This window comes from Schistocerca americana, chromosome 8, assembly GCF_021461395.2.
Source record: "Schistocerca americana isolate TAMUIC-IGC-003095 chromosome 8, iqSchAmer2.1, whole genome shotgun sequence".
Classification (NCBI taxonomy): Eukaryota; Metazoa; Arthropoda; class Insecta; order Orthoptera; family Acrididae; genus Schistocerca; species Schistocerca americana.
Window position 1 is genome coordinate 120,840,028 of NC_060126.1, and position 144,179 is coordinate 120,984,206.

General features: G+C 43.1%; 1 protein-coding gene across 1 annotated transcript; it reads left to right on the forward strand.

Moving 5' to 3' along the window:
• The first annotated feature begins 1,682 nt into the window (after positions 1-1,682).
• On the forward strand, positions 1,683-111,672 carry LOC124625813 (glucose dehydrogenase [FAD, quinone]). Its single transcript, XM_047149275.1, has 6 exons — positions 1,683-1,865; positions 5,770-6,000; positions 50,313-50,555; positions 88,397-88,666; positions 95,280-95,642; positions 109,043-111,672. Exons 1-6 carry the CDS (start codon positions 1,683-1,685, stop codon positions 109,610-109,612), a joined length of 1,860 nt encoding a protein of 619 aa, XP_047005231.1. The 3' UTR covers positions 109,613-111,672.
• The last annotated feature ends 32,507 nt before the right edge of the window (positions 111,673-144,179 follow it).

Here is a 144,179-nt window from a genome sequence, read left to right on the forward strand (position 1 = left end):
ACTAGACGGCGAGTACCGTGGTCCGATCCCGTCAGCATTGTTACTTTGTGCCAGGAAGACCCCTCAAAAAGGGAAGTGTCCAGGCGCCTCGGAGTAATCCAAAGCGATGTTGTCCGGACATGGAAGAAATACAGAAAGAAACTGTCGATGACATGCCTCGCCCAGGCCGCCCAAGGGCTACAAGTGTCCAGCCGTCTCGGAGTGATCCAAAACGAAGTTGTTCGGATACGGGGGAAATACAGAAAGACAGAAATTGTCGATGACATGCCTCGCTCAGGCCGCTGAAGGGCTACTACCGCAGTGGATAACCACTACCTACGAATTATGTCTCGGAGGAACCCCGACAGCAATGCCACCATGTTGAATAATGCTTTTCGTGCAGCCACAGGACGTCGTGTTACGAATCAAACTGTGAGAAATAGGCTGCATGATGCGCAACTTCACTCCCGAAGTCCATGGCGAGGTCCATCTTTGCAAACACGACATCATGCAGCGCGCTACAGATGGGCCCAAAACATTCCGAATGGACTGCTTAGGATTGGCATCACGTTCTCTTCACCGATGAATGTCGCATATGCCATCAGCCAGACACTCTGCCCAGCGAGTGCAGCAACGTGGAGGTTCCGTGAGGTTTTGGGGTGGCATTATGTCATGGAAGACGCCGTAACGGCTGTACGATACGTGAATGCCGTCCTCCGACCGATAGTGCAACCATATCGGCAGCATAATGGAGAAGCATTCGTCTTCATGGACGACAATTCGCGCCCCCATCGTGCACATCTTATGAATGAGTTCTTTCAGGATAACGACATCGCTCGATTAGAGTAGCCAGCATTTTCTCCAGACATGAACCCTATCGAACATGCATGGGATAGATTTAAAAGGGCTGTTTATGGACGACGTGACCCACCAACCATTCCGAGGGATCTACGCCGAATCGCCGTTGAGAAGTGGGACAATCTGGACCAACAGTGCCTTGATGAACTTGTGGATGGTATGTCACGAAGCATATAGGCATGCATCAATGCAAGAGGTTCAAATGGCTCTGAACACTATGGGACTTATCATCTGAGGTCATCAGTCCCCTAGAACTTAGAACCTAAGGACATCACACACATCCATGCCCGAGACAGGATTCCAACCTGCGACCATAGCGGTCGCGCGGTTCCAGACTGAAGTGCCTAGAACCGCTCGGCCACACCGGCCGACTCAATGCAAGAGGACTTGCTACTGTGTGTTAAGGTACCGGTGTGTACAGAAATCTGGACCAACACCTCTGAACGTCTCGCTGTATGATGGTACAACATGCAATATGTAGTTTTCATGAGCAATAAAAAGGGCGGAAATGGTGTTTGTGTTGATCTCTATTCCGGAACTCTCGGAACCGAGGAGATGCCAAATTTTTTTTTTAATTGTTGTAGTTTATGCCATAACGTCACAACTGTCATCACTTAAATAATGGCCACGTCTCATGTGTAGAGCATGTCATGAATTCCACTACACGACAAATGACTTTTAAAAACAAGCACACAAATCTTTGGGTTTTTAAACTAAGAAGGAGGTCATGGTCAAATGTCCGTTTTATACAACAATTTAGTAGCCTTGCAGCCAATCCACTGGTGACGCTTTGTTTCCGTACTGCCTGCTGGGTGCTGACCTGTGCCGCTCTGTGTGACCCGCAGATGAACTGCAACTGCCCCGTGTCGCAGCCGCCGGGCCCCACGCTGGCGTCCACGTGCGGCGGCTCCAGCTTCATGCTCTTCATGGGGCTGCTCGAGGTCTTCATCCGCTCGCAGTGCGACCTCGAGGACCCCTGCGGCCGACCCACCAGTCGGCGGCGACCGGACGTCGAGTACGATTTTGTGGTACGTTCTTGCACCATTACCTGTTGCTTTATTACGCGTTCGCTTCCTGAAAGTTATCGAGTCTCTATAGTAAGTGTCTATCCATATGTGTAGGTATTCGTATCAATATCCTCAGCAGGAAGACAGGCCTGCGAAACTACATCTATTTCCTCTAGTCCCTACCGTATACGACTTACACGTCGGATCGGATACGTATTTTCATACATGGTGTTTTCTAAGAGCGTGCAAAAATTTAACGGAGGATGCTCTTCTGAACGAAGCAGATAACCTGGGGTTGGAGAAGCCAGCTTAAGGAGATAATAGGAATAAAATCACACTAACGTGTAGTGCTTTTTTATTTGTACGCTACTGGCCATTAAGATTGCTACACCAAGAAGAAATGCAGATGATAAACGGGTAATTGGACAGATATGTTATACTAGAACTGACATTTGATTACATTTTCACGAAATTTGGGTGCATAGATACTGAGAAATCAGCACCCAGAACAACCACCTCTAGCCGTAATAACGGCTTTGATATGCCTGGGCATTGAGTCAAATAGAGCTGTCCATTCAGCTTCAACACGATACCACAGTTCATCAAGAGAAGTGACTGGCGTATTGTGACGAGCCAGTTGCTCGGCCACCATTGACCAGACGTTTTCAGTTGGTGAGAGATCTGGAGAATGTGCTGACCAGGGCAGCAGTCGAACATTTTCAGTATCCAGAAAGACCCGTACAGGACCTGGAACATGCGGTCGTGCATTATCCTGCTTACATGTAGGATTTCGCAGGGATCGAATGTAGGGTAGAGGCAGGGGTCGTAACACATCTGAAATGTAATGTCCATTGTTCAAAGTGCCGTCAATGTTGTGACCGAGACGTGTAACCAATGGCACCCCATACCATCACGCCAGGTGTTACGCGAGTATGGCTATGACGAACACACGCTTCCAAGGTGCGTTCACCGCGATGTCGCCAAACACGGATGCGACCATCATGATGCTGTAAACAGAACCTGGATTCATCCGAAAAAATGACGTTTTGCCATTCGTGCACCCAGGTTCGTCGTTGAGTACACCATCGAGGGCGCTACTGTGATGGAGCGTCAAGGGTAACCGCAGCCATGGTCTCCGAGCTGATAGTCCATGCTGCTGCAAACGTCGTCGAACTGTTCGTGCATATGGTTGTTGTCTTGCAAACGACCCCATCTGTTGACTCTGGGATCGAGACGTGGCTGCACGATCCGTTACAGCCATGCGGATAAGATGCTTGTTTCTGCTGACAGTCATTGGATCTCGACCAACGCGAGCAGCAATGTCGCGATATGATAAACGGCAATCGTGATAGGCTACAATCCGACCTTTATCAAAGTCGGAAAAGTGATGGTACGCATTTCTCGTCCTTACACGAGGCATCACAACAGCGTTTCACCAGGCAACGCCGGTCAACTGCTGCTTGTGTATGAGAAATCGGTTGGAAACTTTCCTCATGTCAGCACGTTGCAGGTGTCGCCACTGGCGCCAACCTTGTGTGAATGCTCTGAAAAGCTAATCATTTACATATCACAGCATCTTCTTCCTGTCGGTTAAATTTCACGTCTGTAGCACGTCATCTACGTGGTGTAGCAATTTTAATGGCCAGTAGTGTATTAGTTAGTTGAAGTTAACTGCAAACACCATCTTTGAAACAATGGAAGTACCATTTGTACTGTATCTTACAAAACGTGCTAAAACTGATGGCCACCAACCTAAATGCAATCATGACATCGGCGAAGAAGTATGTGAGGTTCATGTGTAACAGTTATAAACGGCGATGATGATATGTGGTTTGTGGGGCGCTCGACTGCGTGGTTATCAGCGCCCGTTCAAATGCCCAATCTTGTCACTGTCCAATCTTGCTAGTTTCCCAAACGATGGCTGAAATGACGACTACACAGACACCCAGTCCCCGGGCGGAGAGAATCCCCCACGCGGCCGGAAATCGAACCCGGGATCGCGTGATCCAGAGGCAGCAACGATGGCCGCTAGACCACGAACTGCAGACGAAAAAATAAATAAAAATACGGTGTTAGCATAAGAAATATTTGTTTTAACACGTCTGAAACAAGGGAAGTAAGAGCATAGAATCAGCAACGGAAGTAAGACCCAAGTAACGCAATACAGAGGTTTTCAGTCTGAAATGGATGAAGAACAGATGATAAGCTGTAGAAGACAATGTAATAATATATTTGGGGTATGGCCAACGGCCTTGCCGCAGTTGTAACATCGAAATTAAGTGCTGTGAAGCTAGGGTAGCACTTGGATGGGCGACCCTCCGGTCTGCAGAGCGCTGTTGGCAAGCGGGATGCACTCAGCTCTTGTGAGGCAAACTGAGGAGCTACTTGATTAAGAAGTATCGGCTCCGGTCTCGGATACTGACATACGGCCGGGAGAGCGGTGTGCTGACCACATCCCCACCATATCCGTATCCAGTGACGCCTGTGGGCTGAGAATGACACGGCGGCCGTCGGTAACGTTGGGCTTTCATGGCCTGTTCGGGAGGAGTTTAGTAATTTGAGGTATGTGGACAACTGTATGTAATATTTCCAAAAGAGTATCCTAGATCTTATTTACAGCACAGCATAAACGTACAACGTTTAATGCGTCAACTCTGGGGCAAGTTCATGTAAACAAACGTGATATTTAACGTCTACTTACTGCTCCTTAGCACATGTAAATAGATTCAAGTCGAAATATATTTATTTATTTGTTTATTTTTGTTCCGTAGGACCAGATTAAGGAGAAGTCTCCATGGTCATGGAACGAGTCAATACATGGAATTATAACACGATAGTAGAATCAGATAACATGAAATATAAAAAAACATATTCAAGCGATAAGTCTTAAGTTTAAATAAAGAAAATCACAACGTAACACTGGAATTTGCTTAATTTTTTAGCTCCTCCAGGAGCTCCTCGACAGAATAGAAGGAATGCGCCATGAGGAACCTCTTCAGTTTAGACTTAAAAGAGTTTGGGCTACTGCTAAGATTTTTGAGTTCTTGTGGTAGCTTATTGAAAATGGATGCAGCAGAATACTGCACTCCTTTCTGCACAAGAGTCAAGGAAGTACATTCCACATGCAGATTTGATTTCTGACTAGTATTAACTGAGTGAAAGCTGCTAACTCTTGGGAATAGGCTAATATTGCTAACAACAAACGACATTAAATAAAATATATAGTGTGAGGGCAATGTCAGAATTCCCAGACTATTGAATAGGGGTCGACAAGTGGTTCTCGAACTAACACCACACATAGCTCGAACAGCCCGTTTTTGAGCCAAATATACACTTTTAGAATCAGAAGAATTACCCCAGAAAATGATACCATACGACATAAGTGTATGAAAATATGCGAAGTAGACTACTTTTCGTGTTGAAGTGTCACTTATTTCAACTTCTCGAAAAGATGTTAACGTGTCTTAATGTTTTTCCGAAAACAGTAAAACCCATTTAAGGTAGCTTAGAGTGCGGTCAAATTTTTGGATGAAACAGAAATAATCAGACAGTGTCTTGCAGACTGCGGAACTTCTCCCCAATTTTACTTGGCAAACACAGGAAGTAAGAAGATTGGTTGATTTGGGCGAGGTTATCGGTCCCAACTGATGGGGGAAGGATATCGGCCATGCCCTTTTAAAGAAACTATCTCGGCATTTGCCGGAAGCAATTTAGGTAAAGCAGGAAATTCCAAATCAGGATGGCCGGACGCAGATATGAACCGTCGTCCTCCCGAATGCGGGACCAGTACGTTAACCACTATACAATCGCGTTCGGAGAAGTAAGGAGACCTATAAAGTCCAAAAGGTGATCCTTGATGACTGTACTTAGCATAGAGTGTCCCGCCAGCGGCAGAGCGGCTTCGCTGACGCGTGCCCGTCGCCAGGTGGTGGGCGGCGGCAGCGCGGGCTCTGTGGTGGCGGCGCGGCTGTCGGAGATCCCGCACTGGAACGTGCTGCTGATCGAGGCCGGACTGGACGAGCCGACGGGCGCGCAGGTGCCGTCCATGTTCCTCAACTTCATCGGCAGCAGCATCGACTGGAACTTCCGCACCGAGCCCGAGGAGATGGCCTGCCTCAACGAGAACGAGCGCCGCTGCTCGTGGCCCAGGGGCAAGGTGAGTCGCCGCTCCGCCACTGTTACGGAATCACACAACTCGAGCTGAACTGATTACTTATGCAGTCGATTGACTGGGTATACAATACGAAGTCAAATTTATTGATCAAGTTACACAGTAGTATAAATAGCATGATCAATACAACGTACTTGCTGCAAGTTATAAGAATGGCTAAAAGGATAAAGCTACTAAAAATTGAACTGCTGCAGCCAATTCTTATCCAAAACACATTACAACTTTAACTTCCGTAATATACCTAGTGATAAAGACTTAACAGGACGTTTGATAGACAAGACTTGTTAAAAACAACATATAAAAATCCGGACTTACTACTGTTATAAAACGATAATAAAATATTGATTCATCGCTCCTATCGATCACACAATTATCATGGAACCCACTACTCTTCCGAACCAGGTTAGACACAATTAGGTAGGCGACCGCTATGACCGAGCGATTCTGGGCACTTCAGTCAGGAACCGCGCTGCTGCTACGGTCGCAGGTCCGAATCCTGCCTCAGGCATGGATGTGTGTGGTGTCCTTAGTTTAGTCAGGTTTAAGTAGTTCTAAGTTCTAGGGGACTGATGACCTCAGATGTTACGTCCCATAGTACTCAGAGCCATTTGAACCAACTAGTAGGTGAACACTTTTTACAACATCATTTACAGAAATACGGAAATCTAAATTGGATACAAAGTAATGCTTCCCTTGCAACACGCCTCAACTGCTGTCAGTATCTCGTCCAATAATTCAGCAGCATAGAATGTGTATATGGCGTTTTCTCGTTTCACGGAAGCAACATTACATGGATATATGTGGTGTCTGTTCTTTCGGACATATCCGAAAAAATAGACACAATTTTGATCCAGTAACCGTTATGATTAAGACACAAAGGAATTAAAGACATTGAATGCGAGTTGGCATTGATTTAAACCAATGGAGAAAGTTGAAAATTCGCGCCGGACTGGAGTTCAAACTGGGGGGCTCCTGATTACTAGGCAGATGCTCTGATCATTGAGCCATCCAGACGTAGTTGTCATTGTGATAACCTAGCATGCCTCCCTTCAAACCCAGCATGTCCGAAAGAACAGACATCACACACACACTGTATATATATATATATATATATATATATATATATATATATATATATATATATATATATATATACTCCTGGAAATTGAAATAAGAACACCGTGAATTCATTGTCCCACGAAGGGGAAACTTTATTGACACATTCCTGGGGTCAGATACATCACATGATCACACTGACAGAACCACAGGCACATAGACACAGGCAACACAGCATGCACAATGTCGGCACTAGTACAGTGTATATCCACCTTTCGCAGCAATGCAGGCTGCTATTCTCCCATGGAGACGATCGTAGAGATACTGGATGTAGTCCTGTGGAACGGCTTGCCATGCCATTTCCACCTGGCGCCTCAGTTGGACCAGCGTTCGTGCTGGACGTGCAGACCGCGTGAGACGACGCTTCATCCAGTCCCAAACATGCTCAATGGGGGACAGATCCGGAGATCTTGCTGGCCAGGGTAGTTGACTTACACCTTCTAGAGCACGTTGGGTGGCACGGGATACATGCGGACGTGCATTGTCCTGTTGGAACAGCAAGTTCCCTTGCCGGTCTAGGAATGGTAGAACGATGGGTTCGATGACGGTTTGGATGTACCGTGCACTATTCAGTGTCCCCTCGACGATCACCAGTGGTGTACGGCCAGTGTAGGAGATCACTCCCCACACCATGATGCCGGGTGTTGGCCCTGTGTGCCTCGGTCGTATGCAGTCCTGATTGTGGCGCTCACCTGCACGGCGCCAAACACGCATACGCCCATCATTGGCACCAAGGCAGAAGCGACTCTCATCGCTGAAGACGACACGTCTCCATTCGTCCCTCCATTCACGCCTGGCGCGACACCACTGGAGGCGGGCTGCACGATGTTGGGGCGTGAGCGGAAGACGGCCTAACGGTGTGCGGGACCGTAGCCCAGCTTCATGGAGACGGTTGCGAATGGTCCTCGCCGATACCCCAGGAGCAACAGTGTCCCTAATTTGCTGGGAAGTGGCGGTGCGGTCCCCTACGGCACTGCGTAGGACCGTACGGTCTTGGCGTGCATGCGTGCGTCGCTGCGGTCCGGTCCCAGGTCGACGGGCACGTGCACCTTCCGCCGACCACTGGCGACAACATCGATGTACTGTGGAGACCTCACGCCCCACGTGTTGAGCAATTCGGCGGTACGTCCACCCGGCCTCCCGCATGCCCACTATACGCCCTCGCTCAAAGTCCGTCAACTGCACATACTGTTCACGTCCACGCTGTCGCGGCATGCTACCAGTGTTAAAGACTGCGATGGAGCTCCGTATGCCACGGCAAACTGGCTGACACTGACGGCGGCGGTGCACAAATGCTGCGCAGCTAGCGCCATTCGACGGCCAACAACGCGGTTCCTGGTGTGTCCGCTGTGCCGTGCGTGTGATCATTGCTTGTACAGCCCTCTCGCAGTGTCCGGAGCAAGTATGGTGGGTCTGACACACCGGTGTCAATGTGTTCTTTTTTCCATTTCCAGGAGTATATGCCTGATGATCTCTTCAGTGCAAATGCACATCCGATTCGAACTATTACGGGAATTGACGAAATGACGCGAGTAATGTAGATAATGGGCAAGGGGCACTATATTTCTTGTGCGTGGGTAAGTTCAGAATTTGGCTCCGACGGGAGGCTTGCTTGGGCAGTTCGTGCCCTTGGGATGACCATTGTGTCCAGAATGCTCAATGTTGAGCATCTGCCTAGTAAACAGAAGACCTGCGTTCGAATCCCGGTGTGGCAACATTTTTCAACTTTCCCCATTGATTTAAATCAGTGCTCACTCACAGCCGATGTCTATAATTGATTTGTGGCTTAACATTACATTGAGTTCATCAGTACAGACTGTGCCCTCATATACTTAGGTCTTAGACACTGGTTCCTTTAACCTGCAACAGGCAAGTGTTATACATTGGGAACAACGTTTCATTAGCTTCATAAATAATATGCGAGCACCTGTAACGAGCTCAGTAGCGTCAGACTGTTACAAATAGTAATGGAGAAACACCAGTCTCTTATTCTGGCGCCTTATTAGGATACCTTTAGTAATCTTTTTAAATTACCATGGCCATATTGCAAAGGACCTACCACTATTAAATTCGGCATCTTGTCTCCGAACCTCAGATGGGACTCTTGTCTTTCACAAGACAACAGAGATAAAGAGATAAACAGTAGCAGGAGGCTTCTTCAGTAACCTCTCGACAGAGGCACAGTACAATTATACCTTGATTAAAAGGTTGGATTCACAGGTGCTTACGTCGCCACAAACGCAGCTATTGCATTTTCCGATCGAACATTGATACTTCTGCTTGAGCAGGGCTCCGAGCGCATCACTTTTTCCCGACCAAATCTCTCGACTCACGACCCACTTCTCGCGCCTCGCGTTTCTGGCTTCTCCCATTCCAGTCAATCAACCCTCCCTCGCGGCCACGATGCCACAGAACCTCTCGCATTTCCCGGTCCGAAGAGAGGTCGTTGCCCCTTAACGAGACTATTGATAAGTGCCAATATGGCTCACCACTGAAATATGTCTTACACGTTGTGCCAACAAAACACACACACACATATCAGTAAACACCTACGACTGTGTGATTGTGCACATAACACACAAACCACACAAGCTCTACATCCGGCTTTGCACAGTCATCAGTAGCACTAGAAGTAGGCACGGGCTCGGTAGCGTAGCACTTTCATCCATTCAGCTGCAGCAGCAGCAGAAGAAGAAGAAGAACAAAAAGTAGAGGTAGATTGGTTTAGATACTGTTGCTCGACATGACTATTGCAACGGACTATTGCGATACGTGCATGATGGATTAGTTTGTCCTGAAGGGCTATTTTTTTCTTTCGAACTATGATTGCATTTATTGGAGAACTTGAAGTCGTAGAACAGTCGACGTCGAAGACCTGGAAAACCTTATCTGTCACATCAAGAGAAACTGTATGAATGAAAACAGGAATCTTTTTGGAAATTACTGAATGAAGATTATGGAACTGATCTTTCTTCAGCAAATCTCAACTTATGATAGGTATGTGGGCAAATGGATGTCGATATCCTTGGTGCAGCGAAGGAATTTGAATCGTAAGTCCTCCGGTGCACATTGCATGCCAATTACGCTCCCTTTGGAGGACGCTGACATATTGGTGCAAATGGCTCTGAGCACTATGGGACTCAACTGCTGAGGTCATTAGTCCCCTAGAACTTAGAACTAGTTAAACCTAACTAATCTAAGGACATCACAAACATCCATGCCCGAGGCAGGATTCGAACCTGCGACCGTAGCGGTCTTGCGGTTCCAGACTGCAGCGCCTTTAACCGCACGGCCACTTCGGCCGGCGCTGACATATTAGCGCAATACTTAGCAAGCATGTACAACTCTACTTAAAGACGAAACTTGCACAATCACAACAATGCTCGAGAAAGGAAATAGGGGTAATCAGCTGAATTACAGCCCCATACACTGACATCGATTTACAGTAGGGTTTTGGAGCAGATATTGTGTTCTAACGTAATTAATTACCTCGGAGTTGCTTTGTTATTCCCAGGAAGTAATGGGTGATATTAACAGAGAATGTGAAGTTGATTTCATATATCTCCATTTCTAGAAGGCTTTTGACACAGTTCCTCACAATCTTCTAACCAAACTGCGTGCCTATGGGGTACTGTCTCATTTGTGCGACTCGACTCGTGATTTAGTGCCAGAAAGGCCACAATTCGTAGTAACTGTCAGTTAGTAAAATAGAAATTATACCTTGTAAGGCAATGTTATAGGACCTCTGCGTTTTGTTTATCTCTATAAACGATTTAGGAGACGATCTGAGCAAGACACAGATTTTTTGTAGATGTTGCAGTCCTTTACCGACTGATAAGATCATAACACCAGTCACAATTTTAAAAATGGAAAATATTTGGTGAAGATAGTTACACAGTGCGGAAAGTCAAAATTGGCCCGGAAAAAAGAGTAAAAAAAGTACATCAAGCTTCAGTTACAGATGCAGCACATAAGTTCCAGGGTTGTCGGTTAAAGTAAATATCTAGAGATTATATTTACGAACAACTTAAACAGACATCATCATGTAGATGATCTTGTGGGGAAGACGAACCAAAGACTGCGTTTTATTGTCAAAACACAGATACTGCATGCACTACGGATGTCCGTTTCCTTCTGTAGCATTGCTGTGCATTTGGTATGCTTACCACATAGGACTGACGAAGAAAAATTTCGTTTAGTACTAGCATGAGACAGAGGAGAAAGGGTCACGAATATGATACGTGTGTTTCGGTGGCATCATTAACAAAAAGGCGTGTTTCGTTGCGGTGAGATCGTTTCACGAAATTTCAACCGCCAACTTTCTCCTCCTAACTCGAAAATATTTGTGACGCCCACCGACGTAGGGAGATCTGATCATCGTAATACAATAAGAGAAATTAGGCTCGCACGGGAATTATGTATTCTTTTCCCCGCACGCTGTTCAGGAGTGGAAAAGTTCAGGGATAGTGCGAAAGTTTTTCGGTAAAACCCATACCAGGTATTTAAGTGTAAAAAATTGCTGAGTGATGCAGATGTAGATGTAGAAACAATCCACAATAGTTGAAAAATATTCATCCTGTGATACCATATTTCCTTTATTAGTGAATTAAGCTACAAATCAAAATTTAAAAAAACATGTTGCATATGTTCCTAAGACAGGAGTGGAGACGGAAATTTCTTAAAATTTTTATCTCTATACAGAAGTAATTTTTGGCTAGTTTAATTTTAAGGCATTATCTTTCAAATTATAATTATTGTTAGTCACCATGGTGGCGGTGAACGGTAGAGAAGCTCCTTAGTTTGCAGAAGGACGCCACGTGCACGAGGATGCATTCCTGGGAGGCAGCTGGTGGTTAGGACCAGCCAGGTAATGGTGCGTTACAGATCTGGGGTAGCCCGTACAAATACAGAAACTGCGATGTGACGTAGCATGTGAAAGTTGCTGTATTTGGACGGGTTACTCCTGTAACCGAAATATCAGATCTGAAGATGGTTCTAGATGAACCGAAACCGGTCATATGAATAAACATTTTGCAATCAAGACGGATTATAAGTAACATTACGTCTCATAGCCTCCTCATTGTTATAATTTCTCTCTCTCGCTCGTCTCAGACTCATAGAGGTTAACATTTTTGTAACTTTTATTTCATCTGATGGTTCAATACTTATGAAATAACGCACTTTCACCTCCAAATTTTAGTGCTTAATCTTCGAAAGAATCAGTGTGGAAGTAAGCGGGGTACTGAAGCACTAAAGAATGAGACGCGTTTGAAGCTCCCTAAAGATGTAGATGACGCTTCGATAAGGAACAACGCAGCAGACAGTGCAGCTGAAGAACAGTGAACGTATCTGAAAAGTGTAATCACAGAGAAATGTCGGTATTATGAAGGTAACTGCCAATAAATACTTCAACTGATCATCGAAAGAAGTACAAAAATATTCAGAAAAAGACAGGAATACAGCAATATAAATCACCCTGGAATGAAATAAATGGGCAGTACAGGGAAGTTAAGGAGAAATGGCTGCATTAAAATGTGAAAAAATTATCTCCGGCATGACTGACTCAGCATACAAAAAGATCAATACAACCCTCGGTGAAATTAAAAGCAAGGATGATAACACCAAGATTGCAATAGTAATTGCTCTGTTAAATGAAGAGGAGTGAACGGGTAAGTGGAAAGAGTAGACTGAAGGCTTCTATGAATGGGAGGTTTTGTCTAGTGACTTGATAGAAGAAGAAACAGGAGTCGACATGGAAAAGATAGTGGAACCAGTATTAGAATCAGAATTTAAAAAGGGCGGAAGGGATACATATCATTCCACAGGAATTTGTAAAACCATGTAGAAAGTGGCAACAGAAGACTATTCAGTTGGCGTGTAGAACCTATCAGGCTGTCGACATTCCAGCTGACTCCAGCAGGGGTAGATAAGTGCGAAAACTATCGCCCCATCAGCGTAAAAGCTCACGCATTCAAGATGCTGACAAGAATAATATACAGAAAAATTGAAAACTGAGGATCTGTTGAATGACGATCAGTTTGTTTTCAGTGCAGGTAAAGGCACCAGAGACGTGGTTCTGACGTTATGGTTGATAATGGAAGTAAGGTCTAAGAAAAATCAAGATCATAGGATTCATCGATCATCGAGAAAAACAGTTCGACAATGTCAAATAGCGTAAGATATTCGAAGTTCTGAGAAAATTAGGGGTAAACTATAGGGACCGACGGGTAATATACAATATGTACAAGAACCAAAAGGGTACAGTAAGAATGCACGACCAACGAAGAGGTGCTCTGATTAAAAAGGGTTTAAGACAGGGACGCAGCCGTTTCGCTCCTGCCGTTGAATCTGTTCGACGAAGAAATAATGACAGAAATAAAAGAAGGTTTCAGCAGTAAGATTAAAATTCAGGGTGGAAGGCTATCAAATAGGATTCAGTGATGATATTGATCTCCTTAGTGAGGTTGAAGAAAATTAAGGATCTGTTGAATGCAATAGTCTAATGAGCACGGATTATGGTTAGAGAGTATAACGAAGAAAATAATGAGAAGGAGCAAAAATGAAAATAGCGAGAAACAACATCAAAACTGGCGATCACGAAGTAGACGGAGGTAAGGACTTGTGCTATCCTGGAAGCAAAATAACCCATGACAGACATACCAATGATGACATAAAAAGTAGAATAGTTCTAGCAAAAAAGGCATTCCTAGGCAAGAGAAGTCTACTAGTGTGAAGCATAGGCCTTAATTCGAGCAAGATACTGTTGAGAACTTGCGTCTGCGGCACAGGATTAAGTGGACATCGGGAAAACCGGAACAGAAAGGAATCGAAGCATTTGAAACGTGGTAGTACAGAAGAATGTTGAAAGTTAGGTGTACTGATAAGATAAGGAATGAGGAGGTTCTTCGTAGAATGGGCAAAGAAAGGAACACATGTAAAACACGGACAAAAAGAAGGATGATAGAACATGTATTACGACATCAGGGGAAAACTTCTGTAGTACTTGATTGCTCTGTAGAAGTTCAACACTGTAGAGTAAACAGATACTGGAAAATATCTTACAAATAATTGTGGCGAACGTTGCAAGTGCTCCTCTGAGATGGATAAGTTATCCCAGGAAAGGAATTCGTGGGAGGCAGATTGAAAAGGACAAATGACGAAGGGAAAAGTCGTTTTCTCTTTCCTTGTAAATTTTGAAAGCAGAATATATCGCAATTAAGCAGTCGTATTTTGGCTCTTCCCATTGTTATGGTTGTTGTACTGCCTTCCTATTCACCCACATCCGCGTGCTTCCACGATATACGACATAACATCGAATCAATGGCTGTCTTTTGGTAGCGGGAGCGGTCGGCTGGCGAAGTGTAACACCAAAATCCGGTTTCACAAGACTGTATCTCGTGTGTGAAAGAAGACAGAAATGTGGAGTAAATTTTGGCTAGCGCATCAAAACAATAAATTTACTGTGGCGCCGGCTGTAAGCAACTGGTTCATGTGGTTCCCGGTAGGTGTGTCCCTGGCTGAGCTGGGCCGCAGAGTGCGTCGTTACGTCAACAACACAGCGTTCTGCGTTCTCTGTTTCAAGAGGCGCAGTTCAGTTCCACTGTGCGGTGTGGTTTTCATCGAGAGGACGACTCAACAACTCGTCCAGCGTAAGGCGCGTACAGATCTCCTATCGCACTACTGACCTCCAATCCCACGGTATGTGCTTTCGTTTTGAGGGATTTTGTGAATGACTTCGTCTACGTGCCTCCTCTTGCAACAACTGAGAGTGAAATGCGACGCCGCATAGGAACAGTAGTACCGGCACTAACTCCAGAAGTCCTCACAAAAGTATTTGATGAGTTTGACTGTTCTCTGGATGTTTGGTGCGCGTCTGGTGGAGGGCGCATTAAATCTTTGTGAAAGATAACTCAAAAATTTGATCCTAGACGTAGTTATAAAAACGTAAACGTACACACATGTAATAGATATAACCTTGTGAAATCGGATTGATATTTGAAAATTGCAGTTTCCTTGCTCTATGAGTAAGTAAACAATTACCCAAAGTTTCCATATTCATGCATAACGTAGTTCTGTGAATAGAGGCGAACCTTTCGAAATACTCCGTACACTGCAACCTTGAGTCATAGATCTCACCTCAAACGCAAAGTCCCAGTGTTATTTAATGTACAGTACTGAAAGAGAGACGCCATCAAGGCATCTGTAATACTATTACGAGAAGTTCTCAGTGTTTTCATACTTTCGTCAAAAATAATTGTAGTGCTGCTACATTAGGTAACAACAGTGTGAATCACAACAGAATGAAACGGCTTATATTTATCATCATAAAACGAATTGTTTGAAGAATAGTGAAATTCAGGAATAAATGACATGTATTAGCATATAAACTGTGTAGGAGAAAATTTGTGAAGTTTGGAAAGTAGGAGATGAGGCACTGGCGGGAAGTAAAGCTGTGAAGGCTGGTCGTGGATCTTTTATGTGTAGCTCACCCCCAAAAATCAAGGGTCCTTGGTTCGAGTGCCGGTCCGGTACAGAATTTTAATCTGGTAGGATGTTTCAGTAATGGTTCTGTCCCACTAACTTTTTTAGTAAGCGACAGTGCGGGACGGTGTCAAATGCTTTCCTGAAGTCAACGAACACAGAATCAACCTAAATGCTGTTGTATACAGCTCTATGGATATCACGGAGGAACAGAACGAGCTGAGTTTCGCCAGATCTCTGTTTGCAGAATCCATGAAGATTTCTACAGAGATTTTCGTCCTCCAGAAACGTTGTCATACATTAGCATAAAACTGTTCCATAATTCTACAACAGACTGACGTCAGCGATATGGCCGTAATAATAATGTTCGTTCTACGTCCCTTCTTACAAACGGGAATGACCTGCGATTTTTTTCAGTGAATATAAAGACATTTGGCCGGTTTCCTTTGAAGTCCGTAGCACTTCTCATAATTGATACTTTCACTTAAACCACGCTCTACGAATGAGTGTTTCGTAGCAAGGTTTCTTCAGACACAGCAATGATACTTCTAATGGTGTACGGCATTCAAGGAGAAATTATAGACTAACTCGATTTGTAGAACGCCGTTTATGGATAAGGTTTATCAAAGGAGACGCTAAGTTCTTTAATAATAGAAGCAACTCATTCAATCGCATTTCGTGAACTGATAGGAATGTCCATCTTTCAGTCCACAAGATCTGGTACGTAGGACACCCACATGCATGATAATTAATTTAGAGAGATCCGCTTCAGTTGTACTAATATTTATAAAATCCCATCTTCAGACGTGGGAAGTTACAGTATTTGGTAATACATCACATGCGATCCGGCCAGTCAGAGCAGAGTTCCAATCACTGCATGATAGCGGAACCTGTCTGCCGCTGGGCAGCCGCACGGTATGAAAGCCAACCACTCCTGCGTGGAGGGCCACACCGGAGGCCTGGAAGCACGCTGATTGGCGTTCCTACAGTGCGGCTGCTCAGCGGTGGAAAGTTTCCGCCAGCAAGCAGTGACCGGAGCTCTTGTACTGACTGGCTCGACCGCATGTGACGTACACTGAAGCGCCCGAGAAACTGGTGTAGGCATGCATGTTCAAATAGAGCAACGCCTATACAGGGAGGTACAAAAAGGTTCGGCCAAACTTTCAGGAAACATTCCTCACACACAAATAAAGAAAAGCTGTTATGTGGACATGTGTCCGGAAACGCTTAGAGCTCATTTTAGTTTCGTCCACCTACGCTCAAAGGAGCACGTTATCATGATTTCATACAGGATACTCTACCTGTGCTGCTAGAACATGTGCCTTTACAAGTACGACACATCATGTGGTTCATGCACGATGGAGCTCCTGCACATTTCAGTCGAACTGTTCGTACGCTTCTCGACAACAGATTCGGTGACCGATGGATTGGTAGAGGCGGACCATTTCCATGGCCTCCACGCTCTCCTGACCTCAACCCTCTTGACTTTCATTTATGGGGGCATTTGAAAGCTCTTGTCTACGCAACCCCGGTACAAAATGTAGAGACTCTTCGTGCTCGTATTGTGGACGGCTGTGATACAATACGCCATTCTCCAGGGCTGCATCAGCGCATCAGGGATTCCATGCGATGGAGGGTGGATGCATGTATCCTCGCTAACGGAGGACATTTTGAACATTTCCTGTAACAAAGTGAAGTCACGCTGGTACGTTCTCTTGCTGTGTGTTTCCATTCCATGATTAATGTGATTTGAAGAGAAGTAATAAAATGAGCTCTAACATGGAAAGTAAGCGTTTCCGGACACATGTCCACATAACATATTTTCTTTCTTTGCGTGTGAGGAATGTTTCCTGAAAGTTTGGCCGTACCTTTTTGTAACACCCTGTATAAGACAACAAGTGTCGGGCGCCGTTGTTAGATCGGTTACTATTGCTGCAATAGCAGATTATCAAGGTTTAAGTGAATTTGAACGTGGTATTTTTGTCGGCGCTTGAGCGTACGACCAATTCACGAGTGTACCGTGAGTATCAAGGAATCCGGTAAAACATCAAATCACCGGCATCGCTGCGGCCGGAAAAAGATCCTGCAAGAACGGGACCAACGATGACTGAAGGTAATCATTCCACGTGACAGAAGTGCAAGCTTTCCGAAAATTGCTGCAGATTACAATACTGGGCCATCAACAAGTGTCAGCGTGCAAACCATTCAACGAAACATCATTGATATGGGGTTCCAGAGCCGAAAACACACTCGTGTACCCTTGATGACAGCACGACACAAAGCTTTACGCCTCGCCTGGGCCAGTCAACACCGACATTGGACTGTTGATGATTGCCGGCCGTGGTGGCCGAGCGGTTCTAGATGGTTCAGTCCGGAACCACGCAGCTGCTACGGTCGCAGGTTCGAATCCTGCCTAGGGTATGGATGTTTGTGATGTCCTTAGGTTTGTTAGGTTTAAGTAGTTCTAAGTCTAGGGGACTGATGACCTCAGATGTTTAGTCCGATAGTGCTCAGAGCCATTTGAACTGTTGATGATTGAAAACATGTTGCCTGGGCGGACGAGTCTCGTTTCGAATTATATCGAGTGGATGGACGTGTACGGGTTTGGAGACTACCTCATGAATCCATGGACCCTGCATGTCGGCAGGGGACTGTTCAAGCTGATGGAGGCTCTGTAATGGTGTAGGGCACGTGAGTTTGGAATAATATTGGATGCCTGATACGTCTAGATACGACTCTGACACGTGCGTAAGCATCCTCTCTGATGGCATGCATCCGTTAAAGGCCATTATGCATTCCGACGGACTTAAGCAATTCCAGCAGGACAGTGCGACACCCCACACGTCCCGAATTGCTGCAGAGTGACTCCAGAAACACTCTTTTGAGTTTAAACATTTCCACTGCCCATGAAAGCATATCTGGGATGCCTTGCAACGTGCTGTTCAGAAGAAATCTCGAACCCCTCCAACGGATTTATGGACAGCTCTGCAGGATTCATGGTGTCAGTTCCTTCCAGCACAACATCAGACATTACTCGAGTCCCTGCCACGTCGTGTTGGGGCACTTCTGCGTGCTTGCGGGGATCCTACACGATATTACGCAGGTGTACCAGTTTCTTTGGCTCTCCAGTGTATTATCAAATGCACCTGAAGATGGGATTTTAAAATCTCGAAAGTGGTCGAGGTTTAAATGAATATTACTACAACTACTGAAGGCGATCTCTCTAAATTAACTACATCTTTTAATATAACTTCAAGCAGCAACGACACCTGGATGAGCGATACTCAACACATATCAAGATATCATATTTCAAATGTTCTTCATTTAATTGTGTCACCAATAGTTAGCATTCGCTTCTTTTAAGCTACCAAACCTTCGCAAGGTGATTAAGTATACAAGCTGTTGACTGAATTGTCTGTATTTCCTCGAATAAAATTAACTCCAGAAAAAAACCAACTGCAATTAAGGTGTGATTACCATTATTGAGCAATGCAAGTTAGGATGTTTTGATGTTATTATGTATAAACCACATTACACAAGCCACTGTGCAGAGTTCAGGAGAGGGTTCTTAGTACCATTTCAATCATTAAATAATGTGTTCCACTAGCAACTGAACAAAAGAAAAATTATTTCTTGTAAGATAGTATATTAGCACTAATCTCCCTAATTTTATCCTTACTGGAGATGAAGTAGAGGAAATTTTTGAACACCTGACGTGAAGACCGCTATTTTCAGTAAAATACGTTTACTAAGCACGCAAATGGCCCCCATTGTCTAACGGTAGTGTCTATGTCTAACATCGAAAGGTCCTACGTCCTAAGTTCCATCCCAGCCGCTGCTTAAATTTTGAATAAATTTCATCAAGAATGGCGGCCAAAGACTTTCGTCAGAAAGAATCATTCTCGTTCTGCCAAGTGCCTAGTCACGTAGGGTGGAGCAGTTTCTGACACCCTTCTGCCCTTCAGATGGGAAACTACCCCGAAAAGATGCAAGAATCAGCCTGAATTAACGGCTTGGAGACGTAGATAGCAATGCAGCAAGAACATGTAGAGTATCAACATGACGTGTCACCCATAGTGATGATTGTTCTATCCATTGGTAAAAAATTCCAGATTAGTACCAACCCCCCCCCCCCTCCTACCCCAATTCGGATCTCAAAACGAACGCCAAGAACAATAGTTTATATACACATGATAACGGCACAAGGAAGATAATAAGGTGGTGAAAGTATACGACATACTGAAAAGGTAACTCAATATGCAGCAAGAAATGATATTGTAATAATTATGGAGCATTGTAACGCTGTAGTATGGGAATATAGGCTTAGCTGTAGGAATAGCTTTCGCTAGTAATAGCAAAATACCGTTCAAAATTCACAAGAGGTGGAGGTATACATAGAAAAGACCCAGAGACACAGCAAGATTCCATTGGATTATATCAAGGTCAGACAGATATTTTGAAATGAGATATTGACTTGTAGGGCGTAACTAAGAGTAGATATAGATTTGGACCGCAATGAAGAAGAGGATGAGGTATAAGAGCCTCGTCCGGAAAAATCACTGGGTTAAGAAGTGTGATACCGAAATGCTGTGGAATGGTTAGACGCGTTCTCCAAGGATATGGATATTGTGATAGTTCACTATAAGAGGGATCACTGAAAAGGGCAAGACATAGCTAAAAGGAAGTTAGGTCAGAGAAAACCTTGGGTAACGGAAGAAGTACTAAAACTGATCGATGAAGTACGAACACGATCAGGGAAAGACAAGAGTACGACAATACAGATCACTTAGGAATGCAATAAAAGGAAGCGCACTAAGCCAAGGTGAAAGGGTCATCGGAGAACTGGTTCAGCGTATTAAAAAAGTAAAAAAATACCTTTGGTGCAATTGCAAGGAAGGGCATCAACGTTAAGAGTGCAATGGGAATTCCTCTGTCAAATACAGAGGAGAGTGCACGAAGGTGGAGAGAGTACACTGAAGGACTCTACGAGGGGGAGGACTTGTCTAATCACTTGACAGAAGAAACGGGATGCAATATGAAACACCTAAGTGATCCAACAGTACAGTCTGGGTTTAACAGACGTAAGGAAAATTTGCAGAGGGAATAGACAACATTCTTTTGATACTTCTAAAATAATTGTGGTAAGTGGCCACCAAACTACTGTTGAAGTTGGTATGAGGCCTTTCTGAAAAATATTTTCTTCACAATTCCGATCAAGGGCAGGTAAATGCAAAGACTATGGCAAACCAGCCTAACAGCTCATGCATCCACCTATACAGAATAATGGAAAAGAAAATTAGGGATTTGTTAGATGACGATCAGTATGTCTCTGGGAAAGCTAAAGACAACAGAAAGGCAGTTCTGATATTGTGCTTGACAGTGGAAGCAAGATAAGAAAATCAAGACACCCTCATAGTATTTACCGACCTAAAATGTTGAACAGTATAAAATCGTGCAAGCTGTTGATAGTCTCAGGAAACTGGTGTAAGCTATGAGGAAAGACAGACACATAAAATGTACAAGAACCAAGAATGGAAAACCAAGTACTAGGTTTAAAAAGTGTTGTCTCTACAGTTCAATCTATACATCGAAAAGCAGTGATAGAAATAAAAGGTGGATTCAAGAGAGAGATCAAAATTCAGGGTGAAAAAATGTCAGTGATAAGATACCAGCCCGATGTTGCTATCCTCAGGGAAAGTAAAGCGGAATTAGCTGAGTGGAATGCAAGTCTTAAGAGTTCTGAATATGGACTTGGCGTACATACGTACATAAAACTAAAAGAATGAGAAGTAGCAGTACTGATATTAGAATAGGCTTCAAAACAGGTGACCACGAATAGACGAAGTTAAGGAATTCCGATACCTTGTAAGCAAAATGAAAACATGGTGGGCGAAGCTAGAAGGACATAAAAAGTAAATTAGAAAAGACAAAGATACCATTCCCAATCAAGAGATGATAGGCCTAGCTTTGAAAAGACACTTCTGCGAATTGACGTTCAGAGCGGAGCATTGTGTAATTATGAATATTGGACTGTGGAAAAACGGGATAAGAAGAGAATTGACACTTAAGATGTGTGCTACTAAAGGATATCGAAAATTACGTGGACTGATAAAATAGGTAATGAGAGGGTTCTCCGCTGAATCAGTAAAAAATAAACGTATGGGAAACACTGACAAGAAAAAAGGACATGATGATAAGACTTTGCTATACGACATCAGTGAAGAACTTCCATAGTACTAGAGGGAGCTATAGAGGGTTAAAACTATAGGGTAATACGAAGGTTGGAAAACATCCAACAGAAAATTGAGAACGTGGGTGTAAGTACTACTCTGAGAGGTGTGCGCTAATAAGGTATTTGTGGTGGACCGCTCCTAACGGTGCTACCAAACCACCCCCAACTTTATTTTTTGTATGTTCATCCTAGATGATGATGACCTCCGAACCTTCGGCCGCTCACTTATGTGATAAAACGAAACGCTTACAGCCGTCGTTTTGATGTTATTTTACTTGTGTCAATGTAATAAAATAACATCAAAACGGTAGCTCCAACTTCGTTCAGTGTGTTCAAGACGCGAGACAGCGCTCCAGAGGTACATGGAATCGCGAATTTGCACTGAAAGTCGGGCGGCGCTTTAGCCTTGCACGGTCCGATGAACATCTGGCCGGAACAGACAGTGAATGTTTTTCTAAAGCGTTTCACATCAGTAGGTGTGTGCGGAATAAATCGGACCTTGCCCATACAGTTCCCACACTGCGATTACTACTGAAGGTGAACTAACCACAGCTAGCAGAACAATGGCAGCGAACGAATGTCTTAAAAGAGCTCTTATGATCAAACCGAACCCGATGCAGCGTATGCTACGTAACTGTCTCTTCCACAGCTTCCATCCGATACATATTGCGGCACACGCAAAACAACAGACTACGATGTAAAGATGTACGATGTATGAAGTAGAAGTTTCAGTATAGAAATAGATATTTAACAACGTCATTAGTTGTTGTGGCTGTACAACTAATCTGCCCACGAATTCTTTTAAGAGTAGGAACACAAAAAGGTGCCACTCCACCCAAAGGGAAAACCAGCGTAGTCTATCTTACAGGCGTCAATGAAGCAGTACGTTGGTACAGGGATTAATAAAGACTGTTCATACCACAATCATAACACCGGGAAGAGCACAAATTTGCCTCGATAGTGGAAATAAAGTGTGTAACGGGTATAAGTGCAGACATTTTTGTATGTATTGGTTGTTTTTTCTGTACATCGAATTCTTCCCACAAACACATCATAAACTTTACGACCTTAACTACATTTGTCAGTATTGACTAACAGTTTTGCGTCTAGTATTTACACTTCAGCAGTCCGCAGCTCGTGGTCGTGCGGTAGCGTTCTCGCTTCCCGCGCCCGGGTTCCCGGGTTCGATTCCCGGCGGGGTCAGGGATTTTCTCTGCCTCGTGATGACTGGGTGTTGTGTGATGTCCTTAGGTTAGTTAGGTTTAAGTAGTTCTAAGTTCTAGGGGACTGATGACCATAGATGTTGAGTCCCATAGTGCTCAGAGCCTTTTGAACCATTTTTACACTTCAGCACCCGACCTGGTGCGTAGGGAAAATAAGCATTAATGACTTGCTCTTGCCTAGAACTGCAGTGTACCAAACCTACAGTCATAAATGACGTAGTAAGGCAGGATCACCTGTACTATTGGTAGCAATGATAGGGAATTTAAAAAAATGAATACGTGACAGAAATTGGGAGCCGACGACTTCTTTTCGTGTTTAGACCGATTGTTTTGCGCATAATTACAACCCTATGTCGTTCAGTGTTAGACCCGTGTGTATTTTATAGCTTTACAAAACATTAATTTCATTTTATAAGTGAAAAGAATTACCTGATCGCTTTTATGTAACCAAGGCGATCTAGATGAGGTAAATCCCGACAGGTATGCAACACACCTAACGTACACGTAATATGGTTACCATGTTCACTGACCAAAATTGTAACGAAAAATACCGTACTCTACGCTTATTTAGTGTAGTCTACCATTGTCTTATAATTCTAATCTTGCCACATGTATTTGGAGGTACTAGCCAAATTAAAAGCATACAAGTTTAATAGCTATAATGAAGAGTCCGCAAATGAGGTAAATACGATGTAATGTTGTTCAGTACACCTTCCTCAGTCACAAATAGAAATATCTGCACTTATACCCCTTACAACCTCTAACTTCTGCACCGAGTATTCTCATGTCCTTAGGAAAAGAATATTTTGCACTGAAGTTGTAGGAAAACAATGCACAGTGTCGATCACCAAACCAAGTCTGTTAACAAAAACATCTGTTTTTTAGAAGAATTTTTAATATTAATATAGTATGAAGCTTGGAAAGCTGATGTAGGGTTAGGCCACAAAGAAAGAAATACGAACAATGATAAACAATCCTAGATGTCGTTACGTCAGATCTGTAGCGTACAATGTAGCGTCTCGCAATAGCTTAAGCTGTATAATGTACGAAATAAGTTTAGCCTCGCCAACGGTAAGAGTTTCAGTCCACATTGCAGGCTGTCACTAATTTTCTAATTGGGTGATCTCTCAGTAAAATAGCTTCGCCAGCGTGGCTCCCAACACGAGGTAATACTGGGACAGACACTCAAAATACTACGACAACACTACGCGGACTTTACGGATCCGCTACCAACATTCACCTGCCGATCAAAGCCGTAAAGGTTTTGCGAATAGAGGTGGAAATAAAATTTCTATGTGTCAGATACGTACCGCACTTATGTGAAATCGCAAGCTGAATTATAATATTATTGTTCGTTCATGTAAGGGCCACGTCCTGTGAAGTTTGTGAAATGTTCCGTTTAAGCTATTGAAGTTTTTCCTTTTCACAAGTCTGTAGATTGTTAACGGAAAGATACTGACAGAAGGGGAAATGTTTATTAAAAACGTGCGCCTCCTCCTGGAACATGAAATCATAAATTAAAGCTGTTTTGTAGTGTAATAAGCAGTGCTGCTGACTTTCGCAGCACATTTCCTTTTTCTCTAAAAAAAAGTGTTGTTTTCCTCTCTACGCTTTGAATTGCAGTGACTCTGATCATTACGTTAACCGATATCTGAGAGGATATTTAGAACCCGAGAAGCTGCGTTTGACATTGTATCGCTGCAAACTGCAACACTCCTGTACTGATATTTGAGCAGTACGAGCTACTGCAATGATTTACCGCCAGTGAATGGTGGAGGCCTGTGTGGACCACGAAACCCACCGTCTTTTGTCGTTACATGCCACTTCGTCACATCGGGCAAGAGGAAATGCTTTTTGTGGTACGATCTTCTTAGAGCTGCCGCGTAACGAAGGTGCACGTGCTACATACAATAGACTGCTGGGGATTGTTCAACCACAACAACAGACAGGAGGTAATGGAAAGCTGACGACCGTGAAGCAACACAGCAAACGGAGCCGATCCGTTAGAGGCCTCACATTCTCGCTGGGAGGTATGGCCGACTCCCTCCACTCCCCCCTCCCCTAGAACGGGACGGAATACGGAATAGGAGTTCTCCGCACTGTACCATTAGTGATGACGTAACCTACTTTGGTTTTATTACCAGCTAGTATACTGCGTGTCGATTAGCACAGAAACGACAATACTGTAGCACTGCAAGTGTCAGTACCCTCCAACGGCATTTTAATAATGGTTACTCTACAAAGTGATGAACGCTGACCTCGATACGTGTGTACGTTGTTTGTGTTTGTGAAGAGATTACTATTGTGATTCAAGCTAGATATATCACCGCAGTCATTTCATTCCATCACATATCGAATGACTATTTTGTGTTTCGAAAAGAGACCAATGTGGCTTACTAATTGCACGCGTATTACAGGGTGCAGTCGAAAAGTTCGGTGATTGGTATCAGAAAATAATCTCCGATGGCTTTGTAACCGATGTCAGAAGTGTGTTTTAGCTAATGTTAATTACTTTGAAGGCCAGTAAAGGTATTTAGTGTGTAACTCTTGTTTCTTTTATTTTCTGAGACCAGACACCATATTTTTCAGACGCACTTTTAGATAACAATGAGATGCGAGTGAAAAGTGTTTCGGGATTGTGTGTGTTGTCTGCAGTTCCAATCAAACAAATATGTAGGATATCTTATAATGCTTCATTCATTTTTTTCTTTTTTTCACTCGCATTTGAAAAGCTCGTCGGCGCGCAATCTGCGTATTCACCGGAGACGCTCGATATTTTGGCTTTCCTATCTTTTCAATGGCAGAAGCTTATCCCATCGAAATACCTATCAAGATTTTAGCAGATATCATCGATGAGCTAAACGACCAATATGCAGGAAAAAATTCAACTTTTAGAGGACGACAAAGATCAGAAATAGAACAAAAAATTGAAGGCGTTGGGCTCAGATACCCATCTGAGATGGACTAACATCCTGAGGGGATAACGGTGGTCCAGCGAACCTGTCAGAAGCGTCATGACTGGAACCAAAAAAATGGGAAGTAACTGGCAAATGCCTATTATTTAAAGTGAACAGTACGAAGGAGAAGTGGAGATTAGAAAGTTACCGTTAGAAGGCCATAAATCCCCGTGCCTGTATGTAGGTGCTTTTATATCCCCATCGTAGTCGCGGTGGGTTGCATATACGCTGCAGCAACGGCCTCAAACGGAAAACTTTTCGATTGCCCCTCATACAGTCACCGGCGGACTGCGTGGCCGATTTCCTCCCAACAATGGCCTTGTTCACAGCTCACTTTTCCAAGAGTCCATTGAGAGCATCACGGTTCCCAGGCCCGCATGGAGAAGCTATATCTGGTATATTATGTTCCACTGAAGCTCACTTACTTCACATGAATTTTCACTATATCATACAATTTCATGTAGAAACTGCACAACGTTTCGATAAATAGTCATTGCATTACCACTTTTCAACTTAAAAGGGGGTACGGCTGCTTAATCTTACAGCAACAATTCTTCGTATACGAACCCTTAAACTACGCTGCCAGCCAGAAAGACAGCAGTACCAAGACGACGGTGTGCAACAGACTTCAAGTAGGCATGAGGTGTATTACGCTCTTCGATATGCAAATGATTTAGAGTTTCAGCGCAACCGCACTTCATGCCATTTCACTTTTGTGCCTGCCACATTGGTGATGTTGCACCTTTAGTGGCCAGCAGTGTACACTGCATTTTAGGATATTGCTGGAGTTGGTCTAATAAATTATGCTCATTTTTAATTAGATATTGAGACATTTCACATGCATCAGTTTCAAAATTAGAATCAGCTGCAAGTGCCGCCGGTGGTTGGTACCTACGTTTATAAGAATGCTTGTAAATTACTGCTTAATGAAAGTGACTAACTGAAACTTGCATCTAAGACAATGTTTGTGAGTTACTGAATTGTACTGAAATTAATCTTACTCTTATAGGAAACTCATTTCAGAGCATATAACTGAACCCTTATATGAATTAAACTGAATACACTGAGTTCGTTCCTGAAAGAATGAAGTGATAATTAAAACACCTGCAGCCATCTGTTATGCATTTTATTTAGTTAAGCAACCAATTCCAGTGTTCCATTACACTAACTTCAGGCTCCTTGATCAACGTAAATTCGGAGGAATACAGCCTCGTATGCTGTCATAACAAGAACCAATGTTAAGTAACCAGTATCCTGTATTTCTGGTTTACAGGGCACTTTCATTTTGTACAACAATAGTTTGATGAAATACGACAATCAGCCACTTTTCATATATCTGTACTTATGCCAACATGCATTCCGGATTTTCGTCCACAAGTCAGCGACGCGGCCATTGCTAAAATGTGGAAAAGGACTTAAGAGTTACAGTGTAAAAGGCAGCTGCTATGTTCAAGATGCAGTCAGTAAAAATATATTAACGAACGTGTACACCCCGACAAAAAATGTAAAGCACCTAGAACCAGAGGTGTACACGTAATGAAACTTCGAGGCTTACGAGAATGCATGATGTTATCCCAGGGATTATAAAATCGCGTCTAATTTACAAAGGACTTGGCAGCATGAGCCGACTTATTAGTATGAAGTGGCACTCCCCACTGGTCTAGGTGAGTGCAGTGATTCGAACGGTAAGGTTATCATAAAGTCGTCCCGTTCTCCCTTGAGAGGAGCTGGCCCACAACTATTATAGCTGGTCCTTGATAGCCTGGATGATAGAACACTACTGGCCATTAAAATTGCTACACCAAGAAGAAAAGCAGATGATAAACTGGTATTCATTGGACAAATATATTATACTAGAACTGATATGCCAGTACGGCGATGACGAATACACGCTTCCAATGTGCGTTCACCGCGATGTCGCCAAACACAGATTCGACCATCATGATGCTGTAAACAGAACCTGGATTCATCCGAAAAAATGACGTTTTGCCATTCGTGCATCCAGGTTCGTCGTTGAGTAATAACAGGCGCTCCTCTCTGTGATGCAGCGTCAAGGGTAACCGCAGCCATGGTCTCCGAGATGATAGTCCATGCTGCTGCAAACGTCGTCGAACTGTTCGTGCAGATGGTTGTTGTCTTGCAAACGTCCCCAAACTGTTGACTGAGGGATCGAGACATGGCTGCACGAACCGTTACAGCCATGCGGATAAGATGCCTGTCATCTCGACTGCTAGTGATACGAGGCCGTTGGGATCCAGCACGCCGTTCCGTATTGCCCTCATGAACCCACCAATTCCGTATTCTGCTAACAGTCATTGGATCTCGACCAACGCGAGTAGCAATGTCGCGATACGATAAACCGCAACCGCGGTAGGGTACAATCCGACCTTTATCAAAGTCGGAAACGTGATGGTACGCGTTTCTCCTCCTTACACGAGGCATCACAACAACGTTTCACCAGGCAACGCCGATCACCTGCTGTTTGTGTATGAGAAATCGGTTGGAAACTTTCCTCATGCCAGCACGTTGTAAGTGTCGCCACCGGCGCCAACCTCGTGTGAATGCTCTGAAAAGCTAATCATTTGCATATCACAGCATCTTCTTCCTGTCGGTTAAATTTCGCGTCTGTAGCACGTCATCTTCGTGGTGTAGCAATTGTAGTGGCCAGTAGTGTAGTCGTACGGAGTTGGCGTCTGATACGGTGCCATTCATGTTCCATCGGGGACAGATCTTGGGACCTTGCTGGCTGCAAGAGTACCTCATCAGACAGTTCATGGAGACACATGTCATGTTCGGACGAATATTGTCATGTAGAAAAATTGCACAGTGATGAGGATTTGTCCTGACGCACCGTTGAGATGTCAGAGTTCCCTCAGTCACTACCATCAGCGACCTGAAGTCACCCTGACGGCTCCCAAATGAAGACGCCACGAGTCTCTGTAGCCTCCCAAAACATTGGAGGAGTAGGACTTCTCCCCAGGTCGCCGTCACACTTGCCGACGATGGTCATCCAGTGCAGTGCATATCCTCGATTCGAGGGTGAACATAGTGTGACTCAGTCCGGCACCACCCCAGACGCAGCCGTTTGTGTTGTGGTGTTATCGTCAGAATACGCGCGAAACTAATTACGTGGTGCGGCTGCTGCTAGTCTGCGACAAATAGTGCGGGGTGACACACAGTACAGGCATGAGTCCACTATTTGTTCTCAGATGGCAGGGACAGATGTGAAGGGACTACGACCTACTTGGTACACAATACGGCCATCTTCCCTTGTGTGATAAGACCAGGTGGACCGGAATCTTGATGACGAGTATGCCTGCGCTAATGTTTTCGAACAGTCTAACGTTGTGTTGCTATCACATCCGATTGCTCCACAAATGTGGATATTTCATGATTCGACCACCCAGCCACCCACCCACAGTGAGACGCTTTTTAAATTCTATCAACGGTTGATATTGCTGTCTCATACGGTTATGCGACGTCTCCGTGTCGTTCATAGCAATCATCTGACGGTATTCATCCTACTAGGTCTGATATCAACACCAAACGTGAATAGCACTAATGCACTCTGGTGGCCCTTCTGTCACAGATAACCGTAACTCTAAGATATCTACATACCCGCCAGTTTTCTACATGCGCACGAAGTTACATTTACATTCAACCATGTCTTCTGCGTGTTTCACATTTTTCGGTCAGGCTGAAGATGGGTGAAAGGCCGAAACGTGTCTCGGCAGAAATAGACAGATGTAAAGGTAACATGACATCCTGAGTAACACAGGAGAGGGTGACAGGACCGTTGCTGCTTACAATATATGTAATTGATCTAGTGGAAAACGTCGGATGCTCTTTAAGACTATTCGCGGGTGATGCAGTTGTCTATACCAAAGTACCAACGCCAGAAGATAGTAAAAATTTACAGAACTACCTGATGAATGGTGCAGCCTCTGGCAGCTGACCCTGAACGTTAATAAATATTATTGCGCATACATAGAAAAATAAGCGACCTTAAATGGGATGACCACGTAAAACAGATAGTGAGAGAAGCAGACACCAGACACAGATTCATCGGAAAAATCTTAAAGAAATGTAACTCATCCACGAAAGAAGTGGCATATAAGGATCTTGTTCACCCGATTCTCGAGTATTTTTCATCTGTCTGGGATCCCTATCAAGTAGGACAGAGGAGATCTAATTAAGAGCGGCGCGTTTCATCACGGGATCGTTTAGCTGGGGAGAGAGCGTTACGCAGGTGCTAAACAAACTCCACTGGCAGAGAGGAGGAGATGCGTTGTGCATCACGGAGAGATTTACTATTGAGATTTCGGAACATCACTTTTCAGGAGGAGTCGGACAACATATTACTACCCCTCCCCCCCCCCCCCACCCCCCTCCAACATACATCTTGCGTGTTGACCACGAGGAGAAAATCGAGAAATACAGAGGCTTACCGATAATCATTCTTTCAACACACTATTCGTGAGTGGAATAGGGTTGGGGAGATCAGATAGTTGTACGAAAACTACCATACGCCACACACGATTAGATTGCTTGGGGAGTGTAATGTAGATGCAGATGAAATGAAGCTATATTAGTGGCTGGTTGCTGTATTTCTTCAAGAGACCTCGGAAGACCTAAATCTGTATGAGCGGATGGGGATTCTAGCAGCCAGCCCCGTAAGTGTGATTCCAGTGTCTTACCACTGCGCCATCTCAGTGTATGCGTAGATATTGAACATCGAGTTATTTTGACTGCGCATCGAAGCATTCGAAGTCAAGAATGGAGATCGAAGATATGCATCTCCAATCGTGTGCAGTCATGCAGATTGCTGAAGGGAGGCCGGCCGGGGTGGCCGAGCGGTTCTAGTCGCTACAGTCTGGAACCGCGCGACCGCTACGGTCGCTGGTTCGAATCCTGCCTCGGGCATGGATGTGTGTGGTGTCCTTAGGTCAGTTAGGTTTAAGTAGTTCTAGGGGACTAATGACCTCAGAAGTTAAGTCCCATAGTGCTCAGAGCCATTTGAACCATTTTTTTGCTGAAGGGAGCAGCAGTCAAATGCGACGCGGATGCAGTACGGGGCGTGCACTGCGCAAGCACGTCTCGGGTACGCGACGTTGTCAGGAGGCGAACCCGCGACGAAACGCCTGGAGGACTCACCCGAGGTCGGCACGCTGGTGTCCTCCAGGCGGAGAAACTCGTTTTCTAAATAACTGCGGCGCGCTTTATCGTGCGCCACCGACTTGAGATATGCCCACATGATATGTGTCGCAAAATGGCAAGTTTGTACTGCCAGGCGTAGTCCACACACAGGTGCAGTTACGGCAATGCAGAAAATGTTGTGGACTGGCAAGACAGCCAATCCACAGTGACGGGTAGCCGAAAGGCACGCGTTTAAGCTCACGTAGGATGGCGTGAGGTCTGGAACAGGTCAGGGATATGAGACTAGCAAAAATAGTACGTATCTGTTGGAATACTTAACTTTAATCCATAATTGGTGAACATCGGTCTGACGGTACATGCATCGCAAGATAAATAACAATTGATAATGGCGCTTTGCTAGGTCGTAGCAAATGACGTAGCTGAGAGCTGAGAGCATAATTTGTCAGTGAACCATCGCTAGCAAAGTCGGCTGTGCAACTGGGGCGAGAGCTAGGACGTCTCTCTAGACCTGCCGTGTGGCGGCGCTCGGTCTGCAATCACTGACAGTGGCGACACGCGGGTCCGACGTATACTAACGGACCGCGGCCGATTTAGAGGCTACCACCTAGCAAGTGTGGTGTCTGGCGGTGACACCACAGAAAACATCAGGCCGTAACATTTGTGATGTGTTTGTTGGAAGACTGTTCGACACAGACGGAAATGACCCAACACACTGAAGTTTGTATATATTAAGGAACCACACATAAGGAGTATCAGTGCAGATACCTTAATCATTGTGTCTTATTGTTCACCCACTTCGCTGTGTTAGTTGCTTTTTCTCTGCAGTTAATAGCTTCCTACAAACCTGTCACGAACTGATGTTTCTGCGTGTTTGTAACTGAATGTCTATCAGTGGACTGCGCCTGGCGGTGTAGACTACCAGTTTTGCGTCCAAGTTTCCACATTTCAACACCTAGCCTGCTCGTCAGGGGAAGATAAGTACTAATGGCTTGCTGTCTCCACATGTAGTTGGAGGTACTAACCTACCTAGCACTTGCTGTTTCTAATAGCTATAATTATTAGTCCGCAAAAGAAGTAAACACTGATGTAATGCGGGAGTACACTGCTAAGGCGTAGGTGACCATGGGAAAAAGATTGAATATTAAACGGAAGGATAACGTTCTACGAGTCGGGGTGTGGTAGGGAAATTAGAAAATCTGAAAACGGAAATGCAAAGGCTCAATCTAGATATAGTAGGGGTCAGTGAAGTGAAGTGGAAAGAAGACAAGTATTTATGGTCCGATGAGTGTAGGGTAATATCAACAGCAGCAGCAGAAAATGGTACAACGGGAGTAGCATTCGTTATGAATAGGAAGACAGGGCAGATAGTGTGCTACTATGAACAGTTCAGTGATAGTGTTGCTCTTATCAGAATCGACAGCAAACGAAAACCGACAACGATAGTTCAGTATACATGCTGAAGTTACAAGATGAAGATGAAGAGACAGAGAAAGTGTCTGAGGATATTGAAAGGGTTACACAGTACGCAAAGGGAGACGAAAATCTTAAAGTCACGAGGGCTGGAATGCTGTTGTAGGGGAAGGAGTAGAGGTAAAAGTTACAGGAGAATATGCAGTTTTCTTCGGAGATGGAGCCCCTCCACGCCCACATCGGCATGATGGCCAACACAAAACGTTTACTACAATCTCTGCATAAGGGTTGAAGTGAGGCCTCGCAGGATGTGGGTACTGCGATGTTTGCGTACGTATGGTTAAGGTTAACCATTAATACGCGCTCATCTGGAGACAGATTTGGTCGAAAGTTGGAGGAAGGGTAGCGGTTTCAAGGGCAGAGGGGAAAAAAGTGCCAGTACAAGCGCCAGTGGAAGAAAACCTCTGCAATAGTTAGGCTGAGTAGTAAGAGCAGTAGCGGAATCTTGCTGACTGCGACAGGTCATGCAAGGATGGGTTAAGTTAGAAGTGGGTATCATGCAAGCGGATACCATGTGAAGCCATATGTTCGTCATAAGAGATCAGTCCGTTACGGTGCTGCAGCACGCTGTACTACGGTTTGGTCTGTGAGAACCCCCTGTCGCGCTGTGTCACTGGTGACTTGCCGCGGGGGAAGACCCTAGTCGCCCATCGATGTCTAGTGTGCGAGCGTCGAAGCCAAGCGCTCGGACATGTGTGGTCGCGTAGCGGCACCACTCCTCACTCGTTGGCTGCGCTGACAGGCTCGGTGAGGGCCGCGGTTGAGTCTTCTCTGCGTATCGGACGACGTAGCAGATATCATTGAGCGTCCTGTTCGCTCTGGTAGCCCACTCGTCCGAGCACTGCTCGGAATCGATGGCCTTGGGCGTTCTTGCGGCGGCACCCGTTTTCTTCTTCGGCGTGTCCGTCGCTCTGTGTTTTTCTGCCGGCTGCTCCACAAGAGCGCCGGCAGGTGTCTTCTCTTCACCTGTGACGCCCGCACAGACGTTCGCCAGCTGCGAGCGCAGTTGCCGCAGTTGGCTGCACGCCTCCTCCGTCTCTGCAGACGGGGTGGCCTTAAAAGCTGCCCTATCTGCGTCCAAGGCGCCTCTGAAGGCCGCAATCGCCTCCTCCGCCGCGGCCGCCAGCATGGAGCGCATCTCCTACACTTGCGGCGCCTGCTGTGCTACCGCCGGCGGCCGCTCCCCCGGGCCACTCTCACTGGCGCGGTATTCCGGCCGCCTGCGGGTCGTGGGAGCTGTGTGGGCTCTTACGACTCCGTCGTTCCTCCTCGGTTTGCGCCTTGTCTTCAACGTAGCCGTCGCTGGTAAAGACCGGGCACCCAGGCCAGTTTGTCACATGTGGCCCTCCGCAGCGAGCACAAGTTGGCGCCTCATCTCGTCGCCTGTTACAGGCGCGGGTCTGGATCGCGCCTGCGCACTTCACGCATCGCGGCGGTATTTAGCCACACGACCTTCAGATTGGCACCTAAAGCACTGGGGCTTAGGGTCCATCAGTTATTCACAAACAGTCTTAATCGCATGTATTATTATTATACCGCCAACCAGTTTTAACACCACGTAGGGGTCATCTTCTGGGCGTTTACACCATTGGTCGACTGCTGGTGGTGTCCCTTTTGATAGTTTCCTGCCGTTATGTAGACAGGAGTGACACCACAAAACACTGATAAATAGAAATGACAAAATAAGAGGATATCTGTTAAGACATCAAGAAATAACTTCTATGGTGCTAAAGGGAGCTTTAGAGGGTAGAAAAGGTAGAGAAAGACATAGATTGGAATATGTGCAGCAAATAACTCCCTTCGTAGGTTTCAATTGCTGCTCTGAGATGAAAAGTTTGCCACAGGAGTGAAATTCGTCGTGCGCCGCATCAAACCAAAATTATTAATTTTCGGTGTTCTTCCTTTACTTGAACTTTGAAACCTTGTTTCTTGCCGACTTTCATGATTGTGTGTCAACGAGAAGTACCTTCGAGAATGAGTTTGCGAGGTTCGAAGTACGTGGCATAAAAGGCCAGGTGTTTCGACAGAAACATCCGCCCATAACCCTCTGTTACTTGTAGTTTATGGGAATGACGAAGTCAGGCCGGTAGGTGTAATACTGCTATTTATTAATGCTTCCTTCGCTACGCGGTACCTCACGTCAGTCAAGATACTATATTTTCGGACAATGTTTATACTGCTAACGACACAAATTGTGGCAGTCATTATCCTAAAGAGAAAATAACTCCTTGAATTGTTTTGGAGCTAGCTCATGATTTCCTCGGGAATTAATACTGTATTTATCTCGACAACTTACTTGGCAACGCGATGTGATTGTCTGGTTGCAACTGGAACTAACATTGTCACGTGACCAGGTGTGGTTGCGTTACAATTCAGAGTAGCGCTGCTTGTTACTCGCTATACGATCGCGGAAAATACCTCCGTGGGGAGCCGCGATAACTTGGTGGTGCAGAACGAGGAAGGTATGCTAGGTGCGACAGACGAGGAGACGGAGAGTGCAAGCTAAAGTTGACAAGCAACAGCTAGGAATGACAGTCGTGGCCAAATTACTGAATGAGGAATACGGTGCCGAGTGGAAATGGATTCAACCATCTGCCGGAAAGCAAAATAAGTAAAATATATCTACATCCGAAAGCGACCTGACGGTGTGTGGCGGAGGGATATACACAATATACACAATAAGTATTTCACTGATGATACAGATAATTTCTGACGTGTTATGAACAATATCAGGAAAAACATCTTTGCGAAAACTTCACAACTTTTGTCGAACAGAAAAGCGGCCATTGATTTACTTAGTAACCCCGTGGAATCATAAGGGAAGTTTTGATAAGGAATTCATGTCTGGAAATGTACCACTTGGATATAATAAGTTTGCAAATCTCTTGCTTCACGGTACGCGCGCAATGAGCTCTCACCCATGTGCTCCACAGGAGACCATAGCGAGGACTATGTTTAGAGTACTCATCACGGGTTCTCTTCTCCGTAATGAAACCGTAGGCTTCAAAGTCAAGGAGTGCGGCGCGTCTGTGGCGCAGCACAGTCAACAGTTCTACTAGCGAACGTACCAGTTTCTCGCAGCCGTTGACGTAGTCGGACGAAAATTACGACAAACGACAGAACCATCTCCTCAATTGGTGTGCGTACCGTGAAGCAGGTAATTTCAAAATGATCCGATCTTCAGACTTATTTTATCGCCAAGCGGTACATTTCTGGACAAGGCTTACCAAAACTTTAACTATTAGGTCTCCTCTGTAGAAGTCTTTCGTAGGAATTGTGAAATACTTTTTTTCCTGGAGTCATCCTTGTTCTGGCTGGTTTGATGCCGTTCGCCACGAATTTCTTCCTATGCCAACCTCAGAGTAGCACTACCTGGAAGGTACGTCGTTATTCGTTGGATGTACTCCAATCTCTCTTTTCCTCTATGGTTCTTACCCTATACCGATTCCTCATGGCAGTTATTCCGTGTTGTCTTAACGGATGTCCAACAATCCAGTCCCTTTTTCTTGTCAGTGTTTTCCAAATATTTCTTTCCTGCCCGATACACCGGAGCATCCCCTCATTCCTTTCCCTATTATCCACCTAATTTTCAACATTCTTTCATAGCATCACGTCTCAAGTGCTTTGATTCGCTTCTTTTCCGGTTTCCCACAGTCTGTGTTTCACTACCATACAATAAAGAGATCCCAATGTACATTCTACGAATTTTCTTCTCAAATTACGGCCTGTGTTTGATATTAATAGTAATCTCTTTTGCCAAGAATGTCCAGTTTGCCAGCGCTAGTCTGCTGTTTATGTCCTTCTTGCTCCATCCGTCATTGGTTATTTTGCTGACTAGGTAGCAGAATTGCTAAACTTCATCGTGATCACCAGTCCCAATGTTAAGCTTCTCGCTATTCTCATTTCTTCTGCTTCCAGTTAGTTTCGTCTTTCTTCAATTTACTTTCAGTCTTCCTCACTTTCAGTGAGGGTAGCTGCGTCACCAACGAATAATATCTTTTCATCTTGAATTTTAATTCCACTCTTCAAGCTTTCCTTTATTTTCTTCATTGCTTCCTCGACGCACAATAGGGACGAAAGTCTTACACCCACTTTAATCCGAGCACCTCGTTCTTGTTCTTCCAATCTTATTGTTCTTTCCTGTTTCTTGTAGATATTGTATATTACCCGTGTTTCCCTACAGTCTACCCCTGTTTTTCTCGGTCTTTCGAACATCATGCACCATTTGACGTTGTCTAAAACCTTTTCCAGGTCGACAAATCCTATGAACGTGGCTCGATGTTTCTTTAGTCTTGCTTCCGTTACCAATCGGAACTACAGAATTGCCACTGTGGTGCCTTTAACGCTACTAAAACCAAACTGATCGTCGTCTAGCACATCCTCAATCTTCCTTTGCATTCTTCTGTATATTATTCTTGTCAGCAACTTGGGTGCATGAGCTGTTAAGCTGACTGTGCGATAATTTTCGCACTTGTTGGCTCTTGCAATCTTCGGAATTGTGTGGATGATATTTTTCTGAAAGTCAAAGGGTACATTGCCAGAAGCATACATTCTGTACACCAATGCGAACAGTCGTTTTGTTGCCACTTCCTCATTACACCTAACTAAAGAACCGGAGATGAGTATTTCATGCGATTCCTATGGAACAACGTTATAATATACACGGGCTGGAAAAAAAGCATCCAGCAATGGGGAAGAAACTAAACGCAATAAAAATTTACAGGCTGAGATGCTATGTGATATTATTGCACTGATTACAAATACTATTATAGATCACTTATCAATATGACGTTGCATCCGCTATGGCCTGGACTATAGCACTGACTGGGTTGGGAAGGGTGCCATGAGGTCACTGTATGCTTTCCTCAGGCAAGATGGCACGCAGACGTACTAAGTGGTTCTTGACGTCCGAGGTACCACGGATGTTCTGTCGGAAACAGATCTGCTGATCTTGCTGGCCACGGGAGTACTTTAACATCACAAAAGACAGTTCATAGAGACATGTGACATGTGCGAAGGATCATCATACTGTTGCAAAATGGCGCCAGATACTGTAACACGGAATGTCTGTCACGTACCATTGTGTCGTCAGAGTTCCTTCGGTCACTGCCAACCGTAACCGGAGGTCACACCCGATGGGTCCCAACACTATGATCTCTGCACCTCTTCTATACATTGAAAGGATGGTACCTCTCTTTAGGTCTCCAAAGGACTAGCTGATGATGGTCGTCCGGGGTAATGCACAACGGCGATTCATCGCTGAACACAATGCGATGCCATCCCTCAGCAGTCCAAGCTTCGCGGTTACAGCACTGCCATTTGTGTTGTATTTTAAACGGCATGGTTCGGTGATTCCCCAGTCAGCCTGCTGTTGTTCTCGGACCAATGATGTGGCCTGTCACAGACTGTTGTACGGAGTCTTTTGCTTGTTCTAGGATGACAAGTACAGATATGGATGTAATACGGCGCTCCTTCTTTGTGGCGGTCTGTCGCAGTCGACCGAAAACGTCACAACGAATATACCTGTTGTCACTTTTCCACGCAGTCCAACATCGAGCTGGTGATACATCTGAATATCCTATAAATCCAGCCGGCCGGAGTGGCCGTGCGGTTCTAGGCGCTACAGTCTGGAACCGAGCGACCGCTACATTCGCAGGTTCGAATCTGGCCTCGGGCATAGTGTGCGATGTCCTTAGGTTAGTTAGGTTTAATTAGTTCTAAGTTCTAGGCGACTGATGACCTTAGATGTTAAGTCGCATAGTGCTCAGAGCCATTTGAACTACTTTTTTTTATAAATCCAGGTACTGTACGATTCTACCTGCCGGCCAAAAGGAGACCCGCAATAGGCGCCTGTCAAGCTCTGTCAGGCGCTGATAACGCTCTCTCTCACGAGTATGCCGCACAGCTGTGTCGTTCATAGTGACCACGCAACACCTGACGCTATTCACGCCACTTACATTCCCTACCAGGCCTGTTAAGAGCAGTATGTACGAACAACACGAATCCGCTCTGGAGGCTGTTCTGCCAGTCATAGAGAACTGCAACTCTAAACACATTTTCGACGGCGTGTACGGTTATGTGTACGGTTACAAGGTCGCACTGACATCCAACAAATGCTTCTGGGAACTTCACTTGTTTTGTTAGGCAGTGTATGCGCTTCACAAAAGAAACGAAAGAATATTTTAGCGTCTTTTTTTTCGCGTTCTCTGCATCTACCAATTGTTCCTCCCACAAAGGTAGTCCTTCATTTCCGGTACATAGATATGCGACGGTTTTCATGATTCCCCTGCATTTCAGGTATTTTTTATAAGAAAAGGAATCTCCGTCCCTCTCCTTCTGAAAATTACAATGTATGACACGGTTTGTTAGATTAAAATATTGTGCTGTGTGGTCACTAGAACTCCGACCCTTGCTTTCTCGAGCAGTTGTTTTGCCAACTCGGAAATATCTCAACACCAAACAAAATTCACGACGTGCAAAGTGCATGCCCCAGCGTCCCTGTACAGCAAGTCCATCCTTGTCTTGAAAGAATGAGGAATGGTTAGAGGCCGCAAAGCGAAAGCGAAACGGCCCCTTCTCCAGTGCGCTCTCAAACGACGTAGTCGTTCCGCCAAATTAGACATTTTTATGTCGGAGAGAGTTCTCCGTCTATTCGAGGAACGCAGCCGCATTAACAGCAGTTCAGATTCCGCCAATTGGCACGGAGTCAGCAGCTGTCACTCCGGTACTGGACTCTGCACCTGAAGTGGGTCTCTCGGTGAAGCGTTTTTACCCAACAAACAAAACAAGTTTTTGCCATTCCCGCTGAAAACACGGCGTCCGAATTGATTTGCTTGTGGCAGCATTTTCATGCCCGAATATTTCGTAGTAGAAGCTCGATGGTGACCAACAAATTTGCCTCCTAACCCGATAGATTTGGCGTCATCCCCCCTTACTTTCTAACCTGTTTTCATCTTTTAATCGCTACATACTGTGAAACACTGAACATCCACTTCTCCACCTTCCTCGTACGTTCAACTTCCGACAATGTCACGCAGCAGTTTAGCGACCATTACGTGAATACGTGAGCACGCGTTGGTCTTAGGTCGCTAATAGCGAGAGATAGCTTGCTCTTAAAACAGCAATTTTGATCAAATGCTTCACCGGAGGAAAAAGTGAACTCCACGGTTTCTTTACCGGATTTTCATAACCAAACGAAGAGCGGGAAATGGACAAATTGGATAGCAGTGGATTCTATTTCCGAAAAAAAAGTAATGTGTTGAAAGTAGTCGGGGTCATTAAGGAAAACTTAATTACTGATTAGAAGAAAAACATGTATATCACAAACAGCTGCTGCTAGCTATGTAAATGAAGTGTCAAAAAGTGCACCTGTGCAAGGCCTAGATACAGTATTTCGAGCAGAGAAAGGTACGTTGGTGATATTTAACAGTCAAAAGCGCTTCCTTCAAATCAGGTACTAAATTTAGGGCATTTCGATTACAGCAGACACCGTAATGAAGTGAATCTTTTCGTGTCTATCTTTTCGCATTCGTGCCCAAACTGCACAAATTTCAGCTCAATCTCAGATGACGGCCCACAACCTTCACTGTACGTGTCAAACATTCTACGATTTTCAGCCCGGAAGCCGCACTAGTGGTGGGGGTCACCTCCATTGCTACACAGTATACGACAAGTGGCATTTGTGTGATATTTAACTGTCGAAATGGTTTCCTTCCTGTCAAATTCTAAGTTCAGGACATTTCGAGGACAGAAGACGCTACGACAGCAAATGTTTCAATAAGATAAAACTTTCTGAACAAAATTTGAAAATTTAAAAAGAAATTGAAATAAAAGCTGTCAAATATTTTGTGAAATGATTTATCTAAAAGTCTGAAAAAAAATAGCTTAGAGAAACATTTGACAGGCCTTTGAATGATGGTCGAAATCATGTACAGCAAACGTGATGCGTCTAATGTTACCCTAATCGGATTTATTTCTACTGTTAGAAGAGTCATTTCACAAAACTTCCGACCGATTTCTTTTCAACATGTTGTATTAAAGTGTTTCGAGTATGGCCTGTCGTCAGAATACCAGAATAATATATAGCATCATGTCAAGTAGAATCCTTGGTGGCATTAATTGAGCTCTGATGTTCACACGGTGTTGTGTATTAATTTCATCTCAAATATTGTTATCATGTGCCATACTCAAAATGGACTGAAAAAAATTAACTTTAACGGCAAGTGGACTGTTGCTAATAGCAACCCAAAAGCGGTGATAACGGTTCATCAGTTCTTCTTCGTGCGGTCATTCTCAGCGTTCTGTCTGACATTAACTGGTCCTGGTCTGGAGAATAACGGAAAGAACACACCGTTTACTTCTATTTAACAGCACTGAGAACCTTCAATTTCGCATTGTGTCGTCACGATTTAATAAGTGATCAGCACGTTCGCACCCGTCCCGGTTGTCAACAGTGGTGTTCAAAATATGAGTAATTAAAATGTCTTAGTTCATCATTTGTATACAAAAAAATTTCACAGGTTACAATGTTGAATGTTCTAAAGGAATAATAATAAAGCATAAACCGATGCCGATGTTCTCAATATACGTAAATAGTTTATTAGTCGGGATTATCAGCGGTATCAGATTGTTCGCTAACGACACTGTTGTTTACTGGAAAATAACGCCATTGGACATAATGCAGAAATATTCGAAAAATATTCCACCTTGTGTAACTAACGTCAATTCTCTTTAAATTTTGGCTCTGAGCACTATGGGACTTAACTGCTCAGGTCATCAGTCCCCTAGAACTTAGAACTACTTAAACCTAACCTAAGGACATCACACACATCCATGCCCGAGGCAGGATTCGAACCTGCGACCGTAGCGGTCGCGCGGTTCTAGACTGTAGCGCCTAGAACCGCTCGGCCACCCCGAACGGCTCTTTAAATTTGCATAACTACAAAACGACACCTGTGACCCACAGAAATAAGCTGGTAGTATCCGATTATAAGGTCTATGGTGACTATCAGGAGTGTATATGCAGACTGAAGAGACGAATGAAAATTGGTACCAAGTCTGGATTTCTAAACCGAGTGGCCTCTTCAGTAGGCAGATGGTCTGACTACTATGGCATCCTGGAACAGTGGCCTTGAACAGCCACACTGACTATTCTAGCACTCCTCCTTCCTCAATCAAAACTCTCATTTTTGTACTTTTCAACATTGCAGCACGGTCAGCAATCGTGATAATCTAATTTATAAGAAACTATCAGCTTCGACTGCGGTAATGAAACCAACCTTTACCTAGGTTTGGGCTGAAACCTAGTTAATGGTTGGTTTCATTAACGCAATCGAGGCTGATAGTTTCTTGTATATAAAATTCTCATTCACGCCTCAGTCCTCTTCTTGGTATTCCCTCTAAACTCGAACATTCAAGAGAAGACCTGGATTTCAATCCTGGTTCAAAAAAAAGTAATGGCTCTGAGCACTGTGGGACTTAACATCTGAGGTCATCAGTCCCCTAGAACTTAGAACTACTTAAACCTAACTGACCTAAGGACATCACACACATCCATGCCTGAGGCAGGATTCGAACGTGCGACCGTAGCAGAGTGAAGCGCCTAGAACCACTCGGCCACAACGGCCGGCTCAAACCTGGCCGTGGTACAAATTTTCATTCGTCGCTACAGTCTACATATATCATAGAAATTTAAGATATGAAAATCCCTCAGGAATCATAGAGTTTCATTTGAACATCTGGAATGTTTTCATTTATGTGATTAAGAGCAGAAAGAAGAATCGATATGAACGATTGAATGAGTAATTTAGGTTTGAGGGTTCTGGAAAAGTGCAGTGTACCTGTGCGGCTATACATCATTATTGCTCAACAATGCACACTTAAGTGACTGGCATAGGGTTCTTGAAACCACCATTAGACAACTTCTCTACCGTTCCACTCCATCAGCGATGGAGAAAAATAAATACTTAAATCTTTCTGTACAAGCTCCGATTTCTCTTACTTCATTATGATGACAATTTACCCCAAAGTAGTTGGTGGTTGAAATTCCGTGAATTTCTCCTTCAGTAGTTGGTTGTTGAAATTTAGTGAAAACTAGTGACAACATACTGGAAACAGTAGATAAGGTAAAATACTTAGGAGGAATTATCCCGAGCTGTCTAAAGTGAATAGCCATATAAAAGAAAGAGTAGGGAAAGCAGATGCCAGGATATGGTGAATACGAAGAATCTTCATCTTCTTTTTCTTGTGCCTTTGTCCCGTATTGGTGCAGGATCGGCATGGTAGTTTAATGGATTTGGATGGTTACTTTGAGGGGTGCCATCGGCGTTGCCGGAGTAGTAGTACCGGCTCCCGTCAGATCACCGAAATTAAGAGCTGTCGGGTTTGTCTAGCACTTGGATCGGTCTCCGTCCTGGCCTACCGAGTGCTGTCGGCAAGCGGGATGCACTCAGCCCTTGGGGTCCAAATGAGAAGCTGCTTGAATGACAAGTAGAGGCTCCGGTCACGAAAACTGACACGGCCGGGAGAGCGGTGTGCTGGCCGCATGCCTCTCCATATCCGCATCCAGTGATGCCTATGGGCTGAGGATGACACGGCGGCCGGTCGCTACCGTTGGGCTTTCCGAGACCTGTTCGGACGCAGTTTAAGGGCTGGGCTGATGTCCTTCCTGTCACAACCCTGCTCCACCAGGGACGGAACATGTGCACCCTGACTACCAGCATGTGGTGTTAGCAATGTCAAACAGAGCTTAAGTTTTCTAAATGTTTGCGAACCGTGTAACTGTGGCGACCTTGGGTATCAGTGCGGTATTCACCTAAGAAAATGGGATGTGGGACACCGTAAGAAGAAAACCACTTCCAGTCTGGCCGGCACACCGGCCCTCGTCGTTAATCTGCCGAATCTCACACTAACACGTTAGGCTATCCGGGCGTGTCATAGGAAGAATCTAATGCAAATTTAATTCGTCCATGAAAGAAGTGGCCGACAAAACACTTGTTCAGCCGACTATTGTTCTCGAGTCAGGGACGCTTACCGGGGTGCAGTAACAGAAGTGAGAGACAGGATCCATTGAAGAGCGGCACGTTTCATCATGAGCATGTTTGACGGCTTGAGAGCTTTATGGAGATGTTTTAAAAAATAAAATAAAACACCCCCCAATGACGGACACTACAAGAGTGGTGTTGTGCGTCGTGGAGAGGTTTGAGGGGTTTACTATTGAAATTCCGAAAGTATGCGTTCGGGTATTTCGTCTCACAAACGTCTTGCGAAATTTCCAGAACGTGAAAATTATAGAAATTAGGCATATCGAAAATGCCCTATATAACACACTGTAACATGACTTGCGGTGTATATAGGGTGGTCCATTGATAGTGACCGGGCCAAATATCTCACGAAATAGGCATCAAACGAAAAAACTACAAAGGAAGAAACTCGTTTAGCTTGAAGGGGGAAACCAGATGGCGCTATGGTTGGCCCGCTAGATGGCGCTGCCATAGGTCAACCGGATATCAACTGCGTTTTTTTAAAAATAGGAACCCCCATTTTTTATTACATATTCGTGTAGTACGTAAAGAAATATGAATGTTTTAGTTGGACCACTTTTTCCGCTTTGTGATAGATGGCGCTGTAATAGTCACAAACGTCTAAGTACGTGGTATCACGTAACATTCCGCCAGTGCGGACAGTATTTGCTTCGTGATACATTACCCGTGTTAAAATGGACCGTTTACCAACTGCGGAAAAGGTCGCTATCGTGTTGATGTATGGCTATTGTGACCAAAATTCCCAATGGGCTTGTGCTATGTATGCTGCTCGGTATCCTGGACGACATCATCCAAGTGTCCGGACCGTTCGCCGAATAGTTACGTTATTTAAGGAAACAGGAAGTGTTCAGCCACATGCTAAACGTCAACTACGATTGCAACAAATGATGATGCCCTAGAAGTTGTATTAGCTGCTGTTGCGGCTAATCCGCACATCAGTAGCAGACAAATTGTGCGAGAATCTGAAATCGCAAAAACGTCGGTGTTGAGAATGCTACAGCAACATCGATTGCACCCGTACCATATTTCTATGCACCAGGAATTGCATGGCGACGACTTTGAACGTCGTGTACAGTTCTCACACTGGACAGAAGAGAAATTACAGCACGATGATAGATTTTTTGCACGCGTTATATTTAGCGACGAAGCAAAAGCGATAACGTAAACCGGCATAATATGCACTATTGGGCAACGGAAAATCCACGAAGGCTGCGACAAGTGGAACATCAGCGACCTTGGCGGGTTAATGTATGGTGCTGCATTATTGGCTCCCATTTTATCGATGGCAATCTACCTGGCGCAATGTATGCTGATTTCCTACGTAATGTTCTACCGATGTTACTACAAGATGTTTCACTGCATGACAGAATGGCGATGTACTTCCAACATGATGGATGTCCGGCACATACCTCGCGTGCGGTTGAAGCGGTATTGAATAGCATATTTCATGACAGGTGGATTGGTCGTCGAAGCACCATACCTGGCCCGCACGTTCACCGAATCTGACGTCCCCGGATTTCTTTCTCTGGAGAAAGTTGAAGGATATTTGCTATCGTGATCCACCGACAGCGCCTGACAACATGTGTCAGCATATTGTCAATGCATGTGCAAACATTACTGAAGGCGAACTACTCGCTGTTGAGAGGAATGTCGTTACACGTATTGCCAAATGCATTGAAGTTGACGGAAATCATTTTGAGCATTTATTGCATTAATGTGGTATTTACAGGCAATCACGCTGTAACAGCATGCGTTCTCGGATATGATAAATTCACAAAGGTACATGTATCACATTGGAACAACCGAAATAAAATGTTAAAACGTACCTACGTTCTGTATTTTAATTTAAAAAAACCTACCTGTTACCAACTGTTCGTCTAAAATTGTGAGCCATATGTTTGTGACTATTACAGCGCCATCTATGACAAAGCGAAAAAAGTGGTCCAACTAAAACATTCATATTTCTTTACGTACCACACGAATATGTATTAAAAAGTGGTGGTTCCTATTTAAAATAAAAACCCAGTTGATTTCCGTTTGACCTATGGCAGCGCCATCTAGGGCGCCAACCATAGCACCATCTGGTTTCCCCCTTCAAGCTAGAAAAGTTTCGTCCTTTGTAGTTTCTTCGTTTGACGCTTATTTCGTGAGATATTTGGCCCGGTCAAGATCAATGGACCACCATGTATATGTAGACGTAAAGGAAATAGTGCACTAGATACTAGTCTGATAAATTCCAGAGCTTTGCATTAGTGTTTGGAAACCTTATCAAGTAGACGTGACAGCAGATATCGGATTCATAAATTCGCTGCTAGGATCGTAAAAATTCGTGAGGAACATAAATGAGAAACCTTCAAAAAATAACGAAGTTCTCACGAAACCCTATTGTGTTGATGTAGAACATCTGTATTCGAGGAGGACTGCACAACTATTCTGCTGCTAACATCGTGTATCTCGTGTGAGGATCATCAGAATAAAGGAGATTAGAGACATGTAGTCGTATTTCCCTAGAGCAGTACGTGAATGGATAGGGCTTAAGGTGTATGTAGGTGGAAACGTAGGGCGTATTTAGATGTCAACAGAAACTGGTTTCTAATGTGGGAGAGTAGTGTAGCAAAATAGGCGTGGAACTGAGGATGGCGTGGGGCATGGTGTCGCGTGTCGGGCTCGTTACCTTGCGGTTGCCTGCGGCCTGTTGTAAATCACTGGAAAGCTGTAATAAGTGCCTCAGACGAGCCGGCACCAGCATCGGACGAGTTCGGGTAGTACCACGCCCTGTGGTGGCGGGGAAAGGAAAGTAAAAGCTGTCGTACGCAAAGCAACTCTAAACACTGCACTTGCGTGAGCGTCTTGCCCGAGGTGGTGAAGTCTGCTTTTTGGAGAGTGTGAAATCATATCTTGATACAGGACGGAATAATTCATGGTATTACAACACACACACACACACACACACGCACACACAGAGGCATGCACGTGCACACAAACAGTGCATGCACCATGTAGGCTTCCGCCACAGGAATCCCGTACAGCAAAATTGCTCGGGGATGTGATGATGTGATGAAACTGTCAACGTTTATTCCAAGCGGCATTTGTCAGCATACGTTATTCTTTGACATTGTCAATGGGCATCTGTTGATTTTAAACAAGTGTGGATAAAAGTCTTACGTCAACATCGCAAATTTTCTTTCCTGATTACCGGTCTCGCCTCATTACTGAGTCATTTAGATCAATATAAATCTATGTTCTGTGTGTGATACACGTTACATATCGTCGTATTTTTTAATTTTTACTTATTTACTTTTTACTAAAATCTTACGTAAACAACTACGATTTTCACTTTAGAATTTTTTTTATTTAACTAGGGTGACTTAACTCTAAGAAAAATACGATGATGCGTAATGAGTGTTACACACTAAACAACATTTTAGATTGGTCTTAAGGTAGCTCAGATGAATATAAATCTATGTTCTGTGTGTGATACACGTTACATATCGTCGTATTTTTTAATTTTTACTTATTTACTTTTTACTGAAATCTTACTTAAACAACTACGAATTTCACTTTAGAATTTTTTTTTATTAACTAGGGTGACTTAACTCTAAGAAAAATACGATGATGCGTAATGAGTGTTACACACTAAACAACATTTTAAATTGGTCTTAAGGTAGCTCAGTAATGAGCCGAAACAGGTAATCATCAAAGAAAATTTGCGATCTTGACGTAGGATTCTTATCCACACATGATCTACCAGGATAACCAGCGTTTTGTCGTTGGTGCTTGATTTTCACTATTGGATTCGATGATGATATCCTTCTCCCTTGATCCTGTCATCACAATATGACAGGATTCCCTGTCATTTTCAACTGAATGTATAAGGATTTAATTATGTAAAGTAGCAATCCCTTATCGCAAATCTTACGAATTCTGAAACCTCATCTGAAACGTCGGTAGTTTTATACCACATGATGACGCGTTCACACATCCGGAAAATTTTTATTGAAACACATACATATGAAAAAAAAGTCACATCTGAACGACACATTTTGTAACTAAAAATAAAGCAGAGGTGTCAGATGGCCACATTCAGAAAGGTATAGGGCCGGAAATAAAAGGTCACCAGTTTTTCACATGTTACAAGCAATTTCAAAAACAGTGAAATGTATACGCAATTTGTATATACAGGGTGTCACCAGGTCACCAGTTTTTCACATGTTACAAGCAATTTCAAAAACAGTGAAATGTATACGCAATTTGTATATACAGGGTGTTCGGAAATTCCCGTTACAAACTTTTAGTATTCGTAGAGGGGAGTGAGTACATAATAGTATGAACAGGATTCCACGTCCGTAAACGTAACATTTCCTTTCTGCGACGTTTCAATTCAGATGTTTAACTCATTCACTTCTGCTTAAGTAACTGAATTAGCCGTGGTGCAGTAAAATTAATAGATAACAATTCGAAAGGAAACGTAACGAGACTCCATTTATCGCTTAAGCACAATTGTTTGTGTTCACACTTATATTATGTGATCAAAAGTACCCGGTCACCTGGATGAAAATGACTTAAAAGTTCGTGGCGCCCTCCACCGGTAATGCTGGAACTCAATATGGTGTTGGCCCACCCCTTACCCTAGATGACAGCTTCCACTCTCGCAGGCTGGAAGGTGCTGGAAGGTTTCTTGGGGAATGGCAGCCCATTCTTCACGGAGTGCTGCACTGAGGAGAGGTACCGATGACAGTTGGTGAGGCCTGGCACAAAGTCGGCATTCCAAAACATCCCAATACTGTTCTGTAGGATTCAGGTCAGGAATTTGTGCAGGCCAGTCCATTACAGGGATGTAATTGTCGTGTAATCACTCCACCACAGGCCGTGCATTATGAACATGTGATCGTGTTGAAAGATGCAATCCCCATCTCCGAATTGCTCTTCAACAATGGGAAGCAAGAAGGTGCTTAAAACATCAATGTAGGCCTGTGCTGTGATAGTGCCACGCAAAACAACAAGGGCTGCAAGCGCCTTTCATGAAAAACAGGACCACACCATAACAATACCGCCTCCTAATTTTACTATTGGCAATACACACGATGGCAGATGATGTTCACCGGGCAGTCGCCATACCCACACCCTGCCATCGGATTCGCCACTCCACACAGCGTTTTTTCACTGTTCAATCGTCCAGTGTTGACGCTCCTTACACCAAGCGCAGACGCTAGCCAAAAATGAAGTTTGTACTGCTGTATTTGACCACGGACGGCAGTTATGCACCGTCCTCCATACGTTACAACTGTCACCCATGGTCAGGACTGTCTCCTGTGTAATTGTGAGTGCATTCGGACGTGGGTAAATTGTTTGTGTTCGTATGGTGGGTGCTTCCGTAAACAAGGTAGCGGAAGTGTTTGATGCTTCAGGAGGCACCGTACCGAAGATTTATACCACACAGAGAAACCGGCAAGACATGAATCCTATCACAACTCAGCGCGTGTTGAGTAGCCGTGACAGACAGCCATTGAAGAGGATTGTGACAAAAAATAGAGAAACAGCAGCTGCAATAATTGGTGCAGAGCTGAGTACTGTTCTTGCTAACCCTGTCAGCACCCATGCAAGTGTCTTCATAAGCAAGGAACTATAGAGCGAGCTGGAATTACAAAACTACTCATCCATGATGCAAATTCTCGTGAGAAGAAATCGTGGTGTCGAAGCAACAAAACCTTGGCTATGGAGCAACAGAAGAAAGTCTTTTGGTCGGATGAGTCTTTTTTCACACTGTTTCCAACTCCTGGCCGAGTTTACGTCCCAGGGGTGAAATATGGCTTGGCTTCGGTGATTTTTTGGGCTGTACCATTCTTTGGGCCCCGTTGTCACCCTCCAAGATTGCATTACTGCCAACTATTATGTGACCATTTTCGCTGATCATCCCATGGTACAGTGTTTGTTGCAAGACCCCTGTTCACGCATCTCGCAACGTCCAGGAGTATTTTATAAGGATGAACTGTCACATCGCCCCTGCCCATCATTGTCATGAGATACCAATGTTATTGAGCCTTTGCGGTCTACTTCCGTCATCCACCTCCATCATTTCCTGAACTATGCACTACTTTGCAGGAAGAATGTTATAGGCTTCCCTTTAAAACCGTGCAGGACCTGTATGTATCCACTCCAATTGGACTGGAAGCTGTTTTAGATGCCAAAGATTTTCCTAAACTGTGCTGTATCTTTTGTGTATTTTTGCCCATCCCCTGCATATGCTATATTGTATCACAGGTACGTGACATGAGGTGACGTGGTGATGCTTTTCCGGCAGGTCGTGGACGACACTAGCATGTTGAGCGGTATTGTGACACATGTACGTGACGTTATGTGACGTGATGTGATGTGACGTTGTGGTGATTAATTTGCAGGTACTGGGCGACACAAGCGTGCTCAACGGCATGATGTACATGCTGTATTGTAACACATGTACGTGACGTGACATGACGTGACGTGATATGACGTTGTGGTGCTTAATTTGTAGGTCCTGCGCGGCACTAGCGTGCTCAATGGCATGGTATATGTGCTATATTGTAACACGTTTACGTGACTTGACATGACGTGATGTGACGTTGTGGTGCTTATTTTGCAGGTGCTGGGCGGCACTAGCGTGCTCAACGGCATGATGTACATGCGCGGCAGCAGGAAGGACTATGACGAGTGGGCGGCGTTCGGCAACCCCGGCTGGGGCTACCAGGAGGTGCTGCCATACTTCCTCAAGTCGGAGGACAACCTGCAGGCGCACTTGATGGACCCCGGCTACCACGGCGTCGGCGGCTACCTCACAGTCACCCAGTTCCCGTACCACCCGCCTCTCTCACACTCCATACTGCAGGTATGTCACTCGTGGGCCTCTGGAAGAATGAACATTAGGGACGAATTACAAGCTTCAACTAACAAGAATGTAGGTGGATCTTCCATCCTGGTAAACGTCCGTGAATTATAAAAAAGATAGAAGTAAAACAAAATTACCTCAACACGACGTCAGCTCCACTGTTCTCGAATGCGAATTTCAGTGTGTTAAAACCGCCATCGTTCGGGACACACAAACAACGGAACGCAATAAGTTTCTATGATTCGCTGATGAGTCAAATATAAATACCACAAACTATGGGTCTCGACTTCAACTATCGTTTAATTATTCTGGTGACTGGCTTCCGTCAAAAATGATAACCTTCGGATCCATAACCCCTTCGTGATGTGTGGAGCTAGTACATATAACAGCTGTACGTACAGAAAGATAGCAGTCAACAACTTTCGATACGTACGGCAGGTCCGTGTACCGGCTCCCAGCGTCACCTAGGAATTACTGGTCTGAAGATGGTCGTGCTTGACAGGAAATGTTTGCCAGAATAAATAAATAATTGTTGCGATCTAGTTTGTTTTTGTTATCCTGCTCAAGAAGATCACTATCCGTTTCAGTATACCTTCAAATGTAAATATCAATTGCGCTTTACACCGCTGTTTCCTGTGATACAAGGAAAGCATAGTCCTTAACATTCATAAGCGTTGATACTATGCTGTAGAGTTAGCTGGCAAAATTAGGAACTATAAGAACAAATATCAAGAAATTTTCACGAAAGCTTACCAAGATACCACCTGTGTTGCCATTAATTACGAAATTGTCTGGCGGAATAGACATCTTATTCAATGGCTTTCTAATCTACTTTTCTACTACAAAGTGTTCAAGAAGAAAGAAAAAAGTAGCGGATGAATGGAAGTGTAGTATACAAAATCACCTGTTTCAATGTGTATCGTATTATAGAAGGGAAGGAGGAAAACCAGCCCGCATTGAGCAGAAAGGAAATCAGAGACACTGGAAGGAAGGAAGAAAAGGGCTTAGCGTCCAGTCGACATTGAGGTCAATAGGGACAGAATACAATCCTTTCCAAAGGCACCATCCCAGAATTTGCATTAAAAGGTTTAGGGAATGTAAAACCTAATTCTATAATAGCAGTCAGGTATTGAACCGCAGTCCACCAGAGAGCGAATCTGCAGATTTTAACTCGAGATTATTCTCTATTTTTGTCAAATGGTAGCACTAGTACTGTATTTGTATTACGGAAAAATGAAAATTATTAGCTAGTAATAACAGAAAATATTTTGATAGTGAGCACATATTTTATCCACATTACAATTAATTGCCCCTACTCGAATTCACACATACGACAAAGACGAATCTTCAAGACTCGTCAAATACCCATTTAAAACAATAGTATAATCTACATTATAAATATTTTTGCGTACAGTACACGTCTTTAACGTGAACTTACTTTATTGCTGGACAATAAGCAAAATCGTTCCACATAATCAGCATCACATATCAGCAGCAGTAAAACACGTCGATCCTGCAAGAAGTAAACATAAGTTCTCAGTGGTTTGTAATGTGACCATTGCTGCCCACTGTTTACTTAAATGAACGGAGAAATAACACTGATAGCTCTCTGATCCTGTCCTAGAACGCCGCAGTTGTGTATATGAATCATGTATCATTAGAAGGGATCACAACTGTTGGACGACAACTCGTGTTTGTAGTGTATTTACGTTGTAAACATTTTTTACTTCTGTACCTTCCTCTCGTAATGTTTGAAGTGAGTCTTTATAACTATTCCTCCCGGTCATTTTACGTAAAGAGCAGATGAGACATTTTCTCCCTTAACAGCAACTATTCACCTATACTGTCCTTAGAGCGACAAAGAGCCGTCACAGACTAATTTGCCAAGATGAAGACATTTTCAAGGAAGAAAACTGAGCAAACGACAGTGGCCCCTTGTGTATTGTGTATTGAATCGAAGACCTGGACTGCCTCGGGCATGGATGTTTGTGATGTCCTTAGGTTAGTTAGGTTTAATTAGTTCTAAGTTCTAGGGGACTAATGACCTCAGAAGTTGAGTGCCATAGTGCTCAGAGCCATTTGAACCATTTTTTTGAAGACCTGGAAACGATGGAGAGGCTTCGTCCCGTCGTCGCCCTCAATGGTTCGCAGCCCCACAACAGGCCACAGAGGTCCACCCACCTCACCACCGCCCTGCACCGATCTCAGGGTTGTTGTTTATTGTGCGGTTCGGCCCCCAGTGGAACACTCCCCTGCGCCCTCCCCATCGGGACATCTCATACCAGACGAGTGTAACCCCGATGTTTGCATGGTAGAGTAATTATGGTGCACGCGTGCGTGGCGACCAATGTTTGCACAGCAATCGCCGACGTAACAGTGGTCCCTTGGTCACACACATCAGAGAAAAGAAATGTGAATTTTTACTTTTCAAATAAGAATAAAAAAATATAACTGTAAATGAAAGCTTGCTTTTCAGGATTTTTTTTTTTTTTTTTTTTTTTTTTTTTTTACTGAGTAATGCAGGCGATTGGTATATTAGAGCATTCTTTTAGCAGGCGACACTAAGATTCAGCACACTCGGCTGCGATCTGGGATGGCCTTCACAAGGGAAAAATGACAACAGAATCATTCACAGTTCAATAAGAATGATAAAAATTTATTTAATAAAACTATACAGCAAAAGATGTTTACGTCTACCTCTACGTGATTAATGTGCTGTTCACAACAAAGTGTGTGGCAGAGGGTTTTAATGAACCACCTTCAAGCTGTCTCTCTACCGTTGTACTCTCGAACGGCGCGCGGGAAAGACGAATTTCCTTTTTTAATTAAAAAAAGTAGCAATCAGTGTACCATCAGAAAGAATTAGTACCAAAACACATCTTTAGAGGTTCTATTCTATAACTTTACACTAACTCAGCCAGACGAGAGTACCTTTATGTCAAGGTCATCATTTTATTTCGAAAACGTGAAATTAATTGATGTGACATATTGAAAAAAATTAACATAAAAATTGGAATTAAATAACTTGATAGAAACATGTACGAATTTTTAGCTCTTAAAACTTTGGAATTAAATAAATTGGTAAAGGAATTATTCAAACGTGAATCAGCAAAATCTGAGCTGAATACAATCATGCAGTGCATAAATCATCTGGTTAAATTATACAGGCTCATTACGGAGCAGCGGTAACTTTGCCGCCAAGACGAATTTCGACACAACGGCTCGAGGTACAACGGCCAGACCCGTCTGCCGAAGCAAGCTAACAGCCGCCCTGGTCAGATAAGGCGTTACAGAAATCTGTAACAGACTAAAACTGTGAATAGATTATACAGTTACTGGTCAAATACCGCACAAACCAATAAACAAACAGAAAGACAGGCCATGTAGGAGCTGCGTGGAGAAAAATAAACCAGGGTCAGCCAAAAAAAGGTCAGTTCTAACAGAGGATTTGCTTGGCTCTTCTCAATACCAAACGCATAAAATTTCGTTAAGCATTACTAAAAATGAAAAAAAAAAAAACTTTGGCTTAATTTGAATTCATTACGTAAAACTCATAGGTTATTTTGCAAAAAATGGCTCTGAGCCCTATGGGACTTAATATCTGAGGTCATCAGTCCCCTAGAACGTAGAACTACTTAAGCCTAACTAACTTAAAGACACCACACACATCCATGCCCAAGGCAGGATTCGAACCTGCGACCGTAGCGGTCGCGCGATTCCAGACTGAAGATCGTAGAACCCACAGCGGCCGGCGGTTATTGTGCACCATGCCACGCTATCGAGAGGTTAAACAGCCGCTTTTACACAACTAGCACCAAGATTAAAATTACGGCTCAGGAGAAATTTCAGGACGCCGCTGCTAAAAAGGCAAATAGGTTAAAATTATCAGGTCTTCAAATTAACGGCCGTTACAGCAAAAGAAATAGTAGAGAGCAGGAAGTTCAGCTTCCGAAAATGCTTACAAATAAAGCGGCTTTGCGCTCACACCCATGAGCTCACGAAGTAACAGGAATAGGGAGAGCTTAATCGCTCAGGCAACTTTCGCTTTGGCCGATCTTGTGCAGTGACCAGTATCGCGAAGGCAAACAGTAACCACCGCGAATGCTCCCATCCGCTCCCCGGACGTTGGTTATCGCGTATCGGCATTAACCGAACTACAAGACTTATGAGCGGCCGTGGGAAGAACTCCGAGAAATTCTTAGCGTCCTAGGGCTTCAAACTTATGTATCTCTCCATCTACTAACAGAGATATACGCAAAAACAAACTGATATCCAACAAAATAACTAATTGTGAGCAAACTAGGTACCGTTAGAGAGTTGGAAAAACCATCGTAGGCTTCTGTAAGTGAACGTAGACTGCTTTTGGCCAGTTAAGGCTGTATCCGCAATGGCTGTACGTTAGGTGTGTTGCTTGCCCGTCGAGTGTTACTTCGTAATGATCACTTCCTTTCAATGAGCGGTCAGTGCTTTACTATATTTGCCTAAAACCGGAAGCGGTCAACCGACTAGAAACCGACCGAGGACTGGGTAACCTACGGAACATTTGTGTTCTTCATAGTTATCCTCCTATCTGTTACTTAAAATTAAAAAGTGTTTATAGCAAAATTGAAATTGTCAATGTTCAGGGTTTTATTCGAAAATTGTATATTTGTAACTTAAAACAGAGCGATGTTGTAGTAAAAATAAAGAAAACAATACAGCTCATAAAAAGCTATAAAACACAGTTTCCTCAACAGAAGGGTAAAATATAAATCCCAGCAAAACAAAAATATATAAACATCGCTTCAATACTCACGCAAAACACGTTTCTGTTATTCATAAACAACTTTTACATTTATCAATAATAACAGGAAACTGTTGCCATTGAGTACAAAACAACTACAATAATTATTTATCTTTTTATGTTTGTGCATGTAGAATGTATTTGCATTAAAAGTAATTACTTTGGTATGAAGTTTATGTTCTATAAGGACATAAAATACGCAATGGAGCAATGATATGCGGTTCTACTTATGTAATAAACAAACAACCAAAAAACAAAAAAAAAACAAAAAAGAACAAAGCTATGTGGTTGGCTCCCATTCACATTCATTTACGTTTCTTTCTCTACCAATTCTACCAATACTGCCGGTAATTCTACCATTTTATTACATCTATGTGCTGTACCAAAGCTACCGAACCGTAGTTTTGGTAGAGGGCAACAACATACTGTTGATCGACGTCAATCCTATAAATGTCTGTTGTAGTCCATCCATGATGTTGACGCAGTATGGTTGCACTTCTCGGATTACGTAAACTTGCAAAACCGACATTTGAGCTCTGCAAATCTACATCTGTTACGTTAAGAACATGTGCGTGATGTCGAAACAGGTATGTTTGTGTGTGTGTGTGTGTGTGTGTGTGTGTGTGTGTGTGTGTGTGTGTGTGTGGATATCAGTTAATGCAACAAGAATTATTAGCCCGGTCTTTTTCCGCTAAAACGCAACTTCTGAATAACTTATGTTGCAATCTTTCTTCGAAGAAATTACGACATGCTTATTTCATACAGGAAAATGAAAACACTCATCTCCTACGCTTCTTGCGTATTTTTTGTATTAGAAACTACCATTGTCACTTCTTTTTACTGTTTATGCTTGAGCACATCTGAGTGCTGTCGCAACAGGCTGAAGGGCTTGGACATCTTTCCAAGGATGCTCTTAACACATTTAGTATGAATGAACCTACACACCACGTGCCAAAGTCAGAGGAATAAGTCGGTGCTTATGTGGCAATCGAACCCTACTTTCCCAGTATAGGGTGACACGTAACGTCAGATGCACGCGTGCGCCGACTCAGACATACCCTACCTTTCCCATGAAAAAATATCGTGTGTTATTTGGTAAAACGTGTATTACACGTTTCAGTCATTACAGACAACATTTATCGTTTAATGCCACACGCTACATTTCGATACGTCCCGCCTCGGATACGCGTTATGCAAACATTTAAAAAACATTCTGACACTATCACATGGGATTAGCTCTAGACGCAGATATAAGAGGTACCCAGATTTCGTGATGGATGGGGGTAGGCGGGGGGTAGGGGAGGGGAATAAGAGACTCATCACCTTGCATGTTGTCCGTCCGTGGTAGCTGAGTGGTCGACGCGACGGAATGTCATACCTAACGGCCCGGGTTCGATTCCTGGCTGGGTCGGAGATATTCTCCGCTCAGGGACTGGGTTTATGTTGCCCTTATCATGATCAATTGGTTCAAATGGCTCTGAGAACTATGCGACTTAACTTCTGAGGTCATCAGTCGCCTAGAACTTAGAACTAATTAAACCTAACTAACCTAAGGACAACACACACATCCATGCCCGAGGCAGGATTCGAACCTGCGACCGTAGCGGTCACGCGGTTCCAGACTGAAGCGCCTTTAACCGCACGGCCACACCGGCCGGCCCATGATCAATTCATCCCAATCGACACGCAAGTCGACGAAGTGGCGTCAACTTGAAACAGTTGCACCAGGTGAACGGTCTACCCGACGGCATTTCCATTTCCATTACCTTGCATGTTTAGTCTCTTCGAATCATTTCTCAGCAGCTAGCTCATATCTTTCATGACAATCAGTTTCGCTTTACGATGAGTAATGGTACCAGAGAGGCAGTTCCGTCTTTGCGGTTGTGAGTGGAAGCAAGACTGAAGAAAAATCAAGACACGTTCAAAGGATTTGGTGACCTAGAAAAGCGTTCGACAGTTAAAAATGGTACAAGATATTAAAAATGCTAACAAAAATAGGGGCAAGCTATAGTCAAAGATGGTTAACACACAATATCTATGAGAACCAAGAGGGAACAATAAGGGTGGGAGGCCGAGAACGAAGAGGTCGAATTAAAAAAGGGATAATACAGGGGGGCACTATTTCGCCCCTAATGTTCGGTGTATTCATCGAAGAAACAATGACGGGAATAAATTAAAGGCTCATGAGTGGAATAAAATTCAGAGTAAAATGATATCAGTGATAAGATTCGCTGATGACATTGCTATCCTCAGTGAAAGCGAAAAGGAATTACAGGATCTATTGAACGGAATAAACAGTCTAATGAGTACAGAATACGGATTGAGAGTAAATCGAAGAAAGACGAAAGTAATGAGAAGTAGAAGAAATGAGAACAGTGAGAAAACATCATAATTAGAGATCATGAATTAGACGGAGTTAAGGAGTTCTCCTACCTAAGCATCAAAATAATCCAGGACGGACAGGGCAAGAAGGATATGAAAAGCAGATTATAACTGGCTAAAAGAGCATTCCTATCCAAGAGAAGTTTGTTGGTATCAGATAGTGGACTTAATATGAAGAAGAAATTTCTGAGAATGTACGTTTAGAGCACAGCATTTTGTGATAGTAATATGTGGACTGTAGGAAAACTGCAACAGAAGGGATTCGAAGTATTTGAATAATGTTGAAAGTTAGGTGGACTGAGTAGATGAGGAATAAGGACGTTCTCTGCATAATCGGAGAGCAGAGAGATATATGGAAAACACTGACAAAAAGAAGGGATAGAATGATAGTAGATGTGTTAAGACGTCAGGGAATAACTAGAGCGAATTGCTGAGAGTAAAAACGGCAAAAGAAGGCAGAGATTGGAATATCTCCAGCAAATATTGGAGGACGTATGTTGGAGGCGCTACTCTGAGATTAAAAAATGTTGGTACAAGAGAGGAACTTGTGACGGTCCGCATCAACCCATCAGAAGACGGGTGACTCAAAAAATCAGGAGCAGCCTACTCTAAATCTGCAGACTCATATATGTGTAGCCCGCAAGTCACTGTAAAATGCGTGGCGGAAAAGTATTGATACTAACTAAAAAGTCCTTACCGTCTCTCCCTCTCCCTCCCTCTCTATCTCTCTCCCCACTCTCTCTGTCTCTCGCTCTCTCTCCCTCTCTCTCTCCCTCTCTCTCTCTCTCTCTCTCTGTCACACACAAACACACACACACACACACACACACACACACACACACACACACACGTGCGCACGCGCGGAGACATGGTTGTGACCCAACTCATGATACGTTCTGCGATTTCCGTAATATAAATTATTGCCAAAAATCTTGACGGTGACTAAGTAACAGCACCTGCACTCAGTACCATCGTAATATCTTCCGACCACGAACGTTTCTTGAACCTGCTCTGTCGCATCATATTTCAAAATAACTTCTCGATTGCGGCGTCTCATCGGCTCGTTAGAAAGTTGTGGTCGCTGCTAGGTCTCGTTTCGCTACACTGAGCGGCATGTAGCGTGCCTCAGGAAGTTGACATGGCCCAGTTGATAAACCAGTCTAATAGCGTGTACCTTGTGCAGATCTCGAGGAAATAATTGGCGTAGCACGGCAGCCTCTATTTGTAGTCATTTTTTCATTGCAGTCGAAAGTGGAAAGTTGGAATGTGACTGCTCGAGAATTGCATGGTATTTTTCTCTACAAAATGTTGGGTGGAAACCAGGGGCAGTATAGTTTTCATGCGACTAAACTTTGAATATTTCCCTATTTGCTACGAGCGAGTAATTTATCCCTAAAGTAAATATTGCCTCATTACCTGATTTGTCTTCAGATTAAGGCAGAACGAAATTGGCTTAGAAGTTTTTCGCAGTGGAGTAAACGAATAAAATTTTCTTGGCGTTGAACTCGCGTCATGTTTGAACTGGAAACGAAGGATTGGAAGATATTCACAACCCTTAATCGTCATGAGCTGTACTTGATTATAATACGAAAATATGCATGAGACTGAATATAGCGCAAAAGTGCCAATGATATATGTCAACAATTTGCGACTCTCGCTCTTGAAGTATTAATTTTCTAAGAAGAGTCCAGTTGTTACTGCTATGGTGTAATCATTCCGTTGTCCAGGATTTTACTTTGAAACAAACGGAACATTGTCAGACCTTATAGAGGAGTGCTGCAGTGCATTTCATTGCCGGACTGTGTACGGCGGTAAATTGAGCCACAACGGCTGCGTGTACAACACAGCATGTCTACAGGATCGGACCGGATCTCCACGTGACTGTCATTGCTTGTTCCCATGATCGTAAACGAATGTCCTCCAGCAAGAGTATGACGCAGTCTCCACCATCATACACTATTTTTTCGTTGCTTAGGGTGCGTCCTCCCATTTTTAGCGCCCAGCTCTGATTTTCATCTTATCAATCAAATTATTTATTAACAACATTTTTTGTTACTGCATCACGCCTTCTTTCTTACACCAAAAAGGACTGCCGATTATATTACTTTTCTGAGAATTTCTTTTATGCCAACAACACAAGCTGTACTTCACAGCATTATTATCTCTACGGACGACTTTACCTAAGCTGCCGAATACTATATACTTGGGACTACCGTGATATTACTTGAATGCCTTCTCACACTGTAACTCGAACTACATAAAGAACAAGTTCTAGGGGACTGATGACCTCAGAAGTTAAGTCCCATAGTGCTCAGAGCCATTTGAACTTTTTTTTTACATAAGGAACGACATTACAAATTCCAGCACGTCGTTAATTTTCAGGTTGTTCAGTGTCGCGTAAGGGGACACCAGTATATAAGGCTACTCAAAAAGTTTCCGACTGATTGCGTTGTTGCAGCTTATATGCATCGTAGCGCGACTTCGATACTGGAATATAAGCACCGACGCTTGAGCAATACTTTATTGTGGCATTCGTGTCTTTACGGTGTGCGTGAGATAAATGCAGAAACATGAAGTATGGCGGCGTTATTACCAAATGCATCCAAACAGGACCAATGTGCTGTTATTCTTTTCTTGGCTGCCGCGCGGGGTAGCCGCGCGGTCTCGGCGCCTTGTCACGGTCCGTGCGGATCTCCCAGTCGGAGGTTCGAGTCCTCCCTCGGGTATGAGTGTGTGTGTTGTTCATAGTGTAAGTTAGTTTAAGTTAGATTAAGTAGTGTGTAGGCTTAGGAACCAATGACCTCAGCAGTTTGGTCCCATAAGACCTACCACAAATTTCCAAATTTTCTTGGCTGTCGCAGGACAGACACCGGTAGACATCCATCGGACAGTGAAAAATATCTATGGGACAACACGTATGCCTAAAAGCACATTCGTGGAACGGTGCGTGACGCGTCCCCAAATCGCAAATTTCGTATCGCAGAAATTACGCCTATAGTCCTGTTCTCTCCTAATGCGATTCTCAGGCATCCGTTCCCTTAAAAAACATCTTGAAGGGTCGACGTTTCCTGTCGGACTAGATTGTGCAGAAGGTTGTTACGGACTTCTTCACGCAGCTGGACACTGAAGTTAACAAAACGGATACATACAACATGGTGCATCGTTGGGATGATTGCCTCAATGCTCACTGCGATTTCTTCTGATTGGCATGCCGATTGTGGGCTGTGCAGTCTTCTAACGGAAACCTTTTGATCGCCCCTTGTGATAGTCGAAATGACTGGTTCCTTCACACACATATACATAGGGTTTCAGGCTCATGCTCACAAAAGTTAATCAACTGTAGGCTACAAACAGATGATCATGTTTGATTAAAGAACGTATTAATTTTAATGATTAATAGAAATCACCTCGGCTGTGTTAAAACACACTTATTGTGTTACGGCCGGTTTCGTTCGCTGAACATCTGCAGTTAGTTATACTAACGTCATGACATTCAACGAACGAAACCGATCGTAACACAATAAATGTGTAATAATATGACTGAAGTGGTTTTTATTCATCATTGACATTAGTGTCAGCTGTGGCGCTCAACGTGATTATGGTCATTTATTTTAACGTGTCATTAGTGAGTTATACGGATGAAATGTGCGTTAGAAGGGCTAATAGTTGCACATAATCACAGTTATCTAAAGGCCTGAAAGCAGGTGATGGTGTAGTCTGCCCAGAGCCTCATTACAAGCTTGATACCTCTGCAGCAATTTCAGAAAGTTCTACTGGGTATCGTAGGATGCGATGTCAAAGCAGGCGAAGCCGCTAGCACACATCGGGTCCATTGTGCCTCAAAGACATCAACATTGGAAAGAGCTGGAGCTCCAGTCATGCTGGAACAAGAGGATTTTCTCCACAGTAAGAGATCATGCGCCCACTTTTGTCACACTAAAAGGTAAGTATTTCTCTAGGAATGCATTTTAACATATTTTTCATTTCTCCCATACCTCAAAGCTGCCCAATTTATTAGCTGCCTTCGACTAGCAGTTTCATTGTTGAAATATCTATTCCCGCAAAAAGAACAGAAACATGACCTGGGGGCAACCCTACCATGTCTGCTCGGGCAATGGCATTTGGAAGCGCTTTTCCTGTCTCATCTAAAGGCTCCAGGCAACTAGGACGCCTCCTTGGCCAACAAATCACAGCGTCGGTAAAGTGCAGTACGGGTACAGTGATGTGGTTGTCTCCTAATGCTCTCAGAAACGACTGGAACAGTTTCGTCGACTTTCGTGTCACCCTATCATGTAATCAAGTGAATGAGATCAACTAATTAATACAGCCTGACGTGTAGTCAACACCAAATGGAAAGGAACACCGAAGTTTCGGAAGCAAAGCAACATCTACCTACTAACTGATTCAGTACTTGTACGTTAGTGCGAAAACACTATGTATTGTCCCCATTTATGTAATTAAGGTATGCTTAACACGTGGTCTTTGCTGCAAAGATATGCATTAAAAAATAAATAAAATAATTGTCTAAGAGAAAAATGATACGCACTATATCTGATTATTTACATTAAACTGAAAAATAGTGTATCGTTGGAGAATAAGTAACAGGGAATATTCTACGCTTATGTTGCTCTGAACTTGCGTAATACTGTGTGAACTGGAGGGATGAGGGATATGGCATAACACGAAAGAAAGATAAGGCATGTAAACGATACTAAGAACATAAACCACACTTTAAACCCGTTAAACAATAGATACAAAGTTGTAACAACATAGAATCAGCGATACATAAATACAGTAAAGAAGTACACAGAGTTCAGGAGATAGGAGGACCTAGTTCAGAAATCTTACTCTTGCAAGTCTCTCTCTTACAAAATATCATTAAGAGAAAAGAACTATCGTTTGCACTATGTGCATGCATTATACTCACAGACAAATTCTTAGAACCGAAGAAGGGAAAAAAAATAATACTCTTCCTTATCAGTAGCGTCAGTATGTAAGTGACAGTAGAATGGCTGACCAAGAAGATGATTAATCTTTCTAAGTGATATTCTAAGGGAGATAACGTGACAAATTAATTGCCTTTGTCGACAAGCAATGCTTCATTCTCGAAGAAAGAGCTTGCCTCCCTGCAAGTCATGCTATGCTTCGGATGTAACCTCCAGGTCAACGTACGGCACATCCTTCATTTCCTCGGCTGCAGACATAGATATGATCTTCTCATACAACTGACTGCATTCCGTATCAGGAGTATCTGTTGTCTGATCAAATACAAACTTCTTCCGCAGTGCTTATTCCTCAATGTAATGAAAGTGTCGTAGAAATCACATACCGTATTACTATTAGATCTCCTGCACTCTTTTCTTTAGCACTGAACAACAGTACATGTTGCTTTACTCGCTTTTGTATAGCTAACGTTAATTATAAACCTGGAACCTTGTAAAGGAACATGTCTCGAGAGGATAAGGAGTCATGTTTATAGTACTTTTTAATTAAGCCATTTCCTGGGGTACTTAAGTTTATTCGCACATCTACAATTTGAAAATAATAAGGTCATTTAAGAGCAAAGGTACATCCAAAAATACATACTTTTTAAAATAAGTTTAAAATAATTATCAAATAAGATGCCTATTATTCTGATAAAACTCCATTTCCAATGCAACAGTAAAATGAAGACACTTCTGAACGTTAAGGATCTCTGTGAGATTAAAACTGCAGGTAATAGCTCAAAAAATCAGCCACAGTGCAATCCAAAATAAAGGTGCCTACCACGTATTAAGCAACTTAAAAAAAGAAAAGAAAGAAATGTAAAAGCTGAAAGTGAGTAACAATAACATCCGAGTAAGTCACTGAAAAATTAAATTAGTTGCGATTGTAGAAATGTTAAAGAAGAAAAGATGGAGGAAAGTTGTCACGAAATATAAACAAAACTGAAACAAGGACGTCGACACATTAAAAATAACTTTAAGGAGATTAGAACAAGAAGAAAAATGATTAGGGAAGTCGAAACAGTGTGAGAAGATGGAAATAATACTCTAAAGGTAATCGCCCCAAGTGGTGGGGCAAGAATGATACACGCTCGTCAATGAAACTTAAGCAGCTGCATTAGATTTTCGAAAAAGTGTAATTATTATGCTTCCCATAAAGACATGAAAATTTCCACACAATCAGTGTAGTATCATATTCGTCAAAAATAGTCACAGAAGTACTGTATTGAACAATGGAATGAAAATCGGAAATAGATTAGTAGAGGACTAGTTTGATTTTTTGAGAAACAGGGGCACTTGAAGGTCAAAGCTGTAACTCTGCGTTCAGTATTAGATGGCAGATATTTAAATTTAAAAAAAGATATGATTTGCATAATTAGATTTGATCATCTGTCGAAAAAAAAATCTGTGACCATAGACGTATAATAAAGGTTATTTATATGAAGCTGTTCTGTCCTGTCGATCATAAAGTTCATTAATCTACAACGTTTCGAATTTTGCATTTGTGTACAGTTGACGTTTAACGCTAGCGATACCAACGTATTTTGCATAATCATGTACTACCTCATGCAGCGCCGGGGGTGGGGGGTGGGGATAAGGGGAAGTATGAATGATGAGTACTTTATGACCACCATAAAAAGTTTTAAAAAACACAAATTTCATTAATTGTCGTTGACCTTCATTCACAACATACACTCGTGGAAATGGAAAAAAGAACACATTGACACCGGTGTGTCAGACCCACCATACTTGCTCCGGACACTGCGAGAGGGCTGTACAAGCAATGATCACACGCACGGCACAGCGGACACACCAGGAACCGCGGTGTTGGCCGTCGAATGGTGCTAGCTGCGCAGCATTTGTGCACCGCCGCCGTCAGTGTAAGCCAGTTTGCCGTGGCATACGGAGCTCCATCGCAGTCTTTAACACTGGTAGCATGCCGCGACAGCGTGGACGTGAACCGTATGTGCAGTTGACGGACTTTGAGCGAGGGCGTATAGTGGGCATGCGGGAGGCCGGGTGGACGTACCGCCGAATTGCTCAACACGTGGGGCGTGAGGTCTCCACAGTACATCGATTTTGCCGCCAGTGGTCGGCGGAAGGTGCACGTGCCCGTCGACCTGGGACCGGACCGCAGTGACGCACGGATGCACGCCAAGACCGTAGGATCCTACGCAGTGCCGTAGGGGACCGCACCGCCACTTCCCAGCAAATTAGGGACACTGTTGCTCCTGGGGTATCGGCGAGGACCATTCGCAACCGTCTCCATGAAGCTGGGCTACGGTCCCGCACACCGTTAGGCCGTCTTCCGCTCACGCCCCAACATCGTGCAGCCCGCCTCCAGTGGTGTCGCGACAGGCGTGAATGGAGGGACGAATGGAGACGTGTCGTCTTCAGCGATGAGAGTCGCTTCTGCGTTGGTGCCAATGATGGTCGTATGCGTGTTTGGCGCCGTGCAGGTGAGCGCCACAATCAGGACTGCATATGACCGAGGCACACAGGGCCAACACCCGGCATCATGGTGTGGGGAGCGATCTCCTACACTGGCCGTACACCACTGGGGATCGTCGAGGGGACACTGAATAGTGCACGGTACATCCAAACCGTCATCAAACCCATCGTTCTACCATTCCTAGACCGGCAAGGGAACTTGCTGTTCCAACAGGACAATGCACGTCCGCATGTATCCCGTGCCACCCAACGTGCTCTAGAAGGTGTAAGTCAACTACCCTGGCCAGCAAGATCTCCGGATCTGTCCCCCATTGAGCATGTTTGGGACTGGATGAAGCGTCGTCTCACGCGGTCTGCACGTCTAGCACGAACGCTGGTCCAACTGAGGCGCCAGGTGGAAATGGCATGGCAAGCCGTTCCACAGGACTACATCTAGCATCTCTACGATCGTCTCCATGGGAGAATAGCAGCCTGCATTGCTGCGAAAGGTGGATATAAACTGTACTAGTGCCGACATCGTGCATGCTCTGTTGCCTGTGTCTATGTGCCTGTGGTTCTGTCAGTGTGATCATGTGATGTATCTGACCCCAGGAATGTGTCAATAAAGTTTCCCCTTCCTGGGACAATGAATTCACGATGTTCTTATTTCAATTTCCAGGAGTGTACATTTTAAAGGTCTATAGATGTGTAGGAACGGTCTTGAACATCAAAATATGAATACGACAATCATAGTGAAAAGTCGTGTTCTCTACTGAGAGCTCAATTTGTCTGTTAAGGTTATAGAAAAAGTTGAAGTAGTTACGGAATCTTTATAATGAATCATTAAAATCAATGAATATTTTTTCAAACTTTTAAGAGGTGGGCTCAAAGTAGCCGCCCTGGTACTGCAAAGGTTAAACGTTAAGCAAATAAAAGACAACATAAACTCAAGTCACCGATGAAACAATACCTTTAACATACAAAAATTCTCTTATATAGTAAAAAATCTTAGACTGGCGTCTTATTGAATTTCTAAGATTGCAGGTCACGTTACATGGCAGATATCTCGTCATCCGTCTTCAGTCTGTTAAAAACAACCAACTTCCATTGCTCCGAGATACAGATTTAACATATGCGTGGCAAAGATCTAATTACGAAGTTGATATTTCTGTTGAATCAGTTGCTAAGGTAACCGCTGTGGTTTTTGTTATTGGACTGCTACAATGTGGATAGGCTGTAAATAATGTAGCCTTTGTCAAGAAAGCATATCATTCAATTTTCTTATGTTTTAACCACTTCATTGAAACTCCACAATGGCACATCGATGGTGAATAAGGGAAAAACATACAACGCAGCAAAGTAGTTTTTGTGTTGGAAAATATGACTATGTAAGTACGCCAGTGGTAACATGTGTACGTGTATTTTTTCAAACAAAGTTTAGCTTTTTGTCAAATGATGTCTCGTTTATGGCTCTTGTAAATATGTTGCTACCGACTGTCCCCTTCATGGTATTGCTTTTTCAACGGCTTGTATTTCTAGTCATTAGATACGTTAATCTTTAGAAATCGATTGTATAGACACGCAGAGATTTACAGATAAATAACCTCGACGGGTGGTAGAAAAGACACATATCCGTAATTTAAAATTAGTTGTATTTGGCTTTAGCCCTCCGAGCAGCGGAATTTTCTTCATGACACGTCGTGGTTAACATATCCAGCATATTGACTTCCAACTTTTCTGTTCTGGTTTGCCGTGACTTATTTCAGCTCCATCACAGTCACATCTATGTTTATAACCTGCGCATCCATCTCCGTAACCTTCCCCCAAAACGCATAAAACCTGTGTTCTTGCAGTTCAGTAATCCACAAATTCTTCGTAGAACAAGATGCTGCTATACATTATGAAATTATCCACAAAAAATAAGGATGCGGTACAACAGACTGAAGCAATGCTCGACAGGACGAGAATATACACTTCAATACACACAGGGTGTCCCTCCTAACAGTCGTCAGGCGCATATTCTCTGGTGTTTCAGCAGATATTTGCACTTTTGTTTTAGCATTCTGTAGCTGGAGTCCGCACAATGGACTAGCATTAAATGTTGTAATTTTAATAAGAATGCAATGCAAGTTATCGTGTTCAGCAAGACTATTCCACTGAGCACCGAAAATTACGAGCTTTGTATGTTGCATTACAAGTAAAGTATACCAGCTACAAAGAAATCAGACAAAAATGGGGTGAGAAAAGTCTGGATCATGAATTACTTACGCTCAGAATAATTTGGCGGTGTCGAACTTAAATGATTTGCATATAATCGCTGCATTAGCAGTGGAGCTGAGATACCACCAACATAGGCCATTTGCTAGGTATACATTCCAATGGGCCGATCGGTCAGTTTCAGAGTGCCTCAGTATCAATGAATACGCACACTTTTCAGAGCATTTTGCGTAGGAGATGATAAAGTATCAGCGATTCGGCAAAATTTTAGCTGTTGTGTAGAGACCAAACATGTACTTAAGAGCAAGGAAGCAATATATTCGAAAATTGAGCATTTGGTAAGTAAATGTTGGTGTGGTAAACTAGAAAACGTGTTGTTATTATAGAGTTTATCGGAATAACAAAATAAGAATTTGAAGTTTCAACATTACAACCTTCATTTGCTGAGATCTTTACTATACGGAAATATTTCAGTCATATATTCGACTTAAAATGTGTTAATTAGAACTATTACATAGAACAGTTCCTGTTTCAAGAAATAAAATGCTTCTTTCATCACGATATGCAAATTGATTCGAATTTTGTCTTTACTACTTAGTTGCGGTTTCCATAGATGAAGGAATGAAGGGACGGATTTTGTGCTGATGATGAGCTATTGGCAGGCTGGGAAGACGAAAGTAACTTTTTGCTAGATCATTGATCACAGAGACGAAACTGTAGAGGAGGAGCAAAAATGATATCATCAACAAACAAAAATAACATCAAAAGTAGGGACAAATTAGCAGACAAATTGAAAAAAATTGTACTACCTCAAAATCAAATAAAACGTGACCAAGTGAGCAGGATATTGAAGCAAACTATCACAGGTGAAGTGAGCATGTTCGCCAAAACATGTCTAGTAGTTTAAAAAATAAACCCTGATCTGAGAAAAAAAATTCCGTGGATGTGCATCTGGATCACAGCATTGTATTGAAGTTATACTTGGACTGTGGGGAAATCGGAAAAGAGAGTATCGAAATGTTGGTGATGGAGAATGATGCTGAAAGTTAAGCGGACATAAGAAACGACGAGATTCTTCACAGAACTGCTGAGAAAAGGAACATGTGGAAAACAGTAAATACAAGAAAGGATAGCAAGACAGGAAATGTGTGAAGACATCAGAGAATATCTCTCATGGAACAAGTGGGAGCTTTAGAGGAAATAGCTGGAGAGGCCAGAGATTAGAATGTGTACAACAAGTAATTGAAGACGTGGTAACTTTGAAGAATAATGAATAAAATAAAAAAATCGACGAATTGCAACGAATTATCAAGGACAGGAACTAGAGCAGGAAGTATTGTTATTTAAGAATAAAGTATTGCCAACAGTATTTTAACATTTTGTCTGTACTCTGTCTACAGAGTGACTATAAGTTAATGAAAAATTTCATAAGGCTGTCTTTGTATTAGCTCTTAACACTAGCATCTTTTCTGCCACCACCTCGAAGAAGTTCAGATCTTTCAGACCTAGTTGAAATACACTTGAGGTAAGACCCACGTGTCATTACGAAAGATGCCACAGCCGAATGTTCACCAAACACAATTAGGAATATCCTTACGTTCTCGATGGCTGTCGTACTGGGCCTTTCCGAATCTGATAACGTTACTGCATGCAAAACGTCGTGAACACAACCATTCGATAAACCAGTACAAGAGAATGCCGAGTTGGTTCAGCCAGTGAGGCCACTGTCGATTTGCTTCCGAATATTTCTGCCCCGTCTGCTATATTTTATCTTGTAAGGCACCTTGTTGGGGAAGGTTTGATCAATATGTCAGCTGATACATGCATTATAATTACTTGGACATATTAGCACATGAAAAGTTAGACAGTTAAAAATTAAGGAAAATGATGTCCAGATAATTTATAATTAATTCTTTGAACACAATAATGGGATCCTGTGGCCGCATCTTAGTAAATATTTAATAACGGTACCCTGTGTGAACGCAGATCGTTGAATCTATGAATCTAGCACATGGGTCAGGTGAGGAAACTGAGGATGAATCGTGAAGTACTGAGTAATTGTCGTGAAACTGGCTAACGTAGAATATACCATCTGAAGGAATACATAGAACTATTAAAGGAAATATGCAGAGTTATTGAAGGTAATACATCTCACCTGTTGTGGATTTTGTCAGCAAACTGTTCATGACTTGAAAACGCAAATCTTCAGAGTGAGGCTCTGAAACTATAAAATTATAAACTGACTAGAAATTCGCCACATCTCACGCAGTAGCGGCTCAGTCTCACAACAGTGTAGCTGGCATTGATTGAGGTACAGCGACCTCAAACAATGGCACCACCTGCCCTCTCTCCTTCGCCTAAGTGTTGGATGGTCATAAAATTTTCAAAGTCCTCCAGATGTATTACATCTTGCTGGTGGCTGAAGCTGATGAAGTTCGCTGAGTAGCAGCAGTGCTCCAAGAAGAGAGGCGAAATGACAAGATCTAAAGTTGAATAACAACCAGCAAGAAGAAGAAGAAGAAGAAGAAGAAGAAGTGAAGTAAACAGTTTCCTATGTAAGAGCGCCTGACAAAGAAACCCCGCTTGCGACGTATTTTTCTTTTTTTAAAAAAAATCATGCTTGATTTTATTGGCTAGCCTCTGAATCATCCAAGGTTCGACCGACCAAAATGCTCCTCAAACAGCACAGGTCCCATTCTATGAGCTATGTTTCACTTGGTTAAGCAATGAGTTCCTTTCTATCGTTTTCCTCTGAGAAAAGTCATTCCTTGCTATTCCTGTCTCTCTCTTCGGCCAATGAGACAGCTGCCATCTGACACTATCGAGCTTCTCTACAAATCTGAAAAAAAGTTTAGATGGACTAACGCCCATAGCGCTCGCATCCTTAAACAGAGTTTTTAGTAAGAGCTACATGTTCAGTGGCGTCTCGCAGCCTAGTTTGGGACTCTGTTTTCACCTGCAATATAGCATCTCCACCGTCAATCCCAAAAGCCGGCTTTCTAGGTTTGGCTGTCAACAGTGCCTTTTTCTAAATACTCCCCCTTACTCCACCGCCTAAAAAAATTTGCGCAAGTGGTCGATACAGGATGTTGTAACTGTCTGTCTGCATGGCAGCGCCTTTAGGTGTCACAAAAGTGCGTGTTGGGCCGGGGTGTCGCAATGACTGCCTCACCTCACCGGCCTTCCAAGAAGGACTGAGTATAGTCCCTGAACGTTCTGGCACTTAGCTTTGCATCCGTGTCAATCAGCGCGCTTCAAAAAAATTCTCTTATTTCCAACCAGCATGCAAATGTGTTTTAGTTTACTGCAGAAACTGACAGTCACTCATAAGTTTGACATCAATTCATTCCTCCGACTATAAGTAATTATTGAGGTTGAGGAAACAATTCTACCATGAATTTATACGACTTTGCATGGTTTTTTGTGACTGTTCCGAAAAACTGACCTGTAACAGTCTCCAGGTTTAAACTACATTGATTCTTTCTGTCATATTCTGTTGTGGAGACACATATACGAAACGACAACATACGCGATGTTTCACTGTAGTCATGAATAATAGTATCTGCATGAGCATGGAGTCCTTACAGTGTGCGCCAAACCACTGGCGTCGAAGTTATACGGAAAGAAAAGGATGCTGTACTATTTTGATGTTGGGAAGCAATTGTCGAAAATCAGTGTTACAGGCAGTAAGAGATATTGAATGAGCAGTGTGTGTGTAAGGCAAATGGATTATGAATTCCCAATGTTTCACAACAAACCACCGTCAGCCACACTGATATTAGTGGCGCTATATTGAAGGGCAATGCAGTCACCTGCGATGTGACTATGGAGGAATTGCGACATTTTACACTTCACGACTTGTTCAAAGTATTTGATGTGGTGGACATCCGCAATTGAGTAAACTAAGAATCCGATGCAGCAGTAATGAGAATTTATTTATCAAATCCATAACCAGTTTCAGAGCATTAAAGCTCAATTCTGACGTGCTAACAATTCATTAAAAAGTATCATACATGCATGGCGGCCGCGCCGGGCAATATGGAAAGTCAAGCTCACGCGTACCCATGGGTAAGCGACCTGCGAGCAGGCAGCAAGGTACGTCACCGAAGCCAAGAATGGACAATTTCTTCGTTCTGACAAGCGCGGAAGCACGTTTCAGAGAATGCGTTGCATTCCATGGTAATCACACACCCTATTAAGAATCATATACCGCAGCTTGTAATATCCAGGGGAGCTTTACAAGTCACGGTAATTTCAGTAAATATTGTCTTTGGATAGAAGTGTCATTTCTGCAAATGAAGTGACACAATTTCAGAGTGGAATCTTGAAGTAGACCGGTGCGGTAGTGAGAGTTTGGATCGAGGAGGGGGCGGGGGCTGCGGTTTCCAGGGCAATCTGTGCAGTTATGCGAACCGCTGTTTCAAGATGGGTTAGTGGCTAACCCATCAGCCTTGTAAGCAGGGAACCCAAGTTCGACAGCCAGCCTTGATATAAATATTCAGTCGCCACTTCAGACTGCATACACAAAAGGGTCATTTCTGGTCGTCTTAAGGCCTATTCCTTTCAGTTACCTTCAGCACTATATTGTAACAGTTCTTTCTATGTGTGGTCCAAGTTCCATCGTGGTATGTTACTTGGTAGTGACACACCGTGTGAAACTTTGCGTGGATTGGAATCGCGCCACTTGCAATTCTTGTTTATTGTCGCGAAATTTATATATTGTTACTTTAACTACAATAATCCAGTGTGTACATGCTTTACACACAGTCTGTGCCGTTTGGTGTGATCTGTGGCAATTTTCCTAAGGGAATTCTTTTCTTCTATATACGTGTGCATTCAAATATTAGTTAATATTTACAGTGCGACAACGTCTCACATGACTGCCAATAAAAGTATTGTAGTTAAAGAGACGGAAAGAGAGACAGATTTCGACCATAACTGCGTAACATTTTTGGTCAGCTTTTTATTTTCACATTCCTTAAAAGAGAACATTATATTTTGCGAGAAAAGCCAGAAAAATATACGGCCTGCAACGAGAATCAAACACGTATAGTCCGTAGCCACATCGGCTGAGCACTTTTTCTTCCTTGTCTACGGTAACATTTACGGGTACGTAATTGAGGACGTAATATGCATAAATTTCATTATTTTAAAGTCATATGTCCCGTATGGTAGAAATTTAGTTCGTGTGTTATCCTTTGACATAGTTTTTCCTAAGAAACGAAAAGGAATTATAGTGATCTAAACTATTTCACAGTAGTTAGTTTGGAGTTGCTCTCAAGTGCTGAGCCGAAATTCATCATTGTCGCGAGGTCTGGGCCGCCATGCCGCGGTTCGCGCGGCCACCTCCGTCGGAGGTTTGAGTCCTCCCTTGGGCATGGGTGTTTGTGATGTCCTTAGTGTTTTAAGTTAGATTAAGTAGTGTGTAAGCCTAGGGACCGATGACCTTAGCAGTTTGGTCCCATAGAACTTACCACAGATTTCCAAAGTTCCAGTTTCCGAAGTCCATCGAAATCGATAAAATGCATTTCTGCCCTCTACTGGTGCGGCATTTTAACTGGTCTCGTTGTAGCAACAGTAGTATTAACTTCATTATACAGTGTGACGAAGGGTAAGTGCGGGTTGAGGAATTCATTTATTTGGTGAACATGACTTAGATTTCTCGCAATTTGATAAGCTGTTGCAGGGGCACTGTATCAGGATGATTTTCCTTTTCGTGAAATGCATATAGGCTTGTGACTGCCTTGTAACGTGACACCAACATCTTTCAGGAAAGTGCTTTCTTCTTTATTCTTTGCGTCAAGCAATAACATAAAAGTTTCCAGTGTAGGATCTTGAAATTTGACCCGTATCCGAAAGGTGTATAACATCAACAGAGAGATGCTGCATTCTGAGAAGCCTCACAAGTCGTCGTTAAATTTAACAGTACTGCTCGGTAATGGTTTTGCGTCACTGCGGTTGCGGTGGCCGTTGCTAATGCGTCCACTAAAAGAAAAACAAACAGTGGCAGTACAGAGAAAGTTTCTACACTGATTGGCTGGGAACGAGTAATGCAAAGAATGACTGTTTCAACACGTCGGCTAATAGTCTGAATGGTCACCTCTGTTGCCTTCTGACATGCAATAAAACAAGAAATAGTGCACCCAATTACATTTAGTGGAGCATGAAGGTTGACTGACAGGAGGGCTAAACTAACCGTGCATAACCTTTCTCTGCTAAATTCCGGATTATGAAACTAGTGACGTTTCTTTTTCCACTCAGACGCAAGTCGAGGTAACGGGAGTAGGCCACAGAAATTACCAATGATGGAACTGTCATGCGATCAGCAGCATTAGATGAGATGACGTCAGATGAGTGCATACCGTACACCTTTACAGTGATGTGGGGACGGTGTGGATAATGAAATGAGACAGGTGTGAAATAGGACCCGGTGGCCGAGCGGTTCTAGGCGCTTCAGTCCGGAACCGCGCGACTGCTACGGTACCAGGTTCGAATCCTGCCTCGGGCATGGATGTGTGTGATGTCCTTAGGTTAGTTAGGTTTAAGTAGTTCTAAGTTCTAGGGGACTGATGACCTCAGATGTTAAGTCCCAAAGTGCTCAGAGCCATTTGAACCATTTGAAATAGGACCACGATCTTCCCAGAAACCTGCTTTGCAATACTGCCACTACGTTATTCAGTTATATCGCAATACTGAAACGTCTGTTATACGGCGGACTACAACAATGCTGTATAATTCTCCGTTTTCTGTATCCAGATTAAAATAGTGTGCCAAATCGGTGCTCGATCACAGACCTTCTCCTTTCGTGAGAAAACGCCGCCCCTACAGTTCTAATCTGGCGAGGGGTGCGAGAGGTTTGCTCTGGATGAATTGCAAGCTAGGATGAATTGCAAATAGGGCGAGACACTGACCCATAAAATGACGGAAGCAAGTTGGATAGCCTTCCTGCGATAAAGCAGTACCGAGAAATTAAACGCCATTTCGCCAAAAATAGGAGAGAAGTTCGGCCATAACGTTGATATGAAATAATAACAATACATCTGGAAAAATAACAGAAATATTACATCAGGTTACATAGACTTGTTGAGAAAGAAAATACAAGCTACATTTTTTTTAACTGTTCTCGATCCTATAACTGATGAACCCGACTAGAAAATGGTAGGAAGAAGGCGAAATAGAAATGAAATTTTCGTATGCAGATAGTCGTGTGTCTTGTCAGTTGCCTGCATGTGTGAATGGCACGAATGAAACATTACCTAATAGGAGACCTGTATCTATTAATCACCTCTGATTACTCACCTTACCAGTACTTGTGGGTTAGTGCGAAAACACTAAGCATTTTCCCCACAGATGTGATTAAGGTATGCTTAACAAGTGGTCTTAGCTGCAAAGATATGCATTAAGATGTAAATTTAAGAGATAAATGGTACCCACTATATCTGATTACCTACATCAAACTGAAAAATAGTGTATCGTTGGAGAACTCAAAGGAAGAAGGAATATTCCTCGCTTATGTTGCTCTGAATTTGCGTAATTCTATGTCAACTGGAGGGATATGGCATAACACGAAACAAAAACAAGGCATGTAAACGGTGCAGAGAATATAAACCCCACTTTAAACCAGTCAAACAATAGATACCAAGTTGTAACAACATAGAATCAGCGATACACAAATGCAGTAACGAATTACACAGAATACAGGTGATAGGAGAACCTAGTTCACAAATCTTACTCTTGCAAGTCACTCTCTTACAGAATATCACTAATAGAAAAGAACTATCGTTTGCAGTCTGTATAAATTAGAGAGTTACAGAGAAAGGGATCGTATGTGCATCCATTATATTCGCATACATCTTCTTAGTCTTGAAGAGGGCAAAAAAAAAAAAAAAAAAAAAAAATCACAATTCCTTATCACTAGCGTCAGTATTTAAATGACAGTATAATGACCTATCAAGGAAATGATCAATCTACCTAAGTCAAATTCTACGGGAAATAACGTGACAAATTAATTGCCTTTGTCGACAAGCAGTGCTTCATTCTCGAACAAAGAGCTTGCCTCCTTGCAAGTTCGGGTCATCAGACTTATGCCGGATCGATCAGCTGACATGAGTATTGTTCAAGTAAGCCAAGAGACCAGGTTCGAAACGTAATTAGGCGCAATGGTGTAGGGTGTCAGAGAACTTGCTTAAAACGTGCATTTCATCGTAGAGCGGAATTCTAATATGGACCAATTATGATCTAGCCCCCATAACGCTTGAAATGTAGATCCAATGTCTCACACGAAAATTTGATTCATAGCAGGCACTGAAATATGTTTTTTTTTTTTTCAATTTTGAATCAGAAAGAGCTTACAATCTCCATTTTTAGACTTTCCTTTCTCTCGTCAATGAATGCCTTCCTCAAAACGGCGTGGCCTGTTGGAACTCATGCGAATCTTTGACTGTCGTAAAAACGAAATCCCACTAGTTTCACACGACGTGCATAAGACTGACAAGGGAACCTCCAATCGCACCCCCCTCAGATTTAGTTATAAGTTGGCACTATGGATAGGCCTTGAAAAACTGAACACAGATCAAACGAGAAAACAGGAAGAAGTTGGGTGGAACTGTGAAAAAATTAAGCAAAATGTACAAACTGAGTAGTCCATGAGCATGACATAAAACAAATAGGATAATATCCGGTTAGGAACGCTCTGGTCCCGTGGTTAGCGTGAGCAGCTGCGAAACGAGAGGACCTTGGTTCATGTCTTCCCTCGAGTGAAAAGTTTAATTTTTTATTTTCAGACAATTATCATCTGTCCGTCAGTCCGTCCGATGCGAGATAACTGCGCCGTAGTATGGGGACGCTACACCTAAACAAACATCGAAACACACGACTGTGAAACTGTTGCATTCATTTGTTCAAATGGTTCAAATGGCTCTGAGCACTATGGGACTCAACTGCTGTGGTCATAATTCCCCTAGAACTTAGAACTACTTAAACCTAACTAACCTAAGGACAGCACACAACACCCAGCCATCACGAGGCAGAGAAAATCCCTGACCCCGCCGGGAATCGAACCCGGGAACCCGGGCGTGGGAAGCGAGAACGCTACCGCACGACCACGAGATGCGGGCATTCATTTGTTGCAGCTTATGTGACAAACTCTTATGTTTTCATCACTTTTTTGGGAGTGATTATCACATCCACAAAATAACCTAAATCGGGCAAGGTAGAAGAATCTTTTTATCCATTCACCAAGTGTACAAGTTAGGTGAGTCGACAACATATTCCTGTCATGTGACGCACATGCCGTCGCCAGTGTCGTATAGAATATATCAGACGTGTTTTCCTGTGGAAGAATCGGTTGACCTATGACCTTGCGATCAAATGTTTTCGGTTCCCATTGGAGAGGCACGTCGTTTCGTCTACTAATCGCACGGTTTTGCGGTGCCGTCGCAAAACATAGACACTAAACTTATTACAGTGAACAGAGATGTCAATGAACGAACGGACAGATCATAACTTTCCGAAAATAAAGAAAGTAAACTTTTCACTCGAGGGAATACTTGAACCAAGGACCTTTCGTTCCGTAGCAGCTGACGCTAACCACGGGACCACGGGCGCTCCTGAGCTCGCGCTCTCCTTGATATTACGTATCTTGCCCATGGACTACTCAGTTTGTATATTTTGCTTATTTTTTTCATAGTTCCACACAACTTCTTCCTGTTTTCTCGATTGATCTGTGTTCAGTTTTTCAAGGCCTATCCACTGTGCCAACTTATAACTAAATCTGAGGGGGGTGCGATGGGGAGGTTCCCTTGTGAGTGGAGATTGCAGGTACTGTTGACAGATACTGTCAGATTAATTTTGAATCGAATCATCAGGCATAATTTAATTGTTCAACAGGTAAGTGTATTTTCCAAGTACGTAGAATTACTGCTCTGATTCCTACTGCAGAACACAGTTTTAGCATATCAGGAAGTTGAATTACAGCACACATATCGTAACTTCGGGGTTCTGCTACCCATGACATACATTGTACACTACAATGCTTGCACTAATTCATATCCGAATTGCTCGACTCGTATCCCCAATAAAAACGGTCTCTCGCATACTAACTCTTTTAGGAGAAAATTTTAATCAAGACACACTATGTTCACGTCAGTACACCAAATGAAATACACGTGAACAGTTGACAATACGTGGACATAATCTTGGCCCCGATATTAGGAATCATCTTAACCCCCCCCCCCCTCTCCGTAAAGCCTTTCTGACGACTGCCTTCGTAGCCTGGATTGTTCACCAGTGGTTTTTCAAAAGCAAAGAAAGTTGATATTCTGTTACATTAATTCGACTTCACTACACAAACTTTCTTTTTCATAAGTTAGAGTCCCCATTCTCCATAAAATGCCAAAATTTAGACAGTTAGAAATACTTTCTTCATAAATATTTATATTTTCTCTCTCTGAAAAATAAAGAAGAGTCCCCAAATACATGTTTTCATTCTTAAACCAACTATTAGACTGAAGTATTTTTAATATTCGCAGCCCTTTTTCCTCAGTTTCTACTTCAGTGATATCTGTCATATAGATAAGAATAACTCTTGTCTGTCTTTTAAAACTGTATGTTTATTATGGTTTTCAATCAATAATGTTTCATCTGTTAGTTTTAGGTATCGTACAAAAATACATCAAAGCCATTGATGAAGCAATACACAAATACAACGGTTGGAACTTTAATAGTGGCAACTATTTGTTTACAGCTCTACAAAATAGATAGGTGTTTCAAAGTTTTACTGACCTTCAAAGTAGTCACCAGCATTGTGTACAACCCGTTGCCAGCGATGTGGAAGTCGTAGGATACTCTTAGCAGTGCCAGTTGTGTTGACAATTCGAACGGCGCGGTCTATTGCCCGACGAATTTGTAGCAGTTCTGAAGCAAATGCCGTGAAGTGTTTCCTTCACTTTAGAAATAGAGTTGAACTCACGAGGGTTTAAGTCATGGGAGTGCAGTAGGTGGTATGGCACTTAGCAGCCCCATCAGTCAAACAAATCAGTAACAGCTTGCACTGTACGTGCTTGAACATTGTCCTGCAAAATGATGGTCAAGTCCTACAGAAAGTGTCATAACTTCTGTCTCTGCGCTGTTCATTTGTGGAACACTGCCTACGACCAGCTTAGAGACATAAGTGATGACACTTTCTGCAGGACCTGGCCATCATTTTGCAGGACAATGCTCAAGCACGTACAGTGCAAGCTGTTACTGATTTAGAATGAAATTTTCACTCTACAGCGGAGTGTGCACTGATATGAAACTTCCCGGCAGATTAAAACTGTGTGCCGGACCGAGACTCGAACTCGAGACCTTTGGTACTTCCAGTCTCGGTCCGGCACACAGTTTTAATCTACTAGGAAGTTTCATATCAGCGCACACTCCGCTGTAGAGTGAAAATTTCATTCTAGAAACATCCCCCAGGCTGTGGCTAAGCCATGTCTCCGCAATAGCCTTTCTTCCAGGAGTGCTGGTTCTGCAACGTTCGCAGGAGATCTTCTGTGAAGTTTGTAAGGTAGGAGACGAGGTACTGGCGCAATTAATGCTGTGACGACAGGGCGTGAGTCGTGCTAGGGTAGCTCAGTCGGTAGAGCGCTTGCCCGCGAAAGGCAAATGTTACTGATTTGTTTGACTGATGGGGTTGCTAAGTGCTATACCACCTACTGCACTCCCCTGACTTAAGCCCTCGTAAGTTCATCTCGATTTCTCAATTGAAGGAAACACTTCACGGCATTTGCTTCAGAACTGCTACAAACTCGTCGGGCAATAGACCGCGCCTCTCGAACTGTCAACACAACCGGCACTGCTAAGAGTATCCTACGACTTCCACATCGCTGGCAACGGGTTGTACACAATGCTGGTGACTACTCTGAAGGTCAGTAAAACTTTGAAACAGGTATCTATTTTGTACGAACTGTAAATAAATAGTTGCCGCTATTAAAGCTCCAACCCTCGTAGATGAAATGTTGTTGGTCGGAAACAACAATAAATATCAGCTTCGAGAGACGGATAATATTTATTCGTTTCTACAACAGACTTTACATTCACATCTCCTGAAGTGACAAATTCTCTTGTCACTCTGTGGTTCTCTCATGAAATTTAAGGTCCTGATTCTCCTCTACCGTTACCTGCGTTGGTGCCTTTCCCTCTGCGCTTAAATGTTCGGAAATTCGGGTGAAATCATCGAGAGTGAATGAAAATTTGTGATTTCAGGAGGCTTACTGTGACAGAGTAATGGTCACCTAGATAGCTTATGCAGAACTCCATGTCCTGGTCCTGCTTCTTACCTTCTTATGTCATTTTAGATGTCTATTAACATGATCTCTGCGATAAGTGACGAGATGCACGAAATTATATCGGCTTCATGTGAACAGTTAAAATACGGTTCTTCGACTGAGTGATGGTATATGTAAGTTCATAAAACTTTTTGTGAGCGAAGTGCCCGAACTCTTTTTTCTTATTTTTTGTCGTTTATTACGATTCAGTCCTGAACAGCGGAATGGTCTACAAAGATCTTTATCTTTTCTTCATTTCTCAGAACTGCGAAGCTGTAGTTCGAGGCAGCAATATTTAATCTTAGCATTGTATATATTTTTTATTCAGAATAGAGATAAACAATTGCTACCTCAAGAAATCGTAAGCGATTTGCGCGAAACCGACTTCCTTCAAAACTACGTCATAGGTAATTCTGTTTAAAACATAGTCCACCCCGTGTCGGGAAGGGGAATGCGTTGTTTGGAGACATTCGTATTTGTACACACAACGCTCACAGTGATCCCGGTCAGATTTTATAGCGTAGTGGCATACGGTATTAAATTCATTCCTGCGGTACTTTGCAGACACTTCCTGCACCAACAGAGCCTGGAGCGTCACGAATGGATGACTACTTCCCACTTCTGCTTTCATAAAAACGGCAACCTCAGATCGATTCTTTCCTCCAGTTGTGCCTGCGGTTGTTTCCTTTCCGCAGCCAGTGGACAAGCTTCCCCTTTCTAACCTAAGAAATATAGGCACTGGCGTCTTTCCTGAAGAGACTCCGTCGCAAGTAAGGAACGATACTAGTTGACGGAAGGTTGCCACTGCGGAAATTATAAACTCTTCTATATTTGACACATAAAAAAACTAAGGCATAGTAATCCAATATAAGAAGATAGAAAAACACTGCGAATGGGACCCGTAATCCTCAGGTGGTGCAGGTAGTTCATTAAAGTGTTCTCGAGCTTCTTTGAATTAAGTTGTCTGTAACTGGAATACTCATCACTAATGAAAATCCAGCTTCATAGATATCATGCATCAGATAACACTGACTTGGTTACAACCGACAATGCATACGTCAGTGTTGTTGTCCTCAGTCCAAAGACTGGTTTGATGCAGCTCTCCATGCAACTCTATCCTGCGCAAGCCTCTTCATTTCCGAGTAACTACTGCAGCCTACATCCCTATGAATCTACGTACTGCGTTCATCTCTTGGTGTTCGTCTACGATTTTTAACCTCCGCGCTTCCCTCCAGTGCTAAATTGATGATCCCTTGATGCTTCAGAATGTGTCCTATGACCAATCCCTTCTTCTAGTCAGATTATGCCACAATTTCTCTTCTCCCCAATTTTATTCAGTGCCTTCTCATTGGCTTCGTGATCTACCCACCTAATCTTTAGCATTCTTCCGTAGCACCACATTTGAAAATCTTCTATTCTTTTCTTGTCTAAACTTTTTATCGTCCATGTTTTACTTCCATATCCTTTGATATGGCTACGGTTCATACAAATACTTTCAGAAAAGACTTCCTGATCGTTAAATCAATACTAAATGTTGACAAATTTCTCTTCTTCAGAAACGCTTTTCTTGGAATTGCCAGTCCACATTGATTATGCCCCTACTTCGACCATATCCGTTGATATGGCTTTCAAAAACAGAAAAAAATGCTGCTAGACACTGCCTGACAAAAATTAGGAACAAAGTTCGTTAATCTTGAACGCCAGCTCAGTTCGACGGAAATGATACAGATATTCGGTTATGATATTGCTATGAAATCATCACGACATACATCTGTAATGGCTGAGAGAACAGAAATTGGTTGGGAAAACAAGTCCATGTAACGTCTTTCATTTAACTGTTCCCAGCATTGCAACTGATGAACCAGACAGAGAATAGCTACAAAGAAGTAGAAACATGGAACTGAAATTTTCATATACAGAAAATATGGCTGTTGCCTGAATGGTTATATGGCATGAATCAAACATTGATGTCCATGGGTGGATCGGTTCAAAATTGTTGGGCGCTTAATAACGTGATCATCAGCGCCCATTCTCAAGATGGTAGTACATTTTACAAGTAAGAAACGCTTATCTATTAATAACTTGTGATTATTAATATTTGGTAGCAGCATTCATTTGCGTACGCTGAACGATAATGGAGCTTGCATGTACATTAAAACAACGATAACAGAAAATCAGGATGCCTCCAAGGTTCCACTAAATGTAGACAAGCTCTCTGTTGATGGATTAAAACAGCCGACACTGTAACGACCTATAATGTCCTGCCCGGACGGGTAACTCGCTAAAAAAATTCCGTTCGAAGGGCAAGGAGCTAAGTTCGAGTCCCGACCCATTCCTCAGTTTCAGCCTGTCAAAAACGTTTCAAGATTAATATTCCACTCATAGAAAAAGAGACTTCTTCGAAATGTCAAAAGGTGCTTCTCGCTCAGAAATGAGTTTCAACGCCACAGATGTCGGAACATAAGAAAGCAAGGAGATTCCTAGTAGTGATCAGGAAGACAGAAGACCTGAAATCAAATACGATCACATGTGGCCGGAACCAAAAAGAAACTCTTCAGAACCTTCTTTTGTACGCTAGTAAGAAGAGTGGCTGTCGTAACCGGCGATCTTCTGCCTACTTTTTAAAATGTTCTGCCAGCATTCGACAGACCAAGATAAGGAAGGAAGGTAGACTAGGGCTTTGCATCCCGTCGACGAAGTTGGACGGATTGCAAGATATAATTGTGGAAGTGCCGAAAGGCGTGACCCGTTCCAAGAAACGTCCGTGATTTGTCCTTAACAGACTTAAGGAAACCACAGAAAACCTTAATCTTGATGGTCCGATATGGAACTACGAGCGAGGTGGCACTGGGGTTACGTCACGACTCGTATTCAGAACGATGTCAGTTCAAATCGCCACCAGGGGACACAGAGCTGGATTTCCCGTGATCTCCCGAAATCATTTAAGGAAAATGCTGTGAGGGTTCCTTTGAAACGGCAATTCCGATTTCGTTCCCCACTCCAGGCTTGTGTTGCTTCTCTAATTATAATGTCGACGACTTGACCTCAAAATCTGATCTTCCTTTTTTAAAGGTAAATTAAGTCCCGATTTCTGCACTTGCGATTCCAGTGTTTTAACCCATGCGCCGCGTTACCCAGTCGTGCTTTTGATTCAACTTATCGGTAATGGAATGTAGTCGAATTAAATCAGAAGCGCTGAGGGAACTAGATTCGGTAGTGAGACCTAAAAGTTGTACGTAAGTTTTGCTCTTTGGGCAGCAAATTAACTGATAATGGCTGAATTAGAGAGGATATTAAATGTAGGGTAACAATGGCCAGGAAGATGGGAAATTTTTTAAACATCGGATAAAAATTTGACTGTCAGGAAATGTTTCCTAGAGGTATAAAGGGAATCAAAGGAAAACGAGGCACATGGAAAAAAGTAAGTAAAATGTTTATTTACGTATGGTTTTGGATATCGTCCGCCTTTAGCAAAACACAATTTTGTTTTTTAACCCAAACATCTTTCACTGTAGTTGCATCATCTTCTGTGGGCTTTTATTTTTCATCTGTTAAAGATAAAGAGCGTTCTTTGCTGTCTGTATACATGTAGCTATTAGTTTTTAAATCGTAATTACAGATATTTGAAAAAAAAACACTTAAATTATGAATTGATACCTTTTTACCACATGGTGTGGTTTTTCTGATTTGTTGTGTTTCTGCAGTGACCGTTTTGTTCCACATCAGAAAAACCACACCATGTGGTAAAAAGGTATCAATTCATAATTTAAGTGTTTTTTTTAAATACCTGTATTTACGATTTAAAAACTAATAGGTTCATGTATACAAACAATGAAGAACACTCTTTATGTCTAACAGCTGAAAAATAAAAGCCCACTGAAGATGCTGCAGCTGCAGTGAAACATGTTTGGGTTACAAAACAAAATTGTGTTTTGCTGAAGGTGGACCCTATCCAAATATATACGTATTGTTAAAGCAAACAATGGAAAAAAGAGCTTCAACCCCAAGATGAAAATGTTTATTATTGAAACGGGCGTAGGTACACTAATGCAGCTTAACACGCTGTTGAGCGGTAGGTCTGGACCAGGAGGCAAGAAAACAGCATTCACAGTTGACAACATGCACTATCTTTTATTTAAATAAAAGTTAACAACTTATGACATCTGTAGAATAGCTTTTGAAAACAAGTAAGAACTTAAACAGCTTCTCGAATATTAACTAGAAAATTAGATCAGCAATTGACGTCAGCAAAAGATCTTTTAAAAAATTAAGAAACTAAGCAATTTATCAAACATTGATAGGTATCTAAAGTCAGCCAAGCTGCATATTAATAATCGAAACCATAACATTTACAAAAATTTTCAATTGACTTTTAAATATAATATCTGAAATGATTGCCGCAGATTTGTTAACAACAATAGTACCATAAGCAATGCGTCACGTCCGTTGGTGACCTAAGTTCAGAACCAGGAGATGTTATAAAGATACAATTCACCACCGCGACAGGCAGGATAACCCGACGGATAGGATGGGCGGTGTGAACTCGCCACCCACGGGTGTGCTGGTGGATGGGGCGGGTCCCGTACAACGTGAACTACAACACACTAAGAACTAAGCTTAGGAAATAGTAACAGTGCACTGCTTATAAAGAGCGGCACATATTTAGAGCCAAACATAATTAAATGAACAAACATCTACACAATCAGCGAATATGGCGATAAGCAACAAAGCGCTTGACAACTGGGAGAAAACCACTAAGGCTTACGTGCCCCCAAAATTAACTGGTAAACAATAACTTGTACTAATTATGCAGCAGGACAATCATTGCACATTCTTTTGAAATGGAGGAAAATTCAAACTCACTGACTTCTAACATGTTTTGCAGAAGACACTAGCTATAAGCAACGATCAGGTAACTCTTACTAACGTAAACTTCAAGTAGCTAAGCAACTGAATCTCAGGTGTAAAACTTCGTTTGATAGGCTGCCCATAATAACTATAGTGGAACGGTACATATCATTTTAGCAGAATTTACTACAGAAAAGCTCAGGGAGGGTCAACTAACAACCCCACCAAAATGTTTCACAGATAATTAAAATAATTACAGTGAAAAGGCACTCTGATTAAGTTAGACTCACCCCACTAAAATGTTTTACAAGTGCTTAACTAAAATGATTACTCCGAAAGACAATCTGATTAAGCTAGACTTCATTGTGCTTAAAAGGAAGAAAAAAGACATTTCAGCCCTCAACATGGTCCACGGCAACATGACCAATTTAAACAGGCAGTTCTGATGAATGTACCTCCATTATCTCTGTAACACAGACCACGCAACTTCCACATACTTCACAAACAGGTACTGCCAACGTCTGTGATGAAACGGAGTCGCTTCCATTAAGTAAAACTTCAGTTCTTTCGAGATGAACACCCCTAAACAACAGACGCAGCAGACCTTCAGGGAAGGAGAAACTAGTCGCAGCACTACGACTACAAAACGAGGCGCAAAAGTCACAGAAAGAATCTCATCAAAATATTTGATGAACCGGTAGCGAAATGGCTCTACCGATCTCCACACTCTCGCATAGACGAATTTCCAGAGTCCCATCAGCACCACAGCCAACCAAAAACACCATCTTCGCGGGATGAGGTCTGTGCTCTGCAAGCTTCAGACAGCGAAGGTAAACCAGCCTCACATCCTGTAAATGCTCCATCCGATTCCACCCGCTGATTCTGTCAACGTTTGTGCCGGTCAAATCTCCTCGCCTGGAGAGCCACCAAACATCGGGCCACGCTACTGCGATCTTTGGATTCACTGACTGATGTGAGCCAAAGTATTACTGTGAAACAAAACGGCCAATGCCTTCGCCGAAAAATGTTTGGAATTGCCTACGGAACCATGATTCCACCCACGCATGCACCTCTTCGTCCAAAGCAACTCGACGTCGGGGCTCCAAAAATGTGTAAATCGTATGTGGAGGGATCCAGACGGCATGGAGGATGTGTAAGGGCTACCCAGCGAAAGTTCTGCAGCGTTGTCGAAACAAACCTGGCAACATGTGGGTGGACATTTAACCTTGCACGCAAGTGAACCGCGTACGAGGAACATTTTAGACAAGAAGAAAATAGAAAAATTTGAAATGTGATGCTGTAGAAGAATGCTGAAGATTAAGTGGGTAAATCGTGTAACTAATGAGAAGGTACTGAGTGGGAAAAAGCAGTTTGTCGCACAACTTGACTATAATTCGGGATCGGTTGACAGGACACATTCTGAGATATCAAAGAAACACAAATGTAGTACTGAAGGGAAATGTGGGGAGACCAGAGAATGGAATACCGCAAGCAAGTTCAGATGAATGAGGGTTGCAATAGTTGACAAGACATGCAGAGGGTAGAGAGCGTGGAGAGGTACATCAAACCAGCATTCGGACTGAAGACAACAACTGCAAGAACAATGTATATCTTTACACTTTATATGTATTAATCAGATATTTGACTGCCCATAAGGTTAATATTTAAATTATGTTTTTATTTACAGTGGTAGTTTTATGGTAGCCGAACAAAAATAGTTTTCAATATCTGATGGATCAAGGATGTGTTTAGTATGACACATACCACATACAAAACTTTGAAAAAGGCTTCTTTGTCAATGATAGCATAAAAAATACGTGTCACGAACAGCTTATTTAGCCAACTGCTCCCGTAATTCGCTCCGCTTTATGCCTACTAATGTGCAGACGTGATTCTACAAAAATAGATTTCTTATTTCTGTATCCACTCAAAAGAGAGTTTTTCACAATTGAATGAAACTGAAAAATGATTTGCCCGAGGGGATTATTAAAGCCAACATGTTAAAGAAGGAAATTATAGCGTACACGATGTACGTTAATGGATTATTTAGGTAGCGAAATCTGATAAATGTAGTAGTCAGTCCAAGGTTTGTTTGAACATCGGAGTGTATTACTGCTCATACTGCAATTGGAAGTGATATTTGCTAGCCTTTTCCAGTTATATGGAGGGGCCTACCAGTTAACGAGATCTTCGAATCAATGTGAATTTTAGCAGTTTTCATTTACGTCGCAAATAATTCATTGTTAGGAGTGAAAGAAGCGATAAATCTCAGAAAATCTCCTGATACGGTGTGGGAATCGAACACCAGACGTTTGACCCTGATTTCAAACACGGACTGTGTGATATTGAGCCACAGAAGAATGGAGACCCAAGAAATGTAACGAACGTTAGCAGTAAGTAACTTTGTCATTCAACATCATACTTTTTACAGTATACCTCCAAAATCTGTGATGGATATGTAATCTTTAATGTTGTTCAGCATCTTTCTTCTTTATGGAGAGACATCGACATTTTTACCAGACAGATAAGTGGGAAAACACGAACAGAGTAATTCCAAGACAGAGTTATCGTCACAGTCTTGATGATTTTAGGAAGTGAGTGTTTACATGATGTGGTTAGCGTATCAGGGATGTAAATATTACGTTTGAAAATCTTGCGGCCTATTGAAACCGTGTTCGAACGGATATTCTTGGTAAACCCACCATTTCATCCAAGTCTACGGCGAACAATGTGGAGAAAATCTTGACTTCGATCCATTGAACGCAGTGGCTCACTTCGAGCTAAGAACTTCAGGTAATTTTAATAAATCAAGACTTTAAACATGGCTGAAACAGAAACTGTTGAAATTCTTCACGGTAAATGATGACAGCCAAAACAGTTGCAGGGTAAAGATTTATTAAAATTCTTGACCACGGTTTCAGTATATCTAATTATACCTTGATCAGAAGTAAAATACACAAATTACATCCTGCAATGGAGATTCATAAAACAATTGACGCCTTTGGCACAATTGTTTTATGAATCTCCATTTGCAGGATGTAATTTCTGATGAAGGTATATTTAGAAATACCGAAACCGTGGTCAAGAATTTAAAAAATCTTTACCCTACAACTGTCTTGGCTGTCATCATTTACCGTGAATTTTAATAAACGTGACGTGTGCAACGCAAATGTGCGAGTATGAGAGATGAATGAGTAGTGTAGTATCATTTATGGCACAACGAGCCAACCTGATTGTAAAAACCTGTGTAGAAATGGGCAGTGCACGGAACGTAAAAATACCTTACGAAACTAGAGCAGTAAATAATTAACATGCACCTGATGTACGAATTAACTAACCTATAATTATTAAATTTTGAACAGAATGAGATTTTCACTCTGCAGCGGAGTGTCCGCTGATATGAAACTTCCTGGCAGATTAAAACTGTGTGCCCGACCAAGACTCGAACCCGGGATCTTTGCATTTCGCGGGCAAGTGCTCTACTATCTGAGCTACCGAAGCACGACTCACGGCCGCTCCTCACAGCTTTACTTCTGCCCTTATCTCGTCTCCTACCTTCCAAACTTTACAGAAGCTCTCCTGCGAACTTTGCAGAACTAGCACTCCTGAAAGAAAGGATACTGCGGAGACATGGCTTAGCCACAGCCTGGGGGACGTTTCCAGAATGAGATTTTCACTCTGCCGCGGAGTGTGCGCTGATATGAAACTTCCTAGCAGATTAAAACTGTGTGCCCAACCAAGACTCGAACTCGGGACCTTTGCATTTCGCGGGCAAGTGCTCTACCAACTGAGCTACCCAAGCACAAAATTTTTAAGTTGACAGGTGTGTTATGGTTGTAAAGATAACCTTGGGATGATTTGACGAACTATGAAAATTTGTGTTTACAGGCTGGCCGCGAGCTGGGGTTCCAGGTTCGCGACCTGAACGGCGCCTTCCACACGGGCTTCGCCATCGCGCAGACGACCTCGCGCAACGGCAGCCGGCTGTCGACGGCCAAGGCGTTCCTGCGGCCCAACCGCAACAGGCCCAACCTGCACATCATGCTCAACACGACCGTCACCAGGGTCCTCATCAACGAGTCGTCGCGCGAGGCATACGGCGTCGAGGTCATCCGCGGCGACACGGGCCGCCGAGACCGCATCTTCGCCCGCAGCGAGGTCAGTGTCGCCTGGACACATTCCCTCCGTACCAACATACGCTGTCCGTCTCTGGACCTAATAACTAACGTAGGAAGCAAGAACATAATGACTCATTAATCTTGGTACTTATGTGATCGTTACTATGCTTTCACCTGTATCATTGTTGTTGTTATTGTTGTTGTAGTCTTCAGTCCTGAGATTGGTTTGATGCAGCTCTCCTTGTTACTCTATCCTGTGCAAGCTGCTTCATCTCCCAGTACGTACTGCAGCCTACATCCTTCTGAATCTGCTTAGTGTATTTATCTCTTGGTCTCCCTCTACGATTTTTACCCTCCACGCTGCCCTCCAATACTAAATTGGGGATGCCTTCATGCATTAGAATATGTCCTACCAACCGATCCCTTCTTCTAGTCAAGTTGTGCCACAAACTCCTCCCCAATTCTATTCAATACCTCCTCATTAGTTATGTGATCTACCCATCTAATCTTCAGCATTCTTCTGTAGCACCACATTTCGAAAGCATCTATTCTCTTCTTGTCCAAACTATTTATCGTCCATGTTTCACTTCCATACATGGCTACACTCCATACAAATACTTTCAGAAACGACTTCCTGACACTTAAATCTATACTCGATGTTAACAAATTTCTCTTCTTCAGAAAAGTTTTCCTTGCCATCGCCAGTCTACATTTTATATCCTCTCTACTTCGACCAACCTCAGTTATTTTGCTCCCCAAATAGCAAAATTCCTTTACTACTTTAAGTGTCTCATTTCCTAAACTAATTCCCTCAGCGTCACCCGACTTAATTTGACTACATTCCATTATCCTCGTTTTGCTTTTGTTGATGTTCATCTTATATCCTCCTTTCAAGACACTGTCCACTCCGTTCAACTGCTCTTCCAAGTCTTTTGTTGTCTCTGACAGAATTACAATGTCATCGGCGAACCTCAAAGTTTTTATTTCTTCTCCATGGATTTTAATACCTACATCGAACTTTTCTTTAGTTTCCTTTACTGCTTGCTGAATATACAGATTGAATAACATTGGGTAGAGGCTACAACCCTGTCTCACTCCCTTCCCAACCACTGCTTCCCCTTCGTGCCCCTCGACTCTTATAACTGCCATCTGGTTTCCGTACAAATTGTAAATAGCCTCCCACTCCCTGTATTTTACCCCTGCCACCTTCAGAATTTGAAAGAGAGTATTCCAGTCAACATTGTCAAAAGCTTTCTCTAAGTCTACAAATGCTATAAACGTAGGTTAGCCTTTTCTTAATCTAGCTTCTAAGATAAGTCGTAGGGTCAGTATTTCCTCACGTGTTCCAATATTTCTACGATATCCAAACTGATCTTCCCCGAGGTCCGCTTCTACCAGTTTTTCCATTCGTCTGTAATGAATTCGTGTTAGTATTTTGCAGCCGTGACTTATTAAATTGATAGTTCAGTAATTTTCAGATCTGGCACACCTGATCCATATGAAGGGCTTATTTCAATAGTGGTACAAGTCCATTTTTGTTCATTCTGAGATACAGAGTCCTAAAGTTAAATGAGCGCTGAAAAATCTGCATTTGAGATACCAGAAATGTTCAGGTATATGTACTTCATATGTTTTGTGAAGACTGTTGTTGTTAATCCAAACTGGTACCATTAATTTCTTCTCTGGTGTTGTTAAAGACATTTCTTGAGGCCCTTCGCTTAGTAGGGGAACATCTAGGTGACTGAAAGGTTGACACCCACAACTGCAACATTGGGAAGTTCAGGCAGATGCTGGATTTCAGTACAGACAGTGTAAAAATAAAGCTATTACTCCATGTATTTTTTCTTAGGAACGCTATACTATATTACTGTTGTCACTGTTTCAATAACTCTCTCGCATTTCTATTTCTCGTGGTCTGCAGCATTGTATATATCTTGTAAGGACATTATGTATTGAAAAACCAATTACGCTGCTGTAATTTTTGTTGAGCTGTTCTCATTGCTGTGAGGTCATTTCGAACCCCATGGTCTTTTTAACGCTATTTGCAAAACATTCAGTCCTGAAACAAACATTTTTGTGACTTACAAATTATTTTACAATCCTGTATTACTTACATCCGTAGCACATCGTTATTGCTGGTGCTGTCGAAATGTTATTATAGGTGGAGATTGTACTAACCTTCCCTTTATGCGTATACTGCACCATGTTGTTGCAGATGCCAGACTGAGATTCATTGGAGGAATCCTAAGGAAATGCAATCCGAAAACAAAGGAAGGAGGATACCGTACGCTTGTTCGCCCACTTCGTGAATACTGCTCAGCAGTGTGGAATCCGTACCTGATAGGGTTGATAGAAGAGATGGAGAAGATCCAACGGAGAGCAGCGCGCTTCGTTACAGGATCATTTAGTAATCGCGAAAGCGTTACGGAGATGATAAACTCCAGTGGAAGACTCTGCAGGAGAGACGCTCAGTGGCTCGGTACGGGCTTTTGTTGAAGTTTCGAAAACATACCTTCAACGAGGAGTCAAGCAGTATATTTCTCCTTCCTACTGATTTGTCAGCTGTTACAATCTTTGTTTTGTTTACTGGAATTATCGTTACTTCTCCGATTTATTTCATGGGTTTGCGAGTAGATATAAACTTTTTTTCTGTTTATTGGTACTATGATAACGTCTCGGTTATTAATATGTGGATTTATATGATTTTGTCATCCTTGTTTTGTTTACTGGTGCTGTTATGTTTGCTTAATTTATTTACCAGTGATCGATTTCGATGGTTTCAATAAATTTGTCGACGCAGTTTTTATGTTTTAATTCACTATGTGCATTCAAGATTTTGTTGGGAACGGAAAATAACCTTGTAAACTAATTAGGACGCGCCATAGAAATGTAATACATAGCATCGAAGGGCCCGAAACTAAATCTTCTGGTAGAAATAGAAATATACACTCATGCGCACAAATATCCCTTCAAAATATTAAATTTACAAAATGAATTAAAACATGAAAACTATATCGACAACGTAATTGAAATCATCGAAATCGATCATGAGTAAATAAATTAACCACAGATAACACACAAGTAAACAAAACAAAGATAACGAAATCATGCAAATCCACAGACTGATAACCGAGACGTAATCATAGTACCAATGAACAGAACAAAGATTTCCAAAGATAGTAACATCTTGCAAACCCGTAGAATAACAATCCAGAAATGTAACTATACTATATCGTTAAAAGCTGTCGAAAGAAGGTTTCAAATACAATAATAATAGACCATCTCAAAAAGAGTGCGCAGTCCTTGCATAAACTGAAGGTTAATACATCTCCCCCTATAACAACATTTCTACAGAATCAGCAGGAACCATGTGCTAAGGATGTAAATAATTCAAAATCGTAACATAATTTGCAAGTCACGAAAATGTACATAAAAACGTTTGTTTCAGAATGTTTTGCAGATAACTTGAAAATTAGTATGGGGCTCGAAATGATCTTATACGAGCTCAATGGAAACGTTATAGCAGCCTAATTGGTTTCTCTATATATAATGTCTTTACAAAACTTTCTAATTAAAGCATCACAACGCTTCTCGCCGACATACTATAATTATCAAATGCCTTATTCTTTCTTTACACTCGCGTGCTAAATACGTACTGCACATTAAGTAATTGTTACATCGTTATGGCGGCGTGTAGCGGCACCAGTGACGCCGGAGAGAACATAAAAAGCTCTCGGTTCAAGGAACTGCCAGTCCATCAATGTCACGACTCATGATGCCACCGCGATACGTGGTATGTACAATGCCCCCTACGTCAAACTGCGGATAAGAGGTTGAGCGAAGGCGACGCTCTGTCGTGATGAAAGTCTCCGTCCTCATTTCACTCCTGTGTGTATTTTACGTTACTAAAATATCCAAGTCACCCCCGGTAAGAAGAAAGATAAAAAATCCCTCTAATGATGCCGAAACTTCAGTGAAACATGTCTGGCAGATAAAAGAAAAGATGAAAAGTTGTGTTTTGTTCAAGGCGGACACTTTACAAAAACAAAACTATATCTTGGTTTTAATAATAGTAGCGTTTGTCTATTTTCATAGGAACGAAACAGCTGTTGTGACTGGGTCTCTTTTGCTATAGTTGGGTAGTTGTTCTCGCATTAACAGCTGTACAACGCAGCTTTACGTTATTTTCGTATAAAATTTTGTGTTCGCGAAAATACTCTATATCTCAGGTAATGATAACCTTACGAAGTTTATCTTTATACCACCACGTACTGCTATGTATTTCGTTCTTGAGGTATATTAACACATCGACATTCATGCCGCAGTCGCGTAGTACGGCGCAAGTTCACGCGTTGAGAGCGGGTAAAATTGCGCGGTAGTTAACCCTGGGGACAGACGCTGGGGTCTACTGCACCCCAGCCATATTTCCTTTCTTAATTACACGTATTTTTAACTGCAGCAAATGACGGACAGCATGTAAGCTAGATTGGTAGCGCTGCCCTGAGAAGCCAATATGTTGTTGATCGATAGTTGGTAAGGAGTTGGCTGCACCCAATTGCATGTTCCGGGATCAGGTGTGCGTTTCCGACACGCAGGATGACAGCAGAAAAACCATGCCAAGAAGACGCAACTCCTGCGCCAGCAAAAATGGTAATAAAAAAACCAAAGAACACCAGCACTTCATGTGACAGAAGCAGCTGTGATGAACACAGAGTACAGATATACTACCAGTGCATACAGCCAAACACAGTAGTAAGAAACTATCTGGCTAAGGCCAATCTGTAACTTCTTTGTTTTATTAATAAATTTAACTGGATGATTATTATCGCCATTATCGATTAAATTGGTTCTATAGTTTTAATCCTTCGTAACCAAGAAGCTGAAAATTTTTGCTTGTATGTATCTGTTCATCCTTAAATTGTCCGCCCCGATAGCTGAGTGGTGGCGCCACGCTACCTCAGCGTGTTCGGTCAGAGAGCCGGTTGGCCTCTCTAATAAAAAAACTGAGTGGAAGGATCAACAAACGAAGTTGAGCGGGGTGATGTGACGTCCGCAACGACCAAATACAATGATCAACAACGGAAAAAAAGGTGATCAGCACGACGGATTGCCATCCTACGGGCCCGGGTTCGATTCCCCGCTGGGTCGGGGATTTTCTCCGCTCAGGGCTGGGTGTTGTGTTGTCTTCATCATAATTTCATCCCCATCCGTCGCGCAGGTCGCCCAATGTGGCGTCGAATGTAATAAGATGTGCACCAAGGCGGCCGGAGCTGCCCCTTAAGGGGCCGCCCGGCCAATGACGCCCACAGCTCATTTCCATTTCCTTAAATTAAATTTATTTTCTTGTAAAAATGAGAATAAAGTGGTTCAACGTTCCTTAAACTATTGTCGAAGTGCAGGAAAACAGTAGTTTTTAAAAGTTAATAGATACTGGGGTTTTATATACCGCAGGCTCAATCACAGTGTCCTTTAACAAGTACGCCGTTCCAGGTTTAATATTATCCATTCGCTAGCATTATTAATTGTTTTGTTAAAAACGAACGTTAAAATAGATATTACACGCAAATTGCATGTTTCGAATAAACACTTATATATCATTCTACTCTCTGTAAAAACTATACAGCGAACATACACTCCAGAAATGGTGGAAGTTACAATGGAAAAAGAAATGCCAGACAGCATATCAAAATATTTTTGAGGCTTTCGTGGCTGTTTTCGTCGTATTACCTATTGACTTTTGTCTTGTGAATATCGGCTGACGCTCGTTCAACGATTTCCCTGACGTTTTGCTAGCCGAAGGTGCACCTTGCGATCTGCCACCAGCAATGGAAGGTGAACATTTGATTATGCATATAAGTCAGTTAATACTACAGAAATTCGTGAAGCTTCGTTCAGTATGTCGCTCATTATCTCATAAGGGCCCTATCTTGCCTCACTGTCATTGTAGGACGAGCCGTCAGCAGCTCCCGTCTCCACGACTTCTTCCTAAGAATTTAGGACCGCCATTTCCTACTACCATCCTTACTAAAATACGTATCTCAGAATAACCGTTCCATAGCACAAACGAGGCACATGTGATTAACGTTCCTATCGTTCCTATCAACAGAAGAGTTATATGCGAGTGCAGGCTTTCTCGGCGAATTTCATATATGAAGTCTTCGCGGGTTGTCAGCCGAGCAGCATCGTCGTCTCGTAGCAACCTTTCGATGGAATGCGTCTCCATCATCTTCAGGCGAAGTGTTGGAATATCGTCGGTTGCAGGCTTATATCTCAGCTGAATATAAGCCCGCCACCGACGATATCCCTTCGCCTGAAGATGATGGAGACGCATTCCATCGAAAGGTTGCTACGTGACGACGATGCTACTCGGCTGACAACCCGTGAAGACTTCATATGTAAACAGTTATCTGAACTCATTCCACGAGACCCTGAGGAAGCACATGGCACACACAGTCTGGCGCACACTGTCTGGTACACATAGTCTAGGAATGAGAAACTTAAAGGAAATTCTTCTCCAGTAATCAGACAGATGAAGCTTTCTCCCAATAATAGCATTTCGTCAGGAACGGAGGGCCGAAGAGTGCATCCGCAGCGGTGGAGTTTGATATGCGCCAGATAGTGTGGGTAGTACTCAGGTTGGTGGTGTTGGGCAGGTGATCCTGTGCGGCGGCGCTGTCAACTCGCCGCAGCTGCTGCTGCTGTCGGGCGTGGGCCCGGCGGAGGAGCTGCGCGCCGTGGGCGTCCAGCCGGTGCACCATCTGCCGGGCGTGGGCCGCAACCTGCACAACCACGTCGCCTTCTTCGTCAACTTCTTCATCAACGACACGGACACGCAGGCGCTCAACTGGGCCACCGCCATGGAGTACCTGCTCTTCCGCGACGGGCTCATGTCCGGCACCGGCATCTCGGAGGTCACCGCCTTCGTCAACTCGCGCTTCGCCAGCCCCTCCGAAGACAACCCCGACCTGCAGTACTTCTTTGGCGGGTACCTCGCCAACTGCGCGCGCACCGGACAGGTCAGTGTCACTACTCATACGGGCTACTGTACCTCCTCTTTGTTTTTTTGGTCGTCAGTCTTGTGACATGTGGCCCGAGATGATTTCCTCTCTTGTGCAAACCTCTCCATCACAGAGTATCACTTGTGTTGCGTCCGTGGATGAGGAACAACAAATAACAGTAGGTGTGAGATGGCAACGAGTTTATTCCACAACAAGGGGAAAATCGAAAACAGAGAAATAGTCTAGAGCAGCCAGTGGGATGGCTATCAGCAGAGCACATGGATGCCACAGAAGTTGGATTGTCGTGAAGCAGATTCGCTTTCGCAGTCCGAGAACCTCAAATCGCTTGATACGGGCAACTCTTCAGGTTCTGATTGTATACCGATTAGGATCCTTTCAGATTACGCTGATACAATAGCTCCCTACATAGCAATCATATACAACCGCTCGCTCACCGATAGATCTGTACCTACAGATTGGAAAATTGCGCAGTTCGCACCAGTATTTAAGAAGGGTAGTAGGAGTAATCCATCGAACTACAGACCTATATCATTGACGTCGGTTTGCAGTAGGGTTTTATAATATATATTGTATTCAAACATTATCAATCAGCTCCAAGGGAACGATCTATTGATACGTAATCAGCATGGTTTCAGAAAACATCGTTCTTCTGCTACGCAGCCAGCTCTTTATTCGCACGAAGTCATGGCCGCTATCGACAGGGGATCTCAAGTTGATTCCGTATTTCTAGATTACCGGAAAGCTTTTGACACCGTTCCTCACAAGCGACTTCTAATCAAGCTGCAGGCCTATGGGGTATCGTCTCAGTTGTGCGACTGGATCCGTGATTTCCTGTCAGGAAGGTCGCAGTTCTTAGTAATAGACGACAAATCATCGAGTAAAATTGAAGTTATATCAGGTGTTTCCCAGGGAAGCGTCCTGGGACCTCTGCTATTCCTGATCTATATAAATGACCTGGGTGACAATCTGAGCAGTTCTCTTAGGTTGTTCGCAGATGATGCTGTAATTTACCGTCTAGTAAGGTCATCCGAAGACCAGTATCAGTTGCAAAGTATTTAGAAAAGATTGCTGTATGGTGTGGCAGGTGGCAGTTGACGCTAAATAACGAAAAGTGTGAGGTGATCCACATCAGATCCAAAAGAAACCCGTTGGATTTCGATTACTCGATAAATAGTACAATTCTCAAGGCTGTCAATTCAACTAAGTACCTGGGTGTTAAAATTACGAAAAACGTCAGCTGGAAAGACCACATAGATAATATTGCGGGGAAGGCGAGCCAAAGGTTGCGTTTCGTTTGCAGGACACTTAGAAGATGCAAAAAGTCCACTAAAGAGACAGCTTACACTACACTCGTTCGTCCTCTGTTAGAATATTGCTGCGCGGTGTGGGTTCCTTACCAGGTGGGATTGACGGAGGACATCGAAAGGGTGCAAAAAAGGGCAGCTCGTTTTGTATTATCACGTAATAGGGGAAAGAGTGTGGCAGATACAATACGCGAGTTGGGATGGAAGTCATTAAAGCAAAGACGTTTTTCGTCGCAGCGAGATCTATTTACGAAATTCCAGTCACCAACTTTCTCTTCCGAATGCGAAAATATTTTTTTGAGCCCAACTTACATAGGTAGGAATGATCATCAAAATAAAATAAGAGAAATCAGAGCTCGAACAGAAAGGTGTAGGTGTTCGTTTTTCCCGCGCGCTGTTCGGGAGTGGAATGGTAGAGAGATAGTATGATTGTGGTTCGATGAACCCTCTGCCAAGCACTTAAATGTGAATTGCAGAGTAATCATGTAGATGTAGATGTAGAACCTGGTCGAAGCCCTTATGATGGCCGTCCAATGGTGTGGCATCGTGGTATTAGCGAAGTCCAAGTCGAAACTGCAGGAATTATTTTTTTTTTCCTTTTATTGAGTTTCGATTCCCCCCGAAGGGGGCGGGCTGGCGGCATCTTAGTACGCCGCATTTCAGCGTACAGTATTTTTAAAACATGAGAAGGAGATAAGAAACAATAAAAGCAGGCGATAAAAACGGTGACTTAAATTGTAAAATGGCGGAAAATTGTGGAAATTAAAACATAAAACAAAGGGTTGGCGATGCTAATAAATAAAATAGTAGACAGACAATTAAATGGAAAATGAGGTGGGGGGGGGGGGGGGAACCGATGGAGGGAGAGCACTCAGAAGAGGGGGTAGGGCAGATGCGAGAGGGGAAAGGCAGAGAGGGGAATGCAATAGGACTCGGGGGGGGGGGGGGGGGGGGAGAAGTGAGCCAGAGGGAGGGTGGAGAAAAAACAGGAAGGACGGGGGGGGGGGGGGGGAGAGGGAGCCCAGAAAAAGGACAGAGGAAGGGTGGGGGAGGTGAGGATCTGAGCTGATAGGAGGGATAAATAGAGGGGCACCATCTGGGTGGCGGAGTCGATGGAAGCCAGCTTGGGAATGGAGATAAAAGGTGTAGAGGTGGAGGGTAGGGTGGACACAACGGTGAAGGTGCGGCAGAGGGCGGGGGTTGCAGAGGAGAGAAGCAACCAAGGGATGAGGGGGATCAAGGCGGCGGGATGTGTAGAGGACGCGGATATGTTCGAGGAATAGGAGCAGATCGGGGAAAGGAATCAGGTCGTAGAGCATCGGCGCTGGGGACAGGAGGCGTATGCGGAAGGCGAGGCGGAATGCATGGCGCTCGAGGATCTTGAGGGATTTATAGAATTTGGTGGTGGGGGGGGGGGGGGGGCGGCAGGAATGAACAGCTGAATGCGCTTATAAAGCCCCTTTCGGCGAAGGACTATGCCCGCTCTCGATGAGCCTACTGCGGCACGGCACAGCATGATTGGCGTGGTACCGTCGTGTAGCTATTTGATGTACGTATGCTGGCCTGGCGTTGCTGTTACAGCGGAGGCAGCTATGCGCATAGGCCGCGCATGAGCTGTTCAAATCGCCAGCACTGTGCCTGCGCTAAGAACGTCTGGCTAAGAACAGTTTGTGGCACGTGCGTCACTGCATCTGACACTACAGGTCTTACGAGTGGCAGCAGCCGTCTCCGGAGAGGAAGGAGTCACTATTTCAGACGAGTTTAATAATTCTTGAGTGCGTGTTTAAATGCATACACGTTCTCGATAGCACACGACAAAATTAAGACCCTTATTGGATACCTTTTCAACCCTGCACGGAGCTGAGCGTTTACGAAGTGTGGTGGACAAGTCGACAAGTGTGACGTCACAATTCATTGCAGGGTCAGTATATCTCGTCAGCTCGGCAGTGGACCATCTGAAACGTGACCCGCGGTCGCGTGGCGGCCGCCACAGTCGCGTCGTGCAAGCATTGATTGTCATGCTGCCCCTAATTCTTGTGAGTAAATTCCACGTTTTATTTCCTCACTGGTTGTGTAGTGAACCTCTTCATTTCGTAGTTCGTCAGCCCATCTAATTTTCAACACCCATCTGGAGCACAGCATCTCTAACTCCTCCATTCTCTTTCTTCCCAGTTTTCCTGACGTCTACGATTCACTGCCACACAATTCTGTACTTGGAACGGACAATGTCACAAAATTTTTGCCTCAAATTGTGGCTGATATGTGACACAAATATAATTCTCCAGCCCAGGAATGCCCTCTTTACGTTTGATAGTCTTCTTTTTACGTTGTCCTTGCTTCGCCCGTCATTTCTTATTTTAGTTTTATTTGCTGTATTTTTATTTTTATTTCTTCGCCTACTTCGCGGTCACCAATTCTTATATTAGTGTTCTTATTTCTGTAGCTCCTCGTTACTGGGGTCTTTCTCTAGTCTACTCCAGCTCATATTCTGCACTTATTTAACTGTTCGTTCCATTCTACAGTCTACTGTAACGCATTAATAGAGTGAAAAATCCGCTTCAGTTGCAGGCAAATTCTTATTTATTGCACGACCGGTTTCGAAGTCTGAGGTTTCATCTTCACGTGCCACTAAATAAATATGAAAACATAAATGTGTGGCGGTGAGGCCATTCAGTCACATCAAACAGACGCATGATAGTGCAGGACAGCACTAGTGCTGTCGAAGCAGGCGCTGAGGTTGATGGTCCTGCTCTCCCACGCCATTGTTTGACATTGTTTTGTTCCTCCGTGACTGACTGGCCCGTCCGGCCCACAGTTATGTTTCCATAATTATTTGGTGGCACCTGAAGATGAAACCTCAGGCTTCGAAACCGGTCGTGCAATAAACACGAACTTTCTCGCAACTATAGTGGACTTTATATTCTGTTAATATTATCCTTGGTTGCGGATAAATATTTTGTAGTGTAATGTAGTTTAGAGGATGATGGCATATTAGGCCTCTAGAGCAACTCTCATTCACTGCGTCTTTGTGCACTCTAAGAATTATTTTTAAGGTAATTAGTCAATTAAAATATGCAGGTGGGTGCAGGAACACCTGCTAAAATCAAAATATGGTCAGATAAACATACAAGGTGTTCTTACAAGAGAGAGCGTGTACTGGACGTAAAAGTTCGGCCACTGTCCTAAAATAGGCATCAGTTTGATGACATTATTTGAGATGCTCACATCTTTCATCTCTGCAAAAAATCACGAACACCCGGCAGTCCTTGAATTTGGTCACACGCTTGGGACATATGATTCTGTAACGTGTGCTCGCTGTCATTCATTCTGGAATACACCAGTGCTCAATAGGTAGTCGGTAGACAGCCATCGAAGAATAGGAGAATGTGATGGTTTTGCTACTGCACTTTATCATCGAATCCAACACTCATGAGATGTTTCTGTTAGGTACTGTCGTACAAGATGCAGAATGTCAGGTGGTGTCCAGTCTTGTATTTTTTGTCCTCCTCTGTTCAAATACTCTTTTGGTGCAGTTCTTCACACCAGCCAGTGCATGGCCGCTGATCTTGAGTACCTACTGCAACTTACATCCATCTCTTTCTCTCCTACTACAATTATTGCCTCTCCCGTCCTCACACTACCCTCCCTCACCAAACTGAGGATCTCTTTCTGTCTTAGGATGTGTATTATCAACCGATCCCTTCTTTTAGTCTCGTTGTATCATCAATTTATTTTTTCCCAGTTCAGTTCAGTACTTTCCCATTGGCTGTTCTATCTATTCATCTACTGTTCATCATTCTTCTGTAACAGCACATTTGAAAATCCTCTATTCTCTTCTTGTGGGAACAGCGTATCGTCCACCTTTCACATCTGTATCAGCCTACAGTCCACACTAATACCTTCAAAACATGCTTTCTTGTACTTAAATTTACACTAGATCTCATAAATTTCCTTTCTAAAGAAGCTTATTCCGACAGCTGTTTGCAGCTACTTTTTGGGTCCACAGGAGGTTTCCGAGCAGGAGGTTTCCGAACGTTATTCCTGTAAACAAAAAAGCTTTGAAGCTAAATGCTGACTAAACCAATGGTAGCCGGCCGAAGTGGCCGTGCGGTTAAAGGCGGTGCAGTCTGGAACCGCAAGACCGCTACGGTCGCAGGTTCGAATCCTGCCTCGGGCATGGATGTTTGTGATGTCCTTAGGTTAGTTAGGTTTAACTAGTTCTAAGTTCTAGGGGACTAATGACCTCAGCCGTTGAGTCCCATAGTGCTCAGGGCCATTAAACCAATGGCCAACGAAAAGATGAGTTTTCGTCTATAAACTATTTATGCTTTCTGTACGCTACTTTCCCGTATACTGCTCTGTTTTTCTCGTTGGATACCTTCTGGTTGTACCAATGAACTATCTTACTATTTAGTGTTTTAATTATTTGCTAGCTCTGCCTGGCATGTATTACAGAGCCTCTTTTTCTTTCTAAGTAGGTAGACAGACACATAACAGACATTTATGTCAGATGTATTTCACACACACACTCCACATACATTTAACATATTTGACAAATAATTGTACCGATATCTCATCTTGATCTCTAGCGAATGTCTTTTCGAGAAAAAAAGGACTTTCCAGGGCAACTATTTGATTCTGCCCTGATTTATGCCATATTACTCTGGAGAGGACGTTAAATCTATCTGTCATGTTGAGCCGTGTGGAATACTTAATCTTTGACCAAAACCATGATGTGGTTGATCCATTACACAAAGCAAATGAGGGACAAGCTGCTGTCTATCCTTTCAAAGAGTTCCATGTGAACTAATTACATGATATAAATACAAACATGGACCCTCACGGCACATTATACTGATGTGGGGGTACTTCCTAATATTGTCTTGGACTTCCTTTTGCCCAGTGTAGTACTGCAACTTGACATGGTATGGACTCAACGACTCGTTGTAACTTCCCTGCAGTAATACTGAGCCATTCATAAGGGTGAAAGGGTGAAAGTATTGTCGATGCAGAATCTTCTGCGAGAACTAACCTCTCGATTATGTCACATAAATGTTCGATGGCATTCATATCGCTTGCTCACATTGTGCCGAATGTTCTTCAAACCAATCGTGAACAATTGTGATCGGCTGAGATGGTGCAATGTTGTCCATAAAACTTCTATCCTTATTTGCGAACATGAGGTCCATGAATGTCTGCAGATAGTCTCCAGGTTTTCGAACATAACCATTTCCAATCAATGATTGGTTCAGTTGGACCAGAGGACCCAGTCCATTCCATGTAAACACAGTCCAAACTGCAATGGAGCCACTAGCCGCCATGAGCTTTCGCAGTGCGTTGTTGACGACTTGGATCGATTGCTTCGTGGGATCTGCACCACAGTCGAACCTGTCCTCAGCTCGTACAAATGGAAATTGGGACTCGTTTGACCAGGCCACGGTTTTGCAGTCGTCTAGGGTCCAATCGATATGATCAGTAGCCCAGGAGAGGCGCTGCAGGCGATGTCGTGCTGTTAGCAAAGGTATGCGCCTTGTTCGTCTGCTGCCACAACCTTTTAACGCAAAATTTCGCCACACTGTCCTAGCAGACATGCTCGTCGTGCGCCCCTGATTGATCTCTGCGATTATTCCACGCAGCTTGTCTGTTAGGACTCACTACTCTTACGCAAACGCTTCTGTTCTCGATGCTTAAGTGAAGGCCGTAGTCCACTGCGTTATCCGTGGTGAGAAGTAATGCCAGAAACCTGGCATTCTCGGCACACTCTTGACACTGTGTCTCTCGAAACATTGATTCCCCTAACGATTTTGGACATGGAATGTCCCGTGCCTGTAGCTCCAGCTACCATTCCGCGTTCAAAGTGTGATAATTTCCGTTGTGCGGCCATAATGACCTTGAAACGTTTTCATATGAATCACCAGAGTACAAATGACAGCTCCCTCAATCGACTACAATTTCGTACCTTGTACGCGATACTACCGCCATCTGTATAGTTGCATATTGCTATCCCACGACTTCTGTCAGTGAACCGTAAAATTGCTACTGGTCAACCAAAGGTTATTAATCTCAATCAATAGACAAAATGTAAAGTGGAAGTAGTTGCCAAGAAATAACTGGTGAAATTACTCACAATTGTCTGTAACACTCTTTATTCAAATTTGGTATAAGACTTTACGATATTCTTTTTAAAAAAAAAACACCAATCATTTAACAAATAAGTCACAATTTACGATAGGAAAGGACTGTTAAATTATTAAATTATTATAAAAAGCTGTATAATATTTCAAGCTCAGCTAAATTCACTCCATTCATTAAATGGCGCAGAATCTAACTTGTCTGCAACATATAAAGACAATCCTGTTTACAAAAGTTCTCAAAATAGAAAAACCGAAACACATGAGTCATGCATACGGGGGGACACTCACAGTTAATACATTAACATATATAGAAAAAACCTACCCCCATGAACCATGGACCTTGCCGTAGGTGGGGAGGCTTGCGTGCCTCAGCGATACAGATAGCTGTACCGTAGGTGCAACCACAACGGAGGGGCATCTGTTGAGAGGCCAGACAAAAGTGTGGTTCCTGAACTTTTCAGTAGTTGCAGGGGCAACAGACTGGATGATTGACTGATCTGGCCTTGTAACACTAACCAAAACGGCCTTGCTGTGCTGGTACTGCGAACGGCTGAAAGCAAGAGGAAACTACAACCGTAATTTTTCCCGAGGGCATGCAGCTTTACTGTATGGTTAAATGATGATGGCGTCCTCTTGGGTAAAATATTCCGGAGGTAAAATAGTCCCCCATTCGGATCTCCGGGCGGGGACTACTCAGGAGGACGTCGTTATCAGGAGAAAGAAAACTGGCGCTCTACGGATCGGAGCGTGGGATGTCAGATCCCTTAATCGGGCAGGTAGGTTAGAAAATTTAAAAAGGGAAATGGATAGGTTGAAGTTAGATATAGTGGGAATTAGAGAAGTTCGCTGGCAGAAGGAACAAGACTTTTGTTCAGGTAATATAATAATTGCGTGTGACGAGGGCCTACCGTCGGGTAGACCGCTTGTCTAGTGCAGGTCTTCCGATTTGACGCCACTTCGGTGACTTGCGCGTCGATGGGGATGAAATGATGATTATGAGGACAACACAACACCAAGTCCCTGAGCGGAGAAAATGTCCGACCCAGCCGGGAATCGAACCCGGTCCCTTAGGATTGACAGTCCGTCGCGCTGACCACTCAGCTACCGTGGGCAGATGAATACAGGGTTATAAATACAAAATCAAATAGGGGTAATGCACGAGTAGATTTAATAATGAAAAAAAAAATAGGAGTGCAGGTAAGCTACTACCAACAGCATAGTGAACGCATTATTGTGGCCAAGATAGACACGAAGCCCATGCCCACTACAGTAGTACAAGTTTATATGCCAACTAGCTCTGCAGATGATGAAGAAATTGGTTCAAATGGTTCAAATGGCTCTGAGCACTATGGGACTTAACATCTGTGGTCATCAGCCCCCTATAACTTAGAACTACTTAAACCTAACTAACCTAAGGACATCACACACACCCATGCCCGAGGCAGGATTCGAACCTGCGACCGTAGCAGTCGCGCGGTTCCGGACTGAGCGCCTAGAACCGCTAGACCACCGCGGCCGGCGATGAAGAAATTGATGAAATGTATGATGAGATAAAAGAAATTATTCAGGTAGTGAAGGGAGACGAAAATTTAATAGTCATGGGTGACGAATTCGAGAGTAGGAAAAGGGAGAGGAGGAAACATAGTGGGTGAATATGGATTGGGGGAGAGAAATGAAAGAGGAAGCCGTCTGGTAGAATTTTGCACAGATCATAACTTAATCATAGCTAACACTTGGTTCAGGAATCATAAAAGAAGGTTGTACACATGGAAGAATCCTGGAGATACTAGAAGGTATGAGACAAATTATATAATGGTAAGACAGAGATTTTGAAACCAGGTTTTAAATAGTAAGACATTTCCAGGGGCAGATGTGGACTCTGACCACAATCTATTGGTTATGAACTGTAGATTAAAACTGAAGAAACTGCAAAAAGGAGGGAATTTAAGGAGATGGGAACTGGATAAAATGACTAAACCAGAGGTTGTACAGAGTTTCAGGGAGAGCATAAGGGAACAATTGACACTAATGGTGGAAAGAAATACAGTAGAAGAAGAATAGGTAGCTCTGAGGGATGAAGTAGTGAAGGCAGCAGAGGATCAAGTAGGTAAAAAGACGAGGGCTCGTAGAAATCCTTGGGTAACAGAAGAAATATTGAATTTAATTGATGAAAGGATAAAATATAAAAAGGCAGTAAGTGAAGCAGGCAAAAAGGAATACAAACGTCTCAAAAATGAAATCGAGGAAGTGTAAAATGGTTAAGCAGAGATGGCTAGAGGACAAATGTAAGGATCTATAGGCTTATTTCACTAGGGGTAAGATAGATACTGCCTACCGGAAAATTAAAGAGACCTTTGGAGAAAAGAGAGCCACTTGTATGAATATCAAGAGCTCAGATGGAAACCCAGTTCTGAGCAAAGAAGTGAAACCAGAAATGTGGAAGAAGTATATAGATGGTCTATACATGGGCGATGTACTTGAGGACAATATTATGGAAATGGAAGAGGTGTAGATGAAGATGAAATGGGAGATACGATACTGCGTGAAGAGTTTGACAGAACACTGAAAGACCTGAGTCGAAACAAGGCCCCGGGAGCAGAAACATCCAATTAGAACTACTGACGGCCTTGGGAGAGCCAGTCCTGACAAAACTCTACCATCTGGTTAGCAAGATGTATGAGACAGGCGAAATACCCTCAGAAAGAAGAATATAATAATTTCAATCCCAAAGAAAGCAGCTGTTGACAAATGTGAAAATTACCGAACTATCAGTTTAATAAGTCACTGCTGCAAAATACTAACGCGAATTCTTTACAGACGAATGGAAAAACTGGTAGAAGCCAACCTCGGGGAAGATCAGTTTGGATTCCGCAGAAAGTTTGGAACACGTGAGGCAATACTGACTCTACGACTTATCTTAGAAGCTAGATTAAGGAAAGACAAACCTACATTTCTGACGTTTGCAGACTTAAAGAAAGCTTTTGACAATGTTGAATGGAATACTCTCTTTCAAATTCTAAAGGTGGCAGGGGTAAAATACAGGGAGCGAAAAGCTATTTACAATTTGTACAGAAACCAGATGGCAGTTATAAGAGTCGAGGAGCATGAAAGGGAAGCATCGGTTAGGAAGGGAGTGAGACAGGGCTGTAGCCTGTCCCCGATGTTATTCAATCTGTATATTGAGCAAGCAGTAAAGGAAACAAAAGAAAAATTCGGAGTAGGTATTAAAGTCCATGGAGAAGAAATAAAAACGTTGAGATTCGGCGATGACATTGTAATTCTGTCAGAGACAGCAAAGGACTTGGAAGAGCTGTTGAACGAAATGGACAGTGTCTTGAAAGGAGGATATAAGATGAACATCAACAAAAGCAAAACGAGGATAATGGAATGTAGTCGAATTAAGTCGGGTGATGCTGCGGGAATTAGGAAATGAGACACTTAGTGAAGGAGTTTTTCTATTTGGGGAGCAAAATAACTGATGATGGTCGAAGTAGAGAGGATATAAAATGTAGGCTGGCAATGGCAAGGAAAGCGTTTCTGAAGAAGAGAAATTTGTTAACATCCAGTATTGATTTAAGTGTCAGGAAGTCATTTCTGAAAGTATTTGTATGGAGTGTAGCCATGTATGGAAGTGAAACATGGACGATAAATAGTTTGGACAAGAAGAGAATAGAAGCTTTCGAAATGTGGTGCTACAGAAGAATGCTGAAGATTAGATGGGGAGATCACATAACTAATGAGTAAGTATTGAATAGGATTGGGGAGAAGAGAAGTTTGTGGCACAACTTGACCAGAAGAAGGGATCGGTTGGTAGGACATGTTCTGAGGCATCAAGGGATCACCAATTTAGTATTGGAGGGCAGCGTGGAGGGTAAAAATCGTAGAGGGAGGCCAAGAGATGAATACACTAAGCAGATTCAGAAGGATGTAGGTTGCAGTAGGTACTGGGAGATGAAAAAGCTTGCACATGATAGAGTAGCATTGAGAGCTGCATCAAACCAGTCTCAGGACTGAAGACCACAACAACAACAACAACAACAATGAAAGGGCAAACTTTTGCATGGCAAGAAAACACACTAATATCCAACTACCTGTATAGAACACACAAGCACGTTGAGTAAAAGCATTAAAAGGTATTGAACTGGAAAAACACACAACAGTTTTTGCTGAGTAGAAACAATATAAAAAATCCACTACGGCGTACATTAACAACCTTGATTGATTATAGCCAAATATACATAAACACAAATTTACGTAAGTTACAGCTTGCAGATGAGCAGGAATTAGTTATACAATTGACTAGTTCTTACCACGAGCCAACAGGAATTTTTCTTCTTTCTAAGAGTACCTTTTGCGCGGGAGTCTAGTAATACTAGTTATGGCAGGCGAGAGAATGGATCAGGTCTTATTGCCTTGCATTTAAACAGTACAGTCATTGGTGCCTTAGACTTTCACAGACATGGCAGAGGCTAACAGTCGAATAAAGTCGTAGGTAAGCTGGGAGGGGAAAGAAGCGATCCGAACCACAGATTTTCTCTGATTCCCCCCCCCCCCCCCTTTTCGTCTTCAAAAGGGGACAAACAGACCACACTTTCTAATATTACCAGCTTCCCGCGGGTGGGCAGACGAGAATAAATGGCGGGAAACCACCCTAAAATTACGGCTGGTATAATTAGAAAGAATAAGTAAATTGAATTGAATTAAATTTCATAAAATCTTTTAACAATCAATACTCAACTTCTGGTGCGTTACGACTCCCAGGACTGAACCAACGCAGCACTTCCAAATGCTCTGCCGAGCCGCCCGCTGCCAGCCGTTTCAACGGACGCAGGAAGGCGCGCCGATTTTCAGAACCTCCTCGCCGGTCGACAGCGTACGGCCGAACTGCAGATTAGGCCCCTTGCGGACCCACGCTCAGGAAGATTCGTTTCGCGACGAGCAGTTAACGCCCCATACCACGGAGCCGCTGCTCGCGTCGCTTACGCTGATGCCGCCGTCTGCGTGCTGTCCCTCTAGCACCGGCAGAGAAGTCGCTTCTTGATGCCCCGACTGCCTACTCTCCTCGAGAGCTCATACAGCGACTACTTAAAGCGACGCGAACAGCCCACTTTTCGCCTTTCCCGCTAGAGGGAGACACCGAATTTCGACAAAGGCGCCACCGTCAGAAAACGGAGGGCGAATGCTTCACGGTACGCGCAGCGGCGTGCTGTTCAAAGCTGACTTTACTACGGCTCAACCAGAGCACAAATGACAGCTCTCTCAATCCACTACAATTTTGTACCTTTTACGCGATACTACCGCCATCTGTATAGTTGCATATTGCTATCCCACGACTTTTGTCAAGTCGGTGTAATATTGCGTTTTGGACCGGGACTTGAACCCAACACCTTTACCTTTCCGAGGCAAGTGCTCTACAGACTAAGCAAACCAGACACGACTGACACCCGGCATCAGCCGGCCGCTGTGGTCGACTGGTTCTAGGCGCTTCAGTCCAGAACCGTGCTGCTGCTAGGGCCGCAGTTTCGAATCCTGCCTCGGGCACGGATGTGTGTGATGTCCTTACGTTAGTTAGGATTACGTAGTTCTAAGTATAGGGGACTGATGACCTCAGATGTTAAGTCCCATAGTGTTTAGAGCCATTTGAACCATTTTTGACGCCCAACATAACCCCTGCTAGTTACCACAGCAGTAGTTTCCAGCGCCAGAAAGCCTACGTTTGTGTATTAAGTGCCGGCCGGGGTTGCCGAGCGGTTCTGGGCGCTACAGACTGGAACCGCGCGACCACTACGGTCACAGGTTCGAATCCAGCTTCGGGCATGGATGTGTGTGACGTCCTTAGGATAGTTAGGTTTAAGTAGTTCTAAGTTCTAGGGAACTGATGACCTCAGAAGTTAAGTTCCATAGTGCTCAGAGTCATTTGAACCATTGTTTGTGTATCACGTGTCTGTTTCGTTGGCAGGTGGGCGAGCGCGCTTCGGAGGGCGCCAACGGCACGGCGCCGATGCGCTCGATCCAGATCATCCCGGCGTACCTGCACCCCAAGAGCCGCGGCGTGCTGCGCCTGCGCAGTGCCGACCCGCTGGCGGCGCCGGCCATCAGCGCGCGCTACCTCACACACCCGGACGACGTGGCTGCGCTCGTCGACGGCATCCGCTTCGCCATCCGGCTGTCCGAGACGCCGGCGCTGCGGCGCTACGGCTTCCGGCTGGACCGCACGCCCGTGCCCGGCTGCGAGAACTTCACGTTCGGCTGCGACGCGTACTGGGAGTGCGCCGTGCGCCGGCAGACGGCGCCCGAGAACCACCAGGCGGGCTCGTGCCGCATGGGCCCCCCGGGCGACGCCGGCGCCGTCGTAGACGCGCAGCTGCGCGTGCACGGCGTGGACAAGCTGCGCGTCGTCGACGCCTCCGTCATGCCCAAGGTCACCTCGGGCAACACCAACGCGCCCACCGTCATGATCGCCGAGAAGGGCGCCGACATGATCAAGACGCGCTGGCTCGCCAGGCGGACGTGGCGCTCCTGGTACTAAGGACTGCGACCTCCGCGGCCACCAGTGTCCTGCTCAGTAGACGGCTGCGTGTGCACTACGTAACATGAGACAATAACTCGCTCTTTCTCCAAAGACATTTCTCACGATATTCTAGTGCTGCTCATTACCAGCATTTTCACTCCATACCATGTACATTTATTCATATCTATAGTACCAGAGACTTGCAAAATGTAGTGTTTGCGGTACCTTAGGCTATGTTAACAACTTTTACTCTGAGACAAGGCACCACTCCAGCCGTACTCTGCAATTTTGTACCTTGTACGAGATACTACCGCCGTACGTATAGTTGCATATTGCCATCCTATGACTTGTCACCTTAGTGAACCCAACACCTTTACCTTTCCCGGACAAGTGCTCTACGACAAGGTACCGAGGTATGACTGATGCCCGACGTAACTACTCCAGTTGTACTCTGATTAAAACCACAAAAGACACACTCCAGGAAGACGATCAGTGTTGTGGCTGATATGTGTAGCAGGAAAAACTGAGTATACTCTCAAATGGCTTCATGTCGTTAAGAAACAAAATCTACTTGTTATGAAAACTTTACGCGCTTCAGAGAATGATCCATCGCTCCAGTACAAAAAGAAACTTATTAACTTAGCATGACTCGGTTTCACAGTCATATAAAAAGCTTTAATGGGCATCATATGTAGCCCCCAGCAAAATTAAAGTTCCCGGTTCGCTTTTAAGATATTTTCCCCAACTGCGAGATGGTCGCGTATACAAACAGTGATCCAATACTGTCAAATATTTTTTATTCCAGTCTTTCATCACAATATGAATTCTTTAGACGATAACCGGTTTCAGTCCGTAATGACCATCCTCAGATCTTTTTTTACACCATGTCCTAAAGTGATAAGGCCATAATGGTGTAAAAATGATCTGAGGATTGTTATCAAAGACTGGAATAAAAAAACATATAAGATATTTTCCTTTGCTTACAGAGACCCATTCTTAAGGTTTTCTGGTTGAAAATCGTTCTGTCAATTTATTGGGGTGGGTAGTATGCGGCACACGTGAATAGTATACGTTACTAGTTCCGTGAAATCTCTTAATCCCAGGGCCGGCGTATGCTAAGGGACACCTAGCGAACATTTTCTCAAACAAAAGTTGTTCACCATAACGTGATCTATCACCTCGAGACGTCTGCCGCAAACACTTTGAAACACCCAGTGTAGTGGTTTGATGTGATTTATCTAAAACATGGCAGCAACGTTAAATGCCCACCGTGTGAACCTGCTGATGATTCCTTAAAGTTTTCACATGACACACGATAAAACTGCAAGTAGTGTGTTTTATTAATAGCTTTAGGGCCAAAGGTGACAGTGATATCCTTTAAGAAACAAACGTCGGGCCAAGTGATAACTCTGCTAACATTCGTGCACGAATTGTGTTGCAAATTAATCAGGATCGACTGAAAAAGCCACTAGACTTCTTGCGACTAATGAACGATATTTACTGGTTTTGTGACGCTACCAACATCAACCCAGAATACAGATATTGTAAATGGCACTGTTGTCGCTTTCTGTCTTGTCTTCACTATGCTGACTTTTGTTTCGTGTGTAGTTAACTTCTCGTGCCACGTCTCCTTTCGTACATAAATCAGATGACCTGTTGAATTGTGGTGTCTGCCAACGAATTCACGCTAAATTGGAAACGGGAGGGAAAGCTGTCGGTTCAGATCGAGTACTTGCGATTTCTATTAAATGAGACAGCCCCAGCAGCCACTGCAGCGAGTGCCTTCAAGTACTCCTTACATTTTGTCTGTGACTTCGAGCTTCAGCACTGCCACATCTGTTGTCAGTTGCGTCAGCGTTAAGACTTGGCTAACAGAAACTGGACTGGCACGAGCAGAAGGTCCTTTTTAACCATGCTCGTGATGTGCAAGTGCTCGGACACTTTCTTTTGTTCACTGGCAACGACAGATGTTTCGAGTGTGACATTACGAGCTCTGATTGTAACAATTAAATTCCAAGAGGTGAAATGTCAGCTAACAAGCAATTCTAATAAGACTGCAGTGCCAGCGTAGCAGGTACTAGCAACTGGGACCACAGCGCAACCGAGTGCTATCTGCCATCGAGATGGGATAGGCAAACGAATGTGCTGATGGTTCTTTTTCAGAATGAAAGACACCATTAAAGAATATTTACAGCAACAGTTTCATTCGTTACTCGTACGTGCGAAGGACATCGTTTTTCTCTGTTATTGGTATTTCATATACAAATGTAAGGTTGGCAATGCATCATTTCGAATTTTTTTAGCTTTGCGACACTGATCTTCTTCGTGTAATATACAAGCAGGTGTACTGTACTATTTGTCTTTCTCATTATTTGGCCGCAATGCTACACAGTCCGACTCTGTCTTTCGACAGCCATACATTAGAGTATATTCACCCGTTATTATTACATCTATCTCGTTTCGCCTGCTGCTTTAATTTGGATGAAGTGTCCAGCATCTGGATTAAATTACAAAATCATTGACTGGTTCACGTATTATATTAATTAAAATTCATGATCAGATTTAAGGAGCATAGCAGCCCCACGGTTTGTTCATCCATTGATTACGCGGCTACATGCTTCTAAATCCGTTGAATCAGCTGATGGCTACAAAACTGAAACAAGTCATAAATTTCAATAAACCAGTATGTGACCAGCACACTCATTTCTGTAATAAAGGTCACCGGCCTCCAAGCGGTCTCATTTCGAGTCGAGCATGTGGTTGATTTCGTCTATTGCCTTTTTTGCAATATCAAACAAAGGTTGCCCGTTCTTGACGGAACACTGCGAAAATCTAATCTTCCACCACAAACTAGGAGCTGCAACGTAACTTGTAACGGTTTTTTTTCCGAGGAACTGCCACTAAAAACTTCGCATGCTTCAAAAAATTTTCTATCGTCAACATTTTTCTTTGAAGACAACATTTGTCAGTCTTCAACATAGCGGCATAGGATCTGAGATACCTGATCAGCCACTTCAGCAAATGCGCACAACTTCATCAACCACACTGCATACTTGTGAAATTATCTAGAAAGTTTACCGTGTCAGCATGGTTGTTGAGTAGTTTCCTTGCAAGAGGGCAAGAACACCAACAAGTAACAAAAGAAAACAAACATTTTGCAAGACATACTTACTCATTTTCTGACATCCCACTTGCAGCGGCAGCTGCTCTCAGTGATATCTGTACACATTACATTCAACAAATGCCTTGATAAAAATAATGTTGAGGAAGCGTCTATCTACCAGTTTTAACGGCCCTAAGTAAGCCATGTTGGTGTATCTTGCGGGATTTCGTTAGCCAGTACAATTAGTTTGGGAATCTATTGTCTCAGTTTTATTGAAGGGAAAGCTGTTACGCAGACAAGCTTTAATCTCTATAATCTAATCTCTATAACCTACCTTCCGAATTTATTTGCTGAACTGTCAGTACCTGTAATAACTTTTCATTTCTGTCGGATTTCGCAACCGAGTTCACAAGACACACAAGTTTTCTCTCTCTCTCTCTCTCTCAAAGCACACACAGACACACACACACAAACACACACACACACACACACACACACACACACACACACACACACACACATACAAAGCACACACTATAGTATATCCGACAGGTAGGAACACGCTTACGAAGTGCAATACACACTTTTGTTTATGAACCATAGCTTAAACTTAAAAAAATCTGTAATCCGTCCACCTTAACGGAAATGACCCGAGATTCAGTGTGTTTCTTAATAGATTAGATGCCCTATTTTATCTGAATGACGTGTGATGTTATGTTATTGCTTTGTTTCGTTTTCAACCAAAGTAGACCAAGGAAGGATCTACGGCGTAGGGTTGAAATGGTAAATGAAGCTAACAAGGATATACACCCTCCAATGAATTTGGTTAGTGTATACATAAAAGACTGTCTCTTATATCAAAATTACATTAGTGAACTTTGGTTTGTAGAACTGTTAAGGTTAAAAAGATGCGGTATTTGTGGAAAAAAAAGTTTATAAAGTAAGGAACTGTTGGAAGTTTTTATATTCTGAAGAGTTTGTGCGTATGTTGTGTGGAGATTGAAATCTCCAGAGGTTGTTAATATTTATACATGACTAGAAATTAGTATTTATTTTAATCTCACTGCAGATGTATAAGTAACGTAGATAATGTACACCAAATGCCTTTGAAGGCTTTCGAAAATAGCAGACACAAATATTTTGCAGTGTGAGCACTAATTATTTTTAAAACTGAAGCTTTTGTACCACATGAAGTCTTGACAATAAAGAATCTTATTAAACATAGTATTATTTTAATGTGAATTTTCCGCTTATATAACTTGGTACAAGTATTCTACAAAGAAATATTCACTAACCGTATTCGAATGCCTGTTGAGATACAAGTAAATACTTTTTGTATATTATATTTACTATTGCTGTGGTTGTAATTATTTAAGTTTGACTCGCTGTTACTCAAATACTTTAAAAAATGATACTGCATGAAATCGTCCATCCTTAATATTTTTAATATTTGTTTCCATTTTCTCTGTCAGTTGGAGTTCTGTTTACCGTGTAGATAAGTGCAGTCAAAATCCGTCTGTTAGCACTGGATATTCCTCTAATTGTTTACTGGACTAATTTCGAGGAATTGCTTCGGAATACCTGTCAGGAAGCTGTGTAGATGTGTTGAACACATCAGAACAGTTCAAAATGAGAGAACACACTCTACATAGGCGTAGCACCTGAAGCACATCACCAGTAATAGCAGTGAGAATTCTTTGTAAAAACTGCAGAAAAATTTGGTATGCTTATTCTCTAGGGTAGGGACGGCCAAGACTCCTCCACACGTGGGGAGTGCGTACAGTATTCTGTCACCCGAGTGCACACTCCCCCACGCTGTCTGAGTGAGAAGAGGGGAAAGAGGAGAAAGATGGGGGGTAACTCGAACGCTCCAGATCTCAAAGTTCACTCAGTTGCTTGCATGTGGCTTGGTTGCAATTCTCAACAACACAGACCACAAACATAATAGCTTTTCATTATTATTTTGGCATTATATATATATGAACTGTCGGCAAACGGAAAGAGACAATTTCGCGGACTTTCGCCGCACAATCGAGACTTATTTCGTAACATAAGTAAAAAATCCTTCTTTGCCAACAGTGAGGTTAAGTAAGTGGACAGGGATTTTTGTCAGAAGTTGTCCCTTTCACTACGCGATTTTCTTTATAAATGCGTTCCCATAAAATCAGAAATAAGTTATTTCTCATCTTTCGACTTATTACTGGAGGTAGTGTTCAATAACGTCCCCTTAAAATGTGAAGTGTGCAATTCATTTCATACATTCTAATTTTCGTTCCTGCTATTCCTTTTCATTCAGAAATGCATCAGTCGCTGGTCTTAATCTAAAAAATGTTCATGCCCCTTCACTTAACCAACGTAGTTTTGCAGTAATCTTTAATGCCTCCATAATCTTCATTCAGTTCCATCAAAAACTACTGTAACTGACGGTACAATGATGTGTGCAACTTCAGAAAATTTGCTATTCGTACCACTAATTTCGTGACGTGATCCATGTCTGCAAATTTATAACAAAACACTTCTTGATGTTCAAAACAATGAATCCCGAACAAATAATCTACCGATCGTAATTTCTTACTCTTTCATTGACAGTTAAATCTTTACCACCTTTCTGCATGGTGTTGTAAAGCCGTTCCGTAGAAAATTTAAGGTACCTGTCGATTATGCTACTGCGTAATACATATTGCGATTCCTCATCCTTCTTTGGTACCCAGTAATTTTTAATGGCTTGTGAAGAAAGCTCGCTAGAGTGCCTCTTCTTGTGTAACCCACTGCACCTGTGAACTTCCTGAAGGTACGATGAACAAATAGGAAAGGACAAACGGCGCTGACACCTCGATTCTATAGACTTGAATAAAGTCGTGCCGACAGAACAATGTCGCATCAAACGTCAAAGAAATAGCATCGTATCGCACTTCTAAGTGAAATAACACGCTGTGCCGAGCAGTTCCGAGAAGGACCGAGCAATGGCGAGACTTTGGTGATCAGCAGAGCACTGCGCCTGAAACATTTATCGCTCATCCCCGCTCCCAAAGAAAATAATCTGTGATTGACGATCTACATTTCTTTGACGGCACAAAATGTCCTCTTCGTTGAAGAGAGTACGAAAAGATAATATATGTCCAATACCCTTCAACAAAATTCACATGTCACATCAGTCCTTTATTTTGTTAAGTTATTAGTCTTCTGACGGGTTTGATGCGACCCGGCACGAATTCTTCTCCTGTGCTGACCTCTTCATAGCAGAGTGTCCTCAATTATTTGCTGAATGTATTACAATCTCTGCCTTCCTCTATAGCTTTTTGCCCTCTAAAGCTCCCTCTAGTACCATGGAAGTCATTCCCTGATGTCTTGAGAGATGTCCCGTCATCCTGTCCCTTCTCCTTATCAGTGTTTTCCACATATTCCTTTCCGATTCTGCACAGAACCTCCTCATTCCTTACCTCATCAGTCCACCTAATTTGCAACATTCGTCTGTAGCGCCACATCTCAAATGCTTCGATTCTCTTTTGTTCTGGGTTTCCCTCAGCACATGTATCTCTACCATACAATTCTCTGCTCAAAGTGTACATTCTCAGGTATTTGTTCCTCAAATTAAGTCGCATGTTTGATATTAGTAGACTTATCTTGGCCTTCAATGCCCTTTCTACCAGTGCTAGTCTGCTCTGATATCCACCCTGCTTCTTCTTTCCTTCATAATTTTGCTTCCTAGGTAGTAGAATTCCTTAACTTCATCTACCTTGTGACCAGCAATCCTGATGTTAACACTGGAGTGTACGCCTACATAAACAATCCTTGAGCGCACCGCCGTCTACATACATAGTCCAACAAGAAATTGGGACATAGTATAAAGAAAACACCTTGTATATGTAGCAAACTTCTTTATTTTTATCACCTTCACAAATAAAATTTTACTTTTCAACTATCGTAAACTCTTTAAATATCAATGTTCAGCCACCGGCTTTGATGATGTTCACATAATTTTAATTTCAAAAGTAATACATGTTGGTTTCCTGATTTCTGATCGTCTAATGGAACCAATTAACAATTTTCACGATCATCTTCACTCAGTTGGCAAACATTTAAGGCATAAGACAGCCTGATGATCGCTACAAGTGCGTGTCGCACATCTGCTGCTCTGTTTATGAGTGATGCGATCGCGTTACAAAAAGAACAACGGCCAGCTCCTCCATGAGTACGTCAACAGGGTGATGGGTTGTTCTGGTAGTCCAAGGAGTGGTCTGCTTTTCAGTTTGATAGCTCTGGGTATGTTTTGCTGCGATATTAGACGCTCAGTAGGTCTTGCTAGTGCGAATCCAGCTTCTCGTAGGTAGTGACAGCGGACGACCTGCGTTTCAGAGTTGTTCATCTGATATATCACAAGACCACTTATGCCCGCCATATTGATAAAATTGTAAAACAGTGTGAGAGGCAATCGGCAACTGTTTCGAGTAACGTCGTATTGTCTACACATTTCATCAAAAATATCGATGCCACACTTTGTTTGCTTATAAAATGTGATGAATTCTGGTTTTCTAGTATCACCACTAGCAGCATCGATTTTGTTATCATTGTGAAATGTAGGTAACAATAAAACTACTTTATTTCGCTTTAGCACATAACTAGCAAGTGTCGTGTGACTAGGGCCTCCCGTCGGGTAGACCTTTCGCCGGATGCTTCTATTTGACGCCTCTTCGGTAACTTGTACGTCGATCGGTATGAAATGATGATTAGAACGACACAACACCCAGTCCCTGAGCGGAGAAAAATCTCCGACCCAGCCGGGAATCGAACCCGAGCCCATAGGATTGACATTCTGTCGCGCTGACCACTCAGCTACAGGGGGCGGACTGCACATAACTGATTAGCGTGCAATCAGATTGAAAACAGACAATTGATTCGTTTATTTCTCGGTTTTATGTTGTTTTGAACGATTCAAGTATTTCTGGTTAATTCTTTCTTAGTGTTCCTACGGCCGTAATCTTGTGAGTAAACGGCTCTTTGCCTGCAGGCAGACTACTAAACCAGTTGTCCATAGTGATGTCGCATCCCAGGCCATATAATGGACTCAGAATTCGATGGACGATATAAGGTACTTTATTTGATTCTCTAAATGGTCCCTCTGGTTGTGTGCCTACGTAAATCTCAAAATTATATGCATATGGATACTTGACGTCCACCATCATAATGATCTTTATACCGAACTTGGCTGGTTTATTTCGGATGTACATCAGCGTCCCTTGAAAGCGACTAACTGCTCATCAATCGTAAGATTTTCGCTTGGAGTGTAATACCTCTTACAGTTCTGAAACATTCTGTTAGTAATTTGGTCAGTTGCAGCCAATCGGTCGTTTGCTTGACGAGTCTGCCTATCTCTTACTTCATCAAAGCCGAGAGATCGCAGCAGAAATCGGAATGTACTCTCTGACATAGTTGCATATACTAATGCAATACCAGTACCTTTCGAGTTATCACAAAAGTCCTTTAGATTCCTCCTCTCTGCATGGTAAGTTCCAATTACTAATAAAATACCCGTAAGCGCCTTAATTTATACCAGGTCAGTGTGAGATGCTTCTCTGTCTCTTCGATATTTGTTTTTATGGTGGAAATGTAAATGTTCGTCGAATCAACTAGAATGTTCCAAACATTACCGTCGAAAAGTAGCAGAAATAATAGAATAGCTGTTTTAGCGTTTTTAGACAAACCTATTGAACCTGATGGTAGAGCCAAAATGTTGTGAGATATGGTTCTTGAAGTGGGTAGTGTGAACTTGCTCCATTTTGTGCCATTAACTAGATTGAAAGGTAGCCAAAGCCGACAGATGCGTATCTTCATCTGCATCGGCTTGCTCGCCTTCGCCGGCCGGAGTGACCGAACGGTTCTAGGCGCTACAGTCTGGAACCGCGCGGGCGCTACGGTCGCAGTGTCGAATCCTGCCTCGGGCATGGATGTGTGTGCTGTCCTTAGGTTAGTTAGGTTTAAGTAGTTCTGTTCTAGGGGACTGATGACCTCTGATGTTAAGTCCCATAGTGCTCAGAGCCATTTGAAAAATTTGCTCGCCTTCCTGTTCACCAGACTTATGATGAGACACAGGCGGGGCATTTTGTTCCATGTGCCCTTCTTCCACCTCCTGTTCGCACAAAACGCCACCATCTTCGTCATTCTCCAGCGCCATCTCTGAATCTGTTTGTCCATCTTATTTATGTAACCCTCCATCTAAAAAATTATAAATAATAAGAAATAACTAACTGCAAAAATACACATAAACGACAGAAATACAAAATGGGCAATGCTTTTGTAGTATTTATTACAGTAATTTTATCATATTTACCTCAGTTTCACAACTTACGCAGTCAGAGATTTAACTTCTACGAACGATCACGCAGGCTACAGACGTAGGCGACAGACTACAACGACGATTTATTTACACGTCTTTGCGCCGCGGGAGTCGGCACGCTATTAGCGAGAACTGGGATTCATATCTGATGACTACACTAAACGACGGAATTGTAGTGCGCCAGTTGTTGAAAATAAACGAATGTTTTACTCGTTGGGCTACACATATAGCCTGCGCGCGTGCTCTAGTCGTAAGTTTCTTGCTGTTCTCATTTCTGCTACTTGTCATTAATTCCTTCCACTTACTCTTAATCTAAACTCTGTATGTTCATTCCATTCAGAAGAAAACTTAAATCTTCTTTACTTTCACTGAGGATAGCAATGTCATCAGCTAATCGTATCGTTAATATCCTTTCACCTTGAATTTTAATTCCACTCCTGAACCTGTCTTTTATTTTAATCATCGCTTCTTCGGTGTACAGACTGAACAGTATGGATGAACTCTAAATCCCTCTCTTACAGTCTTTTTAATCCGGGCAATTCGTTCTTGGTCGCTCACTCTTGTTATTCCCTCTTGTTCTTGTACTTGATGTATATTACCGTATTTTCCTCAGAATTTCCAACATCTTGCACCATCTGACATTGGCGAACGCTTTTTCCATGTCGACAAATCCTATAACTTGTCTTCACTTTTATTTAGTTTTGTTTCATTATGAACCGAAACTTCAGAATTGCCTCTCTAGTGCTTTTAACTTTCCTGAAGCCAAACTAATCGTCATCTAGCACACCCTCAATTTTCTTCTCCATTCTCTTGTATGTTATTCTTAGCAGCAACTTGGATGCATGAGCTATTAAGCTGATTGTGCGATAATTCTCGCACACGTCGGCTCTTGCAGTCTTCGGAATTCTGCGGATGATAGTTTGTCGAAAGTCAAATGGTATATCGCTAGACTCATACATTCTACACACAAACGTGAATAGCCGTTTTGTTGACACTTCCCACAAGGATTTTACAAATTCTGAAGGAATTTTATCTGTCCCTTCTGGATTTTTAAATCTTTTCTACCAACGCTCTTTTAAATTCTGATTCTAGTACCGGGTCCCCTATTTCTTCTATATCTACTCCCGTCTCTTGATCTATCACATCAGACAAATGTTCCCCTCATAGAGACCTTCAATGTACGTTTTCCACCTATCCGCTCTCCCCTCTGGATTTGTGGAATTCCCGTTGTACTCTTAATGTTACCAGCCTTGCTTTTAATTTCACTAAAAGTTGTTTTGACTTTGCTGTACGCGGAGTCAGCCCTTCCGACAATAATTTCTTTTCCGATTTCTTCACATTTTTCATGCAGCCATTTCGTCTTAGATTTCCTGCACTTCCTGCTTATTTCATTTCTCAGCGACTTGTACTTCTGTATTGCTGAATTTACAAGTGATTCATTCTTTCATAGATCAACTGAAACATTTCTTCTGTTACCCATGGTTTCTTCGCAGTTATCCCTTTTTGCACCTATGTTTTTTTTTTCACTGTGACTGCACTTTTTAGAGATGTCCATTCCTCTTCAACCGTACTGCCCCCTGAGCTCTCCCTTATTATGGTGTCTATAGTCTTAGAGAACTTCAAGTGTATCTATTCATTCCTTAACATTTCCGTATTTCCTGACTTATCTCTTAAACTTGAGATTACTCTTCATCACTACTACAATGTGATTTGAGTATGTGTAATTATACCAATATTCCAGTTAAAACGCCTCAAGACTCAGCTTTAGAGGTACCCGTGTATCATCAGAGATCTGTGAGTGGGCGAGTATGTCGCACAATTTCGTCACGATGATTCCTTCAAAGTCCCCGAAAAGATTTAAGACAGTCAGATATTTGTAATCTTAACACACAAGGAGGTAGACAGAAAAAGTAGATTTTCATCTAATACACTTCTCTGGTGTTAAAACGATAGATTCTATTCATTGTGATCAGTAAGATGATAAAATTCTCATCGAATAGCTTCCATTAATACAATAACTAGAGCGAAACTTTCTCTATGAAGCGGCGTGTGCACTGAACTAAACTTTCACGCTAGATTAGAACACTGTACGATCAGCACACGAACGAAATATTTTCCCTTTCGTGATCAAAGAATAGCGTATGAATTTCAGTGCCGGAGAGGGATAGAATCTGTATGCTCTGGTCTAATAGTTTTCGAAAGCAACAACAACATGTTTATTATCCGTGCAGTTCTTGTACAGGGCGCACCAGGTATAAGTGCAAATATATCTGTTGGTGACTGATCAACATATCAGTAGCTATGTCATATGCAGAGTAATAATTATAGCTATTACTAGTCGTTCGTCTTAAGCTTCAAGTACATGTGACAAGAGAAAGTCATTAATGCATATGTTCGTTCCCCTGGGCAGAAGATCAGGTGTTGCAGTGTGGACATATGGACGCAATACGGTAAGCCTACACTGACAAGCGTAGTCCATTTAAGGACATGTAGAAAACATCAGATCGTAAAGTTAGTGACATGTTTGTGGGAAGACTGTTCGACACAAAGAAAAAGAAACCAACACACTGATGTTTGTAAATATTAATGTACCACATACAAAAATATCTGCACTTACGCCGTTACACTCTGTATGTTCAAATACATAAAGAATTTTATTTAAAAACAGCGAAGTACTAATTAACTAACAGACAATTTTACTTTCAGAAGGAAAAAATAATTAATAAAAAGAGGGAATGACGATATTACATTCTTCTTTGTTCTTGCTGGTAATTATATTCCACATTAATTTAAGTAGACGTGGTGAATGAGAGTAAAACAGGTGAAAACTGAGAAATACTTAGCCGTCTCATGAAAAGTTACATATAACTCTTCAAACTAAGCGTTGGCTTAGAAGAAATATTTTCAGCAGAAACGTAGATAATCGGCAGCTGTGGCCGAGCTGTTCTAGGTGCTTCAGTCCGAAACCGCGCTGCTGCTACGGCTGCAGGTTCGAATCCTGCCTCGGGCATGGATGTGTGTGATGTCCTTAGGTTAGCTCGGTTTAAGTAGTAGGGGAACTGATGACCTCAGATGTTAAGTCCCATAGTGCTTAGAGCCATTTGAACCATTTTTGAGAAACGTAGATAGCAGCCCAGTGTTGCGCTGAACAGAAAAGGTTTCTTTGTTTTATCTATTTTCCGCAAATTATGGCACATCTCAACATCTATCACTCATTCCAAATCCCTGGACGCCTGCAGTCTGTCATCCATCCGAATCCGTTTGTCCTCTCCCACAAAGACGCTTTACAACCTCACCGTATTCATGACTCTCCTGCTCAACAGTGAACACCTCCATACACTGTACATCACCAGCAGCGTCGACTCCAAGAATACTGTTTCCCTCTAATTTCCAATTGCAGTATGCTCCCTCAGTGAAAATCTATTATCAGTGTAAGCGAGCGACAATTGCAGGAAATGTTGAATGGTATTAACTGTCTAAACGAGCACACGTTATAGGTTGATAGTGAACCAAATAAAGGTTAAACTAACGTGATGTAGTAGGAATGAGATTAATGATACATTTAACATCAAAATTCTGGTTCTGGGAGTACCTGAAGTGAGGAAATTCTGCTACCTTGTGAGCAAAATAACATTACGGACGAAGCAAGAGGGATATAAAATGCAGACCCTAGCCGGCAAAGAGGGCATTGCTGGCCAAGAAAAGTTACTGGTACTAAATATAGGCTTCCAGTTGAGGAAGAAATTCTGAGAATGTACGTTTGCAGCACAGTAATGTATGATAGTGGATCACACACTGTGGCAACAGAAGAGAATCGAAGCGGTTTAGATGTGGCGCTTCAGAAGGATGTTGGAAAATAGCTGGAGTGTTGAGATAAGGAATGAGTATGTTCTCCGCAGAATAGGTGAGTAGCTGAACATGTCGAAAAGATTGACAAGAAGAAGGGATAGTGTGACTGAACGTGTCTTAAGACATGAAGTAGTAACTTGTAGATGACGGCGTTCTAGAGAGTAAAAATTGTAGCGGAAGACAGATGGGAATAGCAACAAATAACTGAAAACTTTGGATGCAAATGCTACACTTAAATTCAAAGTTTTTCACAGGAGAGAGTTCGTGATGGGCCGCATCAAAGCTAAGCAGTCAAAAGATTGATTACAAAAGCTCTAACTCTCGATCCCCCCCTTTCTTCAACGCCACATAACAACCCACCAGACGCCTTTATTAAAATAAGGTTTCTGCGCAGTACTTTTAATTTTATATTTTATTTAGAAGTAAAATGAATCCAACAGTTTTCGTTCATTAACATCATCAGTTAAAATCATCTTTTCATATCTTGAAAGAAATCGGTTTCCTTAGTCAGTTTATTTTTTATTTGAAATAAATTCTTTTCGTATGCGATTAGCTAATTTAGACTCCTTGGACGGTATTAATCAACGCCACATAAACATGTTGCCAGATTACAGAATGCAATTTCCTTCCAGATAAGACTTCACCACAAATATGGTACTACGAGCACAACGATCACAGACGTGAAGTTTCATATGTTGAACGGAAAAAGCGCAAGAAGTTTGTGGATTTCGTCACTTTACCAGCTTCGCAATACATAAAACATAAATGTAGAGTCGTAAAAATCTTAAAACCAAGAATGAAAAATGTGGTTTCACCGCCAGACACCACACTTGCTAGGTGGTAGGCTTTAAATCTGCCGCGGTCCGTTAGTATACGTCGGACCCGCGTGTCGCCACTATCAGTGATTGCAGACCGAGCGCCGCCACACGGTAGGTCCAGTCTAGAAACTTCCTAGCACTCATCCCAGTTGTACAGCCGACTTTGCTAGCAATGGTTCACTGACTACATACGCTCTCATTTGCCGAGAGCAAATAGTCTTCAGCTACGTCATTTGCTACGACCTTAGGCTCCATATTCAGTTACTATGTCTTCTGGACAGATAATATTGTGACTCATGTACCGTCAAGAGTGACGTTCATCATTAATGGATTAAAGTTAAGTATGAAACTAATTACGTCCGCTTTCGGAATACTCATTCCTTGTCATGTTCCAGACCTCACGTCAGTATAGTTCATCCCTCCTCACGCCAGCCAGTGTGAGCTAAAACGCGTGCATTTCGGCCTCCTCTAGTAACACGGCGTTGGCTCCTCTGCCAACACTACGAAAAGAGTAAATGATAGTTAATTGAAACCCTCAGCAGCCGACAGGTGTTGTTGATATACCTCGATGGGAACAGCTGAAAATATGTGCCCCGACCGTTTTTCAGCTGTCTCCATCGAGGTATATCAACAACACCTGTCGGCAGTATAGGGTTTCAATTAATTATCATTTATTCTAGAGATGCTCCACAGTCATCAATGGTATCTGTTCATTCGAGAACAGTTACTATCTTTATATAAATAAAAAAGTGATACATCTTTTTAATTGTACTGCGCCGATCTTCTGCATTTTAAAATCATTCGGATATAAGTGGAATATTTGTACAGCCGATAGGCCATACACACGTAGGATGATGGGGCTAATGCCCTACGTGATCAAAAGTATTCAGACAGATCCATGCAATTCGGAATTGACCACTAGATGTCATCAGAGGCGGATCGAACCGTATAAAAGGTGACGAGGAATATTTTGCTGTGAGGGGAGAAGCAGTAATAGTAGAATGGGTGGGCCAAGAGAATTCAGATTTCAGACGTGGGCTAGTCATTAGATGTCATCCGAGTAACAAATCTAGAAATCTCTAAGGTAGATTTCACCCCCTTCTAAAGTTGCCCAAGTCAACTGTTGTGACCTTGGAACAGAAACGAGGAGGAACAGTCGCAGCTAAACCAGCACCAGACAGACTTCATGTCCTGACCAACAGGGATTGCGGAGGGTAGATATAAGAATGACACGAAATCAGCGGAAGGAACCACTCGCGAGTTTCAAAGCGCTACCAGTTAGAGATGAGCAAACTCGTGCATCCTTGGGAACTAGTTCACTGCTGATCGTTCTTTTTTGGGAACCGTTCATTTTTACTCGTTCACCGTTCATTTGTGCTTGGTATATGGTTCTTACGAAAAACTGAAAACTAGTAGTGTAGGTGACTGACGGATGGATGGCACCAAGAAGGGGCATTTGCCTCCACCATGGAGTATAGAGTTTTTATTCATTACAGAATTATTACACACTTCTAGAAGTAATTTCGGTGATTCTGCAGAACTTCTCGTTTAGCCAACTGTAGCGTTGTGTGAATCATTTTTTTTTTCCTTTATTGAATTTCGATTCCTCCCGAAGGGGGCGGGCTGGCAGCAGCTTATTACGCTGCTCTGCAGCCTACAGCCTTTTTAAAACGTAAGAAAGAAGATAAGAAACAATAAAAGCAGGCGATAAAACGGTGACTTAAATTGTAAAACGGCGGAAAATTGTGGAAAGTTAAAACATAAAGCAAAGGGTTGGCAAAGCGAAATAAAATACACAGGAAGCAGACTTGTGTGGCTGATCGCAGGGGAATAATATAGGGTGATGCATGGAAAAGCGGCCCCGGGTACAGACTGCTCGCGAATTACGGACGATGTGTTGCCCGTTACGAGCAAATACAACAAACAGACAAACATGTAATAATTAGGCAGTGAAGAAATAACAAGCTAATGCAAGCAACAATTGCGAAACAATCGATGACGATTGTAAAGAGCTGGAGAAGAGAACATGAAAATCTCACGCGACGCGCATGGGCTATAGCTCATGTAGTCTTGTAAACCTGTTGGTGGCTGTTTCCCAACTTAATAGACCACAAGTCTCTTGTATAAAATTCTTCGTTTCAACTTCCACTACAAAGCTATGCTACGTTAATAATCGTTTACACCCTTTATATACTTCACGTTGTCTCTGAGTTCGTAGGCGAAGTAGAGACTTTATGGAAGAATAAAATAAAATGTGGTTTTCTCATCATACTTGTGTCACACGCTTAGTAAAAATTAGGTTTTTATGTTGCATTATTAAAGTTAATACAGCAATAATAATAATAATAATAATAATAATAATAATAATAATAATAAAGTTCGCAGTAATAAAGTTTTTGGTTTGAAAGCTCCTTCTGAACAAATGTTTTTGAGATAATAAGTAAATACGATTTTATGGCAATTTATGTCTTTGCAAATGGAGAAGCACCGCTTTTCCTACTGAGTTAAAATGATCCACAACCCACTTTTTTTGTGAAAGAAACCAAACTAGCAGGTAATGCAAATTGGAAACAACCAAACTTAAAAATAATTAGAGCCTTCTTAAATGTAATGTTTTGTATATGAAAGGTTCATGAAAATCGTTTTATATGAACTTTCTTACACTAAAAATTAAGCAAATTATTGAAAGTTAGTTGCTAAATAAAGTCGATGAAACCAAAAAATATATGAAAAACAAAAAAAATTGCCTTGTTATGTCTTGTGCTGTTCATCGATATAATGAAGTGGGCTGATATGCCATTTTGTTACCTGAAAAGACGTACCTATTAGATACAACGTCATTTTTATGTAATTTGCGTAACTATAAAATAACTTTTGACTACCGGTAGTGGACGCTGAATAGCCAGAACCAAGTGCAAGAACAGTTTGGAACACATGTGAAATGGGCGAGCGCAGTGAACGAAACTAACAACTGGATACTGAACTAACTAGGAGCAGTCGGCAGTGGAACTGAGACAGGTGGTCATGCGAAGAACGACGGGTGCGGGCGAGGGAGACCGAGACTGAGACGAGCACGCAACCGAGGTTGGAACGAGAACTGCTGAATTGACCGCCGCGACCGAAGTGAACTAGTGAACCAAGAACCGACCGTTCCTCGTTCCCGGGAACTATAAGTAGACCGCCGCGACCGAAGTGAACTATGAACCGATCGTTCCTCGTTCCTGGGAACTATTAGTAGACCGCCGCAACCAAAGTGAACTATGAACCGATCGTTCCTTGGAATTCGTTCCTCGGTCCTTTCGTTCATCTTGGTGAACCGCTCCTTTGCACCTGTTCGTTCGCGAACTACCCAGCTCTACTACCAGTAGTCCAGCTAGCACAGTGTCAGTGGTGAGTATAACGGTCGAGCAGCTCTTCACAAGCCGCGCATTTCTGTAGTCACTGCTAAGCGACTACTGAGATGTCATAAAGAGCGACGTCGCAGGACAGCGGATGACTGAAAACGAGTGGTCTGAACTGACGAATCACTGTATATCCTATACCAACCTGATTGATGGATTTGGCGAATACCTGGAGAGCGTTATCTGCTACCGTGTGTAGTGCCAACAGCGAAGTACCGAGGAGGTAGTGTTGCGGTATGGGCGTGTTTTTCGTGATTGGGCCATGGTCCTCTTACTGCGCTTAAGAAAACGCTACATGGGGGAGATTTCGAACGCCTGTTACAGCACAGTGCACAGCGTACAGACAATTTGTGTTTGTACAATCATGACTCTGTCGTAAAGTAGCATCTGTGAGGTAATGATTTGTGGACCATAACGTTTCTGAAATGGACTGGTCAGCCCAAAATTCCGAACTGAACCCAATGGAAAACCTTTGGGATGAGTTAGAACGTCCTTTTCGCACCAATCCCCAGAGTCCCACTTGACTAACTTCGTTGGTTTCGGATCTTGAGCAAAAATGGGCTGCCATTGCTCCGCAGATGTTCAGCTACCTCACTGAAAGTTTTCTCAGCACTCAACCTGTCATAAAGGTGAAATGCGGAAAGAATCCACATCAATGTCCACTATTTTCTATTAGACAGCGCAGAATGCGGCGAAAAAAGTCACGGGTACCTATCGGACCTTGTTTTACCAGCGTAGGCAGGGGCTCAACAAGTTGTTGGAAGTCCCATGCAGAAATATTGAGCCACGCAGTCTCTATATTCGTTTATAATTGCGAAAGTATTGCCATTACAGGATTTTGTGTTGGAACTGGCCTCTTGATTATGTCCCATAAATTTCGTGATAGGATTCATGTCGAGCGATCAGGTCCGCAGGTCGTGGTCTCGCGGGCGCGTTCTCGCTTCCCGAGCACGGGGTCTCGGGTCCGATTCCCGGCGGGGTCAGGGATTTTCACCTTCCTCGAGATAGTTGGGTGTTTGTGTTGTCCTCATCGTTTCATCATCATTCATAATGGTTCAAATGGCTCTGAACACTATGGGACTCAACTGCTGTGGTCATAAGTCCCCTAGAACTTAGAACTACTTAAACCTAACTAAGCTAAGGACATCACACACATCCACGCCCGAGGCAGGATTCGAACCTGCGACCGTAGCGGCCGTGCGGTTCCAGACTGTAGCGCCTTTAACCACTCGGCCACTCCGGCCGGCCATCATTCATAAAAGTGGCGAGATTGGGCTGAGCAAAGGTTGGGAATTTGTATGGGCGCTGATAACCGTGCAGTCGAGCGCCCCACAGACCAAACATCATCATCATCGAGCGATCAGGATGGGCAAATCGTTCGCTCGAGTTGTCCAATACGTTCTTCAAGCCAATCGCAAGCAATTGTGGCCTGGTGACATGGCGCATAAAAATCCAATTGTTGTTTGGGAACAAATAACGGAACATAGCCATTTCCAGTCAGTGGTCGTTTCAGTTGGACCAGAGGGCACAGTCCATCCCATGTAACCAAAGCCCACACCATTTTGCACAGTGCCTTGTTCACAATCTGGCTTCATAGCTTAGTAGAGTCTGAGCTACGCTACAACCCTACCATCACCTCTTACCAATTGAAACTGGAAAATCGTGGCATGGTCAGATGAGCACACTGTTTTCCAATAGGCTAGGGTCCAACCGACAAGGTCACGAGCCCAGGAGAGACGCTGCAGGCGGTGTCCTGTTAGCAAAGACACTCTCGTCGGTCGTCTGCTGACGTAGAGCATCAACGTCAAATTTAACCGCACTGTGCAAACGGATATGTCGTCGTACGTCCCACATTGATCTTTGCGCTTATTTTACGCAGTTGTCAGTTAGCTCTGTCAACTCTACGCAAAGGCGCTACTCTCGGTCGTTAAGTGAAGGCCGCCGCTCACTGCATTCTCCATGGTGAGAGGTAATTCCTGAAAATCGGTGTTCTCATAACGCACTTGATTCTCTGGATCTCGGAATATTGATTGCCTAACGATTTCCGAAACGTGATGTTCCAGGCGTCTAGCTATAGCCGTCATTCCGCATTCAAAGTTTGTTCCCACAATGCGGCCATAATCACGTCTTAAGCGATTTCACGTGAATCACCCGAGTACGAATGACGGCTACGCCAATGCACTGCCCTTTATACCTCGTATACGCGATACTACCTCCATCTGTAGACGTGCGTCTCTGTTCCTTGTCTTTTGTCACATCAGTGTATAACAACAATGAAAAAAATATTTTTGTTGCTGGAGCAGACGCTAGAGAAGCTGTGGTATCCACAGTAAGAGAAACGGTTATTCGATAGTGTTTCTTACAGGAAGGCCACAGCCTCGTATAACAAATATAACGGTATTGATCTCCACCCACAGAATCCTGTTCTACGTCGCTGTCCAAGACGCTCCCTTGAAAAGAGCGTCTGCGATCGTGGCTCTGTTTACGATGTTCCCCGCCGCAAGTTGCGCAGGTCTTGCTCACTCTGACGATAACCGGTCTGGAACCAAACAAATTTCATCACCGGCGGCTGGACGCACCGGACCAGCTGCAGAACAGACCGGCCGCTAACCTGTCAAGGACGCGTCCAAAACCTGACCGTTTATCAGGCGGCAGGCGGACCGGCGTCTGGCGCAACGCCTCGTCGGCCTCTCTGGTCGTAATGAAGATTGCAGCGTCCGTTACAGCAGATGCCGACGCCACGATCGCGACCGGTTAGCTGGGCAGTGGCGCTGGAACCAGCACGTCCAGTTGAGTCACGCGTTTCTCGGCCAGTCACGCCTGTCGTGGTACCAACCAGCTGTCGTTTAAATTACGCGTTTACTTTACTCCCGGGCTGCAATCCTACTGCCAAGGCTCGCAAATATTGGTATCGAGTTACTAGCTGTCAGTTGCTGAAATATTTATGCTGACATTGTTACGAGGCGTGTATTTTTAAGTAAGCACCGTTTTGAAATTAAAAAAAGACGTGCTAAGATATCTCAATAATTTTATTTTTACATCAAAGCCTGTACCTTAATCTACTTTTCTACATAATTTCTGTCAATATTGAGACACTTGTCACAACGTTGTACCAGTTTTTGAATTCCCTCCTCATACACGTCTGCCGCCTGACTTGTATTTCACTGTATCACCACCGTTTTGACTTCGTCATCGTCTTGAAGACGCTGACCGCCCAAGTGCAGGAACACATGGTAGTCACTGGGCGCAAGATCGGGGCTGTACGGAGGATGATCTAGAGTTTCCCATCGATGATTCGCCACATGAGGACGGGCATTGTCTTGCAGCAAAACGATGCCCTTGCTCAACTTCCATGGACTGTTGCTTTGATTCTGGTGTGACGTAGGCCACTCATGTTTCATCGCCTGTAACAATTTGGCTTAAGAAATCATCAGCGTCGTTGTGGTACCGCTCAAGGAAAGTCAATGCACTTTCTAAAGGTTTGGTTTTGTGTACATCCGTCAACATTTTCGGTACCCACATTGCGCACAATTTTCTGTAATTCAAGTGCTCGGTCACAATGCCATACAAAACACAACGAGAAACATTAGGAAAGTCATCCCGCAAAGAGGAAATCGTAAGGTGTCTGTTTTCTCTCACCTTATTGTCCACTTCCTGCATCAAACTTTCATTAACGGCCGAAGGACGCCCACTCTGTTGTTCATCATGCACATTTGTGCGGCCAGCTTTAAATGCTCTCACCCACTTTCTTACCATTCCATCACTCATAATGTTTTCTCCGTAACCTGCACAGATCTCACGATGGATATCGATCGCTTTTAGGCCTTTAGCATTAAGAAATCTTATAACAGCCCGTACTTCACAGTCAGCGGGACTCACGATTATCGGAGGCATCTTAAACACTCAGTACACAACGTAAACAAGGAAGAATCACACTGTAATGGCGTCAGTGCGTAGATTAAGGTACAGGCTTTCATGTAAAAATAAAATTATTGAGATATCTTAGCACGTCTTTTTTAAATTTCAAAACGGTAAAAAACACGCCTCGTATGTCGGATAATTAGGAGCCTGTAAACTATGAATCATTCTACAGTACTATAATACTGAAAAAAATTTGGACATTTGCAGTTTAGATTATCCGTGGCTTTTGTTTCAGCCCTGACCGATCACCTTTGTTAAATGAGTAACAAGATAAGAATTACTGACCCTTGTCTATAGCGATCAGATGACAATATGAATATACTGAGGAGAACCAGATATTCCGGAGAGATATATATGATTTTTCTAATTATGTGGTCTTTAGGTCACAGTAAATAAGAATTTCAAACATAATTTGCTGTACGATTTTTGAAATGATACCTGTTGGAATGATTGGGACGCTGGTTTAGCTGGTGAAAACAAAGAATAAGCATTTTGCCTTTTGACAATTCACGTTTTTCTTTCAACTAAAAGCGCATACATTTTACAAAATACACATTAGATTTTGAAATTTTGAATTTTTATGTTATAGCAGAATAATTTTGTGGTTCACCAACTGCGACATTCATTATAATGACAGTCGTTATAATGACTGTGTGGACGATGCCATCGTGGCCTAATCACTATAGGGCATGGTGTAAAAAATGGTCATTACGGACTGAAACCGGTCATCGTCTAAAGAATTCATTTTGTAATCGAAGACCGAAATAAAAAACATTTGAATTTTGAGGTTAATACATGCTAACTTTCGACGTATAGTACACGAAAATCCTTAAATCATTCTTTATACTTTTTAAGACGAAATGACCCGTTGCGTTTATGAACAGCTTTTTATGCTCAGTTCGCATTTTCCTTTGGCAGAAAGGTGTTCTGGACGATGTCCTACACCATAACAGCATACGTCAACAATTGGACGACGTGCTCTTTTTTTTCTCTTGTTCGTTGAGCTCTGATTTGGTGAGTTGGTTGGACGTCTTCTCTTTCTTGGTTATGCTGCACACCTCTTCAAATGACTTGCTGCAACGTCGCTGAGAGATAGTCGTCTGTATTTTATATTTTCCTGACCACAGTGGCCGGCCGTGGTGGCCGAGTGGTTCTAGGCGCTCAGTCCGGAACCGCGCGACTGCTACGGTCGCAGGTTTGAATCTTGCCTCGGGCATGGATGTGTATGATGTGCTTAGGTTAATTAGGTTTAAGTAGTTCTAAGTTCTAGGGGAGCCATTTGAACCATGTGAACCTGACCACAGTGCCTTCTATAAATGTCATGGTGATCATATGAAATAAAAGAAAAAAACAAAGTAAGAAGAAACGAAGCGCCATGAAGGAATTATGCGAATGAGACGAAAACGCTAAATGTAACGTACACGTACAGACAAACAAATGATTACTATTTCAGAAGAGATGGGTAATTTATTCAAGAGAAAGTTCTTGACGACTTGAGCAAGTAAATAACGCGTTGGTCCACACTGGGCTTCTATACCTGCCGTTATTCGACTTGGCACAGATTGGCGGAGTTGCTGGATGTCCTCCTAAGAATATCGTGCTAAATTCTGTCCAATTGGCTCAGTAGATCGTCAGAATCCCGAGTTAGTTGGAGGACCCTGCGCATAATGCTCCAACCTTTCTCTATCTGGGAGAGATCCGGCGAACTCGCTGGCCAAGGTAGAATTTGGCAAGAGGGAAGACAAGCAGTAGAAGGTCTCGCCGTGTGCAGGAGAGAATTATCTTGCTGATATGCAAGGAGAGGATGGCTTGCCATGAAGGGCAACAAAACGGGGTGTGGAATGTAGTCGAAGGATCGCTGCGCTGCAAGGGTGCCGCGCAAGACAGCGAAAGTGTCCTGCTATGAAATGAAATGGCATTTCGGATCCTCCCTCCTGGTTGTCGAGCCGTATGTCAGGTTGGTGTTCCTTCGATGTCAGGGGCGTCTCAAGACACGTTTTCGCTAGTCAACGGGGCCCAGTTAAAAGCGAGAGTCACCAGTGAAGCCAGTTCTGCTCCAGTCAATGAGATTCCCGACGTGTTTGGAGACACTCCAGACAGCGGTGGAACACCAACCCTACTGTCGCTCACTGTACGGCTCGACAAACAGGAATAATGGTCTTGGGTGCCATTTCTTTTCTCAGCTGTAAGCCGGGGCATCTTTACAGCGCAACGGTACGTATAGGATACTCCAAGATCAGTTTTTTGTCCTTCATGCCATCCTGGGTTCACATTTAAGCAAGATAATAAGCGCACGCACACGGCAAGTGTTGCTTCTGCTTGGCTTTATGGTACCGCCTGAGGGTACATTTAAGCACGATAATGCACGCCCGCACGCGACAAGAGTTTCTACTGCTTGTCTTCGTGCTTTCCATACCCTCCCTTGGCCAGCACGTTCGCAGGATCTCTCTCCAATTGGGAACGTTTGGAGCATTATGGGCAGCGCCCTCGAACAAGCTGGAGATTTAGACGATCTAATGCGCCAGTTGGACAGAATTTCCCTCAGGAGGACATCCAACAATTCTTTCAATAAGTGCCTAGTAGAATAACTGCTCGTATAAGGGTCAGAGGTGTACCACTTCTTTCTGGCTTGATCTTGATCAGCTTGTGAAGCTCTTTCTCTTGAATAGCTCAAGCTCATCTAATCTTTTTGAAACTATAGTCATTTGTTTACCGATACATGTGCCAATTTCCGTCCCATTCGGATGTTCGGATAATTGGAGGGGGGGGGGGGGGGATGGTAGGGTGTCTTTGTGTGTAGATTCATTTAATATCTAGTACAACTTGCCATTAGAAAATAGAATATACATCGGTTGATATTTGTTCTGAGGACTACTGTGTCATGCAAATCAACAGCCCCGGTAAAATTATTAGCTATTATATTACGTGTTGGTTCTGTAGATGCCGAGGTGCAGGAAATGACAATAACTGGCACCAGCGTCCGTCTCCGCATTACGAGATGGCGCTGCCTTAAAGACGGGCCAAATTCTGCTTCCGCCGATCCGCGTATTAATATGTAATGCAGCCAATGAGATTGCTGCTAACGTAGAACATTTTCTCCTCGCGGATCACACTCGCGCAGTGCTAATTGAACGCTCGAGGTATTATAACGAGTGTACAGATCTCCGATTAGTCAGTCTGCCTTAGTCTGTAGTCAAGTTTCAGTCTGCGCCTAATAAGATTATCATATTCCTGTACACAGCCATGAAGAGAAATGTATAGACACTTTGTCAAGTATCAGAGATATGTGAGAATAAGATTAACGTACGAAGACCAGAGGAACTTCAGATTATCAATTGTAAATAGCATCCAGAATCAAGTTAAGTAAGGTTTATGATTTTTATTGTTTTAATAAATGTGTGTGAAAATTAATCAAGTTCTGTTTAAATTTGGTCACCGTCAATCTGCTACTCTAAGCATGCAAGTGGCATTTCTATCGTCTGACCTAACGGCAGAAGATGAACACGCCACGATAAGACCACGAGACATATTGCTGACACTCGCCTACTTCGCTAGAGCGGAAGTCAAACAATCTGATGGTGTGTGTACCGAAGGTCTTACAGTACGCAAACCACACACAGTCTATGTTTAGGTTGGTTTATCACACAGTTTACCTTTTAACCTCAAAAGCTCAAGTGTAAGAGACAAATATGTACTAAAATACTATGATCTTACGTAGCCCTGTGGAGATAAAGGAAAACGACGTTATGGATTCAATTTTTCTACTAAGCGTCTTTGCCTGAATTTCAGGGTTCTCGGCTTTTACGTTCTGATTACTATTGAGTATTACAAAAGTCCACTAGTAATGTGTCAATTTGATACAGTCAGCGTTTTCGTTCAATACAAGCAGAGTGCAAACTACCTCACTGCTGAAGGTTAGAATCACCGGCCAAGGTAATGGCTGCTGAACACTTGCTCTGATCTGCGTAGGATGGAAATATCCTGATACAGTTAGTCGGGGACTGACTCCACCCGTTAACTTGTTTGGCGGGCTGTACTTTGATACACTAAATTAGCGCGCGAAGACGTAATTGCACTTATTTTCGAACTCTTACACTACTGCTGCGAAATTTACCTCCAGATACTGTATTCAACGTAAACTGTCTTATTTATCGGAATACACCACTGATAATTCCGTATTTAGCATGTGAGTTTTTTGATATGAAACCTCTAAAGTGACAGGTGAAGCTACAGTTATAACCATGGAAGTTGTTGCACCTGCATGAAGTCATCTGCCGTCAACCTCATGTGGAGTATGTGGTACTCAAATCGATGATATGGAATATGCATCATCAAGTTGTCAAAGCGAAGCTAAGCATATAGAGCCAAAATTATAATCTTAAATGGTAGCTTTTCTCTCACGGGCAGTGACGTAACGAGGAAGAAGGAAAGTAAGATTAGGTTTTAAGGTCCCGTCGATGTAGAGATCATTAGAGACGTGACAAACTAGAAATTCCATGGTCAATGCTCCGAATGATGTCCTGAATGCAAACATACACGAGATTCAATGCAAGGTATTCAGAACACTAACAAGTAATAGCTCCCATAGCACATTTACTGACTATTTAACAGCCACAACAGCCAACTAACTAAAATATACATACACTAGAATCCAGCCACAGCCTATATCAGAAAAGTAGAAGAAAATTTTCACATACAGATGGTACTAGCATAATGAAAACAGTTTTTATACAACAACAATGGTAGATTATTTAACACACTAAACGTTAAAGAAACTACAGAAGAAACACCCCACCCTCCTCCTCTTCACACATACACACACAGAGGGAAAGAGGAAGTCAAAAGAAATAATGCCAAACTTAAATGCAAACAAGTGAAATCAACAGGAACTAGACACACAGCACAAATACAAACGTTGTGGTTTCTGAAGTGTAAAAGTATAGCGTGCTAGTGAAGTTCCTCAAAATCATGTATCGTGTGTCTGTGTTTAACACAGGGGCATAAAGATGAGGACGGTTACTTTGAAACTAACTATAAACAATCGCATATTATTTTGGTGCAATAAATTTATCGTTAGAGGTTATGCGGTTCGCTAATTCGCCAACCAAACTCACAGTAACATTATTAAGTTGCTACAAGCTACCAATATACAATAATGTTAAGAGAACTCTACAGAAACTACCAATGTAGAAAATAAGGTGACAGCCACATCAGATATTAAATATCTTTAGCCTAAATTTCTTTAGAACAATTTTGTGCTTATGATGCGTTTGCATTTCACGAAGTTGAATAAAATTACCAACTTATGAAGGCACTTAGGTGCTGAAACATTTTAAACAGTTGTAAACTAAGATACATAAATGTTATTTGCATAATAGATTAACCTGAATTCTCATAATTCGTTCATTCTGTTTGCAACAACTCTCGTAGATTGTCTAATGTCTTAGTAGGTAGCTGACGAAGGTACAAACACGTTTTGTTGTTCCTACTGTGACGTGGAGGTCCACAAAGATCTATCGAAAAAAAAGTAAAATTTTAAAATTTGCAATTTTTAGATAATTTTTGGTCAAGTGTCCTAAGAATTAAATTTGACAAGTACAAAAATCTCGTTGTATCTCAGACTATTAACACCACTTTCTTTCATTTAACAACCTGAAATTTCGTCTGAATATAATTAAATGCGGTGTGTCCAACGAGTTATGTAATAGAGCTAGAAAACATTTAAAAAATGTACAGGGTGTACTTGATTAAAGTTCCAGCTTCAGAACGCTGTAGAAAGAGAACCACAGCTCAGAATGAAGTCAAATTTATACAGCTTATTATTGACGCAAAGGGGAAGCGTCATGGAACAAAAATAATTTAAGTAAATGGATCATTAGCTGGAGCTGTAAGCGTCAGAATATGCATACCAAAGGACGCGCGGCACACGGCTGTTCCTCAGTTTGCGTCAGAGACATTCAACATCACTGACTCCATGAAAGATAGCACGCCGCTGGTAAAGGTCTTTTGCAAGTACGGTGACTGTGCGCCACTAGGCCTGCAGAAGTTCCGGACTCCCTAGGTTCAAATGGCTCTGAGCACTATGGGACTTAACTGCTGTGGTCATCAGTCCCCTAGAACTTAGAACTACTTAAACCTAACTAACCCAAGGACATCACACACATCCATGCCCGAGGCAGGACTCGAACCTGCAACCGTAGCGGTCACGCGGTTCCAGACTGCAGCGCCTGGACCGCACGGCCACACCGGCCGGCAGGACTCCCTAGGGTATGAAAAAAAGGCGTTGGTATGATGTCTGCTAAGGATCTGGAGGAAATGTTTACACAATTCGAAATGACGATGTCTTTTAAAGTGCAGTGTGGCAGAGGGAGGAAAGCACTTGATCCGACGTCTGTCGAACCCGTGGCCACAGCATTGCAGGAGAGGTCACGCCTGCGAGCACGGCACATAGAATCAGACGAAACATCCTACATTGATGTCCATACAAAATCACTCATGTTCAGGAGCTGCTTTTTGATGATCTACCAGCACGATAAACTTTCACTCTGGAATTTCTTTCTCGCATTGGTCAGTCAATGGACATGGAACTTTCTGTGGAGAGATAAAGCCCATTTCCATTTCCAAAGACATGTTAATACTCAGAACTGCAGAACATGGGTAACGGTAAATCCGCACACATATCAACCAGAACCCGGGCCGTATTTTTTCGACGAGACGAGTACTGCGCTTCCTATTGCCCTTACCTTTACTGGTAAGGGCTATGACAATCTTTTGCGCACCAGCTTCATTCCAGGCATTCAACAACGCGGATGTGCGGGGGAAGAATAATTTTTATGGAGTTCCACCGCACATTGCACAGCCAATGAAGCGGCTACCGCAGAGACATTTCAGAAATGCTAGAATTATGAGCCGTCATTTCCCTACAGACTGGCAGTCCAGATAACCGGATCTTAATTCTTGTGACTTCTGGCTGTGGCGTTATCTCAAAATGTGTTCAGTGCGCCAGTTAAGAACGTAGCTAATCTGAAGGCACACATTACGCAACGTATTCTGAACATGACTCCGAGACAATCCAGTCTGTTGTGGAGTATACTGTTTCTCGATTTCAACTTGTGACATGAAACGGTGGACTGCATACTGAACATGTCTTGCACCAGTCTTACGATACACACAGACGACATGTCACTTTTTATGTGATTTTTGGTTCCAGGACTATTAAAAACCGTTGCCATTTTACTTATTACATGGTTTTTAGCCATAGAACAGTTAAAAACCGATGTCGTTTTACTTTTTATGCGGTCTCCTCAGAACCATTAAAAACTAACTTTTCCCACCCGATTTTGTACGACCTTATCTTGGCTACAACTGTTTAACGCCAAACCTGTCCAGTAATGGACACTGAACAGTACTGGTGGTTTAATGTGCAACTCAAGCCATAGCCACCATATTGCGATTCATCTGTCATTTTTAGTCGACCCCATTTACGTTAAGACGCTTAAGCGCTATCTATTGGTAAAATTTTCTCTATTTTTGTCCACCTAGGTCAATCACTTGCTGTTCAAATTCTGGGCAGTGGTTCTCCTTCTACAGCGTTTTGAAATTGGAACTTTAATTATGGAAACCCTGTATATTAAGGAATTAAGCCTAATAATTCCGCAAAAGAAAAGTTTTGGTATCTCAGTACAACAAGTACGAAATCGTAAGTAGAAAAGTAGTGCCACTAACTCGATGCACTTCACATAGAAATGCATCTAAAGACTAGTGTCTTCTTTTTGATTAGAAGAAAAGTTATTGGGCGAGTAGTTACATTAAATAATGGCATCTTTTTGTTTGGCCAAGTACCACTCTTTCAGTGAATCTCTACCATTGCCACGCCCAACACTGGGGGCTAGAAATGTAATGTGAAAGAGATCTTTTCTTTGCTGACAGCCGTAATGAAAACGTTTAACGACACTGGTGATTTGAGAGTGTAAGCAATAATCGCAAGACCCAAAGCATCTCTTGCAGCTTGGCAAATATCAGAACTCAGGGCCAACCTAAGCTGCAGCTTAAGTACTTATGGCACGCTGTGCTGGTGAAATGTCAAGACAAAGTGGTATTTCTAAGTCGTTTACTTGGCGTTATCCTCAAGAGACAGTACAACAAAATTAGATTTAGAACTGAAACCAAAACATTTAAAAACACCCAGTAACTCCTAAATTAGGTATTTCTAAAATGGGACCACCCGAGTGACCGCTGCCTCATCATCAACCGCAGTCTATTTTTAACATAAAAAATTCGTTAAAACTTCCTAATAGATTAAATCAGTGAAGCAGACTGTGAGTTGAACTTGGGATTTTTGTCTAGGCAGGCACGTGCTCCAGCAACTTAGTTTCCCAAGCACGACTCGCGACCCACCTATACAGCTTCACTTCTTGTACCTCATCTCCTATGCGTAGCTTGGGGGATTGTTTTCGGAAGGAATATTCACTCTGCAGCAGAGTTTGTGCTGATCTGAGACTTGCTGGCAGATTACAACTGTAGAGAGTCGATACTGCGATCTGTGCCTTTACCGCCTGGGCTATCCAAGCACGAAGTTTTACTCTGCAGGAAAATTTCAGATCAGCACACACTCCACGGCGGAGTGGTTCTGGAACTAAAGAGAAGCACAATTGGATGACAGGTTATGCACCAAACACAAAACCGGATGAAAAAGTTTTGAAGAGGATAAGCAATAAACGCCATAAAAAAGACGTGGTGGAAAGCTTTGAGTTAGCGTTCAGCATTCATTGTTGGTTTCAAACGTCCAAGAGCTTTATTTATATCAGATTGAGCCTCTGCATAAGCTCCTGTGGGAAGTAACTTTCGTGAATGATGAGATTAGAAATCTGTTTAATTAGAAACTCGTATGTAATATTGCCTAATCATTCACTGCAAGCGATGCTGATAATATCAGACCTCCAAGTTGCGGCGACTAACTCGATTGCCAATTCCCAGATCTGAATCCGCTGAAAATAATCGAGATTTCCGGTCGAGTAGGCTCGGCTTTCGCGGAGAAAGTCTGCGTTCGGTCAGCGACTACCGGTCAGGTCCGCTGCGCGCTGCGAATCGAGGGGGATGCCCACGACGGCCGCACCTCGCCTCGGTGAGAAAAACACGAGTAACGGACTGTCAGCCGTACGATTATTCTACATCTACATCTACATCTATACTCCGCGAGCCACCTTACGGTGTGTGGCGGAGGGTACTTATTGTACCACTATCTGATCCCCCCTTCCCTGTTCCATTCACGAATTGTGCGTGGGAAGAACGACTGCTTGTAAGTCTCCGTATTTGCTCTAATTTCTCGGATCTTTTCGTTGTGATCATTACGCGAGATATATGTGGGCGGTAGTAATATGTTACCCATCTCTTCCCGGAATGTGCTCTCTCGTAATTTCGATAATAAACCTCTCCGTATTGCGTAACGCCTTTCTTGAAGTGTCCGCCACTGGAGCTTGTTCAGCATCTCCGTAACGCTCTCGCGCTGACTAAATGTCCCCATGACGAATCGCGCTGCTTTTCGCTGGATCATGTCTATCTCTTCTATTAATCCAACCTGGTAAGGGTCCCATACTGATGAGCAATACTCAAGAATCGGACGAACAAGCGTTTTGTAAGCTACTTCTTTCGTCGATGAGTCACATTTTCTTAGAATTCTTCCTATGAATCTCAACCTGGCGCCTGCTTTTCCCACTATTTGTTTTATGTGATCATTCCACTTCAGATCGCTCCGGATAGTAACTCCTAAGTATTTTACGGTCGTTACCGCTTCCAATGATTTACCACCTATGGCATAATCGTACTGGAATGGATTTCTGCCCCTATGTATGCGCATTATATTACATTTATCTACGTTTAGGGAAAGCTGCCAGCTGTCGCACCATGCATTAATCCTCTGCAGGTCCTCCTGGAGTACGTACGAGTCTTCTGATGTTGCTACTTTCTTGTAGACAACCGTGTCATCTGCAAATAGCCTCACGGAGCTACCGATGTTGTCAACTAAGTCATTTATGTATATTGTAAACAATAAAGGTCCTATCACGCTTCCCTGCGGTACTCCCGAAATTACCTCTACATCTGCAGATTTTGAACCGTTAAGAATGACATGTTGTGTTCTTTCTTCTAGGAAATCCTGAATCCAATCACAAACCTGGTCCGATATTCCGTAAGCTCGTATTTTTTTCACTAAACGTAAGTGCGGAACCGTATCAAATGCCTTCCTGAAGTCCAGGAATACGGCATCAATCTGCTCGCCAGTGTCTACGGCACTGTGAATTTCTTGGGCAAATAGGGCGAGCTGAGTTTCACATGATCTCTGTTTGCGGAATCCATGTTGGTTATGATGAAGGAGATTTGTATTATCTAAGAACGTCATAATACGAGAACACAAAACATGTTCCATTATTCTACAACAGATTGACGTAAGCGAAATAGGCCTATAATTATTCGCATCTGATTTATGACCCTTCTTGAAAATGGGAACGACCTGCGCTTTCTTCCAGTCGCTAGGTACTTTACGTTCTTCCAGCGATCTACGATAAATTGCTGATAGAAAGGGGGCAAGTTCTTTAGCATAATCACTGTAGAATCTTAAGGGTATCTCGTCTGGTCCGGATGCTTTTCCGCTACTAAGTGATAGCAGTTGTTTTTCAATTCCGATATCGTTTATTTCAATATTTTCCATTTTGGCGTCCGTGCGACGGCTGAAGTCAGGGACCGTGTTACGATTTTCCGCAGTGAAACAGTTTCGGAACACTGAATTCAGTATTTCTGCCTTTCTTCGGTCGTCCTCTGTTTCGGTGCCATCGTGGTCAACGAGTGACTGAATAGGGGATTTAGATCCGCTTACCGATTTTACATACGACCAAAACTTTTTAGGGTTCTTGTTTAGATTGTTTGCCAATGTTTTATGTTCGAATTCGTTGAATGCTTCTCTCATTGCTCTCTTTACGCTCTTTTTCGCTTCGTTCAGCTTTTCCTTATCAGCTATGATTCGACTACTCTTAAACCTATGATGAAGCTTTCTTTGTTTCCGTAGTACCTTTCGTACATGATTGTTATACCACGGTGGATCTTTCCCCTCGCTTTGGACCTTAGTCGGTACGAACTTATCTAAGGCGGACTGGACGATGTTTCTGAATTTTTTCCATTTTTGTTCCACATCCTCTTCCTCAGAAATGAACGTTTGATGGTGGTCACTCAGATATTCTGCGATTTGTGCCCTATCACTCTTGTTAAGCAAATATATTTTTCTTCCTTTCTTGGCATTTCTTATTACACTTGTAGTCATTGATGCAACCACTGACTTATGATCACTGATACCCTCTTCTACATTCACGGAGTCGAAAATTTCCGGTCTATTTGTTGCTATGAGGTCTAAAACGTTAGCTTCACGAGTTGGTTCTCTAACTATCTGCTCGAAGTAATTCTCGGACAAGGCAGTCAGGATAATGTCACAAGAGTCTCTGTCCCTGGCTCCAGTTCTGATTGTGTGACTATCCCATTCTATACCTGGTAGATTGAAGTCTCCCCCTATTACAATAGTATGATCACGAAACTTCTTCACGACGTTCTGCAGGTTCTCTCTGAGGCGCTCAACTACTACGGTTGCTGATGCAGGTGGTCTATAGAAGCATCCGACTTAACTTAACCCAGATTATTTCACATTCGCATTCGCTAATAACTTCACTGGATATTATTGAATTCTTTACTGCTATAAATACTCCTCCACCATTGGCGTTTATCCTATCCTTGCGGTATATATTCCATTCTGTGTCTAGGATTTCGTTACTGTTCACTTCCGGTTTTAACCAACTTTCCGTTCCTAATACTATATGCGCACTATTTCCTTCAATAAGAGATACTAATTCAGGAACCTTGCCCTGGATACTCCTGCAGTTTACCAATATTACGTTAACTTTTCCTGTTTTTGGTCTCTGAGGACGGACGTTCTTTATCAACGATGATAATGTCCTCTCTGGTAAGCCGTCAGGTATTTTATCGTTTCGCCCAAGGGGGGGGGGTCCCTCTAACCTAAAAAACCCCCGTGTGCACGCCACACGTACTCTGCTACCCTAGGAGCTGCTTCCGGTGTGTAGTGCACGCCTGACCTGTCTAGGGGGGCCCTACAGTTCTCCACCCAATAACGGAGGTCGATGAATTTGCAACCATTATAGTCGCAGAGTCGTCTGAGCCTCTGGTTTAGACCCTCCACACGGCTCCAAACCAGAGGACCGCGATCGACTCTGGGCACTATGCTGCAGATATTAAGCTCAGCTTGCACTCCGCGTGCGATGCTGGTTGTCTTCACCAAATCAGCCAGCCGCCGGAAGGAACCAAGGATGGCCTCAGAACCCAAGCGGCAGGCGTCATTCGTTCCGACATGTGCTACTATCTGCAGCCGGTCACACCCAGTGCGTTCAATAGCTGCCGGAAGGGCCTCCTCCACATTACGGACGAGACCCCCCGGCAAGCACACCGAGTGCACACTGGCATTCTTCCCCGACCTACCCGCTATTTTCCTGAGGGGCTCCATAACCCGCCTAACGTTGGAGCTCCCTATAACTAATAGGCCCGCCCTCTGTGACTGTCGGGACCTTGCCGGAGAATCGGCCACTGGCCCAACAGGCGAGGCATCCTGTGGTGGCTCGGAAACGATGTCATCACCACTAGGAAGCACCCCGTACCTGTTGGAAAGGGGTAAGGCAGCTGCCACGCGGCCAGATCCCACCTTTGCCTTTCGGCCAGGCACGCGCGAGCCCACCACTGTCCGCCATTCACCCTGGAGTGATGGCTGACCGGTAAGATGCTCACTGCCGGAAGACGCAGCGACATCAGGGGTTCCATGTGATTCCAAAGCCACCGAAGTAGGCATAGGTCTCACCACAGTTGCCCCAACGCCACTACGAGCCGACGCCTGCGCCTCGAGCTCGATGAGCCTAACAGACAAAGCCTCCACCTGCCCCCGAAGAGTGGCCAATTCTCCTTGCGTCCGCTCACAACAACCACAGTCCCTACACATGACTATGTTTACCCTACTCTATACGGTGACAAATTCCCAAGATAATCTTCTGATGAGCTACTCTGATAATCAAGAAACACTCACTGAAATACGAGACGCGAAAACTACGCTAGGTTT

Bases quoted from the DNA above. Each gene is read 5' to 3' on its own strand.
- LOC124625813 (XM_047149275.1), top strand. From the start codon at position 1,683: ATGAACTGCAACTGCCCCGTGTCGCAGCCGCCGGGCCCCACGCTGGCG. The intron at 50,556-88,396 runs GTATGTCACTCG...TTGTGTTTACAG, and splicing joins TCTCACACTCCATACTGCAG to GCTGGCCGCGAGCTGGGGTT. The intron at 95,643-109,042 runs GTCAGTGTCACT...TTTCGTTGGCAG, and splicing joins ACTGCGCGCGCACCGGACAG to GTGGGCGAGCGCGCTTCGGA.